Source organism: Artemia franciscana, chromosome 9 (genome assembly GCF_032884065.1).
Source record: "Artemia franciscana chromosome 9, ASM3288406v1, whole genome shotgun sequence".
NCBI classification, from domain to species: domain Eukaryota; kingdom Metazoa; phylum Arthropoda; class Branchiopoda; order Anostraca; family Artemiidae; genus Artemia; species Artemia franciscana.
The window spans coordinates 18,885,336-18,991,417 of record NC_088871.1 but is presented as its reverse complement, the minus strand read 5'-3'; the positions used below and the strand labels follow the sequence as shown (position 1 = coordinate 18,991,417).

The 106,082-nt window shown below is 35.1% G+C and overlaps 1 protein-coding gene and 1 pseudogene across 4 annotated transcripts; both read left to right on the top strand.

Moving 5' to 3' along the window:
- The first annotated feature begins 8,733 nt into the window (after positions 1-8,733).
- Positions 8,734-98,793, top strand: LOC136031102 (solute carrier organic anion transporter family member 4A1-like). 4 transcript variants are annotated; one of them, XM_065710404.1, is made up of 13 exons: positions 8,734-8,827; positions 29,387-29,495; positions 60,505-60,655; positions 72,587-72,837; positions 74,960-75,185; positions 76,641-76,731; positions 77,348-77,469; positions 80,955-81,233; positions 82,703-82,895; positions 83,412-83,562; positions 89,475-89,671; positions 91,735-91,917; positions 98,577-98,793. In XM_065710404.1, exons 2-13 carry the CDS (start codon positions 29,430-29,432, stop codon positions 98,737-98,739), a joined length of 2,073 nt encoding a protein of 690 aa, XP_065566476.1. In that variant the 5' UTR covers positions 8,734-8,827; positions 29,387-29,429; the 3' UTR covers positions 98,740-98,793. The 4 variants fall into 4 exon arrangements, with proteins under 4 accessions (XP_065566476.1, XP_065566477.1, XP_065566478.1 ...); XM_065710405.1 differs by lacking the exon at positions 8,734-8,827 and adding an exon at positions 13,747-13,797; XM_065710406.1 differs by lacking the exon at positions 8,734-8,827 and adding an exon at positions 17,410-17,546.
- Positions 63,013-64,775, top strand: LOC136031533 (heat shock cognate 71 kDa protein-like; annotated as a pseudogene).
- Positions 98,794-106,082: the final 7,289 nt, after the last annotated feature.

Sequence of the window (106,082 nt, the reverse complement as noted above, 5' to 3'; positions counted from 1 at the left end):
AAAGTTTTACCAGATAGGTTTGGGGGAAAAGGACCTGGGGGGACTAGTTGCCCATCGATCCCTTTTGACTGTTAAAAAGTAGAAATTTCTATTTCCATTCAAATGAGCCCTATGATGTTTATACGAGCATCCCTTACATATGAACCATATAAGCCACTAGGACATAAATTGCATCGCCCCAGGTCCTGGGGGGCTGTACCGACACCAAAGTTTTTCTTATCCGACCTTTGAAATATTTTTTAACAAAATAGCTATCTCAAAATATTTATTCGATAGGTCTGGGGAAAAGGGCACGGTAGAGGGGGGGGGGCTTGTTACCATCGGATCTCTTTTGAATCTTAAAAAGTGAACTAGAACTTTTAGTTTCCAATCAAATGAGCCCTCTCTGAAGTTAATACGAGCTTCCTTTCCATTAGAACTATATATACCCCCAGGGCATAACGCCTGCCCCCGGACCGAGAGGTTGTGTTGACAACGAAGTTTTGTTGTCTCGCTTTTGAATTATCTTTAACAAAATGGCTATCTCAAAATTGTATTAGATGCATTTGGGGATATAAGGGTCGTGGGAGGAAAGGCTATTTATCCTCCAATCTCTTTTCAAACAGTTCACGGTAACGAACTGTAGTAAGGAGCGACCCGGCTCAATAGTAACCGAAACTCTAAAAAATGGAATTTTGATACCAATAGTTACATAAAAAAATCGAATTTTAATGCTGATTTCAAATATATGACTCTTAAAAACTTAACTAGAACTTTTAAATTCTAATCAAACGAGCCATCTCTGAAGTTCATACGAGCATATCTTTCATAGGAATCATATACGCCTCCAGGACATAACTTATTAAGCCTATCCCCAGGGCCCTGGGGGGTTGTTTTGACACCGAAGTTTTTGTTATCTAAATTTTGTGCTGCTTTAAATAATGGATATCTCGAAATTTTTATCGGATAGGCTTGAGGAAACAAGTGCGTGGATAGGGTAGCTAGTTGCCCTTGACGTCCTTTGACTCCTAACAAAATAAATTATAACTTTTAATTTCCAATCAAATGAGGCATACCTAAAGTTTACGAGTCATCCTTCCCTAAGAACCTGATATGCCCCCAGGGTATAACTTACAATTCCTGCAACCGGGCCCAGGGGGTTGTGTCTACACCAGAGTTTTGTTAAATGATCTTTGAATCATTTAATAAAATACTATCTACAAGTTCTCACTGGAAGGGTCTGAGGAAAAAAGGGTGTGGAGGGGGGAGGGACTAGTTGCCCCCGATCTCTTTGGACGCTTAAAAAGCAAGCAATAACTTTCAATTGCAAATCAAATGAACCCTTCTTGAAGTTTATACAAGCACCCCTTTCATAATAGCCATATATGCCCCAAGGGTATAACTTACACAACCTGCCCCAGGGCCCTGGGGGGTTTTGTCAACACCGAGGTTTTTGATATAGGATCTTTGAACTACTTTGAGCAAAATGGCTATCTTAAAATTGTTACCGGATGCATTAGGGAAAAAAGGACTTGGTGGGGTCTATTTGCCCTACGATCATTTCTGGCTCATAAAAAAGGTACTTGCCCTTCCAATTTCCAATCAAATGAGCCCCTTCTAAAGTTTATAAGACGAATTCTTCCGTATGAGGTGCCTCTGTAAAAAATAATAAATAAATAATAAAACATTGGAGCCGTACAACCTTTACCTCTGACACGCAATTTTTACTGTGATGTCAACTACAGGTTCAATGCACGTCTTGACATTGGTATTATTGGGTTCGCTAATACTATCTGTCGGTATATGATCGATGGTACTAATAATGTTCACATTTGCTTTGCTATTCATCGATTCGTCTTTATATTCCTTGGTAATATTATCCGCTAATGCCCTTTTTATTTTACCTTCGATCTCATTGTCTATTACCACGTTATTCTTGCATAGTTTGCAGTTTTGGCACGTAGACAAGATATGGTTTTTGTTGTTGCTAGAGGAGTACGCCTGTCTTCTTTTGACAATCCATTGAATACTAATACTTGTAAGACGGCGACAGGATTTATCACTGGGTAAAGTATTACCAGCAGCAGAAGCAAGAAGCTGCTCCTCGTCATCGACTATTATTTTTATGTTTGCATTCTCTTTGAGTGCTATCATCTCTGGAAATCATACTCTCGCATATCCACTGTCAGCAGTGTTTAATTTTTCGATATTCCAAAGAAATTTAATCCCTCACTCTCATGACAATGCACGAATACGTTTCCAATAGTATCACCACTACTACTTGTTTTGTAGTTGAATTAATTGTCTTTGTCAGCATTCAACGCAACGATAATCTTATCATGCACTCACACTTTCTTGGGAGAAGATGAACAGTTATTTTGTGGAACAGATTCAAAATGTCCAACGTTTTTTTAACGATATAATAATATGTAATATTGTATGTGACTTTGATTCAATAAAGTTGTTTCTTTGCATTTTAGTGCTATGATAGGGATTTTTCACAGGTTTATGGGAGAATTGGATACGATAGGGTGGTAATGAGACTGTCATAGGCAACTTGAAATGATGTCTCCGTAAATTTGCCTATTTGTCTGAGTGTCTGTTTGCACTCTCTTTCTATACCTCTGTATATTTATTTCTGAGCGACTGTTTGCTTATCTTTCTCTCTATCTGTATATTTGTTTCCGAGCAAGTGTTTGCTTCTCTCTCTCTCTCTCTCTCTCTCTCTCTCTCTCTCTCTCTCTCTCTCTCTCTCTCTCTCCTCTCTCTCTCTCTCTCACTCTGTGCCTGGGTGTCTGACCGAATGTTTGGTTATTTCTTCGTCTGTCTTTGTGTGTTTGTATGTCTGACACTGTGTGTTCTTATGTGGTTTTGTCTCTCCCTCTGTGTACCTGTATGGCTGAGCGGGTGTTTGCTCCTCTCTCTCTCTCTCTCTCTCTCTCTCTCTCTCTCTCTCTCTCTCTCTCTCTCTCTCTCTCTCTCTCTCTCTCTCTCTCTCCTCTCTCTCTCTCTCTCTCTCTCTCTCTCTCTCTCTCTCTCTCTCTCTCTCTCTCTCTCTCTCTCTCTCTCTCTCTCTGTGTGAGTGTGTCTGTGTGTCGAACCGGAGGTATGCGCTGTTTGCTTGTCTCTCTCTGTACCTGTGTGTCTGAGCGGGTGTTTGCTTATCTCTCTCTCTGCGCCTGTGTGTCTGACTGGCTATTTGCTTCTCTCCACCCCTCTCTCCCCTCTCTCTCTCTCTCTCTCTCTCTCTCTCTCTCTCTCTCTCTCTCTCTCTCTGTGTGTGTGTCTGTATGTCTGAGCGGATATTTTCTTGTCCCCATTTGTGTCTTTGTGTGTTTGTATATCTTACTCTATGTATTTATAGGTGATTTTTATCTCTCTGTCTTTTTGTGCCTCTGTGTCTGAGCGGGTGTTTGCTTGTCTTCATGTCTGTCTTTGTTTGTTTGTGTTTTTTTGTCTCTACATAATAAAAACATAAGGTTATGAAAGTTTGTTGCGTAAGTTAATTCTTAAGTTACGTATACTTTTTACTAATAAAAACGTTCGTTAAAAATTAAAAGTTCTAGTTGCCTTTTTAAGTAACCGAAAAATTGGAGGGCAACTAGGCCTCCTTCTCCACCCCTTATTTCTCAAAATCGTCTGATCAAAACTAAGAGAAAGCCATTTAGCCAAAAAAAGAATTAATATACAAATTTCATTTTAATAATTTATGTGCGGAGAGCCAAAACCAAACATGCATTAATTCAAAACGTTCAGAAATTAAATTAAAAAAAACCAATTTTTTTAGTTGAAAGTAAGGAGCGACATTAAAACTTAAAACAAACAGAAATTACTCCGTGAAATGGGTTGTCCCCTCCGCAATCCCTCGCTCTTTACGCTAAAGTTTGACTCTTTGCCACAATTATACTTTTTAAAACAATTAAAAGCTTTAGCGTAAAGAGCGAGGGATTGCGGAGGGGACAACCCATTTCATATACGGAGTAATTTCTGTTCGTTTAAAGTTTTAATGTCGCTCCTTACTTTCAGCTAAAAAAATTGTTTTTTTTTGTATTTAATTTTCTTAAAGAGATGAGGCAATTTTGCATCGGAAGCTAATATGTAAAACCTTCTCTCCGATCCTTTTGTCATCTGATTCATTCTTATCTTGCATATGAGTCGATATTCTATATGCTTGTCCAATTTCTACCGGTGCCCCAAAGACCGATATCGCTCGTCTTCAGCGAATCCAAAGTCAAGCAATTAGAGTAACAATATCTACTAAATACGTTACCAATCAGTTTCAGCTGTTACATGAGTGTATTGGTGTGGAATTTAAATCCAGGGCTCTACAAGTATATGGAGTATTCTTCACTGGAAGAGCTGTTAAAACTCATACCTGCCAGAACTAAACTGATAAGATACACTTTCCATAAGAAGGTTTTCGTGACAAAACGTGTTTTAGCGACGAAAGTGTGCCGATCGCCACAAATGGAAAGCAAAGCTGGCTTATAAGACAGACTAGTGAAACTTTTACCGGGTAGTCGCGCATATCGGAAAAAAAGCAACGTATTTATAACTAACCACGCTTCTAATGTTCTAATCCATTTTAGTGTATAAACCAGTGTTAATGTTTGGTCTCATTAATTATGTTAAAAAGTTTTCAAAAGTGTTATTGATTTCTTGAACTAATTGCTATAGTCGCCAGCGAAGTTGCATAACTGCAGCAATAGGGTCGCCTATATTTGGGTCATAGACTTACTTGCATAGCCATAATGCAAGAGAGATAAATCACTAGAATAATCCAGTCGGCACATCATTTACATATTCCTATCTGGGTATGGTTTACAAGCTAAATCCAATGACAGTTGTATGAATACATTTATTATTTTGGTTGAAAGAAAAAACCGATTTACAATTTTATAGAAATCCTACATAAGTGAATATACAGCAAAATTCTAAATGTAATATTTTAAAAGGTACCAAGAAACTAAATCCAAAAAGGCAGTCAAAAAGAAAATGGCATTACAAAATTTGTTTTCTAAAACAAAAAATTACTAGTAACAAATCTATAGCATAATCATTTTGTATTTCAAAAATATCACTTGTGAATTTCTTCTGCTATTAACTTGAAAAAAATCATCTTGTGATATTATATTTGAATGTGTACTTTCAAAATGTTTTGTACCCTATTTAGCACAAAGCTCGATGATGATACGTTTTTCTGAATCAAATGAGTTATTCAAAATGTTTTGTACTCTGTTTTGTGAAAAACTCGATGAAGATACATTATTTTGAGTCAAATGTGTGGTTCAAAATATTTTGTACTTTGTTTTATACAAAGCTCGATGAAAAAACGTTTGTTTGAATCAAGTGCGTGGTTCGAAATGTTTGTACTTTCTTTTGCCCAAAGTTCGATGAAGATACACTTCTTTGAATCAAATACACAGTTCAAATGCTTTGTACTCTGTTTTGCGGAAAGCTCGATGAAGAAACGTTTCTTTGAGTCAAATGTGAGAGACGGACAAGCATTCAGTCAGTCAGAAAAACAGGCACAGAGAGAGAGAGAGGGACAAAAACAGATACAATCACATAGAGTCAGACACACAAACACACAAAGACAGACCCTGGGACATGAAAACAGCCGCGCACACACATAGGCACAGAGAATGAGAGAGGCCAATGCACATACAAGCACATAGAGGCAGACATATAAACACGCAAAGACAGATAAAGAGACAAGCAAATACCAGCTCAATTATACAGGCAGAGAGAGAGAAAGAGAGAGAGAGAGAGAGAGAGAGAGAAGCAAACAGCCACTCAGACACACAGGCACAGAAAGAGATAGGAAAAAGACCCACAAACAGACACAGAGTCAGACACAGAAACACACAAAGACAGATTTGAGGACAAACAAACATACGTTCAGACACAGAGACAGAGAGAGAGAGAGAGAGAGAGAGAGAGAGAGAGAGAGAGAGAGAGAGAGAGAGAGAGAGAGAGAGAGAGAGAGAGAGAGAAACACTTACCAACATGCAGTCAGACAGACACGGGGACAAGTAAACACTTGCTCAGACACACAGGTATTGAGAGAGAAAAAGACAAACAAAAAGCTGCTCAGACATACAGGAACAGAGCGAGAGGGAGAGACAAAATACATGCAAACACATAGAATCAGACATATAAGCACACAAATATAGACAAAGACAGGCCCGCAAACATCCGGTCAAACGCAGAAGCACTGAGAGTTATAGAGACAAAAACACATAAAAAACACACAAAAAGACATAGTTTGACTCTTTCTCTCAATTCTTCTTTTAAAACAGTAAAAAACTTTAGCGTAAAGAGTGGGGCGTTGATGAGGAAGCAGCCTCTTTCATATACGAAGTAATTTCTGTGCGTTTTAAGTTTTAATGTCGCTCCTTACTTTCAGTTCAAAAAACTTGTTTTTTTTATTTAATTTCTGAACGTTTTTGAATCAATGCATGTTTTGATTTTGGCTCTCCGAAGAGGAATAATCAAAGCGAAATTTGTATATTTTTTTTTTGGCTAAATGGCTTTCTCATAATTTTGATCGAATGATTTTGAGAAAAAAAGAGCGGGGGACGAAGCCTAGTTGCCCTCCGATTTTTTGGTTAATTAAAAAGGCAACTAGAACTGTTAATTTTTTACGAATATCTTTATTGGTAAAAGATTTACGTAACTTATAAATTAGCTTACGTAAAGAACTTTTGTATTCTCATGTTTTTATTAAATATATGAGGGGATACGCCCCATCATCAGTACCTCGCTCTTTACAATAAAGCTTAAATTTTATCCCAATTCATTAAGAATGACCCCTGAATCACAAAAGCCGTAGAATAAATAGTTGAAATTACTAAAAATACTTTAGCGTAAAGAGCGAGGTATTAGAAGGAGGTGAGCCCCTCATATGGGTAATAATTTCTGTTTGTTTTAAGTTTTACTGCTGTCCCTTACTTCCAGCTGAAAAAGCTTTTTCACATTTATCTTTTAATTGTTTTTTTAAATAATGCTAGTAAATCCTGCTCTCCCTTCATGGAAATTTTCTTCTCCCATGACAAATTCTCGATGGAAAGTTCCCCCAGCGTATCCCCCTCTTCTCAACCCCTCCCCCCAACCAAAAAAATCCTCCTGAAAACGCCTGTATACTTCTCAATAACCATTACTATATGTAAGCACAGGTCAAAGTTTGTAACGTGTTGCCCGTCCCACGGGGACTGTGGGGGAGTAAGTCGTCCCCAAAGACATAGTTATAAAGTTTTTCGACTGCGCTGAATAAAATGGCTATCTCTGAATTTTGATCCGTTGACTTTGGAAAAATAATTAGCTTGGGAGGGGGCCTAGGTGCCCTCCAATTTTTTTGGTCACTTAAAAAGGGCACTAGAACTTTTCATCTCCGTTAGAATAAGCCCTCTTGCAACATTCTAGGACAACTGGGTCGATACGATCACCCCTGGGAAAAAACAAAAAAACCAAAAAACAAATAAACATGCATCCGTGATCTGCCTTCTGGCAAAAAATGCAAAATTCCACATTTTTGTAGATAGGAGCTCGAAACTTCTACAGTAGGGTTCTCTGATACGCTGAATCTGATGGTGTGATTTTCGTTAAGATTCTATGACTTTTAGGGGATGTTTCCCCCTATTTTCTAAAATAACGCAAATATTCTTAGGCTCGTAACTTTTGATGGGTAAAACTAAACTTGATGAAACTTATATATTTAAAATCAGCATTAAAATGTGATTCTTTTGATGTAGCTATTGGTATCAAAATTCCATTTTTTAGGGTTTTGGTTACTATTACTACAGTTCGGTTACCTTACTACAGTTCGTTACCACGAACTGTTTGATGAGCCCCTCGCCAACTTCTATGACCACAATTTTCACATGAAGTGATTAGAAAAAATAATAATAAATGCAACATACATAGCTCTTTAGCTAGGCAACGTCACTTCGTTGCTTCTGATATGAATTAAAGCAAGTTAAGGCCTATTCCATTTGGAATCTGAATAGTTATAATTTTTCTTTATATTGTTCAGTGACTGAATAAATTTTAATCTGAGGAGAGACTAATTTGCCAGCTTTTCACTAAATTATCTAGTATAATTTGATTGAAGAATGGTTCCCATCTATTCTCGCTGTAATTTTTTTTCTTTCAAAATTTACTTGATAATGGATTACACGTTATTCACCTAGGCAGAAACATAATTGTGCTAGAAGGGAGGGGGATTAAAACAGTAGACCACAGACAGACTGCGCAACGTTTATTGGAAATTATGGTGAAAACAGTTGAATTTATGATATATTCAGGGCCTCTTACAAGGCTGTATTCAGGCGGATTCCAGGTTTGAACCCCACCAAATTTTTGTTTGACTCGTAAGAATGTAACAAAATGCATGTAAACAAATTTTCGATACGTCTCTTTTGAACCCCCACCCCCTTATGAAAAATCCTGGATACGCCCTTGGCCGCTTAGTTTTCCTTCGTACATACCACTGCATTAATTTAGAATGTGGACATATCATTTACTGCGACGAAAACCGCACTGAATTAGGACAGCAGATAAGCCTACTTCCGCTTGGACAACATGCATATTGCCTTAAAGCTACAGGTTGTTCCGCCTAATTTGTTCTTCTTAATATGTTAAAGAGCTCGCAAACAAAAAGAAAGATAAAATAATATCGCTTTTCCTGTCTTAAAATGTCCGCTTGAACGGGAAATATTTTAATATTAATGTAGTCCCGAAATTAATTCATTTATTCCCAATCATGGTTTTATAGAAACAAGAATAGTGTAAATTAATTCCTATTTTAGTGTTGGACTTAAAGATTCAAGTTGGTTAAGGTCTTACAGTAAGTTTCACTTTTTTCAGTTTTTAAAAAGAGAGCTAGAATGAGTGAGGCTTTTAGAATAAAAAGAAAAAAAAGAACAACATTTGCATTTATATTTGCAGCCGACAAAACGCAGATTATATTAGATTGGACAATTTGGTGGAATTGAAATGAACATTAGTAAAAAAAAAAGTGGGGCAAAAATAAATTCTTTGAAATTTAGGGGGAAGGGGAATTCAAAAACGAAAATAAAGTGAGCGATTTTTTTTCAACATATGAGGGAGGGGGTGTCAATCACCACATTCAGTGACAACTCTTTACGCTTAAATTTTAGATGAAATTAAGTTGAAACATTTTATGGTGTATCAAATATAGCTTTTTGATGACTGGAAGTGCTGTATATATAAGCTGCTGTTCAAAATATCTGAGGTGATAATTATATTGTGTAAAGCACAAGGGAAAGAACAAGTCCTTCGATTACCGGGGCATTACAAAAAAACTTTCTCTTGATCTGCAGAATTCATTCTTGACTTTGGGAGGCATTGATGGAGAATTGGTGACGGAGGGGGATTAAAATTTAAATTTAAAGAGCACAATTTAAAGGAAACAGCAGCATCTCATACCAAATTATAATGTATCCTTGTTTAAAGAATTAAGGTATCTCTTAACTTCCGTGTGAAAAAAAAACTGAGGTTTAAATTTATATTTTTTTATTTATGATAATATATTTATTGTATTCCGGAGAGTTTCACTCCAGAAACCAAGTTACTCCTTATATTACCATCTTTTTCATTGCTTTTCTTATTTTGATAATTCACATTATGTTTTGTATCAGCGAGACCCTGGGCTAACAAAGTAAGGAAAAGGTTTTGCTGTGTTCTAATCACTCAGAACTAATAAAAATTCGTAATTTCCGTCAAAGGTGCCCTATTACAGCATTTTAAAACCGTCGGTTTCGATTCAAGCAGACTTTGTGATCATAGTTTTATTTCCGTTTAAAATTGCCCTATTCCAGTATTTTAAAGCCGTCGGTTTCAATTCAAGCAGACCTTATGATCGTCAAAAGTGTTCTATTCAATATTTTAAAACCATCGGTTTCGATTCAGTTAGACCTTGTGATCGTAGTTTTATTTCCGTCAAAAATGCCCAATTCCAATATTTATAGCCGCCGGTTTTGATTCAAGCAGACTTCGTGATCGTAGTTTTATTTCCGTTAAAAGCGCCTTATTCCAATATTGTAGAACCGGTGGTTTCGATTCAAGCAGACCTTGTGATCGCAGTTTAGTGCCCTATTCCTATATTTTAAAACCGTCGGTTTCGCTTCAAGCAGACCTCGTGATCGTAGTTTTATGGGACCATACAGAGAAAGAGGGCGCAGAGCCATTCAATTATGCAGAGTTATATCAACTATCATTATTCTATTTTAAAGATTATAATTTGCTCATCTTTCTCCTAAAATTTATCAATTGGCTTTTATGTCTAGAGTTTTCCATTTGCATGATTTGTTCATTCGAATTAAAAGAAAAGCTCCTTGATGTCGTAACTTTGTTTCGGATAAAATCTCAGTTTAATACACATTCCAAAAGGCATAGTATTTTTCACCTTTTCAATGTAATGCACTGGTAACTTTTTTTTTATTTCAAGTTAGTCATATGCATAAATTAAGCGTCATTTTTACGAAAAAATTTTTAAACCTAAAATACTTTTGTCAAAAATATTTCCAGGAATCTGTATTCAACAATATTTAACGAAACTGTGCCTTTCTTTGAAAAATTATTAATGAAAATATTAAAAAAAAACTTTTTGGAAAACTAAACAACATGAAACAATTTCAAAAGTCAACTCTGGAGCTTCACAAGGAAAAATCCAAAAAATAATGGATACACCAAAATAATCAAATTTTGATGCTAATTCAAGATATATAAAATTCATCAAGTTTGATTTTACCCATTAAAAGTTACGAGCCTGATAAAGTTTGACAAATTTTAGAAAAAAGGAGGAAACACCATCGAAACCTCTAGTGATCTTAATGAAAATCACACCATCAACTTTAGCATATCAGAGAGCCTTACTGTATATATTTTAAGCTCCCATATACAGAAATGCGGAATTTTGTAATTTTTTCGCCTTTTTTGTTTTGTGTTGATTTTTTCCCGGGGGGTGATCATATCGAAATAGTTATCCTTGAAGATCGGGAGGGGGCTCATTTGATCGCAAATCAAAAATTCTAGTGCCCTTTTTAAGTGACCACAAATATTGGAGGGCATTTAGCCCCCTCCTAAACCTATTTGTCCCAAAGTCATATGATCAAAATTTTAAATAACCATTTTGTTCACAGTAGTCGAAAAATCCAATATTTATGTATTTGAGGATGACTTAACCCCCACAACCCCGGTGAAAGGGGTACAGGCTATAGACTTAGCCCACTATTTACATATAGTATTGGCTACTGGGAAGTAGACTGATACTCTACGGGGGTGGGGGGCTTTAAGTGGGAGGATCTTTTCATGGTGAAATTTTCAATGGTGTATTTTTCATGGAGGGGGAGCTGAATTTCCCGGCAATTTTTTAAAACGATCAGACATTAAATAGAAAAACAAGTTGTTTTTTTCACCTGAAAGTAAGGAGCAATACTAAAACTTAAAACGAATAGAACTTAATTTGCATATGAGGAGGGTTTTCTCCTCCTCAATACCCCACTCTTTACACTAAACCTCATCACTTTGTCCCAAATCTTTAAGAGCGACTCCTGAAACACAAGGGCGGTTTAATTAGGATCAGAAACTTTTTCGAAAGTACTAAAAACTGTAGCATAAAGAGTAAGGTATTAAGGAGGGGTAACCCTCCTCATATTTGTAATAATATCTGTTCGGTCTAAATTTTAATGTTACTTCTTACTTTCAGGTGAAAAAAGTTTTCTTTTTTGTTTAATTTAATTGCAGTAACAGGCATAGCGTCGTTCCTCATTACCAGTATAAAAGGTTGATCCAAATGTATTCCTTAGAATGGTGCATGGACACCAGCAGGGGGAAGTAAGGGGGGCACAGTTTCCTGGAAATGTGTGACTATAAAGTAATTATAAGGAAACGAAAGGGAAGAGAGCAAAATAGCGAAAAACCATAGAAAAAATTTGTGTTGCCCAATTGTTGGTTGCCTGCCAAGAGATTTTGACCGTTAATAAGGAAAATATAAGTTCTACTTTTGACTGAGTGACCCCTTTTTAGTTTGGTACAGACAGTTTTCTATGTGATTTGGTTTTAGCAAAAAAAAGAAAAAAAAATTCTTCATGTAATGAATGGTAAATAAATAACGATCCTTGAAAATAACGAAAGTATATGAGCCTAACTATTGATTATTATACCATTAAATCAATGAATCAGCTTTTTATGGTGATACTAAATATGCATTTGTTAATTAGTAATTATTGCAGTTATGTAGTACACAAGAAAGTTCGTATAATACAACTACAGAAGAGAGAATAATGAGGGCTTTTTTCTCAAGACAGTGAACCAGCAAAACCTATTTGAATATTTCGGCCCTATATCTAAGGGCCGTCTTTAGCAAAGAAACTAAAAAACAATAAAACACTTACAATAAAAGTTTTCGGTTGAAAATCCATTCTTTTTTTTATAAGATAGCCTTGGCATCATTACTTCTTAACGAGAAGTTCAGCCAAGACTGTGTGATAAAAGCTAACATTTTACAAGCTAAAAAGGTTCATTCATTGAACTAACTGTATTTATTAAAAATTGGAATAATTTCTTATTGCGATTAAATAAAAAAAACTAGTTCTTTAACTGAAAGTAAGGAGCGACATTAAAACTTAAAGCGAACAGAAATTACTCCGTATATGAAATGGGTTGTCCCCTCCGCAATCCCTCGCTCTTTACGCCAAAGCTTTTAATTGTTTTAAAACGTAGAATTGTGGCAAAGAGTCTAACTCTTTGTATTATGTATTAAAACTACGCATAATAATAGATACCTTCACTTCAAATCTAACCATCCTCCACAGGTTAAAAGAGGTGTGGTAATATATCTTATGGATAGAGTACTTAATATCTGTTCAGAAACGTATATTAAAAAAGAATAAGATTTTATTACAGACATACTTTTCGGCAACGGGTACCCAATTTCTCTCATAAATACTGTTATTGCTCAAAGATTAAAGAAGCATTCTTCTAAAGCCTTAAATCCCACACCAGAAAACGATTGGAATAATCCTACAAGCACGATTTACCTACCTTATATTCCAAAAATTACTTCAAAACTGAAAAAATTTGTTTAAAAACAATTTACGTGTTGTATTCACAAGGAATTTAAGTATAATAAATGAACTCAATTCTGGTAAGGATAAAACACCAGTTACTCGTCTAAAAGGGGTGTATCAAATACCATGTAGTTGTTGAAATTATTACATAAGTCGAATCCACCAAAATTTAGGAACAAGATTACAGCAACACAAAGAAAGTATTGAAAAAGCATTAAAATTTAGAAATGACTCCAAATCTTTCGATTCAGCTTTAAGTAATCATATTTTTGAAAATCAAACCATTATGTTCTATTTGACGAAACAATTCTAATTAGCAATGACCTAGGAATCAAATAAACTGTCCGCAAGGCAATCGAAATCAAACGAAACTTAAATAATAATACATCCCTAAATAGAGACTTGAGTTAATACATACTCAACCCTATGTACACAAAATTAATTACAGAATATAATCTAATTCAAAATAAAACAAAAATAGGAACGAATAAAAACAAGCCTAATCCGAAAAGAACTACAATATTAGCTGCAGGGAAGTCAAATGTCGCAATAAGAAATTATTCCAATTTTTAACAAATACAGTTAGTTCAATGAATGAACCTTTTTAGCTTGTATAAATGTTAGCTTTTATCACACAGTCTTGGCTGAACTTTTCGTTAAGAAGTAATGATGCCAAGGCTATCTTATAAAAAAAAGAATGGATTTTTAAACGAAAATATTTGTTGTAAGTGTTTTATTGTTTATTATTTTCTTTGCTGAAGACGGTCCTTAGATATAGGGCTGAAATATTCAAATAGTTTTGTTGGTTCACTGTCTTGGGAAAAAAGTCCCCATTATTCTCTCTTCTGTAGTTGTATTATGGAAAGGCAGTGTGGTCTTCGTTATTATTTAGTTCGTATAATTATAGAAAACGACTTAAAAAGGGGGAATTTCAGTAAAAATATGCTGTCCACTTCTTGCTTGCATTGCAAGAATATTCATGAGGTGATATATGAAGCCCTTATAATCAGAAATGTTTCCCCCGAACGGAATGTGGGAATTTCCGTGTTTCCTCCCTTAACGGATACATTTTTTTGGTTTTGTTATCATTTTATACTGAGCGATTGTATGCATCTAGTTGTCATTTTGGAAAAATATTAAATTTTTTACATTTATGAAGTAAATAGGTGTCAAATATATTGGTTTTTGGCATTCAAAATTTAATTAAAATGTTGAATAAAAATTTTTTATTTGATTTTCTTAATCTTAGTTTTAATGTTTTACTTTGAACAAACTACTTTGATAATGTCGTACTTTTTATAAATACTGAGTAGTTTAAAGGCATTAAATATTAAGGTGTTTGATAACCAAGTTCAAAACTGCAAATATTGTTAAAAAAAATCGTCCCTATCGTAAAACGCTTCGGCATTACTCAACAGAACTGAATGTTGGGAGTTTATATCTTAGTTTTTGTAAGTAGGCTATTGTTTTGTGTATTTTTTGTAATTACTTACTTTTTCGTTTTTATATATTTTTACTTTAATTTGCATGCTTCTACCATTGCCTTTAGAAAAAATGTTTGTCTTTAAGCTTCATTACATAAAAAATACACAATTTTTCAACTGAAAGTAAGGAGCAACATTGAAACTTAAAAACGAAAAGAAATTATTACGCATATGAGGCGGGATACCCCCTGCTCAACACCTCGATATTCACGCTACAGTTTTTTGACAGTTTGAAAAAAGTGATTTATTGTTCTATTTAAACGACCCTTGTGTTTCAGGAGCCGTTTTTAAAGAATTGGGACGAAATTTAAACTTTAGCATAAGGAGCAAGGTGTTGAGAAGGGGACAACCCCCTCCATATACATTATGATTTCTGTTCGTTTTAAGTTTTAATGTTACTTCTTACTTTCAGCTGAAAAAACTTTTTTTTTTAATTTAATTTTAAATCGTTTTTTTTTTAAATCGCCAGGATATCTGGCTCCACCTCCAGGGAAAATCTCCCTTTTCCACAGAAATATCCTCTGGACAATTCGATCCTTGCAAAAATTTATCCCGTGCAATTACCCTTAACATCTCCACGCGTAAAACTGAATCGGTAAAGAAAAAGCAACACATACAAGGAAATTTCGTACGGGAATTCTAAAAAATTCATCCAGTGTAAAATTTCTCCTGAAAAGTTCACCTCCTGGAGACTCCCCTCTCTGTAGAAAATTCTCAAGTACATAGTACTCCCAGCAGAAAATTCGTTCTCCCTCCCCCAACCCGAAAAATGCGTGCATACTTCCCAATAACAAACAGTAAACGTAAACAAAGGATAAATTTTATAACTTAAAAACCTTTTCCCATCGGCTTTAGGGGGTCATTTTCATCTCTAAAAACATAGTTACTGCGCCTTTCAACTATGGTGAACAAAATAGCTTCCTCGAAATTTTGTATCGGACAATTTGGGAAAAAGTGGCCTGGGAGGGGGAATAGTTGCCCTTAAATTTTTATGGTCACTGAATAATGGCACTGGAACTTCTTATTTCCGTTAGAAAAAGCCCTCTCCCGATGTTCTAGGCCCACTGAGTCGATAAGATCATCCTTGGGAAAAAATAACAATAAAAAAAATAATAATAAACACGCATTCATCTTTTACAGGGTGTTTCCCTATTTTTCAAAAATCATCCAAATTTTCTATGGCTCGTAGCCTTTAACGGATGAGGCTAAACTTACTTACTTACTTGTGCTTGTGGCGGGACCAGACAAGGACGTTTCAGCCGGCATCTAGAAGACTACGTATGGTTGACTCCCATTTGTCATGATCTTTTGCCAGCTCTTCAGCAAACCGGAGCTAGCATCTCTCCCACTTTCTGCAAAGCCCTCGAAATCTGATTATGAGGTCGAGGTCGTTTTTGGCAGTTACCCACCAATTCTTCAATCTACCGCCAGGTCACCCATACCATTCTGGCATCGGGGCAGCTGGAAGCACTTGCTTTGTGATGTGGTCAATGGGTTTTCTAAGGACATGGTCAAGCCAACGCAGTGCTCTCTGTTTGACAATCGTGGCGGCAGGTTCGATGCTACAGCAGTGGTGGTGCACATCAAAATTTGAGATTCTATTGAAGCGTCGAATCCTCAGGATTTTTTGCAGAAAGCGGTGGTCAAAGACTCCCAAATCACGGAGATGAAGTGCCTTCAGTGGCCAAGTTTAGATTGCATAGAAGAGAACAGGTCTAACAACCGCTTTGTGGACAGACATTTTTGTCTTCATGCTGATCTCCCTCCGATTCCATAAATGGCGGCAGAGTTGCGAGAAGATGGCCTGGGCTTTGTTGATTCTGTTCTGTACGTCAAGGTCACAACCCCAAGAGGATCTATTATTGAGCCAAGATAGGTGAAGCTATCGACTTTTTCCAATTCTTGTCCATAAATCACAAGCTGAAAATCCAACTGTATATTTAGATCCATGACTATAATTTTGGAAATGTTCATCTTCATACTGAGTAGCTCAGTAGGTAAATTTTTTATTTCATTTAATATTGCTCAGGCAGTTGCTGGATCAGCAGCAAGAGCAACAATTTCATCTGCGCGGTCCTGGTCAGACACATTAATGCCCAATCCCATAACAACACCATCAAAACTCGAGAGTGTTTTTTCTAGAACTCAGTCTATACAGTAGTGAAACAAAACAGGAGGCAATATGCACCCCTATTTTACGCCGCTTTCCACGCTGAAGAGGTCAGTTCCTTCGCCCAGTACTCTTACAGTCGATTTACAATGCTTGTAGTAGGCCTTCAACAGCTCCACGAATTCAACCGGCATAACGTCTTCCACCATGCTTCGCCAAAGGTATTCGCGGGATACAGAGTCGAAAGCAGCCACAAGATCAAGGAACATATTAATTATTGTTAGGTTGTAACGTTTGCACTGTTGGAGAATAAGGCGAAGAGTGAAGATCAAGTCAGGGCATTCTCTCCCTCTTCAAAATTCACACTGATTTTCGCGTGTCTGCTCATCCCTTGCTTCCTCGAGCCATTTAAGCAAAAATCATCGCGAATACTTTGGAAGCCATATACATGAATGATATCCCTCGGTAGTTGCGGCTGTCTCATTTGTCCTAAAAATAAGGCTAAGCTTAATAAATCTTATATATTTGAATTCAGCATAATAAGTCAATTATTTTGTTATATCTATTGGTATCAAAATTCCGTTTTTCAGAGTTTCACTTACTACTAAGCTGAGTCGCTTCTTCCTTACAGTTCATTACCACGAACCCTTTGATGCATTTTAACCATCTAAAAGACACGTTACCGGTTGGTTAAATAAGGCCAGTGTATCCTTTGTATGGAGAACGAAGTCCAAGCACCTTTACGTATCCCCAGCATGGGGGGTGGCTCCTCACTATAGGCTGTACCTATGCCGTGTTTGGAGTGGAGTATTGTCATGATACCTTCCACCATTTAATTTTGTGCACTAAGATTAGTAAAAGCAGATGCACCAAGAGCAGGTCAGTGCTTTTGGAACTCTTCCGTTCTGTATTTCTGTTTTGGAGTTCTGCAGTTTAAATGAAGGGCTAAAAACGGCATTATTGATAAATGAAAGCAGGAATGATTATAAAAAAAAAATCAAAATTCATATTATGCCTATCTCTTGTCCTCAGGAGGAAGACAATTAAGACACTTGTGATGACACAAGTGATCTCCAAGCTATGAGATACTATCGTCAGGGATAAGCGTAAAAAAATAAAATAAGCACTAAGTTTGCAAAGAACGACACATGACAAAGCTACAAGTAATATGCCAAAAGAAGGGAAGGATTTAATAGAATGATTTATTTGCTCTTGATTTTGGAAATTTAACATTTTTTCAATAGCTTTTTAAAAGGCAAATATACCACCTATGATATAACTAATTGGCTATACTTTTACACGCCAAAGTGCTTTTAGTCGAGCGATAATTAAATCTAACCGTAAAGTGTGGGGACTGCGAGAACAACATCGCCTCCTCGTATGCAGAATAATTTCTGTCTGGTTTTGACAGAAATTCTGTCCGGAATGTTTCTCTTCACTTTGATTTGAAAAACTGGTTTATTTTTTTTTTTTTTTTTTTTTTTTTTTTTTTTTAATTAATAATGAAGATCATGATATCCTCTTTTGCAATTCATTGCACTTCCTGCTTTAATCCATTGCACTACTCACTTCCTAATTGGAAATACTTCAAATCAGAGAGGGGAATTCCCTGCTTTGAATACAGTAAATTTTGGCAGAAAATAAATTTGAATTGAGACTGGTCGTAGATATGTGGAAAATATCTAACATTACAAATAGAAGCTGTCAAAATAGAAATAGAAATAATAATCTGAGGCTAAATTTACCGAACGTAAATTGAACATACACTATCCTGTATAGAAGGGAAGCAATCGCTTCCGTCAACCCCACGGTCTTAACCCCAAACTTCGACTGATCCTTTATTGAAAACATTATAGAATGTTTAGAATATGGTCAGTTAGTAATTACAAGTGTATATTTAGCCTTTGTCATTAAGATTATTGGAAATGAACAATTTGTTATTTAAAAAGAATAAAAAAAAACAAGAAAACAGTAATTAAAAGCAATTTTTAAAACGATTTGATGAAGTTATATTGTTTGAGGCTTCATTAATCTATGAATGATAGAGTTTATTCGCTTGATAACTATTAGAGGGGTCCTGAAAGGAATTTTTAGCTGAATTTTTTCCAATTCTCATTGAGAGATACTCCAAATAAGTATGGAATGATGTGGGAAAAGGTGTTTTCATCCTTAACCTCACACCATTCCAACGACACCAACATAAAATTTCAGGGGGGGCAGACGCCAAATAGCCGTGGAAGTTGGGTGGCAGTGAATATATTTCAGGATATTTTTTCGTAGGAATAAGTTTATTTTTAAATAATTTTAGGAAAATACTCTCAAATAAAAAGAGCAATTAAATTGCATGTAAAATGAAACAAAATGCATTAAATTTTACACGAAATCTTATTGAAAATCCCTTTATTAGATACATTATATCAGAGAACCCTACCGTAGAGGTTTCGAGCTCCAATCTTCAAAATGTGGAATTTCGCATTTTTTTTCTTTTTTTTTCAGAAAAAGCACCATCAGTGCATGTTTATTTGTTTCGCTTTTTTCCCAGGGGTGATTGTATAAACCGAAGATCCAAGATCATTGGGAGAGAGCTCATGCAAATGTAAATTTAAAGCTCTTTTTTAAGTGACCATACAGGTTGGGCCGGGGGAAAGTCTTGTTTTCTGGTATTTTAGGACACCAAACCAGGATTTTACCCCAAAGAGGACGAATTTACATTCAATTTAAAATTCATAAAAGCTAATTGCTTTAAAAGTAGCAAAAGCTATATTCGAGGCATTCCAGTTGCAAAAGAAGTAATGCCACACGGTAGCAGTACTGGGTTCAACCAAGTTGATTCTCTTTATTTGTAGCCTAATGAAATTAGGCTACGTTTGGTGATGTCTAATTACGTATGAGCTATAATGATGGTGGGGGTGAGACTTTGTTTAAGTGGGGATAGGGTAGATTCCTAAGAAAGTATATTTGAATAGACAAACTGCTTACTTTTCACGAGGCTTCAAATAAATGTTGAAAGAGGTAAGGGAGAGTAGTAATTAATCAAAATGTTTTTCTATACAGCTACGTTGTTACATTCCCATATCTACCAGCACAGAGGTGGAAAGGTTTTGAAAGTAAAGATGAATTCTGTAATCGTTTAGTTCATTCAGGTTTTTTGCAAAGTGTTAACATTTGTGATTTGGTAAAATTTATCACATTTAGTTTACCTATTGTTGTTAAAAAGAGGATTATATTAACAGGATAAGTTTGTTTTGGTGTTACTAGGTTGCTCTACATTTGCTGTTTTTTTTTTCATAGGCATGTATTTTGGGGGTGATACCTGACACGGGGATGCCATGGATATTCTGTGGTAGGCACAACACTTGACTGGGTAGAGAATTTAAAGTGCCGAAATCCTATAGGCAAGTGTATTCTCCTGATGAGCCCTTGTGTTGGGTTGTTGCCTCTGAATTATTTGTCTTTATTGTTTCTATTGTTTGGTAAATGACGACTTATACTTATTGATGACATGACTGCCTGTCCATGGATTATTCTTTATGGTTGATTGTGTATGGCTATGCTGTTTGACCCATGTGGTTGTATGGATGAGTAGGGTTAAGGCCTCATTCAAGTGCTGGTCTGTATTAATCACTAATTTAGGAAAACAGTTTTCCCTTTCTCCTTCTATCTCCCTTTTTTTTCTTTTTTTTTTCTTTTTTAATGTGTTTGTGCTGTTTCATTGATGATTTCTCTTTTCGTTATATAAAGTACTTCAATGTATTTAAACAAATGACAAAGAAGAAAAGTTTATGTCTCATTTCAGTTATAAAATGGATGAAAAGCACAGGTTCCATGATCCAAATATGGGGTAAATCAGCCTTTATTATATATTTGCAGGAAATGAACCCGTTCAGAAAAACTCGCAGTGAACGATCAGAAAGTAAGTTCTCGATCAATTTTTACAGACATCTGCCGACACCATGCGCACAAAGTTTCTTTAGTAGACCATGATGCAGTACTCTGTCGCAGCTTTAGCGATGTAAATTGACAATAGTCTGATGTTATATCCGTTTACCAGAAGTTCGATCCACCCCTTGTGCTGGGCCACCGCCGTTCAAGCCTTTCCTAGGGAGGGTAGCTTGAACAGTTGCCATGGGTGTCGCAGCTGGAGAGCACACGACTGGGGGATTGTCAACTTTGATCAAAAATTTTCACTTTGACATTAAAGTCAGAAGGTTAGCACTGTAATAAAATTTTTCCGGGCACCACCGAACTTTGGAACAGTTCTAGCCACCAGTACAGCGTTCAATGTTTTTGGTGGAATCTATATTTGCAGTCGCCTAATAGGTCATTGACCCCGGGTAATGATAAAGTAAAAGATTAGGAACACTTCCATAAATTGACCCAATGAAACAGAGGAGGCGAACAGAGCTTATTAGAACCAGTTAGCGTTGAATTTCCATCTAGATTATGTGCAAAACTGACAGGGGAAGGATTTCATGAGTGTGAAAAGTTTCCAGAGTGAAAACCCAGCCAGAGTAGCATTGACAAAGGTTGACCTAATTCAATAATGTAAAACTTCAAGACGACAATAGGTAAGCTCTCAGGAACCGTGGATGTCTGGTCACTTTAAGACAATACAAAATGCAAAGTACTTTAGGAGTAGAATATTTAACACGATCAAAAAAAGTAGTGATTTAAACAGAGAAATCAGGAACTTCTTTACCACCTTCATCCAGATTCGAGAATTTGGCAAGCACCTTATAAAGAGCTTTGATCTTTGCCTATTGACCTTGAACAATAGCCCTCTCGCTTATTTTGTGGAAGAAACTGAAGTTCTCTTAGACGACAGTAAATCTTCTTTGACAGTTTTCTTCTAGCTCCAATGAAAACCCTTTTGAAGCTAGGTTGTGAATCTCTCCATGTACTGAGCCCGGGATTGCCAGATCGTGTAAACTGCGTCTTTATGTACTTTTATTATATCAAATTTGTTTATTCACTTTTTGAAAGTAGCCGCCCTTGTGTGCCTTTTGTTTTGCTTGGGCACCGCTTTTTCACTAGATGTTCAACCGACGGTGGGTCCTTGCTGAAAACCTAGATTCATTCGATGGTATATAGGTTGCGATACAGTCGACTATGGCCTGGTGATATTTTTCTGCCGCTTTTTCGGGCCCTTCAGGGAGGAAAACTCGTCATTGATGAGAAGCAATTGCGTTTCTTAAGTCATCACAATTTCCCAACCTTCACGGAGAAATCCCCCTTCTTGCGGAAATATCCTCTAGGCAGTTCAATCCCGGTGAAAATTAACCCCGGAGTATTACTCCACGTGTTAAAATGAGATGAAAAACCAGAAGACCTATAAAGATAATTTTGTACAGGAATTCTGGAAAATTACCCCAGTGTTTAATTTCTCCTAACAAGTTCAACCCCTGGAAAATCCCCTCCCCATAAAAATGATCCCATGGAAAAATCCCCAGCATAAAATTCACCTCTCCCCCCCACCTGAAAATGTATTTGCACTTCCCAATAATAAATACTGTGCGTAAACAATAGTCAAATTTTATAGCTGAAAAACCATTCCCCTGGGACTGTGGGGGGTCATGTTAATTCCAAAGGCATAGTTATTTTACTGACCTTGCCAACATCCTTAAAAGTGAGGGTGCGTCGCTTAAAGCCGGATACGCAGTAGTAGATGACAAACTATGGAGGCCATTTATTCTTCAATTAGATGTTACGTGGCAATTCCTTTGACCGTGAGCTCCCCAGAGTAACTGCACACTGTGTGCGTTGATATTCGACGTGCCGTGGGTCCGCGTAATATATAAATGATCCCAACCCACGTCAGCCAAATGAAAATTTTTTTGGAGTGTTCTGCTGTAATGTAAGATAAAAGAAAGAAGAGGCAGCCCACCAAGTCATAGCCTATGAATTGCACAAATATAACGGAGATGTCATCTGCCTTTCTGAACAAATATCAGAGGCAACCCGTAAAAAAAGATACCCATAGCAGAATCAGAAGAGAAGTAGCAAATTTTGAAACCAGGAGTAAAGGGTAGTTCAGAGCGGGTTTTATAATGAGTACTACAGCTCAATGCGTGCTACTTGCGTGGGACCTTATCAGACCAAAATTGTCCTAAACCGATTAAAGGGTAGACAGTGTTCAAAGTAAGCATCATAGTGGTATATGCTCCAACCTGTGACGCTGCTGAAGCCGAGAAAGAATCGTTCTAAATATAGCTAGAGCATACAGATAAGTAATGCTGAAAGCGAGGCTACCTCATAGTAGCAAGAGATTGGAATGGCCGTGTCGGACCTATTGGAAAATTAGTACGTGACGTCATTAGACACTACACATATGGAAAACGATGCGAAAATGGTGAGAACATCTTCCAGTATGCTCGCGGCCATAAATGTGTGGTTGCAAACTCTTTGTTCCAACAAAAGAAAAATTACAACGCATCCCCTAGCGCTCTAATGATAATATCACCGTAGCTCAGATAGACTATATCCTAGTCAGGAGAAGATGGTGAAGCTCTGTTCAAAATACCCATGCGGAGAGGGGAGCCTCTACTGGATCCAGAGCAGGGAGTGACCATACGCTTGTTTGAACAAAGAGTCTCCGTCTTAGTACGAGAAGGAATTAGCCCCATAGAGAAGATTGAACATCGCCAAACTGGATTCTGATTAAGACAAACATGAGTATTGTATTCAGCTCCAAAAGAGGATCAATGCTTTACTCTCCAATACCAAGAGCCCGAAGAAGCATGGCTGCAGTTTAAGACTACCACCACTGGAGTTGGAACCGATATTGGCTATTCCTGCCCCTCTAGACTAAAAATTATACTGGAAAGAAGTCGAGTGTCTCCGATACAATCAAAGATCAACAAGGGAATACCATAGCTGACTGTGCCCATAAAGTGAAGCGGTCGAAAATGCATTTTAGTGAGCTTCTAAATCTCAACGTGATTGCACCCGTTGAGTTGGGAACCTCACCACCTTTGGTCTCGAAAGAGTCTTAAGACACAAACAAGTCTCCACCGGACCTAGATGAAATCCTTTAAGCCATCCAGAACCTTAAAAGACTCAAGTCTTCTGGAGAGGACAAAATTTCACCTAAGAATTGCAAAGCTTTTCCCCACTTGATTGTAAGTCAGGTGCTGCCGCTATTTCTTGAAATATGAAAAGCCTAGAAGTTCCCAAAATATTGGAAAATCTCAGTCATCCTTCCCATTTACAAAAAAGAGGATAAGGCAAAGTTTGTCAATTATAGGGGCATATCTCTCATCGACATTTCAGCCAAATTATTAACCATCGTTCCAAAACCGATATTCCGAACAGTGAGAGATAAACGAACTAGGGATACCAGTCCGAGCTCCTGTCGGGCAGAGGATCCTGCGATTAGATTTATCTCTCTGTTTGATCATGAAACACTGCGAAAGGTACAGTATTCCATTCATCAACATATCTGAAGATTCCATCGTTGCCTTCAACTCAGTCGAACGAAAAACCTTGTGGATGATTCTCCTTGGAGATGGCAGCCGTGGAAATTCGTTGACATCCTGAAAGCATATTAGTAAGGATATGCATCCCGAGTCTATGGCAAAGAATCTTCACTGTTTTAAGTAGAATAGAGTATCAAACAAGGCTTTATACTTTCTCTGGTCCTTTTCAATTATTCCAGATTTCAATTGTTATCCCCAAAAGTTTCTCTATTGACTCCTTCAAAAAGAAGATTTATAAGTCATATAAAACATCACGAATGAGTGATGTAAAAGATTATTTTTAAATAAGACGTTTGATTGTACTTGACACAGAAAACTTAGGAACATAAAAGAAGAATTATGTATTTAATGTCTTTTAAATTTGGAACAATAATCACCTCTTAGCAAATTTATCGACAATATTTAACCTATACAATTTAGTATTTTTACGGACATAATTTATTCATCAGATTTAGATTATTCCCAAGTAGGAGAAATTGACCGCCGGTGCCTGTAGAGGACGAGGGAATTTACTGGGAATGTGAAGCCTACCATTTATCCTTGGCAGATCAAAATATGTAAAAGATAAACATTTTGTAAAATGAAGAAAATAGTCGATGATTATTTTTTTTTAGCTGTACGGTCTTATTTTAATGGGTTCTTTGAGTTCGGCCCTGGTTGTGGATCTGTCAAAAATTAGAATACCCCATCCCTCCTCTGATTTTATTCAGAAGAGAGAAATCAATGGAAAGTCTTAAATTTTGAACTGTGGAGTGTCACGTCTTTACAGTGTGTTAGTTACATATCTTTCAAAAACCCTTGTTTACCAATTTTAGGCTATGTTTGCGGCCTGGGATTTTCCTTCTACTGATGGAACCATGACTTTTTGATCAGATACAGGTAAATGGTCTTTTGGCTAACTCTTGAATGATTATTGGACTGCCTCATTCTAAATGTAGAAAAATGTGGATCTTGCACAAGATCCCTGTAAAAAGAAGGCTCTCTAAAAAAAATTCCTGGGTGACTTGAGGTGCTTGAACGATTTTCAGGGGCTTAACATGGGTTTCCGAAGGTTCTAAATTGCTCAAATTGCTCTACTCGCTTCTGAATTGCAGTTTCTTGGGGCCTTTATCGAATTCAACCTGATTCATAAAGTTTCTTAAATATGGTCCAGTGTGCCTGTCTCTAAGCATTATTTAGTACAGCAAATATTGTTATATCCTGGGGCACTAATTAAGGTACGGACATGTCCAAAAACATTGCTTTTGTAATGTCTTGCAAATAAGAACGATTTTTGAATGAATAAAAGAGATATAACAAAAACTGTCTACTTGTCCTCTTTCCCCGAGTAGTCAAAAAATAAGCACTTTTCTACAAAAGGAAATTTTCCAAACTTTTTACTCTGATTTCATTTTTTCCAAGCTTGTCTTCTCATGTGTAATTTTTATTAGAGTCTACTATTGGAAAAGAAAGTACCTAGGTGTTCATTTCCTAATCATTTTGAGAAACAGTTTGAAGTTTAGTAGCCAAAAAATGCCTGAAAAATTAGTTTATCCTTTGTTTTCTTTTTTAACAGTATTTTTAAATAGATTCAAACTACAAAATAATTAACAATAATATATTGAACTCCCTATATTTTTTATTGTAAAGATTGACGTATGTTTTCGTAAATTTCGACAGCCTTTACTCAGAGTGGCTCGAATGACATTCTTCACCAGCGGTGTCACTTGCCGAAATCTGTGTGAGGAAGGGGGGAATGTATTTTACAGATTGACTGGTAACTCTTACTGACAGATTTTAGTGATACTACGATTAAAGCAACTTCTTTGTTTGTTTTTTTCGTTTTTACCGAATAAGACTAGTATTTTTCAACAATTTTACTTCCTTTGTTTCTATTAGCCTATATATCCTAAGAAGAAAAAAAAAATGAAAAAAATCGAGCAAGAAGAATAATGCCATCATGCAGAAAACACTGGGGGTGTCCATCTTTCTCCCCTTTTGTAAAACTTTTTGAGTAAGTTATCAGGGTTGCATTAACTATGATATTAATTATAAAATTTAAAAAATCCTCCTTGACTTTATGGGCAAGCAGTAATTACAGTCTCGAATGACTGTTTGATATATTTTTTCCATATTTATTATGTTTTTTATACATTAAGATTTTAGAAACAGAAAATTTTTCAAATTCTTGGTAATTTAGATCCCCATGCTATTTACGAGATGTCACCGAAAACACAAAAAGTTATTAGTCGGTGGGTATTTAGAGCAAGGGAGTATCCAGTGTTTTTGTTCAGGGGAAATTTCCTTTTTAGGGGGGATATTTTTTTGAGTAGGTGTTAAAAAATTAAAAACCACTTGAAAAAATTTGTGTATATGCATTTTTTGATTATTTTATGTGTCAGAAAAAATTACGGGGGGGAGCTGAAAACCCATAATCCCATTCCCTGGATAAAGCCTTAATTTGGGCATAAGAATCTTTCTGTCCATTTTCCTTTGGAATTGTGGCGGAGGTCCTGTAGTAAAAGTCGAATGCTTTTATCCGAGAGATAAGGCTTCTGAACAGTTTTACCCTAATACTGATTGTCTCCAATGGCAGAAATTCACAAAAATGTAAGGAGGAGGAAAAGAAGTTTTTTTTAATCTAGGGAGAACCAAGGGGGTAAATGCCCCTTTGTAGATAGTTATATGAAAACTATCTGTTAATGCTCATGCTTAGAAAGTTTGGATATACATTGCAAGTTTTACTCAGTCACCACTAGACATCCACTGTGTTTTGTGCCATCAACCGCAGCTAATCAAATACTTAACAAATTAAAGTGTCTTGTAAGTAGCAAGCTAATACTCAATCGTCCGAGATGTTCTTAAATTAGCAATACTCTAGGTGTGAACTATGAGTAATATTAATGAACTTTGGGCGACTTTAAAATGTCTGAACTTAATCATATTCATATCTCATGTGTATCTCTTAGACCTTAGATCCACCTTTGCCACCAGAGGCACCCAGGGCATTAACGAGATTTCGCCGATCTTTTCTGAATTGGGCAGCTGCGTATATGTCTAACCAATCGGGTTGAAGAGAAGCCTGGATACTGCTCAGATCAAACAGTTATGTTTGACGTAAAGCGTTGCGATGTCTTCCCCGTCTTCGACTTCCGTTTGGGTGCCATTGTAAAGTGGCTTTTGGGATCTGAGTGTCCTGCATTCGAAGAACATGCCCCAAGTATCTCCACCTCTGAGCCCTAGTGATATTTGTCACTAGAGGCTGGTTGGCAAGTTTGAAGACTTTTTCGTTTGTGATTGTGTCTGACCATTGAATATTTAAAATTGTTCGAAGACAATTATTCTCGAATGCAAGGATTCTCTTCTCCTGTTGGTGGTTCAAACTCCTGGTTTTGGCTGCGTAAAGGAGGACTGGGGTGAAGTTGCTGTTGTACAGGCGCAACTGAAGCCGGGTCGAGTAAGTTTTCTACTTCCATATGTACATGAGCCTATTGAAGGTGGCGTTCTTCTGGCTTATTCTGGTCATTATTTCTTTGAATGCTGATCCCGTATTCTCCACTATGCTTCCAAGGCATTTGAATTTCACAAACTGTCCGATTTCCTCATTTCCACATCTGATATAAAGTGTGGAATCATTAGTCATGATTGTTTTGGTTTTGCTCGAATTTATTCTAAGGCCAAGTTGGCTTGCATTTTCAATGACCCTGTTTAGAAGTTCTTGCAGACGTTGCATGCACGCCTTTAGCATTGTAATGCCATCTGAAAAGTATAGGTCCCCAACTGTCACTTCGGCAGAAAGTTTGATACCATTGGTCACGAAGTTCCATATAAAGTCGATTCCATATATAAGAATAAAGTCGATGATCATCACGAAAAGTACTGGCGACAGTACACCGCCTTGTTTGACGCAAGATAAAATTCGAAACTACTTGGTTAGGCATTCGGGTGTCTTGGTACAGCACTCGCAGTCCTCGTAAAGCGCTATGATGATTGCGATTATTTTACTTGGGATCCCGTAATAAAAAGGATTTTCCACAACCTTGCCCAGTCTACAGAGTCAAAGACCTTTTCAAAGTCTATAGAAATTATGTAAAGTTTTGAGCGCCATTCCTAACTTTCTTCAGTAAGGACTCGCAAAGTAAATATAAGATCGGTGCAAGAGCGGTTCGGGGAGGGCGGCCGTATTGTTCGTCCCTTAGGTGCTTTTCGAGCTCATTTGTATCCTCTTCAGAATGACATGAGATAGTAGTTTACCGGGGACCGAAATCAAGCTTATTCCTCGCCAGTTTCCTGTGACACTGGTATCACCCTTTTTGAAAAGGCGTATTAGTATTCCGGGCTTCAAATCAACTGGTACCTTTTCCTTTTCCCATATTGTATCGAAGAAGGCGGTCCAGGATTTTATCAGTACATGTGTATACCTAATAAAAATTTTGTGCACGTAAAACTATTCGCGAAACATTTCACAAAGTGGAGATTTCTGTCTGCCTCAAAGACCTTATAATTTCTTGTCCATAGATTCTTTAGTAAGAGCCTTTTTCAAATCCTTTTTGAAGGCCATTTGATACTGCCATCATTTTTTTTTTACACATCGGTATAGAAGGGGCTGAAGTATCATAGGCCTATGATACTTCAGCCCCTTCTATATCGATGTTTCATCCCTCATAATCTCTTACTTCTTTGGCTGATGCACAAAAAGTATCTTTAGGCAAGGCCGTAAATGGTTTTATATTTATTGATTTAATAGTTTTTGTCTCATTTTCTGGATTTGAAATTTAAAATAAGGAATGAGACTTAGATAACTCGAATATGGAAGAGAATTATTATAGCATGAAAGATGTTTTGAGGGAGGGGTGACTTTCAGTCTCATGTTTCCCCTCCCCCGAACATGTATTTGTAATTATTTATATACATTTTCAAAGACGAAAGTCTGCTTTCTCTTTCATTATATACTTGTAGTTTTAACAGTTAGAAGACATTTTGCACTTCCAGGCTTTAATGAAAAAAGTTGTGTCATAAAACAAATTTACGAAATGATACAATAAATGACAAAAGATACCGACGGGGAATTACCACAAATCATTAGAGTGACGGTTAAAAAAATTTCTACCGCATTGATTAAGAGAGTACATAAATACAACTTAATTATTCTAAGGTTCTTATCTTTAAATAAAGAATAGTGCAATTAATTTGCGGTTTCCAAACCAACTTTAACTTTTACTTCATTTTCTAAATTACCTAAATGAACCAAATATTCTAAATTAGTATTCGAAGAAACTTGATGCAAGCAGAGAGTACTCTTTGATTGATGCCAACTCAAGGGATACCGACCACTCCACTGCCTCCTTACGGCGAAACTCAGACCAAGAAAGAGGTGAGTGAAAGAATGATTTTGTAATTAATAAGAAAAAAACCCACAAACTATGAGGGAGGCTAATAGGAAGTTATCAATGTAATGCGCCGAACATAAGGACAAGGTTGCCACTCCTAGTGATTTATCACTATTTCTAGTGATTTTTTATATTGCCTAAAAATGAAAAAAATCACTAAATCAGCACAGAAGTCACCAGATTATTGAACAAAAATCTCTAAATACAGTAAAAATCATTAAAATCACATAATTTTCTTTTTTTCACCAGGTGGCAACCTTGCATAAAGCACTAAGGAATACCTTTCAGTGTGTCAAGGATGGATTAACGTTTTAGCTGAAAACGATACATATTGTGTCTCTGGTTGAGACAATATTTTCTTGTAGACTAAAAAAAGTTAAATATAAAATCACTTCCATCATTGGTGGCTCTAAAAGAAAATGCAAGTTGCGTCTGCTTCATGATCTCGAAATGAATCTGAGCTAAGACAAGCTAAATTTGATGAACATACAAACTTATTGACTAGTGCATGCATAATACGGCAATAACCTTGATTTATTAATTGTTTATCATTTTTTATTAATTTATCATTATTGTATTCAATTGGTCATATTTGGATTATTGTATCATATGCATAATTGTTTAAGGTTGTGTAGTAATCAATCTAGCAGAGACTATATTTGTAGGGGGTGACAAAGATGACCTGATCCAAAAAATAGTAGCTTCTACTCTAAAAGCGATGCGGAAGATTTTATGTGTTAAATTACATGCTTACCCTTGAGAGAAAATTTGGAGCCCCTCCTGCTCGTATCCTCCAAACAATAAATCCAAAAATCCCTGAAAGAAGTGGTGGGTTTAAAGTAGTCATAAACTTAAATTTACTCCACTAGTTCAACGTAAGCTAGTCAAGAAGGGTAGATTACATTTTATAGGCGTTAAAGTGTGTTAATTCTGCGTTCTAGCTTATAGACGATATTAGCGTCAAAGTTAATGTACTCCGATTATGTAAGTAGTGACAGAATAATCCTTTTAAAGGGACCCATAGGAACTACTCTTTTCATCCTTTAACTATTTAAGATGAAGAAGTAGTTTAAACAGCAATTCCCTTAGGCCAAGACGCAGCTGCATGTTACGCAATAGGGAATGTTTCTTAAGATACACAAGTAGTTGCTACACATAGGATTGATTTATTTTTGGCTGTGACGTAATAGGGGTTGTTACTTCAGGAATTCTCTGATGCTACGTAATAGAGTTAGTTTTTGTAAAGATGCAGGCGTATGTTACATAATAGGATATGGTTTACTTAAGAAAATGAATGCAGGTGTATGTTACGTAATAGGGGTTTATTTTCTTCATTATTTGTTTGGTCCCCACGTAATAGGGAACGTTTTCTTCGCGACATTTCAAGATGTTTTACAAGACATTTTTCTTCAAAACGTTGTTTCAAGACATCTCAAGACTTTTTTAAGACAATTTTCTTCAATATTTTTTTCAAGACGTTTCAAGACATTTCAAGACGTTTTTTAAAAGGTTTTTCTTCAAGATGTTTTTCGAGATGTTTCATGACATCTCAAGACGTTTTTAAAGACATTTTTCTTCAACACTTTTTTCAAGACATTTCAAGGTATGTCAAAACGTTTTTAAGACACTTTTCTTCAAGACGCCTTTCAAGCGTTTCAAGACCTTTCTTAAGACATTTTTTCTTCAAGACGGTTTTTCAAGACATTTCAAGATGTTTTAAGAAATTTTTCTTCAAGACATATTTTCAAAACTTTTCAAAACACTTTAAGACGTTTTTAAGAAACTTTTCTACAAAACCTTTGTCAAAATTTCTTTGGTGGTTATGTAATAGGGAATGTTAATTTATGCTTAAGATGACGCATTCTCACGTGACATGCTAGAGGTCAGGGGCCAGTGGGGAACTCGCTCCTTTAACTCTGGAAGACACACACCTGGGATGTAGCGTAATAACGATGCACAAGTGGGTTGTTACATATGACTTTAAGATATTTTTTTCTTCGAGATTTTTTTCTTTCAAGAGGTATTTTCTTAAGGCCGTGATTAAATGAATTTGAAAACATCGAGCTTCAAAATTGAAGTTAGGTTAGCCTTCTGTCTTTTAATTCTCTAGAGAACGTCGATTGTCAAAACTTCAAATAGCACCAATTATCAAGTCTTGTGAAAGGTTTTGATAGACAACTTCCTTTGGCGAGATGTTTCAGCCGAGAAATAGTAATATATTTGGCTGCGTCTTGCAAAGCTTGGTTACCGACCAAGGGAGAAGAGCAAATGAGCAAAAGAGTACAAAATGCCCTCAATCATTCTCAAGTTCAAAATGCCCATGTGTATGAAGCTTCAACGGCATGCATAGAGTGCATTTTAAAATTTATTGTTTTTTACACTTTTTTTCCTAGGGATAGGCTATTCCAAATACCTCAGTCGATTAATTCGAAACTAAACACCAAACTTAGTTGAAAGCTTTCTTCGAGGATTCTTAGAAAACCAAAGTTTTCTTACGAATTAAATTGAAAAAAAACTAACTGAAAGTAAGGAGTGACATTAAAACTTTAAACAAACAGAAATTACTTCGTATATGAAAGGGACTGCTTCCTCGTGAACGCCCCCCTCTTTACGCTAAAGTTTTTTACTGTTTTAAAAATACAGTTAAGAGGAAGAGTCGGACTTTAGCGCGAAGAGCGGGGCGTTGATAAGGAAGCAGCCCCTTTCATATATGAAGTAATTTCTATTCGTTTTATGTTTTAACGTCACTCCTTACTTTAAGTTAAAAAACACTTGTTTTTATTTAATTTAATTTAAATCCGTTTTTGAATCAATGCATGTTTTGATTTATACTCTCCGCAGATGAATAATTAAAACGAAATTCGCCTATTCTTTTTTTTTTTTTTTTTTTTTTTTGGCTAAATGGCTTTCTCATAGTTTTGATCGAGTGATTTTGAGAATAAAAAGGAGCGAGGATGGAGGTCTAGTTGCCCTCCGATTTTTTGGTTACTTAAAAAGGCAACTAAAACTTTTAATTTTTATGACTGTTTTTATTAGTAAAAATAAATTTTATTAGATAAAGATAATGATGATTGAAGGTAATAAGCTTACCTAAGCTATGGATGTCAGGTGATTGATTTTTCTTCTAACGATAATTTCGACAGGACCTGTGCCTGTCATCATCAGGTTAATTCAAATTTCTTGCCAGAAAGTAAAGTCACTAGATAAATAAAACTCAAAACACTGAACAACACTAATGATGAGCCGAACCTGGAGTTATTGTTGTGCCATGGCCCGAATTTTGGTAGAGGCGTAGATGGCTGCTGTCCTAGTGGATCTTAAAGAGGTTGGGCCTTTAGGAAATGGGTAGAGTTTTTTGTGAGTTTTCAATTTATGGGTGGTTGGTTCCCAAATTTCGCTAATATGAAACTCACCATTGTCTTTATTGATGGCTGGTTTATTTTTAGCAATTTCCAAAGCTTCTCTGATTTTCTGCTTTAAGAGTTGTGGGACAATAGCAATAAGTTGGGCTTGGTCAAACTTAATGGAGTGGGAAAGGTTTTCAAAGATATGATGGGCCAATGCAAGAGGAATTATCTTCCTCCTTTAGCTTTGTCTTTTTAAGGCAGGCATCAATTGAATCAGCATGTTCTTATAATCGGTGATGTAGAGGTCTCATGGTACGACATATATAGGTATCACCACAACTGCAAGGAATTTCATATACCCCTGGTGGATGTGAAGAAATCTTATCCTTGCCTTTGTTCAAGAAGGAGGAAATAGTCCTTCCAGAGGGAAAAAACACCTTAAAGCCAAGTTTAGTGAGTTTGGAGCTTAGAATGTCAGTAATGCCCTTGATAAAAGGTAATGACAAGAAGGGTTTGTAATCTTCAATCTTAGGAGCGAAATTCTTGGTAATTCCACTCGTCTTTCTCCTGAAAATAACCTTCTCAATGACTTTTTGGGGTATCCGTTACCTATCAGAACATCTCTTATATAATCAAGCTCAGCCTTCAGCTCAAAATCAGAGGAGCACACCAGAAATGCTCTATCAACCAATGAATAGACTACAGAATTTTTAACTATAGGGTGGTTATAGGAGTCATATCTCAGATATCTATCACTATGAGTGGGCTTTCTATACACACTCAAGTCCAACCTAGTTTCTCGTTTTGTAATGAGGACATCTAAGAAGGGTAAATTGCTGTTATTTTCAAGTTAAATGGTGAACTTAATATCTGGGTCCTGCTCGTTAAAAATATTGAGAAAAGATCTTAATTTGTCTTGTGCCCCATTCCAAACTATTAAGCAATCGTCAATATATCTCATGTAGAGTTGGAGATACTTGAAGTCCTGCTTGAAGATATTAGTTTCAATATGTTGTAGAAACACCTCGCAAAGAACTGGTGCCAAGGCTGGTCCCATTGGTATCCCCCAAATCTGTTTATAAGTTTGATGCCTGAAAGTAAAGTAAGCATTGCTGAGACATAAAGACGTGAGAGTAATGATTTCTGTGGAGTCCAAGCAAGTCAGTTCTCTCCAGGAACCATCCTTTTCTAAAGCTGATTGTAAAGCTGGTATAAGACGGGTCAAGTGTATGCTGGTAAACAATAATACAACATCAAAACTGCACATTGTGGTATTCTCCCCAATGTTGATGCTATTTAGCTTATCAACTACTTCTTTAGTATTTCTTATTGTGTGCTTGCTGCTGAGGGTTATGGATCTTAAAATACCAGCCAGATATCTTTCCAACTTCTGTGTGGCTGAACCTACTGTTGAAATAATAGGTCTAAGGGGTATATCTGGTTTGTGAATTTTGGATACAGCATAAAATCTAGGAATGACTGGTCTGACAGGAAGGAGTGTTCGGTAAAGTTTATCATTAATCCTATTGGTAAGACTGAGATTATCCAGAGCTTTTTTGACATTATCATAAGCAACCTTTACAGCATTAACGTCAACTTTTTCATACACTTTATTGTCACTCAAGAGGTTTAATGATTTGCTGACATACTCAGTCTCGTTAAGAATAACTATTGTATTGCCTTTATCAGCTTTGGTAATTATGATATTTGTAGAATTCTTAAGATCTGTGAGGACTTTCATTTCATCTTTTGTTAGATTCTCCTCAGCAAGTTTCTTTTTGGAAAAACCTTTCCGTAGGGTATTAGAAACCAAGCTTCTAATATCTTGTGGGTCAACATTGATTTTTGTCTTATTTAGAGTTATAACTGACTCTACATTGGATATGATTTGTTCTACTGGTATGTGTTTGGGGGGGGGATAGAAAATTTCCATCCTTTTGAAAGAATGTCTAATTTCTTTCGGTCAAAAGTTTGTTGACTTAAATTGATGACTGCTGGACCTGGTGATACTCTAGGAATAAATGTATCCCTAGAAGAAAACTTCTCAAACTTAAGCTTTTCCAGCTTATCTATATGTACTTTTCTGGTTATTGAAAAGAGGTGAGCAAAAGAGCAAAAGAGTACAAAATGCCCTCAATCATTCTCAAGTTCAAAATGCCCATGTGTATGAAGCTTCAACGGCATGCATAGAGTGCATTTTAAAATTTATTGTTTTTTACACTTTTTTTCCTAGGGATAGGCTATTCAAAATACCTTAGTCGATTAATTCGAAACTAAACACCAAACTTATTTGAAAGCTTTCTTCGAGGATTCTTAGAAAACCAAAGTTTTCTTACGAATTAAATTGAAAAAAAAACTAACTGAAAGTAAGGAGTGAGATTAAAACTTTAAACGAACAGAAATTACTTCGTATATGAAAGGGACTGCTTCCTGGTGAACGCCGTGAGTTTCATTGAATCAATGCATGTTTTGATTTATGCTCTCTGCAGATGAATAATTAAAACAAAATTTGCCTATTCTTTTTTTTTGGGCTAAATGGCTTTCTCATAGTTTTGATCGAGTGATTTTGAGAATAAAAAGGAGCGGGGATGGAGGTCTAGTTGCCCTCCGATTTTTTGGTTACTTAAAAAGGCAACTAGAACTTTTAATTTTTATGACTGTTTTTATTAGTAAAAATGAATTTTATTAGATAAAGATATACGTAACTTACAAATTAGCTTACGTAACGTACTTCTGTATTCTCATATTTTTATTACATATATGAGGGGGTTCACCCCCTCTTCAGTACCTCGCTCTTCACGCTAAAGCTTAAGTTTTGTCCCAATGTTTTAAGAATGACCCCTAAATCACAAAAGCCGTAGAATAAATAGTTGAAATTTCTAAAAATACTTTAGCGTAAAGAGCGAGATATTAGGAGGAGGTGAGCCCCTCATATGCATAATAATTTATGTTCCTTTTAACAGAAATTATTAAGAAATATTCACAGGAATTAATATTTACAGGAAAATAACAACAGGAATATTTTGTTCTTTTCATTTGAAAAAAACTTTGTTTTTTTTAAATAATGCTAGAAAATCCTGCACTCCCTTCATGGAAATTTTCTTCCCCCATGACAAAATCCCCCATTAAAAGCTCCCCCAACTTATCCCCCTCTTCTCAACCCCTGCCCCCAACCAAATGAAAACGTCCCTGAAAACGTCTGTACACTTCCCAATAACCATTACTATATGTAAGCACTGTCAGTGTTTGTAACTTGTAGTCCCTCCCACGGGGACTGTGGGGGAGTAAGTCGTCCCAAATGGCATAGTTATAAGGATTTTCGACTACGCTGAATAAAACGGCTATCTCAGAATTTTGATTTGGTGACTTTGAGAAAATAATTAGCGTGGGATGGGGGCCTATGTGCCCTCCGATTTTTTGGTCACTTAAAAAGGGCACTAGAACTTTTCATTTCCGTTAGAATGAGCCCTTTCGCAACGTTCTAGGACCACTGGGTCGATACGATCACCCCTGGAAAAAAAAACAACAAATAAACACGCATCCATGATCTTCCGTCTGACAAATAAAACAAAATTTCTCATTTTCATAGAGTTCGTGGTAACGAACTGTAGTAAAGAGCGACCAGGCTCAATAGTAACTGAAACTCTAAAAAATGGAATTTTTATACCAATAGTTATATCAAAAGAATGTAATTTTCATGCTGATTTTAAATATGTAAGTTTCATCAACATTAGTCTTACCCATCAAAAGTTACGAGCCTGAAAAAAATTAGCTCATTTTAGAAAATAGGGGGAAACACCCCCTAAAAGTCATACGATCTTAACGAAAGTCACACCATCAGATTGAGCGTATCAGAGAATCTTTTTGTAGAAGTTTCAAGCCCCAATCTACTAAAATGTGGAATTTCACATTTTTTGCCACATGACAATCACGGATGCGTGTTTATTTGTTTTTTTTTTCCCCAGGGGTGATCGTATCGACTCAGTGGTCCTATAATGTTGCGAAAGGGCTAATTATAAAGGAAATTAAAAGTTCTAGTGCCCTTTTTAAGTGACCAAAAAATTGGAGGGCACCTAGGCCCCCTCCCACGCTCATTTTTCCCCAAAGTCACCGGATCAAAATTGTGAGATAGCCATTTTATTCACCATAGTCGAAAAACCCAATAGCTATGTCTTTGGGGACGACTTACTCCCCGCAGTCCCCGTGGGAGGGGCTACATGTTACAAACTTTGACCTGTGTTTACATATAGTAATGGTTACTGGGAAGTGTACAGACGTTTTCAGGGAGATTTTTTTGGTTTGGGAGGGATATTTAAGGGGGAGGGATACCGGGGAGGATCTTTCCATGGAGGAACTTCTCATGGGGGAAGAGACTTTCAATGGAGGGGGCGCAGGATTTTCTAGCATTATTTAAAAAAACAATGAAAAAATAAATATGAAAAGTTTTTTTCTACTGAAAGTGAGAAGCAGCATTAAAACTTAAAACGAACAGAAATTATTACGCATATGAGGGGTTTACCTCCTCGTAGTACCTAGCTCTTTACGCTAAAGTATTTTTAGAAATTTCAACTATTTATTCAACTAATTCAATTTCAACTTATTTATTAAGGAATTGGGACAAAATTTAAGCTGTAATGCAAAGAGCGAGGTATCGACGAGGGGTGATCCCCCTCATATACGCAATAAAAACATACGAATATTGAAGTTCGCTACGTAATTTAATTCGTAAGTTACGTATATTTTTTACTTACGAAAACGTTCGTAAAAATTATAAGTTATAGTTGCCTTTTTAAGTAATCAAAAAATTGGAGGGCAACTAGGCCTCCTCCCTCGCTCCTTTTTTCTCAAAATCTTCCGATTAAAACTATGAAAAAGCCATTTAGCCCCAAAAAATTAGTATGCAATTTTTTTTTTTATTATTTATATGTGGAGAACCAAGATCAAACCATGCATTAATTCAAAAACGTCCAGAAATAAAAAAACAAGTTTTTTTCAAATGAAAGTAAGGAGCGATATTAAAACTTAAAACGAACAGAAATTACTCCGTATATGAAAGGGGCTTTTACTCCTCAACGCCCCGTTCTTTGCGCTAAAGTTTGACTCTTTCTCTTAACTCTACATTTTAAAACAGTAAAAAACTTTAGCGTAAAGAGCGGGTCGTTGAGGAGGGAAAGCCCCTTTCATATACGGAGTAATTTCTGATCGTTTTAAGTTTTAATGTCGCTCCTTACTCTCACTTAAAAAAAAAAATGTTTTTTTGTTAGATTGTAGATAGGAGCTTGAAACTTCTACAGTAGAATTCTCTGATACGCTGAATATGATGGTGTAAATTTCGTTAAAATTCTATGACTTTTAGGGGTTGTTTCCCCCTCACCTGTGCTTCCAAACTTTAGTCTCTAGATCGCGCATGAAAAATGCAGGATCAAAAATCCGTCGACAATCCTTCAATTCGTCGCAATCTAAGTTTCTACCACCAGTCACGATCCGGTAGGGCACAGGGGAAGAAGCTACAGGGTCCTGCTCCGCCTCAAGGTTTGTCGCTCGACCTAAATATCTTGACTTGTCTAGTTCTTCGGCATACCGTATTATTTGGTATTTTGGATATTTGCATCTACCAAGCTCCAAATACTTTTTACAAAGGCACTGTCTATGTGTGGTAACACTTTTAAGATGTATACCTCGCTTTGATTTAATTTTCCCTATGATTTCGGCTTTGTGTGCACAACTTTACTGAAGGCTCCTGACTATTTCTCATTTCTAAGTTTCTTCATTGCATTGAAATAATTTATGAAAATTTCACACCCTTTCACACCCTAAGCAGCTGATTATACCAGCTTGTCATTTTGGTCTCTAGAGGGTATTATCGGCGATCTGAAACGATTCTTTCTTGCAACAAACTTGCCCATTTCAGGTAGCTGAAAATATTGTAGGGGACTGTTAGAAAGCAGGAAAATACATCGAAAAATGGTTCCAATCATCTTACAGGTTATTGTCTTCTACTCATGATAGTACCGATTTCGTTCTAAAAGCAATATCCTTCATAGAGTACACTTGTGAAAAAGAGCTAGACATTTTCTAAGATTTCTAAGCAATTAGAGAAAATAGAGCAAAATCCTTGCAAACATTTTGTAGCATCTTCAAGAAGCTACGGTCTGATGTTAAAAGCGGCATCTTCCGCCAATGAATATTTGAGTGCTTTTTAAATATAAATTTTCAATTTAACATGGGATTTTCGAGTTCCATTAGTTCACTTAGTCACGGCCTTAAGGAATTTCAGTTTCTTTCAATGTGTGTTTTTTTATTGAGAATTCACTTTCTTTCAAGAAGTTTTTCTAAGAAAACGCTTATAATCTAAAGGTGTTTTCCGTATTATGATTCGACAGCAATTTCCCCCACTGAAGTGGAGTGCTACACAGCTGGACTAAGAAAGCCATTCTAATATTTTAATTATTTGACTAATAATTTCTACGTTATAAACTGTTCGAGGCATGGTGAATCCCTGTCTCACTTAGTAGAACGATTAAATTGATCGTATGTTTCCAATGCTTTCCAGATAGGAGCGGAAAAGCTTCCCAATGCTATTGATTATTGCTCTATTAGATGCACCTGCTAATTACCGCGTTATTAATTTTCTAACTTGACCTAGACAGGTTAAGTTAGCTATTGAATCAGTGAGATGTTGAAAATTTATCAAGGAATAAAAAATGTAAAGGAAACAGGCTTTTGTACATAAAAATTTTATAAATAAAAAACACTATGAAATCATGAAATCCCAGAAAAAGCAGTTAAAACCCAACAAATGGAATAATAAAACATGAAAAGCTTATAAAGGATTAAATAAGAGGAGAAAGAACAATGAAATAGCATCGTTTCTGTTGCTCTATTAGACGCATCTGCAAGAAAAGAGACGCATTTTTGCATTCAGTTTTCTGTGAGGTTTTAATGAAAATACCATGTTTCTTTGAGCCAAGACTATGTGTATTTTACGCCAGCAGGTTAAAATATGGCTGGTCCGATCCCTAGCAACCAATTCAAGGGGAAAGGGGCTTGTTATTAGAGATAAATTTTAACCATATGATGAGTTATTTCTGAGAGGTCTTAATGAAATTTGCACGTTTCTTTAAGCTAAGAGTATGCATGTTCACACCACCATGACAATATATCCCTGGCCCACTCCAGGAAGCAATTTCGGGGAGAGGGTTGTTATTAGATCTATATTTAATCCTTATTAAGAGGTATTTCTGAGAGGTCTTATTAAAAATACATTTTTTCTTTGACGGGGTGCTAGATTTCAGTCCCCCCAACACGGAAAATTCTTCCAATACCTTAACCTTAAGCTGTAGAACATGTTAGTCCAAGCAAGCAATTCACACGATCATGACAATATGTAGCCAGCCCGTGGCATTCATGTGACACATATTATCACTTCAAAGACATTTTTCAGATATTTTTCGATAAATCATGCTTAAAGTCCATTGATTGGTGTTTTCGCAAGCCCCCCTCCAACGTGATTCCCCCCATGGCAAATCACGTCACCGTGACAGTATGTGGCTGGCCCACCTTAAAAAGCGAGTCCAGGGTGGGGGGCTGTTATTAAAGGTGGATTTAAGTCATATTAAGAGATATTTCTGAGAGGCGTTAATGAAAATGTATCGTATCTCTTTCTTTATAAGACGCATCTGTAAGAAAAAGAGTCACATTTTAGTATTCGCTGATTTCTGAGAGATATTAATGAAAATTATCTGTCTCCTTGAGGCAAGACTATCAATATTCACTTCACTGTGAAAATTTGTGGCTGGCCCATCCCGTAGGAGCCAATTCTAGAGGGGGATACTATTAGAGGAAAATTATGTCTGAGACATCTTTGTAAAAATGCCACATTCCTTTGAACCAGGACCATGTTCATTCACATCACCGTGGCAATTTTTGGCTAGCCTACCTTAGCAAGCAATTCTAGAGGTGGAGGGTTATTAGAGATAAATTTAAGCCATATTAAGAGCTAGTTTTGAGAGGTCTTAATGAAGATGTCTGGTTTCTTTGACAATTTGTTGAATTTCAGTCCCCTCACCTACAAATTCTTTTAACACCTCCCACCTTAACTTAAAGCTGTAGAAAATATTAGTCAAAGCAATTCACGTCGCTGTGTAACACTTTGAATAGCACTGTGGTGTCCTTCAACACCCCTTCGTAATTCCCAAGACATTTTCTAAATGTTCTTGTTAAAACTCATGCATTAAATCCATTAGTTCATGTTTTCACAAGCTAACCCTTGGTGATACACCATGTCAATTCGCTTGCCTTTTGAAACTTACTAGGAAAAAAGAACGAGATATCCCCCAAAAACCCTGGATTTATGATAAAGTTGTTGAAGCTATAAATGCTCGTAACGCTTGCTTCTTCAAAAATTTAAATGACTAATCTGAAGAAAGTAAAAATGAATATATTCGTCAACGAAATTTAGTGAATAAATTAAGAAGTTCTAAAAAAATAAATATTACATTGTAAAATTTAATGAACAAAAAGGAGACATGTGGGGCACTCGGCAGACCATTAACGGCGTCATTAAACGCAAAGGTAAACATGATGGCCTCAAAAATGCTATGCCTGTCGAGGGAGTTAAAGTCACTGATAAGTAGCAGATTGACATACTCTTTGAAGATAACTCAGGTTAACATCATAATTTTCGATTTGAGAAAGTTTCAATTGAAGAGCTAGGAAAAATTGTCAAGAATTTAAAGTCAAATGCTGCTGGTATTGACGGTTTGAATCTGAAAGCATTCAAAGTACTTTCAGTGTATCTACTACCATGTCTTCTTTACCTCGTTAACTTGTCACTTGAAGTCGGCCAATTTTATGACGCGCTTAAACAAGCAAAGGTCATATCACTGTTCAAATCAGGCAATAAGCAGGATATGACAAACTTGCGACCTATAAGCTTGTTACCACTATTCTCAAAGATATACGAGAAAATAGCACATCGACGGCTGTATGAATATTTATACAAGCTCAGAATATTAAGTGAGTCACAGCTCGGTTTCAGAACTAAACATTCAACTGTTCATGCGGCATACTATCTAATAGAGTGCGTTATTAGTGCCCTAGAAAGGAATCTTATCCCTCTTACTGTGTTCATAGATTTTAGAAAAGCAATTGATACCGTTGATTTTAATCTTTTATTAAGTAGGTTAGCTAGTTTAGGAGTCCCTGAAAACTGTTTGGAATGGTTAGGTCTTATCTCCATGGTAAGTCCATCAAAGTTATGATAGATGATTTGGTAGAGAAAGCCTTCAATCTGAATTGTGGAGTTTCCCAAGGTTCAGTATTAGGACCTCTACTGTTTCTGATATATGTGTATACAATGCGTTTTTACCTTCCTGATACCGTAGTTACATCATTTTCAGATGATATGGCACTTTGCAAAATCTGGTTGCGAAATCTGTCGAGGACCTTATAGATATAACTAATGTAACTCTGGAGAAATTATCTCAGTTCACAAAGCATAGTTTTCTTGTAGTGATTATTTTGAATACTGATTGTATTTTATTTAGTCGTATTACTAAAGTTGTAAATAATTGTCATAGTATAGTCTTACGAGGTGTTTCCATTAGTGAGGTTTTTCAATGTGGATATCTAGAAGTTTATTTTGATGTAAATTGTGTTGCGAGAGCAACACTTTGGTTGTCCCGGTTTTTTTTTCCTAAGTGTCCGATCTCAGCTTATTTCTGGAAACTGGTAAGGGTCTAACCTTTGTGGCTTTTATGGAGAAGTGTGGACCGGATTCATCAATCGAGGCCAAATTGATGAATAGGACATTACATTTTGGAAATCTCCGCAGAACTCTTGCCTGGGCCAAAAGGATGGTTTTTGCTTGTCCACGAGCCAGAGCCTATGGTGTGCGAAGTTAAGGGGAGTTATATAGTCTATCTCAGAGAGGAGTATCTGAAGTTGTGCAGCCAAGCCTTCGTTTCATCAAAGCATTCTTCTGCTTTCGAGTGGAAAGCTCCGTTCTAGCCGGCAAGCAGGCAGGTACTACTTTCAAATTGAATATGGACTAAAATCTATAGGTGTTAAATATATGCGGCAGTTACCCGACCCTACAGCCAATATATGTTCTTTGAGTGATAAATAGGAAAATTTACAGAAGCAAAAATGTGGCATTTTCCCACGGGTCTGAAAGTGCTGCCATCTACTGTTTCTATCCATTTCTGTTCGTAACAGCTGAGTTTATCATTCGGTTTTTCGGACTTGGGATTGCGGTAGAGAAATGGTATCAGATGTGCCTAATGAACTTTAAAAGTTCTCTCATTGCTAAAGAAATTGGAGCTTATCCTTTGTTCCTTTCTAAGTGGTGACGTTAGAAAGTTGGCCTACGGCAAAAAAATCAACTTTTGAACTAAGACAGATAGAATTTTTTTTGACGGCAATCGATAGCTCTTGATGAGCTGATCAAAGTATATGACATCCATTTTTTGCTACAAAAATTCCTTCATGAGGCATTCCAGTTTGAAAGTTTCAAGGGGTTGACAACTCCAGTAGTAAGGTACATACTGAAACAAAATCTAGGCCGATAAAAATTATGAGACATATAGAGGACTTGTAAGCAACAGTTGGCTGTTACGGAATAATCACCTTAGGCAATGAGGGGTAAGTAACTTTTGCTAGTTAGTGTATCTATTATTTGTTTCCAGTGTATTTGATGGTAAAACCAATTTGGTTCCAGTAGTAAGACATGTAGGGGACTTGTAAGTAATGATCTGCTGTTTGGGTACAAGCAACTTCAGCGATGAGGGATTTGCAACTATGCTACCCATTTATTTGTTTCTGGTGAACTTGATGCCTATCACGGCAAATTGACTTATAAGTAAGAATCGGTCCAATTTGGGCGAAAAACGGCTATTAGCTCATAATCATATTCGGCAATGAGGGGTTTGAAACTTTTGCTAGTTGGTATACCTATTATTTGTTTTCTGTGTGTTTGATGGTTAAACCAATTTGGTTTCAATGTAATAATCCAGTTTAATAAATGTAAATAATAATCGGCTGTTGGGCTACAATCATCTCCAGTGATTAGGGATTTGCAACTTTTGCTACTTGGTGTACCCATTTATTTGTTTCCGGTGAACCTCATGTCGATCACAGGAGAGAGACTTGTAAGTAAGAATCTGTTTACTTTTGGCTAGAAATTTGTGTAAATTGGTGCAAATTGTATTCGATCTCTTTAAATCTGATATAAGTAAGTGTTTACGCAACGGGTACAAACGATAACGTAAATCAATGAGGTAGTTTCGCAATAATTAATGTCACCTATGGTGTTTTAATTCTGAAAACTTACGGATAGCTTTATAATACCAACTAGATTATAGAAGATATTGTACCAAGTTTTCATTGGTCACGCTGTCTACGATTGAAAAGGATATAGTTCAACTGGCTGCAAAGTCAACTCAGTCCCTCTTTTCGATTTGTTGTTTTTTCAACGCTGAGGAATAGCCTTTTGTCATGTGATAACTGATTGCGTTCCTGTTTGAACATACCGTTTTAAAAAAGTCGATAGGCTGACAACTTCATCAATTAACCGATATTGAACAAACAAGCACAAACGAGAATGTAAAACAATGAGATAGTTTCGTAATAATTAATAGAATGCCATCTGTTGTATTTTGATCCTGAAAAGTTAGGGATGGCTTTATAATACCAGCTAGATTATATAAGATATTGTTCAGAATTTTTTTCTGTCACGAAGTCTACGATTGAAAAGGATAAGGTTCAACTGGCTGCAAAGTCAATTTAGTCGCTTCTTTCGATACTATTTTGGTGTTGTTTTTTCAACACTGAGGAATAGCCTTTGATCATGTGATTACTGCTCGATAGCGAAGAAACAAAACCAAAGTGTTGCTCTTGCAACACTTTAGCCGGCGAAGCCGGACAAAGGTTACCGCAACACTTCATGTTGCCCGGGCAACATAGGTCTAGTTTTAGTTGGATTCATCATTGCAAAGTCTTATCTTCAAAATTGGCTCACAGAGTTGGTATTTTAAGAAGATTTCATAATTTTTTCCTCTACATGTTCTGAAAGCAATTTATTATTCAACTGGTCATCCTTATTTAGTGTATGGTTGTTCATTGTATGCAAGCAATTTTTCTAGTCGTGTGAAAAGGGTCCAGATTATGCAAACTAAGGCAATTAGAAGTTTGAGTGAGTATCTTACGTGTGGTAGTACTAGAGATTGTTTTAGAGATTTAGATATTTAGAACATTGATTTTATTAAGTCTCAGCGGATTTTAATTTTTGTATACCAGGCTTTAAATGGGTTCTTTCCTCTGTATTTTAGAAGTTTGGTCGACGTAATTCAGATTATCACGATTATTCTACTAAGAACTCTGAACAGTTGACTAGTGAAATCAGGCATACAACGTGATATTGGTTTAAGATTAAACATGTAGGTGTTGATATTTGGAAATCGATTCCAAAGAGTGTAAGGTGGTATGAAAACTTATACTATTTAAAGGAAGAATAAAAAACTAATTTTTGAATAAATTGTAAATTTATCCCTTTTTTAAAATGAGAGATGGTTGTTTAGAGATTGCATAGTGTTTCGTATGTCTCATCTGTTTTTCTTCGTTGCGTATTTCTTTGATTTTAAAGGAATAGTTATCATTTATATGTTGTTGTTTCGCTGCTGAGCAGGGAAATTTTAGGGCCCTAAATTGAGCAGCATATTGTTGATTGTAAGTACAATTTTAGTAGTTTTTTGGATGAAATAAACGCATACCTACCTACCTACCTACCTATCTACGCCACCTTGTCACACTATTACTTGCCCCCTGGCATGCCCTTCATCATACCTAAGACATTTTCATATAATTTCTTGTTAAAAATATGCTTTAAATCTTATGATTTGCGTTTTTGCAAGTCACCCTTAAAGTGATAAATCATGTCAGTTCAGGTCTGGCTAATTCAATTCAATCATCTGGCTCATTTAATTACACCTGAAGCATTTTCAGAATAAAACACTGGCTCATTTAATTACACCTAAAGCATTTTCAGACAATTTTCTTACAAAAATAATTTTATAAAATAATAATAAGCACTGTTTTAATTTCAACAGTGGAAACTTGCCATTTCATTGTTAGAATACAATATTCCATGGTGATTCCCTGTCTGCAGCTCTCAATGGCTAGTAAGTGGCATCCTACGGCATGCCTAATAACACCTAAAGCATTTTCAGACATATTTCTACAAAAAAAAAACAGTTTACAGTAGAAACGATCATTTAAAATTGAAGTAAAATTCTTAATAGCGTTTTTTCTGATGACTCTTAGCAATTGACATGGTCGTTAAACTTGTTACATGTTGGTTTTTCTTCGTGAAACATGATGCATGCTGATTTTTGTTCATGAAACTTGTTGCATGTGGATTATTTCTACAAGAAACTTCATGTATCTTGATTAATGTCTTCGAGAAACTTGTTATATTTTGATTTCTTCTTCATGAAATTTGATGCAAATGTATTTTCCTCTTCGTAAAGCTTGTACAATAAATGTTCTCCTCATGAAACCGGTTTGTTCGTGGAACTTGTTACGTGCTAAAATTTGTTCGTGAAACTTGATTTATCTTGAAATTTTTCCTCGTTAAATTTCTTGTATGCTGATTTATTCTTTTGTGAAATTTAATTTGCCATGATATTTTTCTTCGTGAAACTTGTTGTATGCTGGTTTTTTATTCATGAAACATGATGCATTCTGATTTTTTCTTGTGAAATTTGCTGCATGTAGATTATTTCTTCAAAACACTCAAAGTATATTGACCTTCGAGAAACTTTTTATATTTTTATTTCTTCTTCATGAAACTTGTTGCATTTTAATTTTTCTCTTGTGAAACATGTACACGATTTTTCTCCTCGTTAAAGTAGTTTTGTTTGTGGAGCTTGTTGCGAGCTGATTATTATTTTTAAAACTTACTCTACCTTGATATTTTTTTCGTGAAACTAGAGTGGCACAGGGACGTCAATTGACATTTTGGATCACGTTGAGGGAGGCATAAAAAAACACGAATAATTGGATTTAAAGCATATTTATAACAAGAAACTATGTGGATAATATCAGAAATTATGAGGGGGGTGCCAGAGGGCCAGTGCTAGTGTGACACGATGATGTGAAGTGACATGGTGTATCACAGTGGTCAGCTTGCAATAACATGCACCGATGGATTTAATGCTTGATTTTCACCAAGAAAATTTCCGGAAAAGGTCTTAGGAGGGATGAGAGGGTGCTAGAGAGTTCCAAAGGGCCAATCATAGTATGGTACGGTGATGTGAATTGACTTGGTGTATAACAGAGAGTTTGGTTGCGAAAATAGAATTGATGGATTTAATGCATGATTCTTAACAAGAAAATATCTAGAAAATGTGTTATAAATAATGAAAGAGTGCTAGAGGGTACCAGAGAGCCAGTCACAGTGTGACCGGGTGGAGTGAATTTCTTTGACTAACATGGTATATAGCTCAAAGTTCAGGCGTGACCTGCTAAAAAAATTGTCGGCAGAGGGGACTGAAATCTAACACCAAGTCAAAGAAAATCCCATTTTCATTAAGACTTCTCAGAAATAACTCTTCATATGGTTTAAATTTACCTCTAAAAGCAATCCACCTCTGGAACTGGTTGCGAGGGTATAAGTCAGCCACATATTGTCATGGTAGGTTGAATATTCTTAGTCTTGGCTCAAAGAAACGTGGTATTTTCATTATTACCTCTCAGAAATCAGTGAATGCAAAAAATTTTCTGTTTTTTTCTGGAAGGCGCGTCTAGTAGAGGAATAGAAATGATGCATTTCCAATGAGATCTCTCAGAAATATCTCTTAATATGTCTTAAACTTACCTCTAATGCCCCCCTCCACCCAAAAAATTGTTTTCTAGGATTTGTCAGCCATATATTGTCACGGTGGCTTGAATTGCTGAGGGGGCATCAAGTTGGTAGGTGGTTTGAAAAAAACACTATGCAATGGATCTTAAGCATATCTGAAAATATCTGAAAAATGCCCAAGTAATGATCATGTATATTACAAAGATGCCAAGGGACGGCGTATGTTGCCATGGTGGCGTAAATTGCTTGGGCTAGCATGTTATACAGCTTAAACTTAAGGTGGGAGGTGTTCAAAGGTTATTTTAGTGGTGGGGGACTAAAATCTATCACCCAGTTAAAGAAACGATACATTTTCATTAAGACCTCTCAGAAATACTTCTTAATATTGCCTAAATTTACCTCTAATAACAACCCCCCTAAAATTGCTTGCTAGAGGGAGCCAGGCATATATTGTTATGGTGGCGTGAATTTGCATAGTCTTGCCTTAAAGAAACAGAGCATTTTGATTAAGACCTCTCAGAAATAACCCTTAATATAGTTTAAGTTTACCTTTAATAACAAGCCCCTCCACCACTCTGAAATTTGTTTCTAGGGGATGAGCCCACCATATAGTGTCGGGGGGGGGGGCAAGAAATGTTTATAGTCTTGGGTCGAAGAAACATAGATTTTCATTAAAACTCTCGAAATAACCGAATGCAAAAATGTGTCTCTTTTCTTGCAGGTGTCCCAAATAGAGCAATAGAAACGGTGTTTTTCATTAACAAATCTCAGAAATACCTCCTAATATGGCTTAAACTTACCTTTATTAGGAGCCCTCTGCCCCCTCTCCCTGGAATTGATTGCTAGGAACCCCACCTTTCGTTAATTTGCTCTGTTTTGCTTATATTTTATCCTAGTTCAGGGTTTTTCACGGTTTTGTTTTTCAATTTGTTGAGTTTTAACTGAAGTTCCTGAGATTCCATGATGTTTTGGCGTTATTTTTACTAGTAAAATTATTATGTACAGAAGCCTGTGTCCTTTAGATTTGTTATTCCAGGATAAATCTTCAATAAGGAATCATTTTCGGAATGAAGTATCTAAAGCCAACAATATGTAGCATCTCATTGATTCAATAATTAACTTAACCTGTCTAGGTCAAATTAGAAAATCAATCACAGTGTAACAAGCAGGTGCATATAGTAGTGCAAAAATCAATAGCATTGGGATGCTTTTGAGCACTCATTCGGAAAGAGTTGGAAACATATGATTAATTTAATAGTTCTAGTAGGTGGGAATAGCCACTCACCGTGCCTCAAATAGGTTATAACGTGGAAATTATTAACCGAATAATAATATTTGAATGGCTTTCACTGTCCAGGTGTCTAGCAATCCATTTCATTGAGGAAAAATCTCTTTCGATTCCTAGTGTGGAAAAAAAATTCTTTAGTTTAGAAAAGGTTTTCTAGTGAAACGTCCTGGAAGAAAATGAAATCTCAAAAAGAAAAAAAAACGCCTTTAAATAAAAATGAAATCCTGAAGAAAAAAACCTTTTGAAATAAAAAAAAATCGAAGATAAAGACTTATTGAAGTACTATGTAAAAACCCACGTGTCTATCGTAATTATGTAATACCCAGTGACTATTTCCACTTCAATTAAAAGAGGGGGCTCCCCCACAGACCCCGACCTCTAACGTGTCGAAAAAGAATGCGTCATATTTAAAATAAGTCAAAATTCCTTATTACATAACAACCAAAGTTATCTTTAAAAACGTCTTAAATTTCTTGAAACTTATTGAAAAACTTCTTGAGTAGAATGTCTTGAAATGTCTTTAAAAAGATCTTGAATAAAAGTGTCGTTAAAACGTCAGTGGTATAGTAAATGTATGTCCTAAACCACTCATTAAATCAATTAAATTTCGAATTTGTATTCAATCAAATTTGTACTATTTTAAATAGGCAAGAAAATATTTTTTTCTCAACCTTTTCAATCGAATTTGGTTCTATTTTAAACGAAAATTTCCAGCAGTTTTAAAATTTTCCAGCCCTTTATTTAAAATGAAAACAGGTCCTTGGAAATCAAATGTGGTCTCATTTTTATACTTTTGTGAAATGTGAACACGGGTTCTAGGCCCCACATAGATCAGCCCATCAATTTACCCCCTTTTCAATTGAATTCACACCATTTTAAATTAGAATTTCCGATATCTTTATAGTTTCACATAATGAGTTATATCATCAAAACACATCTTTTAAAATTAAAATTTGATTAATTTGTGATATAAGAGTCTAAGTATATTCCATTTGTCATATACCACCGATAAAATGTAATAATTTTACATTTTGTGGATAGTTCGATATTAATATCTAAATATGTTATATTATCTTTATTTTTTTCTTTCAATAGCCTTTCAAATCATACCTTTGTCTAATTTTTTAAATTTCTTTACAAGACAAGCTGCTTTAGAATCGAAATGCTTAGGTGTGATTAGACCAACCATTTCCCCTCTAAAATCAATAATGATAACGAGTTTATTTCTAGATTTATTTGTAACACATTTCATTGCATTTCCTTTATTTAATTTGTTAAGGTTCTTTTCAAGATCGGCTGCTTGAGAATCAAAACGCTTGTAGATCAAATAGAGTAATCATTTCACGTTTAAAATTAATAGTAATAACGAGTTTATTGCCATATTCAGTTGTAACACTTTTCATTATTGTAACTACGTATTCCATTCCAATGTCTAAATCATCTTTTCTTCATTTCGCTTAAAAGTTTCTCCATTTATTAGTTGCTAATTTTATTAAACGAATTTTCTTAATTAGAAATAGTTTTCCATTTAATTACCTATCGCTTTCTTCCCAAGAGTCCTTCATTCGACAAATGAATTTCGGGAAGAAATCAAAACACAAGTCAGAAGTCTGTCTAATGAAACACAAAAAGATTGCATAAATTCTCCTTACAGGCCCTTACGGGCGAGTTGATAAAGTGATTGACTGATTGTTGGTTGCGACCCAACAGTTTGACTCACAATGTTACCTCGCGTAGCAGTTAATGATATCAATGCGATTATGCCACTGGCCAAGATCAAGGATTAAGAAGCAGAGGAGCTTCCCTCCAAAAAAAAACCTTGCCCTAGATCCAAGTTTGATGTGAGATCACCAACATAAATAAAAAATAAAATGAAAATGGATAACAGCCTGGGGGAGAGCTTTTTAAAAAAATTTAAAAACTTTATTTTTACTTAATTTTAGGTTATATAGATTAAGTTATGTATTATGTATATTTGAAAAGGTAAAGCATTTATTGAAATAAATAAAAAATAGAAATAGGTAACAGCCTGGGGGAGGCCAGGCTGTTAATAATGAAATCATAAGCAAATAAAATAATATTTTAACGGTTTTTTTGCTGTAAAGCAAAAGAGGGTAAGCTTTTGCTTTCCTTCATATTAAATCTTCTCCTTCTGATCCTTCTATGTTAACGATATCCGTAAGACAAGGTGTGAGACAAGGTGGAGTTTTATCTCCATCAATTTTCAAAATTTCTATTGCTGATATTTTAAATAGTCTTCCAACAATTTATCTTTTAGGTAGTTCAAATGTCTCATATCTTGCTTATGCAGATGATATTCTTCTCTTTAGTAGAACTAAATCTGGGCTTTCGGCTTCTGTTCGTTCTATCTCTACTGCTTTCTCGAATATAGGTCGAACCCTTAAACCTAATAAATGTGAATTCCTTCATTTGGTCCTTCTCCTAAACAATCTTCTAGACTTAATTGTTCTGAATTTAGCATTACGCGCGTGACTTCTTTAAGGTGGTTGGGCATTACCCTTACTAACAATTTAGTCTCTGTTCGTAATAAAATTGTTTCTCATGCTAAGGTTAAACTTCAAGTGTGTTATTCTAAAATTGTTGCGAACAGGGGGAAATACAACCGCAAAGCCCTTTCACAAATTTATTCTTGCTTTTGTGATCACTCGGTTTTATATCTTTCTGGATTGTATCCTGTTTTAAAAAGAAAAGATTTAAAGGCTCTCAAGTCATCTTAATTTCGTTTCCTCCTATTTTTGTTGTATCTTCCTCCCTGGTACAAGAACAGTGATATGGTAACAAATTTCGGGGCTCCAGATTTATTAAATAAACTTAAAGTGCTACACCAGAAACTATCTTACTCGATACATTTTACTATCAACCCTTTTCATGGTCTTCTAAAATGTTGTCTACAGTAACTTAATGTGTTATCAGAAGTTATTCTTTTTGTGTTTTTTTTTATACTCCGCTATTTCAAGGGGGTCACAAATAAATTATTATTGTACTTAAATTCTCCGAACCGAATGCAGACTGAATATTCAAAAATTGCGCGAGATATTGCTGTGTCATTTTTTGTGCAGAGAAGCTGGCTACATACGCCATCTTTGTTCGAGCTGTGCAAAGAGACAATATGAAAATTGTAGTGATAGGTTGAACCTAATAGAAAAAGCACAAATAGAGCAATTAATGAAACAAACAATATTATCGGGTGGAAAGTAAAACGGGTATTATTTATGTTTTAAACTTCACAAACTTTACGCAATGTTCATAACCACTCAATTTCACTTGTTCCATATATTTTTCAAGAGGAAAAACTTTTAAAGTTTTGCGTAATCCATTTTCTCGTTTAATTAATTCTTCATTAATCAGTTCGGCTAAATTATATATATCAAGCAATTCTAAATAGAATGAATAAGAGGGTTTATACTCAGCCTTTCTTTCTGCTATTCGTAAATGTTTTTTAAGCGTTCCAATGAGAACTACCCTAAGACTTGAAGAAACAAGGGATGACATAGCAAAAGCAGATAAACCTGAAGCACTAAATATAAGTTTTTATACTTAAAAATAATTACTAACATTTCCTTAATATTTAAAACTTCCGCTATTTCTAGGGGGTCACAAATAAATTATTATTGTACTTAAATTCTCCGAACCGAATGCAGACTGAATATTTAAAAAACGCGCGAGATATTGCTGTGTCATTTTTTGTGCAGAGAACCTGGCTACATACGCCATCTTTGTTCGAGCTGTGCAAAGAGACAATATGAAAATTGTAGTGATAGGTTGAACCTAATAGAAAATTAGCACAAATAGAGCAATTAATGAAACAAACAATATTATCGGGTGGAAAGTAAAACGGGTATTATTTATGTGTTAAACTTCACAAACTTTACGCAATGTTCATACCCAACCAATTTCACTTGTTCCATATATTTTTCAAGAGGAAAAACTTTTAAGGTTTTGCGTAATCCATTTTCTCGTTTAATTAATTCTTCATTAATCAGTTCGGCTAAATTATATATATCAAGCAATTCTAAATAGAATGAATAAGAGGGTTTATACTCAGCCTTTCTTTCTGCTATTCGTAAATATTTTTTAAGCGTTCCAATGAGAACTACCCTAAGACTTGAAGAAACAAGGGATGACATAGCAAAAGCAGATAAACCTGAAGCACTAAATATAAGTTTTTATACTAAAAAATAATTACTAACATTTCCTTAATATTTAGAACTTCTACCATGAACAAATAATTTCTTTTCTGGTTTGTCTTCCGTTTTTATTTGAAAAACTCTAAACAAAACTATATGGATCTATTTCCTTGAATCTTCTTTTAAATAGTCAACAAAAATGTGACCATAATTCACATCGTTAAAATTTTCGACTTGAGTAGAATTATATACAATTTACTTATTTGATGTCTATAGCAGTTGACGATTCCATTTCCAGGCTGGATTCCAAAAGAATTCTAATATTTAACAAATGGGTGCTTGGGATCATTGTAAAAACAAGTTTAATGCATCCCAAGCGATCCAATACAGTTATACTTCATTATACCAGATTCCTTTTTTCGTTATTTTACTTAGTAAGTTACCTCGAGAAAAACACCTCGAAAGTAAGGAATATGGCCTAATTCATTCGATATATAAATATTTGTCAATAGATCATGTGAATTTTGGTTTTTTCTAACGTTCCCCGTTGTTTGAAGCATCCTTTGAATTGTGGAATCTCAGCTTCAGCAATTTTCCTGGATCATCGCTGTTTATGTATTTTAGCCGCTTCTCCTTGTATTTTATTTCGTCAATCAAGTTTTTTGGAAGAAATCATCATTTTGAACAATTTCCATCAATTACAACAATCATTTTCGGTGCAACTAGTAATTTAAACCTTTACCATTCAATAAAGTCCCTGGAAATTTTAAACCTTCACTTTTAGCGCTAAAAAAAAGTAATTTTCTCAACAATTTTCTATTAAGTATATGTACCTAGTGCAGATGCACCATTTGTTAGAGCATATTTACTTATTGCAGCTGCTAATGGTATTAAAAATAGCCACCATTTTGAACTAGTTGAACATTTTGAACTAGTAAGCCACCATTTTGAACTAGTTGATGATAAGATATAATTATATAGGCATCTATCTTCTTTAATTTTCCTTGCTCGAGTTGTTCAATTTGTTTTCTTTTAAGCAATAATTTAACAGGTTCTTTACCAACAATTATACTTTCTATTCGAGTTCATTAATTTTATTTTTCTTTAAAACATTTGTTTATTTTTACCTTTTAAAGAGGGGATTAATGAACCGTGTATTAAATGAAGTCAGCTTTTTTATTGATTTCAAATTTTTCAAGAAGAGATAAGAACGATAATCTTGGATGATTTTGAAGTAGTTGTTTGTAGGATAAATCAACAGCGCATCCTTTGTTTTCATTTTTGTATATTTCAATCTTAGTCACATGTCTTTAATGAAGTAATAGTTTAATAGGTTCTCATCCATTCACCTTCCTATGCTTTACTTGCACTTTACATTTTTTTTTATCTTGGAAACACATTTTAGTTTTTGTTTTTGAATTTCTGATAAATGAATTGCACATTTTTCTATTTATTACAGAATTTCAAGGTAAAGAATTTCATGATGCTCTTTTCAAAAAATTTCATAGGCTTGATTTACACTTCATCCTTCCTTTTATTCTGTTTTGAAATGCTTCATTGGGACCTTTTTCAAGTATACTCATTAGAACTTTCTCAAAAGTGTCTAAAGAACCACATAACTGCATTAAATGTTTCGAGTATATGAATAAAGTTGAGAAATTAATTGCATTTGAACCATTTTTGAGTTTGCAATATTTCTAAATCTTCCATTTTCAGCATTAATATCTTCTTTTATTACTTTTAAGGTATTTTTTACTAATAGTCCTTTGTTATCAACTCTAGTCAATTTATTGGCAGGTGGTTGATAAGTTTTAGTTAACCTGTTAATATCCTCACTTAAATACTTATTCGTAAGAATTATTTGGTTAACATCTTCAGCCTTGAAATTGTTTTAATAATTTTTAAATTTTGTAAATTCATAGTATCTTTCTCTGATTTTGCATCACTTAGATTAGTTGATAGTTTCAATTTTAAATCAAGATTACCACGATCATCCAGTTATCTGCTTTCGTTACTTTGATACTTCTAAAATTCACTTCGTTAGCTTCTTAACTTATTCATTTAGTAGATGCAAATTTTATTAAAAAAATATCCAAGTTCTTTCTTTACTTGAGATATTCATCATTTGTTTTCAAATCAGTTAATAAAAATCCATGATTCTTGGCTGCTTCATTAAAGAGGTTCTCATTTGTAGAATTTTATGATTCTTTCAGAATCCAACCTTGAAGTGAAATTGTAAACTATTTAAATACTTCAAATAAGAAAATGGCCTATCATTCTGCTCAAGTCAAAAATTTTAACGATGTGAATTGTGGTAATTTGTAGGTTAATTGTATAAAAAGAAAAATTAAGTTAATGCATCCACAACGTTTTATTTAAAATTTATTTTCGAATATAAATGGAACAAAAACTAGAAAAGAGATTTTTTGTGTATCGTAGAAGTTTTAAATATTATGGAAATGTTAGTAATGTTTTTTAGATAACCAAATTTATATTTAATTCTTCAGGTTTGTGTGCTTTTGTTATACTACCCTTGCTTTCTTAAGTCTTGGTGGAGTTCTGATCGAAATACTTTATAAATATATAAGAATAGCAGAAAAAGAGGCAGAGTACAATACTACCTATTCATTATGTTTAGAATTGCTTGCTATGCATAAATTAGGTTAATTGATTAATGAAGAAATAACTAAGCGCGAAAATGAATACCTAAAACATTACAGTTTTTCTCCTCGTGAAAAATATATGAAACAAGTAAAGTTAAATTGTTATAAATATTGTATAAAGCCTGTAAAGTTTAACACATATATAAAACTCTTCTTGCTTTCCATTCGCTAATATTGCTTTTTTCATTAATCGCTCTGTTTGAAATCATGTTTTATTCGCTTCATCCTATCATTACAATACTCATATTGTTTCTTTCCACAGTTCCAATAAAGTTGGTGTATGTAGCTTGCTTCTCTACCAAAACAATGACACAGCAATTTATCGCACGTTTCTTGAAGAATCAGTCTGTATTCAATTCAGAGAATCTAAATACAGCAAAAGAATGATTAAAATATTTATATTGTTTGCTTATTATTTCGTTATTAATTTATGGATTAGTTTTATTGATAAATACCCTACCGTAGATAAGGGAAATACATTCACATTGGATTCATCTTTACTTTTTTTCAATAGATAAATTAATAGAATATGCAAAAAAACCAAGAGTTCAATAAAAATAAAATTCAAAAATTTTGCAAAGTACCTCCTCCAAGCTGTTATTCACTTTTGTTTTTTTAACGGAAAATTAAATAAAATAAAATATTAAATTGTTTTGCAAAATCCCTCCCCCATTGCTGTTATCTATTTTCTTATTAATGATCTTACATCAGCCTGGGTTCTGAGTCAAAGGCCACAGGGTTTTTTGTTTGAAGTGAAGCCTTCTGCCTCTTACTTCCTTATTTGGGTCAGTGGCCCGATCGGATTGACATCATCAACTACTGCACGAGGTATGAGTGAGATTAGAACTGTTGCACCACAACCGAAGATCAGTCAATCGCATTACCAACTCGGCCACGCTGGACTATAAAGAGATTTTATACAATATTTTTGTGTTTCATTTGAGAGGCTTCTAAGGCGTGTTTGGATCTTTCTTTCCAGAATTCTGTAATCAGATGAAGAATTCTTAGGAAGAAAATCAGAGGTAATTAAAAGAAAAACTATTTCTGATTCTTAAAATTTGTTTAATAAAATTAGCAACTAATAAATAGAGAGACTTTTAAGTGAAATGAATATTGAAAACAAATATAATCAAACTATTAGGAAAGAAGATTTAGACATTGGAATGGAATACACGATTACATCAATGAAATGTGTTACAACTGAACATGGAAATAAACTCGTTATCATTATTGGTTTTTGAGGTGAAATGGTTGATCTATTTACACCTAAGCATTTTGATTCTAAAGCAGTTCATCTTGAAAATAAATTTGAAAAATTACACAATTGTATGATTTTGAAGGTATTGAAAGAAAAAATAAGGATAATAGAACTTATTTACATATTCATATCGAAATATCCACTAAATATTAAATTATAACATTTTGTCAATAGTATAGGAAAAATGGACTATAATTAAACTCTTATCTCTCAAGTTAATCAAACTCTTATTTCACAAGACCTGTTTTGATATTAATGCTTTTGATGCGAAATTGTAACAATGTTGTAAATTTTAATTTAAAATTGTGTGAAGTCAACTGAAAAGGGGTTAAATTGATTGGATGATCTAGGTGGGGCATAGAGCCCGTGTTCATATTGTGAAAAGTATAAAAATGAGACCAAATTTAATCTCTAAGGACTTTTTTCATTTTGAATGTAGGGATTGATAGCATTGTAAAATGCTGGAAATTTTCGTTTAAAATAAAGCAAATTCGATTGAAATGGAATTAAATTTAATTGATTTAATGAGTAGTCCCAGAACAAACATTTACTATAGTACTAACATCTTGAAATGACTTGAAACATCTTGAAAGACCTCTTGAAGAACAAAATCCTACAAAAAGTCTTGAAATGTCATGAAACGTCATGAAAACGTCTGGAAGAAAAGTGTCTTAAAACGTCTTGATATGTCTTGAAACATTTTGAAAAAAAATCTTGAAGAAAAATTCTTAAAAACTTCTTGAAATGTCTTGAAAAAAACTTTTGAATATAAAAAAGTCTGGATATGTTTTTAAACAACTGCTTGAAGAAAAAGTCTTAAAAATACGTCTTGAAATGTCCTTGAGAAAATATTACCTATTATGTAACAACCGAAGACGTCATGAAGAAAACAAACCTCTATTACGTAACAAGCACATGCATTCGTTTGCTTGAGTAAACAATACCATATTACGTAACCTGAACTTGCATCTTGAAGAAAACAATCTCTATTACGTATCAACCAAAGAAATTCTGAAGTGAACAACCCCTATTACGTAACAACACCTAAATCTCTAAGAAAAATTCTCTATTACGTTACATGCACCTGCGTCTCGGCCTTAGGGAATCGCCATGAAACTTCGTCTTAAATCATTAAAGGAAGAAAAGAGTAGTTGCCATGGTCCCTTTAAAAACATTATGCTGTTACTACTTATGTACGTGCAGAAGCAAATATTGATATCATATTGCAAACTATCTCAAATCGACAAAAATTTTAATTATTAGATGCTAAATTCTTTTTATAAGCCAATACAAAAGACACATGCCTTATAATTAAAACTAGCAATATGTATTCTTTCTGTATTTTCTTACTTTGTGTTCTATGGATTTAATTTATTTCAGAAACGACAAAGTTTTAGTTAGGCCGCATCCAAAATACTGCATTTAAAAAACTCCTAAGGTGGTTTGAAGACCTGAAATTCAACTCCAGTATTTTTTTTTCTAGTTATTTGCCTTGATCGGGCTTCGATCAGTCAATAATAATCAATCTTTAAGTCTCCCGCTGATGAAAGAACGCCTAATAGGAATTGATACCTTATTCTTGAAGTACTTACAGTTTAGTTCGTGACCTTAAGTTTGGCAGTATTGAACATACACAGGCCTGATCGGTGGTAACAATTAGAGCCTACGATATGTTTGCATGACCACCGGATCATTATGATCTCAATTCGTTATATTTTGTCAAAGGCATGTGTTAAGTATGTGGAAGTTAAGGTATGGGCAAAATTTATCAAAACTAATAAGTCTCCAAAAACTTATTATCTAAAATTATCATATATATTAAATATATGATTATATATATTATAGTATAAAAATATGGTATAATAAATATTCATATATATTTTATTATATAGTACATTATAAAAACTTATTACATATAATTAAAAACCTTGAACGATAAAACTAACGTTAAATGTACATCTTAGATTTAAAGCTTGTGCTCCCCAAATGTAAGCTGAATCTTCTAAATTCAAACCCAAAAGATGTAAGCCATAACTTAACAACTACAGAGCACAATCTTCGAAGTTGGGGAACGTCCATAAGCTCAGTCTAATGTGGAACGGAAGATAGAGAAATAAACTCAATATTTTGTTGGCCCGGGTGTCCCCTTTTTGGTGAACCAACTACAGACCTGTGCTTATGAAAATAAAAGTTTGGCCCCGTCCCCCAAAACATGGCTAGTCTACACAGGCACGTACGCAGGAATTTGTTTCGGGGGGGGGGGGCAAAACCTTCGAAACAGCAGATATTAAGTAGCACTTTTTTATTTAGTAATGCAAAAAGCATGTATATCGGAAAAAACGGATTAGCTTTAATCTGTAGTATTGTAGTGGATGAGGGAAGAAGACTGAAGCCTCAAAAGTACGTTTCAGGCTCAGGTTATGTTCATAGCGATTTAGAACGACACTGAAAGGGAAATTTTAGGGTTAATACTGCAATATGGGTGCTGTTGGGGATAATTTTTCTATTGCAAAAACGTAGATTTTAATGAAAAATGATAGTTTCCGAAACTGATCCATTAAAAGCTGTACTTTACCCTGAAAAGGGGGGATAAACGCCTTAATATCAAGGATATTTCTATCTTTACAAAAAAAAAATTACAGTACAATTGCCTTTTTGCAGTACAATTGCCTAACTTTTTACAAGGTAAAAAGTTAGACAGAAAAGTGGTTAATAATTGGGCACTGACTTGACCGGATAATTGCATGCTATAAAATCTCCCAAAAAAGGCTTCAAACATGTATTTAGATTCTTAATAAATGTCCTACTTTCGCCAGAAATCCCAAGAAACCATGGGGAAATTAAACATCTCACAAAATTTCGGGGGGGGGGGGGGCTGGGGCCGAAGGCCCCCCTGTGTACGTGCCAGAGTCTACATGTTCCTTTCTATGTTACGCCATAATTGTCATGCAATTCACCTGATTTTATTTGGTTTGGTGAATTTGGGTCTCCTTCTGAATATATCTCTGCATTAAATAAATGGGTACGTGCCTGCAAACAGGTGCAGAAGATATTATGCAGAAGGTACAGATAAAATTCTAGACCTGAATAGATCTATAAGCCTGACTCTTTGATGTTGTATTATTTATGGGTGTGGAAAGACGTATAGAATATTGGTAGTTAGCGTGATGGGGCCCACTGATTTTACCATATATTTACAGATAGTCATATATCTACCAGTATATTATTCAATTAAAATATATCATAATCGTATCAATAACCTTTTTATTATGGTATCGTTATATATCCAATAACCCTTTTATTATTATAGGCATCAATAGGTATCAATTTGTTTTTTATTGTAGGTATCAATAACCTTTTTATTATTGTATCATTATATATTGTATCATTTTATTACTCTAACAAAATTGTACCAATAACCTTTTAAAGCCCAACTTTGACAACTTCCCAAGAGAAGAAACTGTAGAAGACGACGAAGGAGGTAACTGCGGGTGGTTAAGTTTCAATCCCCAATTCTTAAAGCCTTTAAGGACTGTCAAGATTTACCTACTTCTATTCTGCGCACTTGGATTCACACAAGGTACTGTTTACTGGATCTTATTTTTCTGATGAATCGATGTATTTTGTTAAATTTTGTTTTTCTACAGGTAAACCTATAAAACTTAAGGGTGGAAAGTTGTTTAAAAGGTAGTAGCAAGCTTTCGCGTCCTCGGCTTAAAAGATTTATTTTCACCCTATTTTTTTGCATTTGATCTCAAAACTAGCCTCAGAGAAGGGTTCTATTTGCCTATAATTTCATGTACCTACAAGTAAATCGCCATTTTTGTTATTTTTCAAAGGGTTGAAATTAATTTTTGATTTCAATGTGTTTAGGAGTAATTTGTAAATTACTTCCCAAACATCTTAATTTTCTAATTTTTTCCTCTATGATAATTAGCAGGAGTAAATAACCTCATTCTTAAATAGAAAATAATCTTAAAAAAATATTTTCCAAAAAAAAGTTTCAAACAAAAGTTATGAGCCATTTTAAAACTTAAGAAGAGCAGAAATAAACTCTTTTAATAATCCAGAGCTAGATACGATAAAACCAAACCACTGTTGTCCTGTAAAAAAAATAAAATATAAGAAATAGCTTAGAATGAACATAATGGATGAAAATAAGTAAACAAACACAAGGGTGATACAGCCGCATCGTCGTTTTTTTCATTTTCGTCATTACAACAGTAAACGTAATTTCTACCTTTTCGACAGTTTATTTTATAAGTTTTTCTTTTGTGATTTTAAACATGACTTTTAATTAAAAAAAGACTTTTCATTTAATCAACAAAAAAATAGAAGTAAGCACGAGGAAGTCAGCGGGTCATTTTTTTTTTACTCGACCGTACAAGTCAATAGGATAAGAAAAACATAGTAGTCCATCAGTAAGAATAAAATGACAAGTAAATAAAAAAAAATGTTGGATCAGTCTATTAGAAATGACTGAACAAGGTCAGGCACCTGGAACATGCTACACAATTGCAGAGATACACAGATTTAGATGGAATGAAACAGCTTTTGAGTTAGGACAACTAGACACCTATATACACTCGTTGCTAATCAGTCAGAGGTAACCAGTCTGGTAAGGCAGGGTTTCCTGCAACAATCCTCGATTTTTACCCTTAGCCTTCCATATTAAGATACATCCTTGTAATCGGTTTCAGGACAATGAGTCTTTACAAACAAATAAACGACCATTGTTTAGGATGGTCAGAATTTAACAATTTGAGAGTGAATTTTAAAGACAAAACATCATTTCCCCTTCGTGTGGGGTGCGAAAGCAATATTTAAAAGAAATCATCAACAGTCCTCAGTCCATAAGCCTCTCTTTCAAAAGCCCATGAAAAGTACTGTAGAAAACTACAGGCATGGTGACGAATCTGTAAGATTTTGTTTTCGTTATTCATTTTCGGAATAAGTTGACCCTGTGTTACATCATTGAAACCAGGCTTTTGATTGTCATATTTGACTTTTCCTGATAAGAGTCACTGCGATCTTTCAGGAAAATTCAATATGTCTGATCGTATCTTAATGCAAACATTCGAGACACAAGATTTTCAGGAAGTCAGTGCCTTTGGACTTATGAAACATATTTCGATATAAATTGTACCCTCATTGCCACTCTACATTAGGAGTTTTCGTGTGTATCTATGTCCCCTTGAATCCCTAATTCAATCCTAAAGTAATGCTAAAATTATTGCTGACCTTAATACTTTCAAGAGAAATAAAAGTGCTATTTCGATTTTCGTTAATAGTCGCTTCCTAGATCTTTTCTTTCTTGTTTGAATGGTAATTCAAGTACTGTATGCATGTTTCTGCGTTTCCACTTGGATAATCTAAGTGACATTTTAAGGGGTATTATGTCTGTTTTACGGTTTCTCTTCTTTTGCCTTTGTTTCACTGGACGTTATATGCAAGAATTTCTGGTTGTTGTTTTTTAGCTGTAGGCCACACGCTAACAATAAATTAAGGACTAACTCCTTCTTATACATTTTATTTATTTTTATTTTTATTTATTAATTCGAACTGAAATAGTATTGGAGCTAAAATACACATGTCCAATATTAATATTCAAATTGCGAAATTCCAAGATACGAGGTTAAGACACAAATATATCTATGATTTTACGAAACATGCGTACAATATAAAAGATAGTTGATGCCCACATATGATAGCACGCCATCGAATTTTTGTTGTCATCGAAATTTGTGAAAGAAATGCCAACACTTTACTAAATGTAAAGCTCATATCCACAGAGAAAATATCATCTAATTTGAATTCATATGCATAATTCTTTGTTACGATTAACAGAGTTATCAAACGGAGTTCAATTTTCAAACTCGATCAAAGAGAGAGTTGTGCTATTTAACATTATGAAAAATTTTTGACAAGTTTAGAAAAATGATAAAAGGATCTGCAATTTGTGTTAATCTAGGAACTAGTTAATCCTGTCTCGGGGTATTAAAACATGGAAAATTTAAAATCGTTGCTAATAACCAAGGCAACCGAACAACACTATGTTGTGTGGTATTTATGGATAGAGAACGACCAATTCGAGACTCAGCCAAATATCTACTAGCCATGAACCCTTTAAATCTAATATTTGAGACTAAAGGACTAGCCGGGCAAAAAATTGAAGATTTCACAATTCAGTCAGATATGGAGCACTTGCTATTAAGGGTCATCATTGGTAGTAGAAAGCCTAAAATTCAAGTTGAATTGAAACACGAGACGAGGATTTTTTTCCAGAAGATATATCTTCAGTGGTTCTCACTAAGATGAAGGAAATCGGTAAGGCTTCTCCTGGGAAGAAAGTTGCTGATACTGACGCTGTTGCTGCTGTGCCAGCTTATTTCAAAGATTCTTAGAAGCATGCTATAAAGGATGCAGGTACCATTGCAGGACTGAATCTCCTGCCAGCTATCAATGAATCAACGACCACTGTAATTGCCTACGCCTAGATCAAAAGGATTGTAAAGAGAAAAATGTACTGATTTTCTAACCGGGACTGTACTTTTGACGTTAGTATTTTTACAGTCAAAGACAGCATTTTTCAAGTGACACACATTTGGGTAACCAGGATCTTAATAATAGAATTGTGAGCCACTTAGTTTAAGAATTTAAGGGAAAGTATAAGAAATTTCTTTTAGCCTGTGGAAGAGCACTTAAAAGACACAGGACTGCATATGAAATAGCCGAAAGAACCTTATTAATTTCTATTTAGGCTACTAATGAAATTGACTCATTACGTGAAAGCATTGATTTTTGCACTTCTATTACTCGATCTCGGCTTGATACTCTATGCAGACTTGTTAAGAAGCCCACTGGGGTCAGTTAAAAAAATTGCTCATGGATGCTAAACTGGATAAAGGAAGCACTTGCAAGATAGTTCTTGTGGGAAGTTTCACGCGTATTCCGCGAGTCCAAATACTTCCGCAAGATTTCTTTAACGAAAAATAGCTGAAAAGGTCGATCGACGTAGATGAAACAGTAGTTTATGGGGTCAATATTCAAGCTGTTATTCTTCACGGTGACAAGTCCAAGGCCATTCACGACCTTCTTTTGTTGGATATGGCACCCCTTTCTCTTGGTATCGAAACAGCTGGCTGTGCAATAACTGATAAAAAGAAATACAACCATTCGTACAGGGCGAACTCAAACTTTCAGGACTAACTATGGCATTCAACCGGGAGCCTTGACTCAGGTGTATGAAGGATAAAGAGCTATGACAAAGGATAACCGTAAATGCCCGCAGAATTTTTCTATCGGGGAGTGGCTTAGAAAAAAGTAACATTTGATATTGATACAAACGGTATTTTGAATGTCAATGCTGTGGATAAATTCTCAGGAAAAGAGAATAAGATAACAGTCACCAACGACGAGGACTTATTTATGGAGGATATTGAACAAATGGTCGCCGAGGTTGAGGATTACCGCAGCAAAGACTCATCCAAGAATATTCTCGAATCGTCGAAGAAAGCAGGATAGATGAATATGATCGCAAGATAGTAATGGAAATATGCAAAGAGACTATTAAATGGCTGGATACCAATCCTTTGGCTATGAAGGAAAAATTGATGACAAGCAAAAAGAGGTTCAAGAATTTACAGCTCTATAATAGAAAAAAATGTCAGAGTCCTAGAACCAGATGGACCAACGGTTGAAGAATTCGATTAAAGGGTGACTTCTCTCAATAACCTTCTGGCTTTATTTGTGCCACAATTAGTTAATAAAACAGTTCAGATGAATAAAAAAGGAAAAATTTTCAACTCAATGAAGATAAAGTAGATGTTTAAATTTAAAACCTTCAAATTTTTATAGTCTAATTTTTTTTTAGAGTTTCCAATGCTATTGATAAGGGATAACACTCTTTACCGAACCGCTCAAGAACAGCTTAATACAAAAATAAGAAAACGAAATGAAACTGATTTTTCCTCAAGATATTGTTACACAAAAGCTAAACTGGGTGGTATACTGAGGAAAGCCATAGAACATAGAATCGTCTCAATCTAATAGAGATACATTTAATCTCAGACCAAGAATCTTCTATCAACTGGACTACGTGGTACAGTAAAGCTTTTACCCTTTAAACCCAAAACATAAGATTAAAAAAGTGTCTTAAAATATTTCTTATAAAGCTTTCCTGCCTAAGAACCAAAATATTGGAATGAAAGTTAGGTTTTAAGCTAAATTGCTATAAAAAACGTCGTTGCAAAATTCTTATAGGCTAGTTCAAAAAATTAGAAAATTAACAATCATAGTCCAAAAATACATTTATGATGTGTTAGTTGCAATAAATTAATATTCAAATTTTTTTTCTCATGCTTTATTTCTTTCAGCTAAAATGTGTTACGTAAAAAGAGTGTCTGACCTTTCTCGCTATTTCATTTTTTGGATGTTAGCTCTCATCCAGCAAAATATCATTTCCTGCGATTATACTTACTTTATTTTTTTGAAGATTCTAGATTTTTGTCATAGAATATCCAGAAACTCCAGTACAATTGACACTGACAGCAAAATTATTGATGCTATGAACGTATTTATATAAATATCATTCAAACTATTTCTATAACTTAAGCTTAAACATTCTTTGGATCTTTGGATTTGTTGAGACAGATGGGCAATGCTTCACACAGGAAAATCCCTCTTGGCTCATTTTCTGGAAATATATTTTCTAAGTTTACGCAATAAAATTAGAAACTATCATCTGGTAAAGAATATAATCTTGACTTGTTGAAAAAAGGCTTAAAGGTTTTATTACTGTCAGATATGCTCTAAGTCAGCTGTTTACACAACTTTAATAGGATTAAACATTTAATTGGAAACTTTTATTGTCTACTCTAGGATGGGACAAAGATTTTTTTTCGCAGCCTTCTAGTTCGTCAAAGATCATTTCCTTTTCTTGAAGCTCCTACCTAAAAATAACTGTCCAGATCTAAAATCTTAGCAAGTTTTTCAGCTTTACCAGTGATGGACTCAAATTCTTGAAGGGCCACAGATTTATTAGTTATATTGTTTGTTAAGGGGTTGACACATCCTTAAAACTACAAAATGGGAATGAGGTTCTTAATTCTTTTTTTTTTATTCATTAGTTTGGGAGCATTATTGCCTACGTCGTGACACAGTTTGTAAAATATAAAATGAACTTATAAGTTTAGTTTGCTTTTTAAAAGTAAAATATATTTTACACTAGATAAATTAACTTTTGTTTGAAATTACAGCTAAATTTCATAGTTCAAGTTCAAGTTCTATTTATTTTCATAAAATAACAATAACAAAATCAATATCCCAAAGGGCTCAATGGCCCGTTATTTGGGAAACGGCATACAATAAATAAAGAATCATAAAACTTGTCATAAACATACTAAACAACATCTAAATATAAATATGTAAGGAAAAGAAATCAACTCACCGGCAGTCCCCACGAAACAGCGACCCTCTCATCACCCGATAATAAAATACAAATTAAAATTCTTGCGTCATCGAGGATACAACACCAACAAAACAACAACCCAAAAAAAGGAAAAAAATAATAAATAAACCATAAGAAACATTTAATAAGAAGCCTTTAATAAGAAACTTTTCATCTGTCTCTTAAAGGAGCCAAGTGTTCGTGACTGCCGGATCTCAGCGGGAACCAAGTTCCAAGCACGTCCCACAGTAACAGCCAGGCCGAAGTCTGAATGAACCGAGGAACTAGCTGGAATCATCACATCCTCCCGGTTACGAACGATATATAAATTTACTTCCCCTACTATCTTAAGCAGTCCCGGAAAACAACATGGGAGATCTCTCTGGAAATATTGATACGCCAACAAAGATAGAGATAAAACATAAATATCTTTAATTTTGAGGAGGTCAAGAGGAGTGTGTAGCCGACTGGATAATTCTTGCCGCTTTCTCATAAAGATTGTGAATAGGAGCAAGTACCGAGGGAAATCTGGACATCCACACAGACGAACAGTAACATACATAGGGGAAAATCAGAGAAAAGTATAAAAGACCAAGGATAGGGAAAGGGAATAAACGCTTAGTTTTCGAATGATCCCAAGTCCATGGGAAATTTTCACTCTTATGAACATGCCACTTAAATGATAAATTTTCATCCAAAATAACTCTCAGGAATCGCACATATCGATCCGGGGGACGACTTATGGAGCCTCTTGGTGTATGAAGCTCAGTAATTGTGGGGCAGCTCACACCTTTACGAGAAAAAAATAAGAAGGTAGGACTTTTTTACATTTAAAGTTATGTCAAACCAAAAGAGTATTTTCTCAGTCATTGCTTGAAGCTTTAGAATAAGGGATGATTCATCCGGAGCTGCAGCACCTAAAGCAGTGTCATCTGCAAATGCTATTAATTCTTCTTGACTATTAGGTGTGAACACCAACGTACTCTGAGAGTAAGATTTGTGACACAATCCACAGCAAACGCTGTTAATTGGGGTGTTAAAAAGTCGGTAGAGATCGTTCACATATATGAGGAAGAAGGTTTGCCCAAGAATAGAACCTTGGGGTACTCCGTATTCAATTGGAGCTTTTTCGTCTATAACTTTTGTGGCGATAGATCTGTCAGTTAGGTATGACGAGAACCAAGACAATGCTTCCCCACGGACACCAAAATGACAAAGTTTACCAATGAGAATCTTATCTGTAAGGCTGTCAAAAGCTTTCTTTACATCAAGAGAAATGGCTGCAGGAATAAGATTAGAATCTAAAGATCGTCGTATAAACTGAAGAAGTCTATTACAAGCATGTTCTGTAGAATACTTTGCGCAAAACCCAAACTGATGCTGATGGAAAAAAAATTTTGCTTCAAGAAATCTCACCAGACGTTTGAGCATTGCTCTTTCAAATATCTTAGAGAACACTGACAGAAGAGAGATCGGTCTGTAGTTCCCAGGATCCTTTCTGTCACCTCCTTTAAAGAGAGCTATAACACGAGCAAGTTTAAGACGTTGGGGAAGTACTCCTAGTTCAAATGACCTATTAATCAAGTGGTAAATTGGGATGATAATCGATGGAAGAATATGTTTAATGAATAACCAAGTTATGGTGATTTTGAATAACCAAGTTATTTTTTCATCAATAGCTTTGCCTGCAGTAGGATTTCAACAAATTTACAAGATCATAGAAAAAAAAATGCTTGAAGTGATAATTATTTTCCATCATGGAACCTAAATTTTAAATTACAAGTTAAATTGATGACGCTTGTGTCATTTTGAATTGACAGGTGCTGCTTCTAGATTCATATTTTTATATTGATCACACATCAGAGGCGACGCTATGACGATGCCTATAGTAAGGCCACAAGGCTCTAATGTTTTGTTAGTAGGCCATTTTTTTTTTTCCTTCTCCCAGAAGCACTTCATATGAAAGGAATAGTCGTGTAAGCTTCATACAGGTCTTATGTGATTTGAAAATGAAAGTTCTAGTTCCCTTTTTAAGTGAGCTAGAGTCAAAAGATACCGGAGGTATCCAATCCCACCATGCCCTTTTTTACCCAAACGCACCCGATAATAATGTTAAGTTAGCCATTTCGTTAGAAATAGTTCAAACATCAGATAACAAAAACTCTGGGGTTAACACAACCCCCAGAGCCCGGAGGAAGCTGTTGTAAGTTATGCCCTGGGAACATATAAGGTTCTTTTGGAAGAGATGGTCGTATAAAACTTCAGGGAGGATTTATTTAATCGGAAATTGAAAGGTGTGGTTTACTTTTTAAGAGTAGAAAAAGATCGGAGGGCAATTAGCTCCCCTGTGCACTTTTTTCCCAAACACATCCAATAAAATTATGAAAGAGACATTTTATTATATCAGATAACAAAAACTCCGAGGTTGAAAAAACTTCCCAGAGCCCACGTTGGCCAGGGACAGGTGTTGTTATACCTCAGGGGCATATAAGGTTCTTATGGAAGGGGCGGTCGTATTAACTTCAGAAGGGGGCTCATTTATTTGAGAAAAAAAATTATAGTTCCTTTTTTTAGGATTCAAAAGTTATCGGAGGTATCTTACCCCCCACCCGCCCTTTTTCCAGAAAATACTTCCGATCAAAAATTTGAGATCAGAATTGTCCAACAGTAAGATAATGAAACTTCGGGATCAACATAACACCAAGAGCCAAGTGGAAAGTTTTGTAACTTATACCCCGGGGTTATATAAGGTTTTCATGAAAAAGGGGGCTATTTAAGCTACGGAGGGGACTCAAATGATTAGAGACTGAAAGTTCTAGCTCCCTTTTCAAGAATTAAAAGTGATCAGATGATAACTAGCCTCACCCCCACCAGACCTATTTTCCCCAAAAGCATCTGATTGAACAGACCAAAGATCAAGGATCATAAAAAAACTCCGGGGCTTAGACCCCCCCCCCCATAACCCAGGGGCAGGTGTTGTAAATTATTTCCCAGGGACATATAATGTTTTTAATGAAGGGATGGTCGTATAAACTCCGAAGTGGGCTCATTCGATTGAAAATTGAAAACTATACTTCTCTTTTTAAGATTCCAAACGTACCAGAGGGCAACTAGCTCCCCCTGACCTATTTTTGCCAAATCCACCTTATTGAATTTTTAAAGAGCCGTTTTTTTAAATAAATTAAAAAATTAGAAAGCAAAAACTCCTTGGTCGATACAACCCTCCCTCAAGAGCCTAGGGGCAAGTGTTTTAAGTTATGACCTGGGGGCATATAAGGTTTATATGCGAGGGTTTCTAGAAATTTTGAAAGACCAGCTAAGGCCAATCCCCATCCCCGCTCAAAAAGAACTTATTAGCGATATTATATTCCAAAACCTATGGGAGCTGACCTCTGGTCCTCCGTGGTTCGATCCCCCTCCCCCCAAAAAACTAATAAATGATTAATAATGGGAGTTGACCTTCTGTTTCTCCTTCCATGGCTCGACCCTCCCCCTCACAAAATTATTAACGATTTCTTATGACGTCCCATCCCTGGCCCTCCTTCAATGGCCGGACCTTGTACCACAAAAAATCTATAAACGATTATTATTTTCAAAAAATATGGGAGCTCCCTCTTTGGCCCGACCCTCCCCCCAAGAACAACTTACCAACGATATTCTATTCCAAAAATGATGGGAGGTGGGAGCTCCATGGATCGATCGCCCCTCCCCCTAAGAAAAACCTTTTTGACCATATTTTATTCCAAAAATTATAAGAAAGAGCCAACAGGCTTCCATGGCCCAGCCCTCCTATTAAAAAACACATTATTAACTATATTTGATTCCAGAATTTATAGGAGCTGACTCCTGGCCCTCCATGGCCCGATCCCACTCCCCATAGAAAAAATATTTAATAGTAAGTCATGGGAGCTAGCCTCTAATCCTACTTCCATGGCCAATCTCCTCCCCCGTGAAAAAGAAACGCACATTTTAACGTAAAAACCTAACGTTAATTTAAAAATTAGCGATATTTTTTCCAAAATATAGGAGCGGAGCCCTGACTCTCCATCTAAGGCCTGACCACCCCCAACAAAAACTTATTAACAATTCTTCATTCCAAAGATCATGGAAGCTAAATCCTGCTCCTTCCTCCATAGCGCGGCCCCCTCCAAAAAATCTCACCAACGATATTGTGTTCCAAAATTCATGGGAGCTGACCCCTGGCTCCCCCTCCATGACTTGCACTCCCTCCCAAAATCAGAAATTATTAATGGTATTATATTCCAAAATCATGGTAGATGACACCTGGTCCTCCCTCCATGGTCTGACACCCCACCCTTAAAAAACTTATTAAAGATATTCTATTCTAAAAATAATGGCACCTATAATTTTCACTATAAACAAGAGTTGGCCACTGCCGGTCTCCCTGAAGGTAAAAGCATAAAGTCTACTGCATATTTGGCGCTTTACTAAAACGAATTATATTGCAAATATTTTCTTTTGCACTTGTTACGACATTGAAAGTGAAATAAAAATTGCAGTGAAATGAAATTTTGAGCTGATGAGCTTTCAGCATTTAATATCATTATATTTCAAATATTTTCTTTAATTTATCAGTTCTCGCCAAGACTGTTTCTAGACACATAGTTTTATTTTTGGATCATAAGTTATTTTGAAATAGGGACTTACGAAAAAATTCCAAAGTTTGGCAATCACAGACGAACAAAAATTAATAAAAAAAAACTTCTCAAAAAGAAGTTTTTCAGAGAAAAGTAAAGACCATATTAAGCCTTAGATCAGCAGATAGAAATAACTATTAAAATAAAAAATCAAAACGACCAGAAGTTACTATTAAAAAACAAGTGAAACTCAAAACGAACAGAAACTAAATAAACAATCATAGCAAAAAATCATAGAACTGGTACTAATATAAATGAATCATAAATCTTAGAACGAGTAAAGCTTAAATTGGATATGCAAATAAAGCTTAAAACGAACAAAAATAATTTGCATATTGAATTACAAATGAAACCCAAAGCGAACAGAAATTAGATAAACAATCATAGCAAACAAATATAAAATATGTACAGATATAAATGAACAAATAAACCTTAAAACGAATGAAACTTAAATTAAACATGCATATCAAGTTTGAAACAATCAAAAGTCACTACAAGCAAGAGTTTGGGTATTGCCCCCTTCTCTCACTGTAAAACCTACTGTGACATTGTCGCTTTACTGAAGACGAGTTATACTGCGAATATTTTCCTTTGTAATTATTACAGCATAAAAAATCTAGTAAAATTACATTTTGAACTGATGAGCTCTCAACAATTCATATGATTAGTTTTTTATTTTGTATGAAAGGGACTTCAGAGGGAGCTCGTTCTTTGGAAATCGAAAGTTCTTGTTAACTTTTTAAGAGTCAAAAGAGATCAAAGAGCAACATATCCATGAGTAATATCTCTTGTCAGTTATGGCTATCCTGTTTAGCATAGTTTTTGAATGCTGGGATTATTACGGACAACTTCCAGTCAGAAGGAATGGTCTTCTTTTTCCATGTCCGACTGAATAGGGGTTTTAGCTTCTCCGCTCCACTATTACACGTGGTTTGACCTTGTAGAGCTCAGGAGGGAGACTATCCTCCCAAGTTGACCTATTGTGTTTTCGCAGCTTGATCGTGTTGCTTATCAGTGAAGCTGAAGGTACTGAAGATGATCCTCCAGCAAATAAGTCTTTCTTGTAGTTCAGGGACCACATTTCCTTGAAAATTTTAAGGGACCAGCGATAGGTGGCTTTTTATGGTTATTTCTTTGAGGAATTTATCTGTCTTCTTGTATCATTGTTTCTTGCTGCTTTTTCCACATATAGAAGTACCTCTTTCCAGCATTATTGGCGGTTCTGAAATAAACTGGTCAAACCTAATCTATCATAGTTTGCATAGATTTCAATAAATTCACGTTATGTTTAAAGAAATTTAAAATTTCTTTTGATAGTCGTTAATTCAACAGAGTCGTATTTTGATTATTTGCGGTGACTTTTTGCAATTCATAGTAAAATTCATTAAAAAAACAAATATTATAGGTGCTCTGGTCAATGGGTTTGTCAATATATCGATCACATCTATAGAAAAACGCTATAACATCCAGTCATCAGAAAGTGGGCTCATACTGAGCTTTTATGAAATAGCTTCGTTGATCTGCATTCTCCCTGTGACTTATATTGGCGGCAAAGTAGGAGCATCTAAGCCAAGATGGTTGGGCTGGGGTGCTATTATCATGGGCATTGGAGCTTTTACATTTACTATACCACATTGGATTAGCGGAAAATATGAGGTATTTTATGTTTCCTTTCTTTTATAGCTCTCCACCTCTTTCTGTTATACCTCTTTTTTTGTCTTCCTATCTGTTCATCAAGTTTTATTACCTTTGTCTCCCACTCTTTATTTTTCTATCACATTTTATTACTCATTTTATCTTCTAAATAAAAAAAGAGTAAAAAAATGACTCAAATACACAAGCAATCATTCCATATTCAACTGATTTAGCAGTATAATGCACTGTAGCATGAAAGACTCTCTCTTTGTATCACCTTTTTTCTCACTCCCTATTTGAAAGAAATAACACCAAATTCCAAAGGGTCCTCATAAGTGGTCTTTGGCAAAAAAGAATGGTCTCAATGCATTTTTTTATCCATGTCATTTCTTATAAAACGTTTGGCCGCAGAATCTTGGTAGAGGGATTATTCGATGGAAGATCGACAAGTCCTAGTGGCTCTTTTAAGAGTCGAAATAGATTGGATTAAAATAAAATGAATGTTTTGGTATGTAAGTACTTTAAAGAGGGTCAAAATGCTATAGTAAGGAAATTTTCAGACTGTCAGTCCATTTCTTATGGTCTAAAACCCTTATAAATAGGTTTAGAGACCCCACGCTGATAATGCTTTTTTTTCTAATACAAATATCTATCCTTTCTAGTTTGTAAAAGTGACTCATTGATTCTATTGGCTATCCATTTTTGCAGTGAAAATATATCACACACAAGAAAAAGTCTTTGGGTTTTTCGTAGAAAGTCCTGGTAAAGAACAAACCACGTTGTTTTACCCGTCACCTCTTACGACGTCATGTGGATGCATGAGGCAAGCCGTAGTTTCTTGCATTCAAATTTAATATTTGCATAATAATGTGTTAATTATGATATTCATTCTTGAACAAGTAGGTCCCTTAAGGGGATTTCTTCGAGAAAACCTTTCCTTTAAGAATGCCCCCCCTTTTTTGCAGGTAAACGTATGAATGTAATCTGTCATGTTACGCTTAACATGTGTTTACAGTAGGATGGGAGCATCAAACCAAATAAACCCCTATTAAAAGCTAAGTCCAAGAATAGTTCTCGGAATGCAGTGAAATTAGGGATTAGGTTTTACCCCTTCCTGCTTACTCCTTCTCTGTTTATATGAAGGTTCACTAAAATCTCGAAAATTTTGACATAAAACGTTATTTTTAATGCTTCAGATACCCCCTCCCCCAGATGTTGATCCATTGGCCCTTTTGCATCATAGCCCTTTTACAAGTATGTACAACTGTATATAGTCCTATGAAGTATCAAATGAATCGGGTAGTTTAAATGAAGTTTTATTATAATTTTGTATATCAACTTTTTATTTCTTATGGGCCACATATATTTTTAGGTAAAACTCGTGGCCATCTAGAATAAAGATTTCTGAATCTGAGAAGCTCAATATGCAACTTTTAGATCCTTCTAAATGCATTGGCTATCTCGAATTTCTTCACCATCATGTTTTTGCCCTCTCTGGACTAAAATTGCAAAATTGTGTCATACAATGGTAAAGAATCTTATATTGGCGTGGCAAACTCTCATTTACCGCTTAAAAAAGAGATTCTCTTTTAATTGACGTTCAAACCAGCCCTCTCCTAAAACTCTAGGAAACTTTATCGATAATATGATCAATGGAAAAAAAATACAACAGATAGGCCCCTGTAAACATCATCTTTGCAAAAATAAAACAACTCGCATATTTTAAGATAAGGGTTGTAGCTTTTGCAATGAGGCTATCTGATATGCTAAAAGTGAGAGCAGGATTTTTTTCAAGATTTTCCACTTGTTACGGATCTTTTTCACCTTTTCAGAAATTTGACAGCTTTCTTAGGCTCATATCTTGTAACGATCGACTTTAAGCTTAACAAAACCCTATGTATTTGGAACCATCACAAAAATCTTAGTCATTCAACGTGGTTAAATTCCTTTTTTTAAAGTTTTGGTTACTATTAGCAAGAGTCACTCCTTATTTATGGTTCGTGTCTACAAACTCCCTTGCAATAGCAACTACCATATAACCTACTATATTTGACTATTTGATTTTAATTAAAATTTAATTAACTATAATTATGCTTAAATATAATTAACAATCATAATTAATCACAAATAATTTATTTTTCAGCCACTTATCAACCAGTTTTCAACTGTATGCGGTGGTTTAAATTCTACAAACGTATGCTCCCTAGCTGAAATAGATCCTGATAGTTCTATTGCAATAGCTGGCAACTATAAGTGGGTCTTTTTCCTGGCTCATTTTCTCCATGGCATAGGGGCCTCACCCCTCTTTTCTCTTGGTATAACCTATTTGGATGAAAATCTCAAGACCGAAGATCAGCCTTTTTACACTGGTAAGGTCAGAGTTGTATTTCATAAAACGGGACATCCACTAACCTAAACAAATTCATTAATTGGAAAAAAAATCAGCTGGAATTATATTTTTAGGTTTAAGTACAATTCAAGTGCTTTCTAATTTGCGCAAATAGCGTTACTTATTTTGTTTCTAATCTATATTGTAGTTACACAGGCATGACATAGATACGGATGGGCAATGAGTCATCATATGAGTCACATCGCTAATCACAAGGATAACCATGAATACTGTATATCAAGCGCTTTTAGGGCTTCCCAAATTTTCCATTGAAATTTTCCTATCCCACAGTGCTCGAGTTAAAATTCTATGTTCTTTCTTTTCAGTTTTAGGTAACTAGTGTCACTAGAAAGCAAATTCTAGTCTGGCTCATTCAAGTAGCATTATTCTGTCCTTATCTCGTTTTCAAGCATCTGTGTTTTTAGACATTGAGTCCAATCAAATAAACTGTGGCTTATGTTCCCAAACTAAATTATCATTGACGACAATAAATTATTTTTTATTAATATTTCTGCTTTAAGTGCAGAAGTACTGCAATGCTGCTTCTTTTTATACACTACAAGCGTTTAACGTGCTAGATTTTTCCTATTTGCCTTTTAAGCTGAAAATAACCCAATATATATATATACTAGAAACGGTTAAACTTTTCAAAAAGACAACGAAAAATTAAAATAAAACTTTTCAAAGTGAAAATAATATTACCAATCCCAAGTTCCGGCTTCACATATTGAAGCCTGTTTAAAAAAAAAACATACAGAAAAGAATAAGACAAGATAACAATGAAACATTATACAAAAAGCAAAAAAATCACAGTAAAATAAAATGGATGTATCAGAGAACGAAAGCACAAAGCACTTTAGTACAAAAAAAAGGTCTGTTTTGTGTGCATCCAAAATATCTTCTGATACTATGCTCAAGGACGTATCATTCGTATGCTTTAAATACTTCGTATACAAAAATTTGGTTGTCTCCATTTTTCTTTTGGCGTTGTCCTTTCCTTCACCCATCAAGACAAACTCGTGAATCAGCATGTATCTGTAGTTCGATGAAAACTTAAGAACCTATTTTGTGCGACAAACGAACTTTTAATATATAAGAAATAAAATGACAACAAAATGCCACGAAATCCAAAAGTCTGTGCACTGAAATTACCCTTGGAGTCAATTATAATAAAAGTGTATAAGCTGAATGAGGTGGGCTTAGATTATGAACAAGTATGAACAAATAGATGAAAACAACAGTTTGCAGTCTCATTTAATAGATTCTGTGTAAAAGCCCTCTTTGTGGTATTATTTTCATATACTCCTAGGGGGAGTATCTCTTCATGACATTGCATAAAGCTGAAGTCAGGCAATGTGAAATATGTCATTTAAACTTGCATACCCTAGCAACGAGGTTTGTGTCAAATGTTAACTTTCATTTATATTTTTTCCAGGTATATTTTATGTATTCGTTTCTTTCGGTCCAGCCGTTGGTTTTCTGCTTGGTAGTGAATTGTTAAGGATTTTCATCGATTACCCAAGCCCGTAAGTTTATAGTTATTTCTACGAGTAACTATCAAAGTCAAATTTTTTCAAAGCTACTAACGGCTTGCCCTATCGGTGGCTTTTAAAGCAATTTGACCGAGTGAAAAAATTTCGTTCGCCAGGTTTCCCTGAAAAAAAAAACTACTTTCGAGGCACCCGATTTGTCTTTATACCCTCTAAATGTATTAATGGAGATTAAAACTGCTAAAAAAAAAAGTAAAAAGGCACGGGAGACTTCACCTGAAAAGCTATAATCAAGGCACGGCTTAACACGCGGACCTATGGGGTCCATGATGGTCGTTGATTTTTTTTTTTCTTTGGTCCGTCCCTGTTTGGTTCAATCAGTAAACTGTTTGGTTAAATCACTCTCTGATTTAAGTTTTATATATCTGATAAAAGAGAAACAAAGTTAGCTGTTGAAAAGTGTACAATTAGTGGAATTGATTACAAAAACACTTAGTTGATTAACAATCTACTTGGTATAAAATCAGGAAAAAAATCTGACCAAGTCACCTGATGTCACCAGTAGTTTGAAGCTCTGACTTGTTCAGGCTCCAGAAATAAAGTAAGATTGTGTGTGATTGCGTGAAGTCGGCTAAGATAATTTTAATTGTAGGGTTCCTTCTGAAGTCACAATCACAAATTTCATTGGTGCATATTGGATCGGCTTCATTTTTTTCGGTTTTCTATCATTGCTAGTTGGATGGCTTCTTCTCGCATTTCCTGCACGACTACCCGGTAAGAAATGTTCAAGATTAGCATCTGAAAAAAAGTTTTTAAGCCTGATTTACATTTTGACACAGCAACCCATTAAAAATAATTATATCAGAGATAGTAAACCTAAAATCTGCCCAAAACCAAGTGGTTAAAATATTTTCTGCTCCTAGGAATCCTTTAGTGGATCTTCATTAACTGGATGTATTTACAAATCAAAATTTTTTTTATCAATTTACCAAGAAGAGTCAAAACGAACCCTGTATTTATGGATTGGATAAGAGAAGACTTGAAAAACCAATTATATTTTTTTTAAAATAGTAAAAATTAAAAATTCTTTTTTAATGAAAAGGACCTCTGGAAGCAGCTATTCAGTTTCGGTAATAGCAGAAACCACATTTAAAAAAAAGAAAAAAGAAAACAAAATTTTGGCGCAAAGTAGATGAAAAATAAGCTAAAGAAAAGGTACCAAATAGATTAAGAAAGTTTAGCTTTCTTTTCAAAGTATAGTTGTCTTTTGGAAGCAAGAGATTGTTAACATATAAGTTGTTACAAACGAAAGAGATGGCAAATATAACTAACTGATTTTGTATATTTAATTCCACGGGTCGATGTGGCAATATCGATAAAATTGAAGTTCTGCCTTGAAAACCTCTAATTTTAAAGTCGATCATAGATCATAATTGCAAATCGACCTAAGATCAGTCCAGGGGAAAAACTGTTTTTATTTTGATGTCGTTTTTACTTTAAGGAAAAGTAGGACCAATCATAATCGGGAGAAAAATTATTCGTTCATTGACTTACACCTAGTTCATTATTAGCTTCATTTCTTCTAGCTCAAAAATGTCAAATATAAATAGTACAAACTAATTTTTTTACAAATAGCAATTACTCCACTATTTCTCATTATTTAATTAGAAAAAATCGTTTGAAAAGCTTCAAACCACTTTTGTTTGCTTGTGAAAATTCAGATTCAGATACCTTGTGAAATTCTTGCCAGAAATTTTAAGATATCACCTATTGTTTTGGGAACTACGATGCCAAATTTCGATAAATATTAAGCTTGATATTTTTAGTATAGATCAACTTTGTTTAAATTCACAATTTTGCAATTTCAACTATTGCTGGTATATTTAAGGCGTGTTTGCAGTAACCTAACAAAGATACATAGAAACTGTTATTGCTTTGACTTACTTGACTTAACGCTACTGCTCACAAGGGTCACCAGCGTAAAGGGCAGTAGTTGACAGTGCATTCAGTCTTCTCCAGGTGGTCCTGTCCCTGGCTAGTGATGGAGCCTCATTAGGGTTGATATTTTGGCTTGGTTTGTTTACGTCACCCTACCTAGTGCGCGATCTCCCTCTAGGAAATCGCCAGCCATTTTTCGAGGGGTTGAAATCCATGATGATTCGTGCAGGGGTGCTTGGGAGGATGCGAGTAGGTAGCCACACAACCCCAGGAAACAGGCTTTTGCTTGAGTAGAGATATTTGCCAGATTGAAGTTTGCCTAGATTCTAGCCTTAGTTTGGCGACTAACTTGTGGTTTGAGGAACACTACCCTTAGGAGTCGTCCAAAATCAGAGTTTGCCTTGGTTGATCTGGCAGAGATTTCGGCGTCAAGTGTGCTGTTTGAGGCTATAATTGATCCGAAAAATGTGAACTGCCCTACCAAGTCGACAGCTTGGCCGTTAATCTCAACAGTTAAGGGTAACACAGAAGAGGTCTTATCTAAGGGCATTATTTTTGTTTTCTTTCAATTAATTTGCAGCTATACTCTTGAGGCAGTGAAGGAGAGTGTCTCAAATGCAGACTTAAGTTTGTCCAGATTGTCAATAAGGACAGCTACATCGTCTACGAAGTAAATACCACAGAGGATCCTCACCGAAAGTGTGGGCACGGTGTGACTTGTTCAGAACACGGTGACGCAGTTGAACAGCTCATGTACAGCAGTGTATGCTTGCCGTACTCTGTTGCTGGTTGGAACGGAAGAAGAAAGCTTCCCCATCTACCAGGAAGGTGCTTTGTGCGTTGCTTTAAATTTCTTTAAAGAGGCGGACTAACTTTGCAGGTAGGCTCGCAGCTTCCACGATGAGCCACAGGGATCGTCTGTCTGCGGTATCAAAGGTGAAAGGGATTTCGATGAAAGCTATGTACGCTATTTTTTTAATTCCAGTGTCTTCTCAACGATCTGTCTGACTGTATATATCTGCTCAATTGTCGATATTCTTGGAAAAAATCCAGCTTATTGAACGTGGCGTAAAGCATGGAGTAAACTTGTCACGTGTTTTAGCAGCAGTAGTATAAACAGCTTTCCAGGAAGAGATATATATGTCTTGCAGGCTATCACTTGAAAATAAAGGCCCAGCCAGACACATATGCGAATGTCACTCTTAAGGGCATACGATAAATATAGTGGCAAAAGAAGCTTAGTGATTCGTAGAATTTGAGATCTTCGACCGAGAGTCCCACACTCTTGGACTGGTCTGCTTAGCTGTAGCTTGTTGCAGCTAACCACCAACTTTTGATAAAAGCTGTCTAGATACTGGTGTCTGGACAAATATGTAAGTTTAATTACATACGCAGGGGAATTAAATTTCATATTTTTTCAATTTCACCCATCGTTTTTTGGAATTTTTAGACAAATTATCCGTTTTTTTATGTTTTGATGGTTCCTCGCCCCTCATTCTCAGAATAAATTTTTGTGACAGTGAAATAGAATTGACATCGTAATATCTCATCCAGACACCACAGCAAGTGGCAAAAACCACCAAAAACCCTAATTTAATCTTTGTAGTTTTCAATGCGAACTGAATTTGAAAGCTTCAGTCAAAGCCCTTTATTGATTCTTTCAGACACAAGATTCAGCACTCATGTATCACATGATAGGAAAATCATTTACACAATACAAGGGACTTGGCATGACCCATCTTATTTTCTCTCATATGAAGGACCACCGGCATACCTGGCTGTCTGGCCTTGTAAGGAACATAAAATAAGCATTAAAAATGAGTATTTCAAGCTAAAAAGTTACTTATATTTTCCCAATCTTCGGCACCCTAACTCTTTCGAAATTTAATTATTTTAAGCGAAAACATTCAGGAGCGCTAATTCACGAGAATGTAAGCAGAGGGGGCAAAATACAATTTTAAAGGATTAGAAGGGGCTTTTTTTGTTTTTTATTGTTTTTAAAATAGAAAAAAGTTCAATTAAAACAAAAAAAAATACATTTTCAAAATCTATAGGGGGAAATATAGGTGGCAATCACCTCTCTCTCCCTCCCCCTAATTGCTGAACTTAAATTTTTTTAGCCTTTTGCCCCAAGAATTGCTTTACTTTCTGTTTTATTATTTTTTCTCCAACAGTAAACGGGTGTTCCTTTACACTGTGCCTACATAGGTTAAATTTTTTTATTGGAAGTATAAACACCCACCTCACAGATAATTTTTTGGAATCCAAGACTTCAAGTGTAGGTTCATTTTTATAAATAAAAACTTGCCCGTTCTTTATAGGCGCAAAAGCTATAGCGGCTCAGAAAGTATCACAGGCATATCAAAAGAAGAAAAAAGGGCAATCCAATGGCGATGATGACGAAGCAGCGCCTGTCGACACTGGAACTATGAAAGATTTACCAAAAAACATTTTACGAATATTTTCTAACCCGACTTTTGTGGCTGTTAGTGTAGCTGGTGCAAGCGAAGGCTTCCTTGTTGCTGGAATGACAGGGTTTTCTCAGAAAATTTTAGAAAGTCAATATCTCATTCCTTCTGGCGAGGCTGCATTACTCATTGGTAAGTAACCCCAAGGCAAGATTCCAAACGACTCAACTATAAGGTCAATGATTGCCCTCAGAAAGAAAAAGTAACAAAGGATCGAGCATTCAGCAATTTCTAAATATAAAAAGAAGTTAAAATACAAGTTAATTAATGCATAACGGTATATCGGCCAGCACATTATGAACGAGAAAATCGTGCGACAACATTAAAAAAATATAAATTTGAGACTGTTGAAACAAGCTACATAAGCCTCCTTCTAATCTAGGCTGCCATTTCACTTCGTAACAGTCACTATAATACAGACAAAAAAAATGTAAGATGAAATTCCTTGGGTTTCAGGCTCTTTTTCAAACTTTCTATGAATATACTTCACACTAAACTTTCAAATATAGGATCAGTCAAAATAAGAGTTATCATTTTTAATTTACTATCAAATGGCGGTATCTTTAATTGGCGATTCTTTCTGACCTGATTTTATATTTCAAAAAAACCTTTATAAGGTTTTGGGTACTATGGGCTGTAATTTGAACTTTACCCAGCCATAATCATGATAAGTTACTGCTTTTTATTGATTTAACAAAGGCAGTTTCAATTGTAAACTTTATTTTCAATCTGACGTAATTTTATAGGAATTTTAGACCCTTTTTGTTAATTCTCATAACTCTTCGTTGTTAAATGTGAACAAAATAGTTTTTTTTGTAAAATAGAATTAAATAGGAAATGTTCGTGATGAGAGTTTAAAAAAATGATTTTAGGCTACTATTAGCCATGGTTTACTTTTTCTTCTAGTTTGCAGCTGCTGAAACCATGATGACACTTTCGAGGTTTATGACAATAAACATTAAAATCTAAAGGAAGTCTGATGCTTGGATATGTACATAGCTCTTGTTAAACTCAAACATTCTTTTCCAGTAGTGTTTTGGTGCTTCGTTTTACTCAGGTGACAGTATTATGACTAAACCGGGATACACTACACCATTTTTTTTCTGTGGTTTATTTGTCAAATAATTCTCAAAATTGCTTGCCTAAAGTGAACTTTAGCAAAATGGCATTAAGATTGTCAATGGAAATTGAGGATTTTGAAGTGTCTAAAGCAAAATCTTTTATGAAATGGACAAAAAACATAAAAAAAAACTAGCTGTGTAATTCCAAGCACCCAAAAATTTATCAAAAGCAGTGGTGTCCATTTGGTAGGGGGGATAAAACAATTGTAGCCCTCCCTAGTTTTACAAAAAATACATTTTCATCTCTAATTTCTGTGAATTGAAGCCACTGTTCAGAAGGAATAATCTCTAGACTTCCGAAACAAAAAAGTCAAGTGTTGCTTTCTGTTTTACTTTGCATATCTATCATCACATAAATATACCTAAAAAAGTACTGCCAGATATATAAGGCAAAACCTTATTCCCTAAACCTCTCTAGTGTGATATATTCTTTGCAATAAGCTACACAGAAAAGAGCTATATATTTTGAATATTTCACAGGTATTATTTTCGTTCCTGCTGGGGTTGGAGCAACTTTCATAGGTGGTGCTGTTGTCAAAAAGCTGAAGTTGAAATGTCGAGGTATGCTCAACTACTGCATTATTCTTGCAGCTATGGGATTCTCCTCGTGCTTCATATTCCTTTTGCAATGCCCTAATACAATTTTGTTTGGATTGAATAGATTTCCTGAAGGGTGAGTGATTTTTTTTTTATTTTTGTTTACTGTAAAAACAAAATAAATATTAATGTACAAGGTCGCACTCAGTTTTTTTCGGGGGTGTTTTACCCAAGGTTGTTTTGTTTCTTTTTTTTTTGGGGGGGGGTTACACAAGGAAAACCCTAAAAAAAGCATAAAAATTTGTTTATATCCATTTTTGTTATTTTTTACGAGTCAGATAAGCATTTGGATGGGAAGGGGATCAAACCCCCAAATCGAATTTATGACACTACTCGGTAGTAGGAGATTCAAAAATGAGGAAATGTAGCCTGAAACAAATCCTGTATTTTTGTGTTTAACTCTGGAAAAACTATAATTCATTTTTTCCAATATCCTGCGGCAAGAAAACTGGTTTTATTCACGTTTGTAAGTGTTTAAGTAAGAATTTCATGTTACATTGCAGTAAAAAAGTCTAATCAGCCTACCAATTGTTAAGGCCGTTAATAATATACATAAAACCTACTAACCAGATTTTCCTCTTTTCTTTTTAAGATTATTTCGTCTTGACGCTCCACAATTCAACTTTACCTGCAATCAAGATTGCTTTTGCTCTACATCCCTGTATGATCCTATCTGCAGCTCTGACAATGTTCTTTATTTCTCACCTTGCTTTGCAGGCTGTGAAGCTCCTTCTGAATCAGGAGTAAGTTTGACAGTTTTTATGGTTTTTGTTAATTGAAACTGTCACTAGTCTCGAGAAGAAAAATCTTCAGGACTATCTAACGTTTGATGTTTCTTGGAATAATATTTCAAATCCGTAATTTTTAATTTTTTCTTAGAAACATAGAGTCCCGTGGTTGTCCAATGGACTTGACCTTGGCTTGGCAATACAGGACCCTGAGATCGATCCCAGCTGTAGCAAAACACTGCAGGGTGAACGCAGGGACATCAATAGTCAAGAAATGTTGTTAATCTGATTTTTTTTTTTTTTTTTTTACTTAGTTCAGAAACTGAGATCGTACACTTACCACTACATTAATTTTGCTTCACTATTACAATGAAAAAAAGCCAAGATACACTGAACACTATAATGCTTTAATACCACAAGGCTTGAATGATGTTCTTGTCGACACAGTATCAGTTCTCACTCTCGTTAGTTACCCATGAATGAATGAATGGTTTTCTTCAGTGACTAAACTCGTAGAGAGTATTTCACAACCGAGTCTGCAAAAAAAAGCACATAGAGTACACCTATTCAGTCCCTCTGTTTGGTTGAAGCATGCTAAAACAGTAAATCAAGTCTCTTTAATAAATCAAATAACATTAATATTAAAAATATCACAATAAAAAACCCTTGTAATTCAAATTATATTTTGGTTCCTTATTCTTAAAAAGTTTAAACTCAAAAAGATAACGATATAAACTCTCTTCATCATCACAATCACAAGTGGAACAATTACTTTATTAATTCTACATAAAAATGAATTTAAATTGCAGTGACCAGTAACAATTTGTGTCATCTTATAATTAGGAGAAGTTTTTTGCAACTTGAAGAAGAAGGTCAGTATGACCAGTAAGAAACTGAAGGGTCGAGTCCTTAACAGCTTGGCAAAATACCTCAATATTCAAATATTTAGGTTTAAATAAATAAAGTCAAATATTGGCTTTTGCATAAAGTTTTCCGAATTTCATTTATAGTATTAGAGGTAGAAAAGGAACTACCGAATACATAATTTGCTTGCACGTCAGTTTATATATGAGAGAAAGAAAGATGGGCTTAATGCAAATAAACAAAACAATACAAGCAAATGGCCCGAAGCAAAGTCGTAGGTAAACAATTCCATGCATGGGGTCCTAGATGCCAAATAGAAAATTGAAATCTACGGGTAATAGCAAGCGGACGACGAATTATATTGGACTGTTTCGTAAAATGTGTATGAATATCACTCCCTAATTCAATCATACTTTTAAATCATATTGGTATACAGTTTTGAAAATATTTATACATAAAAAGGCTTCGATAAAAAGTAGTAAGTCCTGCTAAAGGCAAGATCTTGCAATTTATATACCTCTTTTGTGCCGAGTCTTTAAAACCAACACCACTTAACACTCGAAGCGCTTTATTCTGCAAAATTCAAATATGATGGATATGAGAAAGAAATGTACTACTCCAAACAGTACAACAATATAGTAGATATGGATGAATTAAGGAATAAAACCCTATTCTTAAAATATCTCTTGGGAAAATGTACGTCAACTTTCTTATAATGCAAACATTCCTAGCGAGTTTAAGACTAATATAATCTGTATGTAAAACTAAGACATTCATCAATTAAAACTCCTAGATATTTTGTACAATTTATTCTTAAAATACTCATATCAGTTTAATTAAATCTGTCTATCCAAGGGTAATAATTTAAGCTCCTGCCATAAAACAAAAATCAAGATTTACTATTTTTCAATTTTAACTTATTAAGCTTCGTCCACTTCTGTACAAAACCCAAACAAGAACTAATAGACTCAATAGCTGAATTCCTGTTTTTGCAGCCACAGTTAAATGAGTGTCATCCGCAAATCTAGGGACAATTACTTTTCCCCCGTCACATCCAAAGTCAAGACGAAATAAATTCAAAGTCAAGACGTCAAAATCGTACGAAATCATATTAGAAGCTCTGTATAAATCATTTATAAAAAATAGAAATAACAGGGGACCAAGAACAGATCCCTAAGGTCATCCAAGTTTAACGTTACCAACTTTAAAAACGAGGAAAGTAATTCAAGAAATGGTCCCCTAAAGCCGCAATTTTCTAATTTGGCAATGAGTATAAAATGGTCAACACAATCAAAAGCTTTACAATAAAAAAAAAAAACAGAAGCAACTTTCATACCATTATCCAACTCATCACTCACAATAGTTTTCAAAAATAAAACAGCATGCTCAGTAAATAAATCCTTCCGAAAACCAAATGTATTTAATTTAAAAAATGACTTATTCTCCAAAAATTCAACCATTCTTTTAACTATTAATTTCTTAAACAATCTGAATACTACTGGTAATAAAGAAATGGGCCTATAATTTCCCTGTACATTTTTATCCCGCCTTTATATAGAGGAATAACTTTCGCAATTTTAAAACAACTTGGAACACTCCAGTTCTAAAACATTCATTAGATAAATACACTAAAGAACCAGAAATAATAGGGTAAATAAACTGTTACGAAATCAGAGCCTGAAGCTCCAGTTTACATATATTTCAATGTTTCAGAAAGCTCAGAGGCATTGATTAGCTTCAAATATGCAAGTGAAACATCACTTGCATTCAATGAGTATTTTTTTAAACTACCTTTATGATCAGAAATAACTATACTTTGAACCAAATCCTTCACCACATTAGAAAAATGACGGCACATTCTATCAGCAATCGTATTATTATTATGTGTACCGTCAGGAAAAATACCATCAAACAGTTCCTGGTAACGAACTGTAGCTAGGAGCGATCTCGCTCAATAGTAACCAAAGCTCTAAAAAACAGAATTTTGATACCAATAGTTACATCAAAAGGATCAAATTTTAATGCTGATTTTAAATATATAAAATTAATCAAGTTTACTCTTACCCATCAAAACATGAGCCTGAGAAGATTTACCATAATTTAGAAAATAGGGGGATACAGCCCCTAAAAGCTATTGAATCTTAATGAAAATAACACCATCAAATTCAGCGTATGAGAGAACCCTATTGTACAAGTTTCAGGCTCCTATCTACAAAAATGTAGAATTTTGTATTTTTTGCCAGAAAACAGATCACGGATGCGTGTTTATTTTTTTGTTTGTTTTTTCCCCAGGGGTGATCCTATTGACACAATTGTCCTAGAATGTCGTGATATGGCTCATTCTAACGAAAAATGGAAAGTCCTAGTGCCCTTTTTAAGTGATCAAAAATATTGTAGGGCCCCTAGGCCCCCTCCCGCGCACATTTTCCCCCAAAATTGCCAGATCAAAATTTTGAGATAGCCATTCTGTTCAGCTTAGTCAAAAACTTAATAACTATGTCTTTGGGGACGACTTAATCCCCCAAAGTCCCCAGTGGGGGCTACAAGTTACAAACTTTGATCATTGTTTGCATATGTTAATGGCTGTTATGAAGTGTACAGATGTTTTCAGAGGGACTTTTTCGCGTTGGGGAGGGCGTGCGTCGGGGGAGGGGGTTATGTGGAAGGATCTTTCCATGGAGGAATTTATCATGAGGGAAGAGAATTTCCATGAAGGACGTGCAGGATTTTCTAGCATTATTTAAAAAAAAACAATGAGAAAATAAATACACTTTTTTTTCAACTGGAAGTAATGAGCAGCATTAAAACTTAAAACGAACATAAGGGGGTTCGTCTCCTCCACAATACCTTGCTATTTATGATAAAGTATTTTTAGTAATTTCAACTATTTATTCTACGGCCTTTGTGATTCGGGGGTCATTCTTAAAGATTTGGGACGAAATTCAAGCTTTAGTGTAAATTGCGGGGCGTTAAGGAGGGGACAATCTCTTTTAAGTACGGAATAATTTCTGTTGGTCTTAAGTTTTAATTTCGCTTCTTACTTGCAGTTAAAAAACTTGTTTTTTTTATTTAATCATAATTAGGACTTGGACGAATTTTATAATTTGCCATGTATTTCTAGGGTTACCTTCACAAGATTTAAATTGATTACGATAGTAATCAGCTTTTTTTTACGAAGTAGTGTATTTAACTGGTTACTATAAATCTTATATTCTGTTTTATCAATTACACTATTATTAGCCACACACATTTTGACGAAATACTTTCTTCTAATAATAGTAATTTAAAGGGCTCGAGTAATCTATGGTTTCTTTGGAGTTTCTCTACGACAAGTTACACTTTTACGAGTACCCAACCAATAAACTATTTATAATTGAATTACAATTTTGAAACTTAGCATTCATATCTAGCTCGTCACTATTTAGAAATTCAAAACTCCATTTCTCTAACATTCCTTTATAAAGAATTAGCATTTCCTTATCAATGATCACTTTTTCATATCTATTTAATGAATTTGTGTTAAGCCTAATACCACTACTAAAAAAAGTTTGAACACTTGTTAATATCCCAAAATGGTCAGAAACTTCACTTAATGTCCCACTGGCATTATGGTAACTGACATTTGCAAAAGCATTATCAATGAACGATGCTTAATTCATAGTGACCGGTGTTGGGATTGTAATTGTAGGCTTCAACCCATAACTCAACACAATATTTATAAACTGGCTAACCTCTGGATAAATAAACAAATTCATTAAATCGAGTCTGAATTCACCACACACAAATATAGGTAAATTTCTACAAGTACTTTCTAATGTAAACACCCAGTCCATAATGCTGACGAGTTTCTATATTCTTAAGATACAATCGATAATTACCGATTTCCAATAAACTAGAATTATGATTCTATAACTAAGTTTCAGTTAGGGCTAATATTTGAATTCCAGAAAACATACATAGTTCATTTATATATGTTACACTGCTTTTTAGTCCCTGACAGTTAAAATGGGAAACTGTAAGAGAGTCATTAGGCATCAATTCAGAAATATCAACTAGGCTAATGTACCGTACTGTTTTTTTTTTACTTTCCTCTACAACAAAATCATCAATCCCTCTAGTTTCATCTACTAACTCCAATGAAGCCAAATTAAGTGGACTATTCTCAAGTGGACGTAATCTATCATGCAACGCAATATGTTTGTTCATACATATATAATATTATATATTACAAAATATGTATGTTCATTTAATTTATGACTATTTAAATTATTCAGGGGTGGCCAATAATTATGCCTTCCTCTCCTTAGAAAGTTACCCATACTCTTTGGTATTGTCTTCATCATAATTATCATGAGATTATAGGTAATCAACAAGTCCAATTGCGTAAGGAGCTATGGTTCAAAAGACTTAAATAAAGTCTTGACAGGGTTTGAGATTTTCTTTTCTATCAGTCGTCAATACTTAAAATATGAGGCTCATTAGTATTTCTGATTTATCACATTATGATTATAGAGAAATAAAACAGTACATAATCGGTCTTCATACTGGCAATTTTATACTTATTTTGTTAATTTTAACTTTTTTTATGTCTGTGATCTCGTGCCCTGCTACTGTCAATACAACGCCTATAATATTCTTTATTTTTCACCTTGTTTGGCAGACTGTGAAACATCTGGTTCAGGAATAAGATTGTCGTTACATAATAAGCTATAGTTGAAATTTATCCAACCTAATGTCAGGAGCTAAATTTTGTAACATTCCCTACCATTTATTCCGAATCTGATTGTTAGACAAAACTCAGTAAATGACGCTCATAGAAATTACTCAGCGGAAGCTACCAACGAAAATAGCAAATAAATAAATTTATAGCTGTGTTGGTATATAAAATCGATCAAAAATGAATTGGGTTCGGCTTTTGTTTCTTTAAAAAAATTGGTCATATCTAGTTTGTTATATTTTTGGAATAATTCCAAATTAACTTTTGCAATAATCTACTATGATTTTCCTAAGAATCAAATTTAATCCTTTTTATGATGTGTCTTAACTAACAAACATATTTTCAGATATACACAGCGTGCAAATGCATCACTGCAACATCGATAAACTATACACTAAATGAAAACCTAACAGTGGAAGGAGTTGCAAAACCTGGGAAATGTGTCAATGATTGTAATTCTCTGAACTTGTTTTTGTCTATGCTGTTTCTACTAATTTTTGTAACGGTGATGAGCATTATGCCTGCACTCTCAGCAACATTACGGTATGTGACTCATCCATTCATCCCTCTGTCTAATTCTTTATATCTTTCTATGTCCCTCTCTTTATTGTTCTAATGTCCTTTCATAGTTTGTACATGTAAACCTCATTTGTACAATTTACTACATAAAAAAAAAGTTTTTTCAAACGAAAGCAAAGAGCAACGTTAAAACTTAAAACGAGCTGAAATTATAGGTAGGAGCTTACCACTTCCTCAACCCTCACGTTTACGCTAAAATCTTTAAAATACTTTAAAATTCTTTTTGTTCAAGTTTGACATCCCTTGTGTTTGAGCAGTTCTTAAAGAATTGTGGCGAAAATTCAAATTTTAGTTTAATGAGCGAGGGTTGTGGATGGGGCAGCCCCCTGCATTTACGGCATAAATTCTCTTTGTTTTAATTTTTAATCCTGCTCCTTAGTTTTGGTTGAAAAAACTTATCTTGTTTTTGTTTAATTTCTGACCGTTGTTCAAATCCCCATCCCTTCCTTTCCAATTGTGTAAAATTTCCCCTAAAAAATTCCTTCCGGAGTCTTTCCTCTCCATGGAAAATTTTCCCTGTAGAAAATCAACCCCTCACAGAAAAGTCTCCCCCCCCCAAAAAAAATCCTTATTAGGAATTTTTCCTTATTCCTTATTCCTTATAGGAATAAATTCCTTATTCCTTATTAGCTATTGAGGTGTAATTCATTTTTCTTTTTTCTCTCTCTATTGTTAAAGGAGACAAAACGAGTTGCCTCCCTGTCTCCTTTGTATAAGATTTATGTATATCGTTTCTTGTTTAATAAAGTCAAGTCAGTCAAGTCAGTCTGTTATATTTCCCATACAAAAAAAAACAGTATGTGACCAATAGGAATATTGCATAGGTTCCAGCCCTTTGCCCAGGAAGTATGTGAGGGGGGTCATGCTTTTTTTGGTCCCTTAAAAATAGCGTTAGGGTTTTTGATTTCCGTTCAATCAGTCCTCTCCCGTTCTTCTAGGACTATTGATTCTATATGATCACCCCTGGATTAAAACCAAAAAAACACACATCTCTGGGAAAGGGGGGCTAGTTGCCCTTTAGTATTTTTGTTACTTAAAAACGACACTACAACTTTTGATTTCCCTTCGAATGAGCCCTCGCCCGATCTTCTGGGACTATTTGTTCTATATGATTAACCCTGGAAAAAAAACAAATAAACTCACATCCTTGATCGTTCTTATAGCTGAAACTACAAAATGCCATATTTTTGTAGATAGGAGAATGAAACCTTTACAGAAAGGCTTTAAGGGTATTTCTCTCCTTTTTCAAAAATCAGGTAAATTTTCTCAGGTTCATGGCTTTTGATGGGTAGCATTAAACTTAATGAATACTATATATAGAACCAACATAAAAAGCCAATTCTTTTGATTTATCTATAGTTATCAAAATCCCCTTTTTCTAACCAGAGTTTCGGCTGCTATTGGGTTCAGTCACTCGTATCTTACAGTTCATTACAGCAAATTGTTTGATGGTCTTTAATATGCTAGTTAGACTATATAGATATTACGCTGAATTATGATGCTCACCTAAGAAAAGATATTTTATAGTTTCCGCTATTTAGTGCATGATTTGTTGAATAATGAATATTCCACCATAGTAGTCCTCTAATTCTGGAAAAGTTGAATTGTTAAGGGTCGAGAATCATATGATCTAAAATTATAAGAGTATGCATTCACCATAATCAGAAATTGCAAAAATTGCAGTTAAGCCCTATATTTTACCTTATTAAATACCAAAAACTTAATATTTTATTATATGTGATTTTTCAGGTTTTAGACATAAGGTTTATTTATTGTCGCTTGAAAGTAAGTTAACCAGTGATGATAGTAAAGGAGCCGGGAAATAAAAGAAATTAATCCACATGGTAGCACTGATCTGGAATACCATCAATACCTTATTTAGCACTTCCATGTACTTAATTCACACAGTCTGTTAATTTTTATTTACTAAGCATTCTATAATTCTTAAAAAAAAGAAACTCGTAAAGACATATTTGGTGGTCGACTTTAGAATTTCCGATGGTTAAGATAGACTTTAACATTCATAGGTGCGTCGAAGCTGACCAAAGAAGTTTTGGGCTTGGACTTCAGTGGCTAATCATTCGATTGCTAGGATCGATACCAGGACCTCTGGCTTTCGGTACTGCAATTGATCAGTCGTGTTCTGTCTGGGATTCGGGGTGTTCAGATGTCTCTACTTGTCTGGTGTACGATAATGCTGATCTGTCTATGTAAGTTTTCATCCACGATACTTTTATAAATTACTTGGCTGAAAAAGATATATTTGGGGCTCGGTATAAAAGGAACGCAATGAATTTTCAAAATTCAAAGCCCAGATATGAAAACTGGCTGACACTCAATATTTATCGGGGCGACTGGGTAGTAGCATCTAGTTGCTACATTTTCAACAAATTTCAGTCATGAAATATACCACATGATATCATATGATAAGATCACGCAGTAATATTGAGCTAAAAATGTCTGGCTTCTTGTTTTAGAAAGTGACGTTGTCATGAGAAAATCACAAATTTTCTCAAAATTGCTAACTTTGTCTCTCAAAGGGCATTTCCTAAGTTCTCTTTGATTCTCAAGATGGTTAAAAATTTGTGCTTTTCACTAAATACATTTTATCTAATATACTCATTTGCAGAAATAGCTGGAAATTAGCTCTATTGAGACCAAAATCATTTGTCGACACATCTTGGTCATTAAAAACAGTTGAAGAGCTTGAAAGGCTGGATCTGCCCTTGGAATAAGTAGCTCAAGATTATTTTTTCTGGATGCTGTTAATTGCATTCTGAGCGTATGACTAGAGCATCTCACTTACGCAAATAGAACAAAACTATAAAATCTTGCCAGATAAACATCTAGCCAGTAGTTTAGAAATTAAAAAGTATGTGAATTGCAAATCAGTTAACCAAATTAATACAGAATCAGGAGTGGAGAGATAGGACAAGGTTAGCAGTAGTGTTGACATAGATACTTGGGATACACCCTTATTTGGGCACTAAAGCCTGTCTATCTAAACTAGAGTATTAACCAGCTGGCCAGACTGGTATCCGACGCTTTTGGGTGAATAACATACATATTCATATCAGGGCATGATTAGCAAATATTCGATCTTCATTGGATAAAAGCAATGTCCAGTTGTTATAATACTTAATATTCAAGTCATGACAATTATATGAATAAATATTTTGTGTCTTGAAAATATTGTTTAGTATTGGGGTATGCATAAAGATGAAATTAACAAAGTTGTATATATTTTAAGCAGTGATACGACAGCCCTTGGTCATCCATGTCCCAACCTCCAGGTTCCCCACTGCCCCTTCCCTTCCCAACTGTTTGTCCCCTCCTTTTTAGTAAGAGAGACAATTTACACATCTGAATCTATGTGTTTGTATGTGTTTTTGTCTCTCTCACTCTCTGAATGTCTTGGCAGATGTATGCGTGTCTCAGCGTTTGTCTTGTATGTCTCAATCTGTGTTTTTTTTAAATGTGTTTTCGTATATCTCACTCTCTTTGCCTGTGTATCTTGGCCAGTGTTACCTTGTTCCACTATCTAGCTTTGTCTGTTTGTATATGTTTTTGTCTCTCTCACTTTCTGTGCACGTGTGAATGGGCGGATTTTTGCTTGCCTCAGTGTCTGTCTTTGTTTGTTTGTATACCTGAATATGCGATTTTTGAATGGGTTTTCGTCTCTCCCACTCTCTCTGTGTGTTTGTATGGGCGGGTGTTTGCTTGTCCCAGTGTGTTTCTTTGTCTGTTTGAATGTCTGTATCTGTTTCTTGAATGTGTTTTTGTGTCGCTCACTCTCTGTTCCTGTGTGTCTGGGCGGGTGTTTGCTTGTCCCAGTATGTTTCTTTGTCTGTTCGAATGTCTGTATCTGTTTCTTGTATGTGTTTTTGTGTTGTTCACTCTCTGTTCCTGTGTGTCTGGGCGGGTGTTTGCTTGTCCCAGTGTCTGTCTTTGTCTGTTTGTATGTCTGAATCTGTGTGTTTGTGTGGGTTTTTCCTCTATAGCCATCTGTGCCTGTGTTTCTGGGTGGGTGTTTAATTGTCCCAGTTTGTGTTTTTGTCTGTTTGTATGTCTTAATCTGTGTGTTTGTATGATTTTGTGTCTCTCTCAATCTCTTTGCTTGTGTGTCTGGGTGGGTGTTTGCTTGTCACAGTGTCTGTTTGTATGTCTGAAGCTGTGTGTTTGTAGGTTTTTTTGTCTCTCTCACTTGTTCTGCCTGTGTTTCTGGGTGGGTATTTGGTTGTCCTAGTGTCTGCTATTCTCTATTTGTATGTCTGAATCCTTGTGTTTATATGCGTTTTTGTCTCTTTTGCTCTCTCTGTTTGCATGTCTGAGCGACTGTTTGCTTGTCTCTGTGTCTGTATTTGTGTGTTTATGTGTTGATTTTGATCATACCGCGTAAGGTTTCAACAATTCAATAGAGAATTCTCGTTATATTAGGTGGCAGCTTTATAATGTAGTGCAAGGTGTTTGACAATATCGGGCAAGATTTTGATAATATCATACAAGATTCGGAAATACTTGGCTAAAATCTTATCAATGTCATAAGTTATTGTAATATTGCACCCTTCCAAAAAAATCACGTGACATAACCAGCTGCTAATAGTCTAAGAATTGTGAGTCCAAAAAAATTCTAAGAAAAAAAATCTCGCTGCAGTCATTATTTGTCTAATAGGAAAAAATAACGACTAGCATATCTATATCATCTTCATTTCGCATTTCGAAAAGATCAAAAGTGAGTTCTTTTTGTTTTAAGTATATTTTATATTATTTTAAGACGTGAAAAAGAAAGTTGAAAAAGTTTCTGTTCCAAAAAATCAAAAGTAAAAAAACAGAAAAGTGTTACTGCAAATGATATTTTTCTAATTGGAAAAAACACGACTAACATATCTATATCATCTTCATTTCATATTTCGAAAACATCACAAGTAAATTTATGTCGTTTTAAGTATATTTCATTTCATTATAAGACATGAAAAAAAATTGAAAAAGCTTCTATGTAAAAAAAAAATATTATAAAATTATAGTTCAAAAAAACGTAAATTAAAAAAAAAATTAGTGCAAAACAAGGGAGACATAAAGTTGGGGGGAGGAGCATGATGTGCCTTGGAGGCTGGGACATAGATGACCAAGGGCTGTCGTATCATTGCTGGAAATATATACAACTATATTAATTTCAACTTAAGGCATACCCCAATACTAAACAATATTTTCAGAAGACAAAACATTTATTTACTTAATGGTCATGGCTTGAATATTGAGTATTATAATAAATAGACATTACCTTTATTCAATGAAGATCGAATATTTGCTTATCATGTCCTGACAGTAATATGTGGCTTAAGTGCCCAAATAAGGGTGTATCCCATGTATCCATGTCACCAACACTACTGAGGTTAATGACCCGTACCCCCTCAACCCGAAAGTTAAGGGGATGTAATAACTGAATAAAAAGATACTATGTGCATCCAGTTTTGTCCAAAGGTCATATCTGCGATATCTCAGGAATTTTTAAGGCTGTGATGCCCAACATGGGGCACATGTCCTACCAGTGGGGCATGGCAATATTTTGGTAGGTTATGGGTAGGATGTGTACCCATCGACTGACTTTACTTTAAAGTCTTTTTTTGAAAATAAAACATGTTTTGTGTGGATGGCGTCACATCAAATTGCATTTAAAGAGCATAAAAATACATGATCGTATCATAATGACGTTATATCTATCTATATATATAAAAATAAGTTGTCTGTGTGTGTGTGTCTGTCGAGTGACGTCATGTTTGTGTGTCGACTGACGTCATGTTTGTCGACTGACTTCATTTTAAGGATTGAGCTGTATGCGTCATGAAGTTGTTTGTCGACTGACGTCATGTTTGTCAACTGATGAAATTACATACCGGGACACCGGGACACAAATGACGACCGGGACACAGGGAATATAAATGACAACCGGGAACCTCAAAGAGAAATTACAGACTGGGAAACCCGGACACAAATCACGACCGGGACACAGGGAATATAAATGACGACCGGGACACAGGGACACAACTACAACGGGGACGCCGGGGGTACAGGCGGGATATATAAATGACGACCGGGACAAAGGGACTGTTCGAATAGATATTACAGACCGGGACACCGGGACACAAATGACGACCGGGACACAGGGAATATAAATGACGACCGGGAAACTCAAAGAGAAATTACAAACTGGGACACTGGGACACAAATGACGACCGGGACACAGGGAATATAAATGACGACCGGGAAACAGGGACACATCATTAGAATAATGAGGTATAGATCTGAATACAGATTGTTTTTCCCATGGACAATTATATGTTGCATGTTCAAGAGTCAGTAAACCTGACAATCTATTTATATGCATAGACAATGGGACAGCGAAGAATGTTGTATATTCGCATGTTTTACGTAGTATATATATATATATATATATATATATATATATATATATATATATATATATCTATTCACAGGTGGGACACAGGGACACAACTACAATGGCGCGTAACTAATATGGCGCGTAACGACTTACGCGCGCAGAAGGCTTGGGGGGGGGCGCGAAGCGCCCCACCAACTAGGTGTTGGGGTGGCGCGAAGCGCCACCCCAACAGCTAGTATTCTATAAAAGGGATGAGTGTGTAACTGAACCTTTGTAACTTAGCTTCTGTGCAATTCAACCCCATTGACTGAACCCTCGTGTAACTGGGTCCCCGTTTAACTGGAGCCAAGTGCATCTCCACCCTATTTAACTAAACCTTCTTGCAACTAGACTCCTTTGCTCAACTTTGCAGTTTTTTTAAAACCTTGTTTTGCTTTCTGTGACTGGGAAGGGAAACATTCAAGAGGGAATTGTAAACACCAATGTAAGGAATTTAAACCATGTATATTTCAGTGGCAGACATATTATTATTTAAAGCCTTTGTACTCCAGAAATGACACTCAAATTGTACTGTGCCATAAGAAGTATTATGATGGTTCTGTCATGAGGATTAAATGAAAAAAAAACAACAAATTTTTGTAACGGAAAGTAAGGAGCGAAATTAAAACTTAAAACGAACAGAAATTACTCCGTATATGAAAGGGACTGCTTCCTCATCAACGCCCCGCTCTTTACGTTAAAGTTTGACTCTTTCTCTCTACTCTTCTTTTTAAAACAGTAAAAAACTTTAGCGTTGATAAGGAAGCAGCCCCTTTCATATACGGAGTAATTTCTGTTCGTTTTAAGTTTTAATGTCGCTCCTTACTTTCCGTTACAAATTTTTTTTTTTTTTTTTTTATTTAATTTCTAGAAGTTTTTGAATTAATGCATGTTTTGATCTTAGCTCTCCGCGCATAAATAATTAAAACGAAATTTGCATATTAATTAATTACAATTAATCGGAAGATTTTGAGAAAAAAAAGCGAAGGAGGAGGCCCAGTTGCCCTCCAAGTTTTTGACAACTTAAAAAAGCAACTAGAACTTTTAATTTTTTACAAACGTTTTCATTGGTAAAAAATATACGTAACCTACAAATTAACTTACGTAACGAACTTCTATATTCGTATGTTTTTATTGCGTATATGAGGGGGTTCAACCCTCGTCGATACCTCGCTCTTTACACTAAAGCTTAGATTTTATCCCAGTTCCTTAAGAATGACCTCTGAATCACAAAGGCCGTAGAATAAATAGTTGAAATCACTAAAAATACTTTAGCGTAAAGAGTGAGGTATAACGAGGAGGTAAACCCCTCATATGCGTAATAATTTTTGTTCGTTTTAAACTTTAATGCTACTCCTTACTTTCAGTAGAAAAAACTTTTCATATGTGTTTTTTCATTGTTTTTTCAAATAAAGCTAGAAAACCCTGCGTCCCCTTCATTGAAATTCTCTTCCCCCATGAGAAGTCTCTCCATGGAAATATCCTCCTACGTCACCCCTCTAATCTCCCCCCGAAACGAAAAAAATGTCCCTGAAAACGCCTGTACACTTCCCAGTAACCATTACTGTATGTATACACAGGTCAACAGAATTTTGATCTGGTGACTTTGCGGAAAAATGAGCGTGGGAGGGGGCCTAGGCGCCCTACAATTTTTTGGTCTCTTATGAAGGGCACTAGAATTTTTAATTTCCGTTAGAATGAGCCCTTTCGCAAGATTCTAGGACCACTGAGTCGATACGATCACCCCTAGGGAAAAACAAAAACAAAACAAGAGCTAAGAGCTCATATGGCACTTGTGACGAGGCGAGAAGAGCTAAGAGCCAAGAGATCATATGGTATGAGCTCCAGCAAAATTCTATGAATCAATAGATTGATTTACAAAGGAAAATAAGAGGCTTAATGCCGGTCAAGATTTAAAATAAGAGCTCTGAGTCACAAAGTCCTTCTAAATATCAAAAAATTCATTAAGATCCGATCACCCACTCGTAAGTTATAAATACCTGATTTTTTCTTATTTTTCCTCTCCCTTTTGCCCCCCAGATGGTCAAACCTGGAAAAACGACTTTATCAAGTCAAATTGTGCAGCTCCCTGACATTTTTCCAAAAGCAGAAACTAATCTGAAAGAAAGAGTTATTTTCATGACTACATATATCACTAAACAAGTCGACGACCAAATTAGATGTATATATAATATAACAAGCTTAAAAGATAAGGTTTATTCATAATGAAACTCTTCATGTTTCTTCATGCTTGTACAGTGCGATATATACTTATTGATCATGTTATTTGATTAAAAGTAGCTTTTGATTCCCTAGAAGAAAAAGAGAGTCCTAAGCAGCCCGAGAACTTTCACAAATTGATATAATTGCGCTTTATGATCCATGATTTCCTATTACCTTCTGTTAAAACAAAGATTCTTTTTTTTTCAGGAACACGTTGCTAATCACCTTAATAATGAAAAGTATATCCATATTTTTTTTCACTACTGCGACACTATTCTATCGACCACCTCTCAACAAAGAAGAGGTAAAGCCAACAGAAGACCCTAATGCGGAAGTTTACGATAATCCAGTGATTGATATCGATTTATAGTGATGGTCTAGAATTTTGCTAATGAATTTTAAAATAGAAGAAAACAACATACAATTTATGCTAGTAAGCTTATACGTCTACTCTATTAAATCTACAGCTTCCAAATTTGAACCGTCAGCTGAGTGCATGATAGATCACACGTTGGGATAACAAAATCATCAAAACATTAGCCTTAATCTATGCACTTTTTGCAATCCACAAAATGTAGTAACGTGTGCGACATTGTTCTACATTTATAGCTGTTGTTTTCTAAAGAGATCCCAGAATAAAATAAAACAGGAAACGTCTATTTATTATAGGCTAGCATAAGAATATATGCTCTATAAGATCTTTATCCCAAATTCAATGTGCATTGAACAGTTATGAACAATGTGTAATTGTTCCTACTCTCTAGGATCCAATTTAACGGACAAATTCTAATTCCTGATGCAAAAACAATAAGATTGCGAGAAAAAAAATACGACAGCCATAAACAGAACAAATGTCCACAGTAGACTCTACAATTAAATTTATTTTTGTATAATACTCCAATGCTTATATAACCACTTGAAAATAGTGGGTCAAATCCGTGTGCTCAGGTTCCTCAGAATGAATCTTTGATACCTTGTTTGGTGTTATTGCTTAGAATCCAAACTTCAGCCTTTTTGTGGTGTCTCTGCTAATTTCAATCACCACCGAGTCACTTGCCGCACTGCCCTTTGTTGGGCAAAAAGGCAAGGTTCCATTATACAAAGTGCTATAATTTGGATTATAGTTGCTTATTCCAAATATATAAAGTTCAGTAAGATTAATGGTGTTACCCATCAATAGCTGTGAGCCTAAGAAAAATTTGCCTAATTTTCAAGGAAAGAGAAAAAAGCCTCCATAAACTCTCGCAGTCCTAATGAAAATCACATAATCAGATTCAGTATCCCAAAGAGCCACTGTGGAAGTTTCAAGCTATTATTTACAAAATATAGAGTTTTGCAATTTTTTTGCCAGAAGAAAGATCACGGATGAGTGTTTACCTGTTTCTTTATATTTTTATTTTATTTTCCCCATGGGTGATTGGATAGAACCTTTGATTCTAGAATATCAGAAGAGGGTTCATTTGATCCGAAATCACAGGTTCTAGTGCTCTTTTTAAGTCGCCCAAAGGATTGGATGGTAGTTAACCCCCCTCCATCACTGCTTTTTTTCCTAAAGTCGTCGGACAAAATATATATGTATATATAACCATTTTATTCAGCATATTTGATTGGTCCAATAACTATGTCTTGGGAGATAACAACACCCTCCAGAGCCTCTTGGGAAAAGGTTGTTAGTTCTGAAATTTGTCAATTGCTTGCGTGTAGTATTTTCTTTTTTTTAGAAGTATACAAACATTTTTTGGGAGGAATTTTCTCGCTTGAAGGGATTTTCCACGATAAGGATTTTTTGTTGGGTAGGAAGCTTCTGTGGGTGAACTTTCCGGGTGATATTTTATAATAGGTAAATTTTTCAGTATTAAAATATGAAATTCCTTACATTTGTCTTAATTCAACTCTGCCGGAATAATTTTTTCGTTTGGGGACGTTCCGAGAAAATTTTCAATGGGGTTGAAATTACCTGTTGGATTTTTCCATGGTGGGATTTTCTTCCGGCCAAATTCCCCATGGGGGAATTCTGCCAAGATTAATTCTCCATGGTGGAATTCCGTTGGAGAAGTTCTCTATGGGAGAATTTTCTGTGAGAGCAACTTTCAACTGTGGAGGTTCCGGACAAATTTTCCATGAAGGGGAGATTTCTGGCAAGATTTGAAAAAAGATCAGAAATTTATTTATTTTTCAAACGAAAATATGCTAAGAGTATATTTTGAGTGGAATTTTAGCAATGATGCCCTCTACTTTTAAAAAGGGCCCTATCACTGCGAATCCCAGTCCCTACAATTTTTTAAACTCCTTCAAGACGCAGGTGTACGTTACACAATAAGAAATGTTTCAAAAAGATACAGGTGTTAATTATCTTATGAAATACATTCTAAACGAAGCATGTGTTAATTACTTAAAAACCCTAAGAGTGTAAGGAAAAACCCTCAGGGTTTACTCACTCCCGGATTTCTTTAGTTGTTATGATTTGCTTCGGTATGAAAAAAGAGTTCAATGTGTAAACATCAAAGATATTATTCTCTAGCAATGAATGCTTTTACTCTATTTGATATTGAAGGTGCTAGCAATGGCGAAATAAGAGCTAGACTACCTAACGTGGCAATAGAAATTACAAGGAGTTGCCGGCTAAACCTAAAATGGATCGAAATGTTTGCACGATATATTATATCATTAAGCAAAATCAAGTCTGAAGAACAGCTGTGTTTTGCAGTAAAAGTGAATATAATGCATATACAAAGATTACAAGACAAATTAAACCCATTGGCAAAATATATTGGATATTGGTTAATATATTGGTTAATTCTAAAAGATAATATTCAAAGATTGTTAGTACAGGAGAGAATATTCACTAAGAGAATGATTGACGATACAATTAAAATTGAGTCTCCATCTTTGGATTATTTTCTGAGCCTTATGTGTCGTTGCCCCAAGGCATTTACTCAATTTATTAACATACTAATTGAAACAAGACAAAATGATATTGCACATCTTTTTTAATATAACCCAGAGTTTTAGTTGCTCCTCCCATTTCTCTAGTGATCCAATAAGCGATCAGTGTAAGCGACTAGTAACAGCAAATATCATTCATTTTATTGACCGTGAGTCGGTTTCTTTTTGGAAGTGAGACAGTCAACATCAAAAATATTTTAAACCTGCCCCTTATGCTTGTATACATAGGGTAGCTGGTCATCATGTGAGAATTGCATTATTATTGATGACTGTAATGAAAAGTGTTAATGATTCAATCCATGTATATAGCATAGAGGATACGCAAATTAAAGACTCTAATTCCTGTCTTGAAGATGTTTGTGACTCTCACTTTAGAGGTTTCCTATGCTCCAATTGTCACTATGATAAATGTTATCAATGGGAAAATACTCACCCTGGCATGATTGCCAAAAACCCTAAATGTGATTTCAGTTTATTCTTAAGAGACTGGTAAGGCTGTGGTTTTAAATTGTGGGAAGAAGAGCATGGTCTACGCTTCAGTTGCTGGAATAATAAGATATTCTTTTTTTACGACATCGCTGTGAAGATACCGGCTACTATGATTATAAACCTACTGACTTTCATTTAGATGTTACAGAAAGTGATCCATCATTTGAGAATTTTGTGTGTGACATTGCTTCAAATAATGAAATTGAAACACGTGAATTTTGTGATATGAAAAAATAGTATTATTGACTTGATAAAGAGATATAATAAAAATGAAGTTACATTACATCTTAAGGAATGTGACCCTGACTTTGCAAACCAAAACCGGTACGGGTTGAATCCTGACAAGCTGCCGCCACTTATCATTAACGATGGTTACCTTTACGTTGAAGAAGAAATCTAAAGTACACAGAGTTTTGTACATGCACGTTTTTTTAATAAACAACTTCACAAATGTTTTTAAAGTATTTAACTCTTGGGGCACTAAAACTCATCTCATAAAGGGAGGAAAGAGTATTTTCAACTAGAAAGTCGTTCAATCGAACATTTTCACCATAAATGCTAAGAAACTCGCTGTAAGTATATCTACGACATCGAAAAATAAAATATAATAGTGCATGAAAACAACAGCTTTTGGTTGATAAATCTTGTGCCTGCTTCTGAATTTGAATAACAGATTTTCCACTTTGCTCAATAAAGTTTTGAATGTGAGGCGTGTAAAAAGCATACAGTAGAGAAAGAGGCTATATAATTCACTATTCTTCGCTTTTTAAAATCTGATAGCCAATGTCCCGTCTTTACAGTTGATGAGCTACTACTAACAAAGATAAGGGCGTTGTTAACGCTTTGAATATGGTCTAGGAAATCCAAGGGTTTGCAATAGGACTTGTATTTCAACATGTAAGGATCCAAGTTGAATACGTTGATTATTTGATTCGTGTTCGTGCTACCAAGTCTAATAGTACAGTACTATATATAGTACTACTAGATACTGCTAGATACTATAGTAATACTATATATACTATATATAGTATTTCCCATTCCTTAAAGAGCAATAAAATAAGCCTAGTACATGCCTCAAAGTAGCTTCCTAGAACAACTCTGTAGACCCGTCTCGTTTTACAAACCTAACCCCTTTCCAAGATAGCAAATAGTCTTCAAATTTACCAGACAAAGAAATGCCTTCCCTATGTAATTATGGCATGAGTGGCTGTTCGATAGAAACTAGTTTTTACCTAACTTGTGGTGTAATTAACGGTTTAACACATGCAGATGCTTCTGGAATTTTAACTCTTTTGCTTGAATACGCTTCAATGTGGTTTAAATATGAGACTTGAATTTAGCGGGAATATAAGATTAATTTATGATTGTGAGAACTGTGTAATAGCAGGAGGGAGGGTTTCTTAGGAGTTTATCCAATATAGACAGCTACAGTAGGTTAAATTGAGTATGAACACCTTATTTTTTGGGGGGGGGGGGGTTCGGGCTATATAGATAGAGCGACTTCCCAGCATATAAGCAGAAATTCAATTTTTCTTCAAATCAAATTGCCAGGGACATCCATTTCAGAAAATCTTGAAGTGTCACTTTCAAAATCTTACGCAAGACTGATGGGGAGGTTTGTTCAGTACCCGTTTTTATGCTCCCCCCCCCTGGGGACAAAGGGAATTACTCAGTTCTCGTTAGAAGAATAGTGGATCGCGTGACGCTTCTGTTTCCTGGAAATAAGGTTATGTTTACCAACAAATCCTTGTTCCATAAAAATCAATAGACGTCTAGACTCTATAGCGGTTCTATTCATAGAAAATGGCGGAGAACTTCATTGTTTGCTGACACGAAGTGACTGTGTGTGTAAAGCATGAATATATTGTGTAATGTAAGAACCATGCCCTTACTTGGGAGAGCCCTGGAGGTTTTTTCCTACACCCTTATGTTTTAAGTATTTAACATATGCTTCATTTAGAAAACATTCCGTATTACAGAAGTAAAACTTGTATCTTTTAGAAAGCATTTCCCATTACGCAACATGCTCCTGTGTCTTGAAGAAGTTTAAAAAAGTGTCGGGAATGGGATTTAAATTGCGGGGATGGAATTATCTGGGGGAATTTTCTAGGGGGAGATTCAGGGAGAGAAAGTATGAGCTTTTATTAAACAATCATTTTTTAGATTTTATCTCTTATCGATTTGACTAGAGGAAAAAGTCAAATTTTCTGTTGGCTTTCAAAACGTAACTTTTAATCAATCCAAAGTAACTTTCTACCATATTTCCTCTAAAACAAATTGCCTGGTGTCACTATCGGCTCTTTTACGTTTACCATGGTAAGATAAGATAAGATTTTATTTCAACAAAGCGGCTATCACAAGCCCAAAAAGTCCGAAATCGCACTTTAGTGTCAGTAAACAAAAAAGAAAAAAAATGCAAAAATTTAAGAAATGGTCAATGTCATAAAATTATAATCAATAAAAAAGTAAAACGATAAAAAAAATAGGTAAATAAAGTAAAATTAAAACAGGAAAACAAATTTAGTACAAAAGTCTAGCTAGCAAGAACTACGAAGCACGCAATTGCAAAATAAACACTAAAACTATAAGATAGAAGTCAAGTGAGAAGGGGGGGACTATTGATTTAAAATTTCAGCTATGTGAGGGATGAACGTTTTTCTATATCTTTCAGTGGAAACACTTATCGGGGCAAGAAGGGAATTTTGACACCAAACGTGGGGGGGGGCGAGTTCGTGGAAGGTAGATGTTCACTAGGGAAAAAAGAAGTAGTACGAGGGTTAAGCACGGCATTGCGGGCAAAACGCAAGGAAATTTGTGCTCTCTTTTTCTTAAAGGTGACTAGATTTGCTCTCCGAAGAAGGGAAATTTAAGGCATTTTACCCTCATTAAAGATAATTCTTTGACACCTTTTTCTAAACCGCCTCTATTCTGTCCGACAATTCATTGGAGATGCCAGGATGCCAAACAGGACAAGCGTATTCGAGGTTAGGACGTACAAAAGAGAGAAAAATCCTCAAACAATGTGATTTAGGACATTTAAATTCATTGGGGAGTTTGGGGAGCGAAAATGCAGTATATGTACGTTTTGTGAAGTCATTAACGTGGCAATCACATTTTAAGTCGCTTGAGTTGGTATATTTCACTAGGTACTCAAATTGTTAGACTAACAAATTGTTAGACAACAAAAGCAGATCACAAATTTGGAGCTTTAATCAAGGCCGTATCGGGAGGATGGTGGTCAGGGGATTGGAACCCCCCACCCCCGAAATATTTTCAACTCGTAAAAATGTAACAAAAATGAACATAAGTATTTTTTATGTGTTTTGGGTACCCCCTCAAAAAAAATAAAACCAAAAAACCTTGTGTAACCCTCCCTCCCACCAGAAAATAAATCCTGAATACGGCCTGACTCTAATTTAAACTTGTTTATGAAATTTTATATTTTTGTTTTTATTAGTTGAACTGAAAGTTTCTGTAGGTGGAAATCATGTGGATTTTTACTACTTTATTATTATCATTATCACACGGGAAACTGGGGTCACCTCTGACAGGGTGTTACAAAAATGGAGAAAATATCTTCGCCCAAAGTCTAAATGACTTTATAATTTTTGATTTGCAGAAATTTTAATATATACGGACGTATACAACAGCGGCAAGGTTAATGTTTTAACTAGATAATACCCGCAATACCTTCAGCGATTCATTAAGGTGTAGAATGTGGTTAGCCATGTGCATGAATTAGGGCTAAAGTCCCAGCATTCTGCTGGTTCCATATGTTCCATTCTCGTACAGCCCACACTGGTGACTTAAGAGGATCATTTATCTGTCTGATTTTGTTCTCTTTAGCCTACTAGTATTTAAAATGTAAAAAGCGGGCCATTACCCAATAACCTTATCATTATTTTTTCTGCATATGAAGCATAAAGACACAATAATATTATTGATTACTACACTGATGACCTGTATTGATGACGAAGGAGTCAGAGAGACGTAGTGTTTTCAACCACAAAATGACCATGTTTTGTCAATACTCAATTTTAATCTAGCGCAACCGGATGAATTGGAATTACTTTTTAGATCATGATTTTGAGTTGTTTTTTTTTTCATGGTGACCGGTGAAAAATCGGGGTATTATCTGAAAAAGTGTGAATATTTTCAATACAGGGTTTGTAGCGTCATTTACCCTACATGCAATTTAACCTAATATGTTAATTGATATCTTGACCAAACTACTCCCTTTGCTGAGAGTCAATGTAATGCAAACTTAAAATATTTCCT

Excerpts from the sequence above, each read along its gene's own strand:
- LOC136031102 (XM_065710404.1), top strand. The coding sequence starts at position 29,430 with ATGCCAACTCAAGGGATACCGACCACTCCACTGCCTCCTTACGGCGAA. Across the intron at positions 29,496-60,504 it reads AAACTCAGACCAAGAAAGAG|CCCAACTTTGACAACTTCCC; the intron begins GTGAGTGAAAGA and ends AACCTTTTAAAG. Across the intron at positions 91,918-98,576 it reads GATAATGCTGATCTGTCTAT|GAACACGTTGCTAATCACCT; the intron begins GTAAGTTTTCAT and ends TTTTTTTTTCAG.